General features: G+C 41.6%; 8 protein-coding genes and 1 long non-coding RNA gene across 15 annotated transcripts in view; 4 read left to right on the top strand and 5 right to left on the bottom strand.

Annotated features, from left to right (window-relative positions):
- The window catches only part of LOC131109406 (dynein axonemal heavy chain 8-like), a 68,895-nt gene extending 43,108 nt beyond the window's left edge, over window positions 1-25,787 (top strand). The window contains exons 54-92 of the mRNA XM_058061364.1: window positions 26-160; window positions 1,527-1,649; window positions 1,830-2,043; window positions 2,105-2,214; window positions 2,283-2,446; window positions 3,742-3,934; window positions 3,996-4,118; window positions 4,190-4,320; window positions 5,150-5,303; window positions 6,621-6,785; window positions 6,871-7,097; window positions 7,173-7,291; window positions 8,525-8,628; window positions 9,718-9,894; window positions 9,966-10,133; window positions 10,206-10,421; window positions 11,234-11,371; window positions 11,436-11,563; window positions 11,842-12,010; window positions 12,074-12,229; window positions 12,830-12,985; window positions 13,270-13,452; window positions 13,527-13,632; window positions 14,883-15,135; window positions 15,209-15,399; window positions 16,618-16,739; window positions 16,825-16,940; window positions 17,025-17,227; window positions 17,787-17,860; window positions 17,939-18,091; window positions 18,162-18,317; window positions 20,042-20,158; window positions 20,232-20,333; window positions 22,958-23,118; window positions 23,189-23,345; window positions 24,578-24,730; window positions 24,821-25,010; window positions 25,144-25,265; window positions 25,363-25,787. Of these exons, the coding sequence (XP_057917347.1) occupies window positions 26-160; window positions 1,527-1,649; window positions 1,830-2,043; window positions 2,105-2,214; window positions 2,283-2,446; window positions 3,742-3,934; window positions 3,996-4,118; window positions 4,190-4,320; window positions 5,150-5,303; window positions 6,621-6,785; window positions 6,871-7,097; window positions 7,173-7,291; window positions 8,525-8,628; window positions 9,718-9,894; window positions 9,966-10,133; window positions 10,206-10,421; window positions 11,234-11,371; window positions 11,436-11,563; window positions 11,842-12,010; window positions 12,074-12,229; window positions 12,830-12,985; window positions 13,270-13,452; window positions 13,527-13,632; window positions 14,883-15,135; window positions 15,209-15,399; window positions 16,618-16,739; window positions 16,825-16,940; window positions 17,025-17,227; window positions 17,787-17,860; window positions 17,939-18,091; window positions 18,162-18,317; window positions 20,042-20,158; window positions 20,232-20,333; window positions 22,958-23,118; window positions 23,189-23,345; window positions 24,578-24,730; window positions 24,821-25,010; window positions 25,144-25,265; window positions 25,363-25,650 (6,117 nt within the window). The 3' untranslated portion in view covers window positions 25,651-25,787. The remainder of the gene's footprint in view (window positions 1-25; window positions 161-1,526; window positions 1,650-1,829; window positions 2,044-2,104; window positions 2,215-2,282; window positions 2,447-3,741; window positions 3,935-3,995; window positions 4,119-4,189; window positions 4,321-5,149; window positions 5,304-6,620; window positions 6,786-6,870; window positions 7,098-7,172; window positions 7,292-8,524; window positions 8,629-9,717; window positions 9,895-9,965; window positions 10,134-10,205; window positions 10,422-11,233; window positions 11,372-11,435; window positions 11,564-11,841; window positions 12,011-12,073; window positions 12,230-12,829; window positions 12,986-13,269; window positions 13,453-13,526; window positions 13,633-14,882; window positions 15,136-15,208; window positions 15,400-16,617; window positions 16,740-16,824; window positions 16,941-17,024; window positions 17,228-17,786; window positions 17,861-17,938; window positions 18,092-18,161; window positions 18,318-20,041; window positions 20,159-20,231; window positions 20,334-22,957; window positions 23,119-23,188; window positions 23,346-24,577; window positions 24,731-24,820; window positions 25,011-25,143; window positions 25,266-25,362) is intronic.
- A 4,177-nt stretch (window positions 25,788-29,964) lies between these two features.
- Window positions 29,965-34,582, bottom strand: LOC131109543 (retinal homeobox protein Rx2-like). Of its 2 annotated transcripts, none has more exons than XM_058061680.1 (4): window positions 33,836-34,582; window positions 33,378-33,710; window positions 31,933-32,189; window positions 29,965-30,742 (listed from the first exon to the last, which is right to left on the bottom strand). In XM_058061680.1, exons 2-4 carry the CDS (start codon window positions 33,643-33,645, stop codon window positions 30,302-30,304), a joined length of 966 nt encoding a protein of 321 aa, XP_057917663.1. In that variant the 5' UTR covers window positions 33,646-33,710; window positions 33,836-34,582; the 3' UTR covers window positions 29,965-30,301. The 2 variants fall into 2 exon arrangements, with proteins under 2 accessions (XP_057917663.1, XP_057917662.1); XM_058061679.1 differs by having other exon boundaries at window positions 33,378-33,742; window positions 33,836-34,579.
- An 11,252-nt stretch (window positions 34,583-45,834) lies between these two features.
- On the top strand, window positions 45,835-58,544 carry atcayb (ATCAY kinesin light chain interacting caytaxin b). 2 transcript variants are annotated; one of them, XM_058062039.1, is made up of 14 exons: window positions 45,835-46,089; window positions 46,322-46,431; window positions 48,867-48,974; window positions 49,035-49,078; window positions 49,151-49,378; window positions 49,434-49,595; window positions 51,560-51,662; window positions 51,735-51,866; window positions 51,944-52,030; window positions 52,111-52,209; window positions 53,744-53,770; window positions 53,852-53,908; window positions 54,142-54,188; window positions 57,917-58,544. In XM_058062039.1, exons 3-13 carry the CDS (start codon window positions 48,898-48,900, stop codon window positions 54,179-54,181), a joined length of 1,056 nt encoding a protein of 351 aa, XP_057918022.1. In that variant the 5' UTR covers window positions 45,835-46,089; window positions 46,322-46,431; window positions 48,867-48,897; the 3' UTR covers window positions 54,182-54,188; window positions 57,917-58,544. The 2 variants fall into 2 exon arrangements, with proteins under 2 accessions (XP_057918022.1, XP_057918021.1); XM_058062038.1 differs by lacking the exon at window positions 45,835-46,089 and having other exon boundaries at window positions 46,167-46,431.
- Window positions 58,545-60,737: 2,193 nt separating this feature from the next.
- On the top strand, window positions 60,738-66,097 carry LOC131109748 (nicotinamide riboside kinase 2-like). 3 transcript variants are annotated; one of them, XM_058062042.1, is made up of 9 exons: window positions 60,738-60,803; window positions 61,543-61,766; window positions 61,843-61,933; window positions 64,044-64,092; window positions 64,330-64,504; window positions 64,582-64,653; window positions 64,725-64,831; window positions 65,679-65,764; window positions 65,831-66,097. In XM_058062042.1, the coding sequence occupies exons 2-8, from the start codon at window positions 61,603-61,605 to the stop codon at window positions 65,762-65,764; spliced, it is 744 nt and encodes a 247-aa protein (XP_057918025.1). In that variant the 5' UTR covers window positions 60,738-60,803; window positions 61,543-61,602; the 3' UTR covers window positions 65,831-66,097. The 3 variants fall into 3 exon arrangements, with proteins under 3 accessions (XP_057918025.1, XP_057918023.1, XP_057918026.1); XM_058062040.1 differs by having other exon boundaries at window positions 60,748-61,766; XM_058062043.1 differs by lacking the exon at window positions 64,044-64,092 and having other exon boundaries at window positions 60,749-61,766.
- A 4,225-nt stretch (window positions 66,098-70,322) lies between these two features.
- Window positions 70,323-71,625, bottom strand: LOC131109749 (uncharacterized). Its single transcript, XR_009120782.1, has 3 exons — window positions 71,443-71,625; window positions 70,710-70,839; window positions 70,323-70,512 (listed from the first exon to the last, which is right to left on the bottom strand). It is a non-coding gene; the product is annotated as an uncharacterized LOC131109749 (long non-coding RNA).
- A 522-nt stretch (window positions 71,626-72,147) lies between these two features.
- On the top strand, window positions 72,148-78,715 carry LOC131109587 (protein-lysine 6-oxidase-like). Its single transcript, XM_058061747.1, has 7 exons — window positions 72,148-72,880; window positions 76,035-76,143; window positions 76,274-76,411; window positions 76,483-76,639; window positions 77,963-78,058; window positions 78,120-78,235; window positions 78,305-78,715. Exons 1-7 carry the CDS (start codon window positions 72,148-72,150, stop codon window positions 78,309-78,311), a joined length of 1,356 nt encoding a protein of 451 aa, XP_057917730.1. The 3' UTR covers window positions 78,312-78,715.
- A 7,169-nt stretch (window positions 78,716-85,884) lies between these two features.
- LOC131110003 (uncharacterized) lies at window positions 85,885-96,242 on the bottom strand. Of its 2 annotated transcripts, none has more exons than XM_058062640.1 (3): window positions 93,671-96,242; window positions 92,209-92,862; window positions 85,885-88,740 (listed from the first exon to the last, which is right to left on the bottom strand). In XM_058062640.1, exons 1-2 carry the CDS (start codon window positions 94,649-94,651, stop codon window positions 92,326-92,328), a joined length of 1,518 nt encoding a protein of 505 aa, XP_057918623.1. In that variant the 5' UTR covers window positions 94,652-96,242; the 3' UTR covers window positions 85,885-88,740; window positions 92,209-92,325. The 2 variants fall into 2 exon arrangements, with proteins under 2 accessions (XP_057918623.1, XP_057918624.1); XM_058062641.1 differs by having other exon boundaries at window positions 85,885-88,737.
- Window positions 96,243-101,048: 4,806 nt separating this feature from the next.
- Window positions 101,049-112,248, bottom strand: LOC131109939 (tigger transposable element-derived protein 4-like). The gene is made up of 3 exons (XM_058062507.1): window positions 108,388-112,248; window positions 105,794-106,010; window positions 101,049-105,634 (listed from the first exon to the last, which is right to left on the bottom strand). The coding sequence occupies exons 1-3, from the start codon at window positions 109,632-109,634 to the stop codon at window positions 105,329-105,331; spliced, it is 1,770 nt and encodes a 589-aa protein (XP_057918490.1). The 5' UTR covers window positions 109,635-112,248; the 3' UTR covers window positions 101,049-105,328.
- Window positions 112,249-112,592: 344 nt separating this feature from the next.
- Window positions 112,593-140,490, bottom strand: LOC131109711 (xenotropic and polytropic retrovirus receptor 1 homolog). 2 transcript variants are annotated; one of them, XM_058061977.1, is made up of 16 exons: window positions 140,068-140,490; window positions 137,563-137,614; window positions 134,759-134,860; window positions 134,433-134,656; window positions 133,080-133,229; window positions 132,085-132,168; window positions 130,580-130,661; window positions 129,573-129,662; window positions 127,944-128,041; window positions 125,933-126,112; window positions 123,420-123,585; window positions 123,147-123,341; window positions 118,107-118,273; window positions 116,987-117,126; window positions 114,893-115,114; window positions 112,594-114,030 (listed from the first exon to the last, which is right to left on the bottom strand). In XM_058061977.1, exons 1-16 carry the CDS (start codon window positions 140,134-140,136, stop codon window positions 113,976-113,978), a joined length of 2,076 nt encoding a protein of 691 aa, XP_057917960.1. In that variant the 5' UTR covers window positions 140,137-140,490; the 3' UTR covers window positions 112,594-113,975. The 2 variants fall into 2 exon arrangements, with proteins under 2 accessions (XP_057917961.1, XP_057917960.1); XM_058061978.1 differs by lacking the exon at window positions 123,147-123,341 and having other exon boundaries at window positions 112,593-114,030.
- Window positions 140,491-142,100: the final 1,610 nt, after the last annotated feature.

Below are 142,100 nucleotides of genomic sequence, written 5' to 3'. Positions count from 1 at the left end.
TACCCATGTTCAATTCTCCCAACAGGCCGTCTTGCTGATTGGTGAGCAAGGGACAGCCAAGACGGTGATGATTAAAAGCCACGCCAAGAAATTTGACCCTGAGACAGACCTGTTCAAGTCCCTGAACTTCTCATCCGCCACGGAACCCATCATGTTTCAGGTAAAAGACTCTCTCTAAATGAGCTGTAAAAGAGTTGCAATACATCCGGAATGCTGCTGCTCGAGTCATGAATAGAACCAGGAAATATGACCACAGTAGTCCAGGGTCTCTGCATTGGCTTCCTGTCAGAATTTAAAACAGCTCTGCTAACCACAGTAAGGCTGCATTTCAGTCTGGTCATCCAGAAGATGTGAGACAATCATCAACTTTGGCAATATTCAAACGCTTCTATTCAACTCATCTAATTTTTTTTGCCCTTTGTGTTGAGTCATGGACTACTATAGAGCAGCTACACACAATAACCAGCACAGAAAACTTTATAGATCTTCCAGAATCTGCACCTATTCCAGCTGGATTTCCTTTGATTTGTGCTTCTCGACAAAATGGTCTGTTTTAATTTATTCCACCCATGGCCCGCCTCCGGGCGTGCCCACTCCGCTGTGATTGGTCATGTGCCCAAAGTGCTTCCTAACTGTGAACCATATATAAGGAAGTCCGCCCCTCTATGACACCAGAATGCAACATTGGAACTACATCTGTAGGTCAGAAACGTGGAAAAAGCATCATCGGTCCTGTAGTATTTTCAACAGGGATGTTGGTTACACCAAGCTAAACCACAAACGAAGACCCTGGAGTTCCACTGCAATGTTTAATTGTCTTCCTTCACAGATATGTCTGTGTGTGTGGTGAAAACTGCAACACAAAAGGTGTATCTCAAAATCTTGAGCGGCTGCTACATTATCAAATTCCCCAAGCCCAATCAATCACAACAACCAATATCAAAATATATCAAAATAAACCACAATACAGTCAAACTCACGGCATTCCTGCATCCACCACATTCCCGTGCAGTCTCCATGAGCGATCCCCTCCACAGCGACATCCGGAAGTGAACCGGAAGCGCATCTCCGGAAACCGGAAGTGGACCCCAGTGATAAAAAATTTTAATACAAATTTGTATAAACCATGAATTACTTATCTAAACAACTTTTAATCACTTCTAGCAAAATACACATCCTCAGCATTGCTTATTCAAGCTCATTAACTTATTTATCCGGAAAATTGCCTTAAGGGCAGCACAGGTCCCTTTATTTTATTTTTTTGTTTTACGGAATGATTTTATGAAATTGTATGTAATGGTATGAAAATGAAGTGAAATTTATGAAGTGATTTTAGCCTTCTTTGATGTAAAGCACTCAGAATGACCAAATTGTGCTCTTACTTTGCAGAGAAGAGTACTAACCCCAACACTTGCTATGCTGTTATATTATGATGTGCGGTGCATATGACCACCACATATGAATAAATATATGGCTGTTGGAAGGCAAGAGTTGTCTGTTACGTGGATAATGTTTTGTCATTGCAGCGCACGGTGGAGAGCTACATTGAGAAGAGGATCGGCAGCACTTATGGACCACCAGGGGGCCGCAGGATGTCAGTCTTTGTGGATGACATCAATATGCCTCTTGTCAATGAATGGGGAGATCAGGTGTGTGTGTGTAAACTCCAAATTATTAATAAGCTGTCCAAATATTCAGAGTGAGACTAAGAGTAAAACCGCTACCCCTCCACATTGAGAGGAGCCAGATGAGGTGGCTCGGGCATCTGGTTAGGATGCCCAGGGTTTGCATCGCTAGGTTCTTCATAGTACATGACGGATGTCTTACAGATTACCAACGAGATAGTCCGCCAAATGATGGAAATGGGCGGCATGTACAACTTGGACAAGCCGGGAGACTTCATCACGATTGTGGATGTGCAAATGTTGGCCGCCATGATCCACCCCGGCGGCGGACGAAACGACATCCCGCAGCGGCTCAAGAGGCAGTTCACCGTCTTCAATTGCACGCTGCCTTCCAACACCTCCATCGACAAGATCTTTGGTAGCCAAACATTAAACATCTATGAAATTATCATATTTGTTTTTAACACTGGTTCCTATAGGTGTGATTGGCTGCGGCTATTTCGACGAGTGCAGGAAGTTCAAGCCGCAAATAACAGTTATGGTGAAGAAGCTTGTGTCAGCTGGGAGGATCGTATGGCAGTGGACCAAGGTAACCCATGGATTATTTTCCGTACATTTAGGATGTATTCATGCATGTCGACATGACACATGCAACAGATAAAGATGCTGCCGACGCCCTCCAAGTTCCACTACATCTTCAACTTGCGAGACTTGTCCAGGATCTGGCAGGGAATGCTGAAGGTGGAGGCGGAGCAGTGCAACGACTTGAACATCCTTATGTCCCTTTTCAAAAGTGAATGCACACGCGTCATCGCCGACAGGTATGCGAGTGCCATTTTTTTTTGTCTAATTTCGCTTTTTTGTGATTTTGTCCCAACAAAATACTGAGAATCATGAGCAATAGTCAATTAAAACTGCTACTATCAACAAGTAAGACAGGTTAGTCTTGCTTAGGGGTGCTCCCATCAGAATTTTATGATGCTGATACCAATACCGATAATCCATGAGTGAAAGGGTCCGATCCCATATTCATTCATTCATTTTCTACCGCTTTTTCCTCACAAGGGTCGCGGGGGTGCTGGAGCCTATCCCAGCTGTCTTCGGGCGAGAGGCGGGGTACACCCTGGACTGGTGGCCAGCCAATCACAGGGCACATATAGACAAACAACCATTCACACTCACATTCATACCTATGGACAATTTGGAGTCTCCAATTAACCTAGCATGTTTTTGGAATGTGGGAGGAAACCGGAGTACCCGGAGAAAACCCACGCATGCACGGGGAGAACATGCAAACTCCACACAGAGCTGGCCGAGAAATTGAACCCTGGTCTCCTAGCTGTGAGGTCTGCGCGCTAACCACTGGTCCACCGTGCCGCCCCCTGATCCCATATATGCAGTGTAAATGTTTAGATGTACTCCTGGCTATATTAAGGATCACCAAGGTTTTTCTAGTGAGATTAACTTGCCCTCTGAAGCGCAAATGCAGCCGACTTCCTCTTCTGTACCCAGAGAGGAGATGGTGTGATGGTTGGGACCGGGGCTTTATTTTTTTTCTAGTCTACTCGCATTATTGACTGGATACCTGAATGAAAAGCAGGTTTATCCACCTCTGCTGGGTCCCTCCAGCCGCATCCGCTGCCCTCTGAAGCACAAATGCAGTCGACTCCCTCTTCTGTACCCAGAGAGGAGATGGTGTGATGGTTGGGACCGGGGCTTTATTGCCAGATGATCACATCAAACTCGCCACACCTTGCTAAGGGGTGCCCCCCCCCAAAAATGCCGCATCATTTTAAAGCTTTTCAAAGCACCACCCCAGTGAGACATTTTTGAGGAACGTTTGGCAGGGTGCAAAACTTCTCATTCTCACTTATATCACTCTCAAGAGTCCAACACACGGCAGCCATGCTTGTTCTCGGTCCTGCAGCTGATCGGCGGAGATACCAATTGGTAGCCGATCGATCGGAGCACCTCTAGTCTTAATAAATTAACAAATAAGAATCCAATAAAATATGTAAAAATATATACAATCAAAATACCAAACTTGGACATAATTCCAGTATCGACTGGGAAAAAGAAAGATTCCGATTTGAACCGGATGTGTGATTGTCTTTAGGTTCATATGTGCTGAAGATAAAGAGTGGTTTGAGAACGCTGTTAGCCGTGTGGTCAAAGAACACGTCGACCCCAGCCTGGTCTCAGGGCTTCACAAGGATCCATACTTCGTCGACTTCCTGAGAGAGGCCCCTGAGCCGACAGGCGAAGAAGATGAAAACGCCTCCTTCGACGCCCCCAAAATTTATGAGCTGGTAGGAACTCGCTCGCTGTTCTGTTCTCACTGTTGACTGACTTGGGGAATCTTTCTCCCAGGTGCCGTCTTTTGCGTTCCTAGAAGAGAAGCTGAGGTTCTATCAGGCCAAACACAACGATGAAGTGAGGGGTGCACACATGGACTTGGTGTTCTTCACAGACGCCATGACTCACTTGGTCAAGGTACAGCCACCATTTGCAATGACACTCGCAGGACGGCCTCGCTTATCGACTGTCGATACTTCCTCTTTTAGATCTCGCGCGTCATTCGCACAGACACTGGCAACGCCCTGCTGGTGGGAGTGGGAGGATCGGGAAAGCAGAGTTTGACTCGTCTGGCCTCGTACATAGCAGGATACCAAGTCAATCAGATCACACTAACGAAGTGAGCAGTGGAGAATGTGGAGCTTTGTGCTGATAAACCCATTGCTAGCTAACTTAAAGGGGAACTTACCCATCATTCGCAATACTTATGTGAACACATATTTATCATACAGTAAACCTCGGATATATCGGATTCAATTGTTCCCACTGGTTTTGTCCGATATAAGCGAAATCCGTTATATGCGTATACCGAAAAATATCCGTTTGTCGGATTTTATCCATTATAAAAAGGCACTTCCTTGACTATGTTTCCAATGTACCTGGACTGGGCAATGAAAAGAGACGTAAGGTAATGAGAATTGAACTTTATTGGACTCTGAGCATAACAAATTGTTAATTAAGCTAGGCCCTGTTACGCCCGTCAGGCCTACGTTATTTCCAATAGTGAGGTTAAGATCTCATTCACTGCTGTGCTAGTATTATTGACGTCACTCACTTTTATATTTGTCCTAAATCTGGAGCCAGGAGAAAGACAATAGCCAGTGACATCAACAAGATTAGCATAACGATGCGGCCATCCGATATATGCGAGGGAAATTTAATGGAAATGCATTGGAACAGGACTGGAGATTTTGTCCAAAATAGACGAAATCCGTTATAAAAAATCCGATATATGCAATGAATTTTTATTGGAAATGCATTACAGAAAAATCGGTTCTTTTTCATCTGTCCGTTGTGAGCGAATTTCCGATATATCCGAGTCCGATATATCCGAGGTTTACTGTATTTATCTGTCACAGTCCACATGCACTCATTGGACTGCTTTAGGACAACAATCATGGTAATTCTCATTGTTTACATGTTTTTAATGGATGAAATTCATTCTTCAGGTCTTACAACATATCGAACTTCATGGATGACCTGAAAAAGTTGTACAAATCAACTGGGGCTGATGGCCGGGGAAACACTTTTCTTTTCACAGACAACGAAATCAAACAGGAAGCCTTCTTGGAGTACCTCAATAATGTACTTTCTTCTGGAGAGGTGAGGACCTTATTTTTGAGAGAGAAATGATAGATTTTTCTCGAGGTCAGTGCTCATAAAGTCCCTTTTGCATAACCATCCATCCATCCATTTTCCTCCGCTTATCCGGGTCCGGGTCGCGGGGGCAGCAGTCTTAGTAGGGAAGCCCAGACTTCCCGGTCCCCGGCCACCTCCTCCAGCTCCACCGGGAGGACACCCAGGCGTTCCCAGGCCAGCTGTGAGACATAATCCCTCCAGCGTGTCCTAGGTCTGCCCCGGGGCCTTTTCCCGGCTGGGCATGCCCAGAACACCTCACCAGGTAGGCGTCCGGGAGGCATTCGGACTAGATGCCCGAGCCACCTCAACTGACTCCTCTCGATGTGAAGGAGAAGCGGCTCTTCTCTGAGCCCCTGCTGGATGGCTGAGCTCCTCACCCTATCTCTTAGGGTGAGTCCAGCTACCCTACGGAGGAAACTCATTTCAGCCGCCTGTATCCGCCATCTCATTCTTTCGGTCATGACCCAAAGCTCATGACCATAGGTGAGGGGGGGAACATAGATCCACCGGTAAATTGAGAGCTTTGCCCTCCGGCTCAGCTCTCTTTTCACCACGACGGTCAGGTACAGCGACCGCATTACTGCCGAGGCTGCACCGATCCGTCTGTCGACCTCACGCTCCCACTTTCCCTCACTCGTGAACAAGACCCTGAGATACGTAAACTCCTCCTGCCCCTCCACCTGGGGCAGGACCTCATTCCCAACCCGGAGGGAGCACGCCACCCTTTTCCGACTGAGAACCATGGCCTCTGATTTGGAGGTACTGAGTCTCATCCCAGACGCTTCACACTGAGATGCAAACCGTCCCAGTAAACGCTGAAGGTCACAGCCCGAAGAGGCCATAAGAACCACATCATCTGCAAATAGCAGAGATGAGATTCTAAGGCCCCCGATCTGGACTCCCTCAACACCTTGGCTGCGCCTAGAAATTCTGTCCATGAAAATTGTGAACAGAATCAGTGACAAAGGGCAGCCTTGGCGGAGGCCAACATTTACTGGAAACAGGCTCGACTTACTACTGGCAATGCGAACCAGACTCATGTCCCGTTTGTACAAAGACCGGATAGCATGTAGTAGCGCGCCACCAATCCCGTACTCCTGGAGCACCCCCCAAAGGCCGCCACGAGGGACACGGTCGAATGCCTTTTCCAGATCCACAAAGCACATGTAGACTGGTTGGGCAAACTCCCATGCACCCTCAAGCACCCTTGTGAGGGTGTAGAGCTGGTCCAGTATTTTGCATAAGAGAGGCCTTAAATAAATATGCTCTCTTGTGGTGCAGGTGTCCAACCTCTTTGCCAAAGACGAAATCCAAGAGATTACCCAAAACCTGGTCCCAGTGATGAAGAAGGAATTTCCTCGCATTCCACCAACGTTTGACAACCTCTACGACTACTTCATATCACGCGCCCGAAAGAATCTACACGTTGTCCTCTGTTTTTCGCCGGTACGTTTTTCCACAGGAAATGTGTGTACATGGATGAAAAGCTGAAAAGGTAACTGTTTTTTCTGGCATCTGTTCATGTTGTCAGGTGGGACCGAAGTTCCGCTCCAGGTCCCTGAAGTTCCCGGGGTTGATATCTGGCTGCACCATGGACTGGTTCGCCCCTTGGCCGGAGGACGCTTTGGTGGCTGTGGCCCATCACTTCCTGTCAGAGTTCCCTATTGTTTGCTCAAAAGAGGTGAAAGCCTCCATGGTGACCACGATGGGTGTGTACCACCGCAAAGTGTCTGAGACGTGCGAGAGCTACTTTGAAAGGTAGACCACTTTGATATAAAAACAGCATTTTTAACGTTTTATAGTCCTTAAAACCAGGCTTTTCTTGTTTTTCAGATTCAGGAGGAGAACTCATGTCACCCCAAAGTCTTACCTCTCATTCATAAATGGATATAAAACGCTCTACCATCAAAATCACGAGCACATCAACACATTAGCCGAACGCATGAATGTCGGTAAGGATGACATATTGGAATTGTTTGTTCTGACAGACAGACAGACGAAGGTGCTTTTAGCAAGTTCTGCTGGGAAAACGTTGTTTTGTGTGCCGAGCATTAATGCTGATGAGTTGTTTGTCCATTCTATTCGCTTTTGACAAACACACACTCCCCTGTTCCACTCCAGCAAACTTTTGTGTTGGTGCTGGATTTGACAGTTTGAGGCCGGGGTGACGCTGGTTTGCCTGCAAACTGACTTGACACCATGTTTATTTTCAATCTTACATGACTATATGTTTACAATGAAACTAGTTTGCTGTCGTATACACAAATGAGAAGGGGCTCTCATTCACTACATTTCAACATTACTACATTTTAATATCATGCTACATTCATTCATTTTCTACGGCTTATCCTCACGAGGGTCGCGGGGTACTGGAAAAAATATGGAACCACATGACCCCACCAATATGGAAAAACATGAACATGTATATTTTTCTTATTTCAGTGCATTCTAAAGATACAAAAACGGCTAAAATGATGCTAAGAATGCATTTAATGGGAAACACTTCGGGCTGGGTGAGAATCGCGGGGGGTGCTAGAGCCTATCCCAGCTGTCTTCATGGGCAAGAGGCGGGGTACACCCTGGACTGGTGGCCAGCCAATCACAGGGCACATATAGACAAACAACCATTCACACTCACATTCATACCTATGGATAATTTGGAGTCACCAATTAACCTAGCATGTTTTTGGAATGTGGGAGGAAACCGGAGTACCCGGAGAAAACCCACAAATGCACGGGGAGAACATGCAAACTCCACACAGAGATGGCCGAGGGTGGGATTGAATCTGGGTCTCCTAGCTGTGAGGTCTGCGCGCTAACCACTCGACCGCCGTGCAGCCCTCATGCTACATTGGCCTAACAAAATGATGCAAACCACAGCTCTGACGTCTATAGCTGACTGACAGCTCGAGGCTGCTTCTAAGTTGCTTTTAATCTGTGAAGCTGTGAAGTTGTCATGTTTTTTTTTCTCCCTAAATAATCACATTTTATTTAAAAACTTTTTGTAACTGACTGTTTTAATTTGTTTCAAGTGTGACAAACAAAACAAATGTAAGGAACTCTTTTTGCTGTATAAGTCAGGTTTGGTGCATACTGTATAAAGACGCTATAGGGACACATACTACTGTTTGAAGACCAAAAAGAGAATTTTGAATAACGTTACTCCATATAATTTTGTATTACAGGCTTGAACAAACTGATGGAGGCTAGCGTGTCAGTGGCTAAGCTTTCCAAAGAACTTGAAGTCAGTGAGAAAGAGTTGGTGGTGGCCTCCGCCAAAGCTGACAAGGTTTGTTGATTATTAGCACGGCACACACAAGATGGGGGTGGGGTGTTTGCGGAGGGACGGGATTTGTAGTACTCATCCAATCCAATCCATTTTATTTATATACAGTAAACCTCGGATATATCTGACTCGGATATATCGGAAATTCGCTCACAACGGACAGATAAAAAAGAACCAATTTTTCTGTAATGCATTTCCAATAAAAATTCATTGCATATATCAGATTTTTTATAACGGATTTCGTCTATTTTGGACAAAATCTCCAGTCCCGTTCCAATGCATTTCCATTAAATTTCCCTCGCATATATCGGATGGCCGCATTGTGGCGCTCCGATTCGCCGAATCGTGACAGGCCGCTATACGACGTCATTTGCAGCGTTTGTAGCGTTGCCTTCGCGTCCAGGTACATTGGAAACATAGTCAAGGAAGTGCCTTTTTATAACGGATGAAATCCGATTCACGCATATACCGGATATAAATCCGATATATGCGTAAAACGGACATTTTCCGGTATACGCATATAACGGATTTCGCTTATATCGGACAAAACCAGTGGGAACAATTGAATCCGATATATCCGAGGTTTACTGTAGCACATTTTATAAACAGAGTTTACAAAGTGCTGCACAGACTAGTAAAATAAAAAGTAATAATCCAAAACTAAAAGTAAAAAATAAAGCAGTAAAATAGATATTAAAAACAAGACGCAAAGCAATAAAAATATAAAAAATAAAACCAATTAAAAAAAAAAAAGAACTAAAAGAAGACACAGGACCATACGACTCACTCCGAGTTTAAAGCCAGAGAATAAAAGTGGGTTTTAAGACAAGATTTAAAGCTTTTGATGTTGGGGGGCCTTTTTTACTTGGGAGGGGCGAGAGTTCCATAGCTTGGAGCCAACCACAGAAAAGGCTCGTTCTCCCCTGGTCTTAAGTCTCGTCTTGGGCACCACAAGTTGGAGCTGGCCCTCGGACCTCAGTGAGTGTGCTGGAGAGTAAATTTGGATGAGGTCGGAGATGTATTTAGGGTATTTCATGGCACATGAAATACCTTCCATGATACAAATGTTTGTGTTTCACTCTCATATGTCAGGTGTTAGCCGAGGTGATGATCCGAAATGAGGCCGCCACTAAGATAAAGAACGAAGTCCAAACTGTGAGTGACAAAGCCCAGAAGATCGTGGAGGAGATCACGTACGAGAAGGCCATCGCCGAGGAAAAACTGGAGGCGGCCAAGCCAGCGTTGATGGAGGCCGAAGCTGCTCTGAATGTGAGATTTTTGTCACTTCAGCAAACCACTTGTAGCGCATCCCTGCTGACGGCATGTTCACAAAACTGCAGACCATCAAACCCGCCGACATTGCCACTGTGAGAAAACTGGCCAAGCCTCCGCACCTGATCATGAGGATCATGGACTGCTGCCTGCTGCTCTTCCAAAGGAAGCTAGAAACCGTCACCTTGGATCCAAATCTGCCCTGTATCAAGCCCTCATGGGGGGACGCTCTCAGGGTACGGACCCTGATTTAGTCCTTGTGTCTGTTGTGCGCGGCTCACATTGTTCCACCTTCATTCCTTCTCCAGCTGATGGGCAGCACAGGCTTTTTGGCCAACCTCCAGCAATTTGTCAAGGACAAGATCAACGAGGAGACGGTGGAACTTTTGCAGCCCTACTTTGACATGGAGGACTATACCATGGAGAACGCCAAGAAAGTGTGTGGCAGCGTTGCCGGCTTGCTCGCCTGGACCAAAGCCATGGCCACCTTCTATGACATCAACAAGGAAGTGCTGCCACTCAAGGTGAGTTTGGAAAATCGGTCAAGTCTTAGCCTTTGTGTTACGCTTGAGACAACAGATTGGTGTCATCACACAATTAAAATCAATGACACTGTTCAACCTACCGTGCAACAAGTACATTAACAGGATTACCATCTGGGAAACCTGGAAAATGACTGATTAATTTTCTAGTCATGGAAAAAATATGGAAACACATGACCCCACCAATATGGAAAAACATGAACATGTATATTTTTCTTATTTCAGTGCATTCTAAAGATACAAAAATGGCTAAAAAGATGCTAAGAATGCATTTAATGGGAAACACTTATTCCGCTGGGGGTGCTGGAGCCTATCCCAGCTGTCTTCGGGCGAGAAGCGGGCGAGAAGCGGGGTACACCCTGGACTGGTTGCCGGCCAATCACAGGGCACATATAGACAAACAACCATTCACACTCACATTCATACCTATGGACAATTTGGAGTGGCCAATTAACCTAGCATGTTTTTGGAATGTGGGAGGAAACCGGAGTACCCGGAGAAAACCCACGCATGCACGGGGAGAACATGCAAACTCCACACAGAGGGTGGAATTGAACTCAGGTGTCCTAGTTGTGAAGTTGCAGCCCCCTTCTGTGGCGTTTTAGTGTTTAATAGAGTTTTATTTATGACTTCCTTATTGTTTTCATGCCATTCATCCCTTCGCTACGCCGAATGATCGGATATCCCCGCGGTGATATGGAGGTGGAGAGGCTGCATAGCGGGAGTGAACAGCGAAAAAGACTGTATAAAGGAACTTTTTACTGACCATACTATCTTGTTGTGTGTGGCCTTAGGCTAATCTTGCAGTTCAGGAAGTGCGCTACAGAAAGGCCAGCAATGAGCAAATGGCAGCCCAGGCCACGCTAGCGGAGAAGGAGGCTGAGCTGGCGGTAGTTCAGGCCAGGAGTGACGCCGCAATGAAAGAGAAGCAGGTACCTACTGTACATATCGTTAACATGTCGAGCTTCTCTGATCTAACTTATCAATGTCCTCCAGGAACTGGTGAATCGCTCGGAGATGTGCAAGAACAAAATGCAGGCAGCCTCAGACCTTATCGGTGGGCTGAGTAACGAAAAGGTGCGCTGGACTCAGCAGAGTAAGGAATTTAAATCCCAGATCAAAAGGTAAATGAAGTGTTGACATCATTTCAAAGAGGAACACTTTGGAGTTTAAGCCTTTTTTTAATACACCTGAAGACTTGACAGCTGGAATAGGTGCAGATTCTGGAAGATCTAGAAAGTTTACTGTGCGGGTTATTGTGTGTAACTGCTCTATAGGACCCTACATACATAGGGTCAAAAAGTGAGCATAACAGATACCCTTGAATTAATTTGTATGTTGGCATTTAAAGTGAACTTCTCCGTGGAGTCAAAGTGTCCTGTGCTTGTCTTTCCATCAATAGACTAGTGGGTGACGTCCTCCAGCTCACTGGCTTCCTGTCCTACTGTGGTCCCTTCAACCAGCTGTTTCGGGACATGTTGCTGGACATGTGGAAGAATGAACTGGTGACCAATAATATTCCCTTCACAGAAAACCTCAACCTGATTGCTACCTTGGTGGACGCTCCTACAGTAAGAAGACCAAATCTAATCATCTTAATACATCTAGATCCAATGTGTCCTTATCTCTTCTAGATCAGTGAGTGGAACCTTCAGGGTCTGCCCGGAGATGACCTGTCAGTGCAAAATGGCATCATCGTCACAAAAGCATCCCGCTATCCTCTTCTGGTCGACCCCCAGACTCAAGGGAAGACTTGGATTACCGAAAAGGAAAAAGCCAATTCCCTCCAGGTAAACTTTTCTGCACATGGAAACAAAGAAATTGGGTCCCCTTGAAAAAAAAAGATCTTGCTGACTGACACCAGGTTGCCAGTTTTGATCCTGCTTGTTGAGGATGAAGTGTCCGTGATCTGACTGGAATCTTTCCATGGTGTCCCAACTCTAAAAGAACAACTACACCCTTCTTAATAGTATCTCATTCATTCATTTTCTAGCTTATCCTCGCGGGTATGCTGGAGCCTATCCCAGCTGTCTTCGGGCGAGAGGCTGGGTACACCCTGGACTGGTGGCCAGCCAATCACAGGGCACATATAGACAAACAACCATTCACACTAACATTCATACCTATGGACAATTTGGAGTGGCCAATTAACCTAGCATGTTTTTGGAATGTGGGAGGAAACCGGAGTACCTGGAGGTGTGGGGGTACTTTCTTTTTAGAGTTGGGACTCCATGGAAAGATTCCGGTCTGATAATCAACTAAACTAAATAATCAAATAAACAACCATTCACACCACACTCACTTTCATACCTAAATTTGCCCTCGACCCACATTTTAGACATTCTTGAACCATGATCCAAATCTCACCGTGGGTGTCGTCTCGCTTGCAGATCACCTCTCTCAACCATAAGTTCTTTCGTACGCATTTGGAGGACTGCGTATCTTTGGGGAAGCCTCTGCTTATTGAAGATGTGGGCGAAGAGCTGGACCCCGCCCTGGACAATATCCTTGAGAAGAACTTCTTTAAATCTGGATCCAACTTCAAGGTAATCCGAGCAAAAGCAAAGACAAGATTTGTGAAGATAAGTGAAATACTAGTTGATGGAGGACGTTACAAGAGGTTACAAATATATGATGCTAACATGGCCAGCATGCATGTTGACTCACTCACTCGTCAGTCGCACATAATACCAGCCCTAAATATCCCAAATAAGTCCTATGTTTACAAAAATATATGCAATTGACAGTTCTATCAAACAAAGGAAGTGGAAAACTTACCAAAATAAAACAATGAACAGCACTAAACATCTTTTTTTTTCTTTGAGTGAAGGTGAAAGTGGGAGACAAAGATGTGGATGTGTCTGCCAATTTCCGCCTCTACATCACCACCAAACTTCCCAATCCATCCTATACCCCCGAGGTGAGCGCCAAGACGTCCATTATTGACTTCACAGTCAACATGAAGGGCCTCGAGGACCAGCTACTGGGTCGCGTCATCCTGGCGGAGAAGAAGGTTATTTTTCATCTTCCCAGAATGGATGTACTCATGCCGATGTTGCATAACTAAAGACTCAATGTTTGCGGCAGGAACTGGAGGCGGAGCGCTTGAAGCTGATTGAGGACGTGACGTCCAACAAGAGGAAGATGCAGGAGCTGGAAGACAACTTGCTGTACAAACTCAGCACCACTAAAGGTTACAAGTATTTTTTATTTACAGTATCTAGACTTGCAGTTTAACAGTTTCCAAAAACATCAGAACAGAATGTCAGGGTGCCTTGGTAAGAAAAGATCATATTTTGTATGACTTTCATGAGCTTGGAGAACTCCATCCATACGACTCAGTAATTGAGAAAATCATATTTAATGATAAATAAAGCACTCCCTCGTAACATGGTTAAAGAGTTGAAACTCCTCCTGACGAGGGACAGTTGGTTCATTCTTGATTGGAGCTCAAACTGCCAATTTATTCTTACTTTCATTCTACGTTTTAGCTCATTTCAACAGCATTTCAGTCCAGCTTCGGCCTCCGAATGCCTTCTGTGATCACTCAAATTTTTATTTTCACACCTTTTCAAAGCTTTTCAGAATTCACACGTAATGTCTGCTGACATTGCATCATCTGGTTATTATTATTAATTTAATTTAATTTAATTTAATTTAATTTAATTTTATTTTATTTTATTTTATTTTATTTTATTTTATTTTATTTTATTTTATTTTATTTTATTTTATTTTATTTTATTTTATTTTATTTTATTTTATTTTATTTTATTTTATTTTATTTTATTTTATTTGAATGCTATAAGGCAGGGGTCACAGGGCTGCAGGAATCGTTCAGGCACAATGGTATAAAAAAACAAAATATAATATTATAATATAATATTTATAATAATATTTTATTTATAGGGCAGCACAGCGTGTGAGTGGTTAGCACGCAGACCTCACAGCTAGGAGACCAGGGTTCAATTCCACCCTCGGCCATCTCTGTGTGGAGTTTGCATGTTCTCCCCGTGCATGCGTGGGTTTTCTCCAGGTACTCCGGTTTCCTCCCACATTCCAAAAACATGCTAGGTTAATTGGCCACTCCAAATTGTCCATAGGTATGAATGTGAGTGTGAATGGTTGTTTGTCTATATGTGCCCTGTGATTGGCTGGTGACCAGTCCAGGGTGTACCCCGCCTCTCGCCCGAAGACAGCTGGGATAGGCTCCAGCACCCCCGCGACCCTCGTGAGGAAAAAGCGGTAGAAAATGAATGAATGAATTTTTTTAATATAATATTATAATATATATAATAATATATATAATACATGGATCAGAGCTCTCCGGAGGTGGTATTGGTAATTTCCAATACACAAATGATGCTGGTACCTGAATGGCCCAATCCCTGCTCCATATAATAGCTTCTGCTGTGAATTGACATCAACACGCCTGCACGTCTTCAGGTTCCTTGGTGGACGACGACTCCATGATTGGCATCTTGAGCACCACCAAGCAAACGGCGGCCGAGGTCAGCATAAAGCTGAACATCGCCGCAGAGGCAGAAGAGAAGATCAAGGCGGCTCAGTCCGAGTATCGTCCGGTGGCATGCCGAGGCAGCATACTGTACTTCCTCATCACGGAGATGAGCATGGTCAACGTCATGTACCAGACCTCCCTGGGCCAGTTCCTCAAGATCTTTGACATTTCACTAGCAAGGTAAAGTCCAGTCCCAAATTTGCCTCTGTTTAGTGTCTGTTGGGGTTCCTTATCATCAAATCCACTTTGGCAGGTCAGAGAAGTCGGCGAAAACGTCCAAACGAATCGCCAACATCATCGAGTACTTGACTTTCGAAGTGTTCAGGTACACAGTGAGAGGACTGTATGAAAACCACAAGTTCATCTTCACGTTGCTGATGGCCCTCAAGATTGACCTGCAGAACGGGAAGATACAACACAGCCAGTTTCAGATTCTTATCAAAGGTAACATCCTGCTGCTTCAATGATGTCGTTCACGGCTTCTGGACAGGAAACTGAAGGGTTTCTACATACTACAGTATAAGTAGACGGACATGTGGTATGAATCACCTCATGGTCCTCAATCTGAAAGCTATGCCAACCTCATTAGAGCATTTTTTTGGCTTGTAATCGACATGGGTGGGTTAGTTTTACCATTAGTGAAATGTGTAGCACGCGTTCAAGTCGCTTCTATTTTAATCAGCCTGGAAATTCAGTTTTTACGTGCCGCTGGAAAACGGCTTTTGGTGTAAAAATAAACTTCCACTTATTAACACAATAAAAGACCCTGCATTATTAACCAGCACTCATTGCAACGAAGACGATGCATGACAAACGATTCATTTTTGAAGTGGATAAATTCAACCTTTTGTATACCAAAAACAGCAGTTTTACAAGGACATTAGAAAAAAAGTCATGGTGCTCAATATCTTTAGATATTGACGGTAAGTTAACCATGCATAATCAAGGTAAGCTTTTGTTTTAGCTAGCACAAGTACCCAATGCTACGTCTATCTTAACATACAGCTGTGTTCCAAAAATGAGCCTCTAATATGAATTGAGCTTTTTAAATCTACACGTGACGTCCGTGATACGCATTTGGCTTAAGTCTGATGTTTTGTTTGGCCATGTTTTTCAAACATTCATTCATTCATTCATTCATTTTCTACCTCTTTTCCTCACAAGGGTTGCGGGGGGTGCTGGAGCCTATCCCAGCTGTCTTCGGGCGAGAGGCGGGGTACACCCTGGACTGGTGGCCAGCCAATCACAGGGCACATATAGACAAACAACCATTCACACTCACATTCATACCTATGGACAATTTGGAGTGGCCAATTAACCTAGCATGTTTTTGGAATGTGGGAGGAAACCGGAGTACCCGGAGAAAACCCACGCAAAACTCCACACAGAGATGGCCGAGGGTGGAATTGAACCCTGGCCTCCTAGCTGTGAGGTCTGCGCGCTAACCACTAGACCACCGTGCCGCCCTGTTTTTCAACCAGTCTTGCTCAAATTATGGTCAGTCCTGATTTACCCTGAAGTTACAGTTTCAAGTCAATCCGCCACCCTGTGGTGTCAGAACAATAAAAACACAGTAAACACCATTGCGGTGCCTGTTTTGACACATAGACGTACTGTACATATAAAAAAAACAATAATTTTACCTGAGTGCTTTTCGCGCAGGTGGCGCTGCACTGGATCTAAAGGCATGCCCTCCAAAGCCCTTTGGTTGGATCCTAGACATTGTGTGGCTGAACCTCGTGGAGCTCAGCAAGTTGCCACAGTTTGCTACCATCCTCAATCAGGTCTCACCTTCAGGAGTTTGTGGCTCGTACCTTTCCTTGAAAGCATCGTCATCCTCACACGTTGTTTCTCATTCTGTGTTGGTAGGTGACTAAGAGTGGAAAACAATGGAAAATATGGGCCAATGGCGATGCTCCGGAGGAAGGAGTCCTCCCAGATAACTATAACTCCCTTGATGTCTTCAATAAACTCATGTTAATCAGGTCAGACATTATTACATTTATTATATCTTGTGTGTGATGCAAGTCCCAATCATCCATGGAACCATGGAACCGCTTCCTTGGCAGGTCTTGGTGTCCCGATCGGACCTTGTGTCAGGCCAGGAAGTACGTGGGAGACTCCATGGGCACCCGCTTTGCCGAGCCGGTGCTTTTGAACCTGCACGGCACGTGGGAGGAAAGCGACACCCGCACTCCGCTCATCTGCTTCCTGTCCATGGGCTCGGATCCAACCAACCAGATTGAAGCCCTGGCAAAGAAACTAAATCTGGGTGAGCTCGCCCTTATGAAAATAAAATATATTTATCAATATATTACTTTAAATATATTGTATTATATTATAATATATAATTTTTCCATTATATTTTCCAATATATTATATATTATAAATACATGGAATAATATATTTTTGTACATATATTATACAATATATTATATATTCATGTAATATATGGCAATATATTGCAGAATATACAAATGATTGCCGCTTTCAATATATTGAAATAGATTAAATCCAAATATATAATATATGAGTTTATATATCCCAAATTATATGCAATTTTATATATGTAAAAATATAGTCCTTTTTTGGTCTTGATCGCAAGATATATTTTATATGTATCAATATATACACATATATGATCTATGCATATATTGCAATATATTGGAAAATATAAACATAAGATCCCATATATGGAAATATATTTCCTAATACATTGCATTATATTTGCCAATATACTGCAATATATTTTTTTTCCATAAGGGTCTACGGACTTCAGAGCAGCGTTTTTTTTCCCCCACATGATCTCACCATTTGATGATGTCTGACAGGCTGTAGATCCATATCCATGGGTCAAGGACAGGAGGTGCACGCAAGGAAGCTTGTCAACAGTTCAATGGCAGAGGTGCGTGTTCCACTTTTCTGGTATGGTGTCATTCAATGTGAGGCTGCATCAGCTGAGCCCATTTTTTTCCCCCCGTAGGGTGGCTGGGTGCTTCTACAGAACTGTCACTTGGGACTGGAGTTCATGGACGAATTGCTGGAAACCATCACAGTTGCTGCGACCATCCACAAAACCTTCAGGGTGTGGGTCACCACCGAGCCTCACGACTTGTTCTCCATCACGCTTCTACAGGTGTACAAAGTTTAAAGTCCAAATACATCCTGAGTTTTTCTATAACTTTCTCAAACCTTTATCCCGCTAGTCCTCCATCAAGTTTACCAACGATCCGCCGCAGGGGCTTCGCGCCAGTTTGAAGCGAACTTTTGTTAGCATTTCCCAGAACCAGTTGGAGGTCAGCAACCTGCCCACGTGGAAACCTCTGCTGTACGGCGTGGCCTTCCTCCACTCGGCTGTGCAGGTACTGAGTGTGTGTATTCATGTGGGGGCGCATGCAGAAAAATCAAAAGAACGTGGGGAACCTCTTTGATACTTATAGGTTATCACATGGTTTCATGGTATCAGCCCGAGACCGAAGATACTGGCACGCGGAGGCTGATACTGGGCCTGATACCAGACAAACCATGTGTTGATCTTATTATCACATACTATTTAATCATGAGCTTATTATGACAGTATTAATTGGCCCTGTACCCTAGAAACCGCCCATGAATGATACGGGAAAAGGCCGAAATGATACTGCGTCAAAGCCCAGGGCAGTGATACTGATAAAATATAGAGTTTTTTTTTTTGTTTTTTGTTTTCCAGCCATTGGGGCAGATAGTATTGTTGATCTAAATGCCCTTACATGCTAGACAGATTTGATAAAATATAGAGTTTAACCATGTCCAGTATCAGCCCTCGTAGCTGTCCACTCAGAGCGCGTTGCTCTGGTATCGTGCCCGTGAAACAACCAATCAGAGAACAGCGCACGAGTGCTAAGTGCCTAGTGTGCTAAGTGCCTAGTGCTTCTCCAGTCACCAAAAAACCCAAACTTGATTAATGGAACTTTAATTGTCAGACATTGATAAGATAAGACTGTTGATAAAATATTATTGTTGAAATATTTTTGCAATTATTGTGTTTACACTGTTTAGATATAATACATGTAATAAACTGAACATTTTCTGGAAACAAAATGGTCTTTTGATTAAATAGTACGTGATAATAAGCTCATGATTAAATAGTATGTGATAATAAGATCATCACATGGTTTGTCTGGTATCAGGCCAGGTATCATGCCCCCGCGTGCCAGTATGATACTGATACTGACACTTGGGGGCATGATACCTGGCCTGTTACCAGACAAACCATGTGATAACCTCTAATTATCACGTACTATTTAATCAAAAGACCATTTTGTTTCCAGAAAATGTTCAGTTTATTACATGTATTATATCTAAACAGTGTAAACACAATAATTGCAAAAATATTTCAACAATAATATTTTATCAACAGTATCATTTTGGCCTTTTCCCGTATCATTCATGGGCGGTTTCTAGGGTACAGGGACAATTAATACTGTAATATGTAATAATTATAGGTTATTAGTCTCGGGCTGATACTGACACTTGGGGGCATGATACCTGGCCTGATACCAGACAAACCATGTGATGATATTATTATCACATACTATTTAATCATGAGCTTATTATCACGTACTATTTAATCAAAAGACCATTTTGTTTCCAGAAAATGTGGAGTTTATTACATGTATTATATCTAAACAGTGTAAATACAATAATTGCAAAAATATTTCAACAATAATATTTTATCAACAGTCTTATCTTATCAATGTCTGACAATTAAAGTTCCATTAATCAAGTTTGGGTTTTTTGGTGACTGGAGAAGCACTAGGCACTAAGCACTCGTGTGCTGTTCTCTGATTGGTTGTTTCACGGGCACGATACCAGAGCAGCGCGCTCTGAGTGGACAGCTACGGGGGCTGATACTGGACATGGTTAAACTCTATATTTTATCAGTATCACTGCCCTGGGCTTTGACACAGTATCATTTCGGCCTTTTCCCGTATCATTCATGGGCGGTTTCTAGGGTACAGGGACAATTAATACTGTAGTATGTGATAATCTTCTCTACCACACGCCACATCTGGCATATCATGTAATATTTTCGTTTCAATTTGAGGAACGACGTAAATTTGGACCACTGGGTTGGAACATCCCATACGAGTTCAACTCTGCGGATTTCACAGCAAGCGTGGAGTTTGTTGAAAGACACTTGGATGACTGCGGCCCCAGAAAGGTGAGCATCCATGGACGTGTATACAATCTCTTCTGGTGTCATCTTACACGACTTCATCACACTTTCTCCTCAGGATGTGTCGTGGGTGACTCTGCGCTACATGCTAGCTGAAGTGCAGTATGGAGGCAGGGTGACGGATGACTACGACAAACGCCTGCTGAAGTGCTTTGCTCGGGTAAGGAAGATCCGGAACTTCGTGTAGGTAGCTGCATAGTCCAGTCTCTTATTGGTCATACTTTAAGTAGCCTAGTTAATTGTACTGATCTTTGACAAACGATAAATTGTGGCAAGGCGACATCCGATGCTTGGCTGCAACCAGCTGAGATCAACTCAACTAGATTTCAGTGTATTATTATTATTACTATTTTGACATTAAATACATTTTTACACATTGTTGGTCATTTTTCCCATATTTGATCAAGGAAATTTGTCATATTAAAATACCACAGGCGGTCTAGTTGTTAGTGCGCAGACCTCACAGCTAGGAGACCAGCGTTCAATTCCACCCTCGGCCATCTCTGTGTGCAGTTTGCATGTTCTCCCCGTGCATGCGTGGGTTTTTTCTCCGGGTACTCCGGTTTCCTCCCACATTCCAAAAACATGCTAGGTTAATTGGCCACTCCAAATTGTCCATAGGTATGAATGTGAGTGTGAATGGTTGTTTGTCTATATGTGCCCTGTGATTGGCTGGCCACCAGTCCAGGGTGTACCCTGCCTCTCGCCCCAAGACAGCTGGGATAGGCTCCAGCACCCCCGCGACCCTCGTGAGGAAAAAGTGGTAGAAAATGAATGAATGAATGAAAATACCACAGGTCTCCTCCATCAGTGTTTTTCAACCTTTTTTGAGCCACGTTTGAGCACGTTTTTTACATTGGAAAAATCTTGTGGCACACCACTAACCAAAAATGTTACAAAATGTCACCATGACCTCACACGTGCATCAAAAAGCCTATCGGAGGAACAAGGTACGTGTTGCCACACGGACCAATATTACATTGCTCTGCCAGTCTTTACACCACAGACACTCCACAGTAGCCACGTTTACATGACTAGTTTTCTCTTTCCGAATGACCTTTCGGGAAACAATGGTATCCATGGAAAGGAATATTCCAATCTCTTGTCTACATGCACCGTGAAAATCAACCAGAATAGTCAATAAGGCATGCCCAGTAAAATGTAAACATCAACATCATGTGATACCAGCTTCCCCAAGTTTTTCTTTCACTTGTTGGAATAACTCTGTATTGTCAGTTTTTCGTTTGTCCAGTCTTGAAATTTAGTTAGAATCAAAAACAAACTTTGCCTAGCAGTCAAGTGCCGATTGCTGGCCTCCATTTTTAAAACTGAAGAATGTCTGGATCTGCGTGTTACGTCATATCTGAGCATGCACTGAAAGAACGCACCCGGGATTAATTTAAACAGGAAAAGATCACATTCAATCTTGCTAATATTTTATAATTAAACTCAGGACATGTTTTATATAGATATATATTTTCTTTTTTAATAAAACTGGACTTGTGAATGGCGTATAGAAGGGTTTAGATTCTGTTCCACAGATGGCGCTAATGCACACGAAAGCTGCTTGCCAACCGCCAATAAACAACAGAAGAAGAAAAACACCATGAAGAAGAACGCACCCTGACAACTTTCCGTTTGAGCGGGTACAAGATACCTCAATTGGATTGGGGAAAGGAATATTCCATCCCTGTTCAATTCTTTCCGTTTGAGCAAATATACCAAATGCAATTGGAATATTTGGGTCCATATATTCATGGCTATTGACATAATATTTGCAAATGATGATTAATCAATGTTAACTATAAAAAGTGATATTGGATAATTCCTCACGGCACACCTGACGGTTTCTCAAGGTACACTAGTGTGCCGCGGCACAGTGGTTGAAAATCAATGTCCTACATCAGGGGTGCTCACACTTTTTCAGCATGCGAGCTACTTTTAAAATGACCGAGTCAAAATGATCTACCCACTACAAAAATGCAAAACATCTATTTATTTTCAAATGTATTGAGGATTATTTGTACGTACAATGTATGTTGATGTACCTTACATAACCAAATGAGCCAATATTGCAAAACACACATAATTAACAATTAACATTTTTGTAATTACCTGAGTTTACTTTGATGACTTGCAGTGAATTGAACCAGCCAGGGATGCATAGTCCGGACAGTAGCTGCTGATAGCCAGGTTAGCCAGGCAAACGCACTTCGAAAAAGACATTGTGAAAAAAAAGTCCACCTCCCATTCCGTATGGAAGTGATATGTTTTTGCCTTTTTACTTGGTCCAGCTCCTTCACTCATTTTAGTGACCATAAACTTTAGCGAGGGCTTAAAATCTGACGCAATTCGCCGACTAGCTTAGCACTTTGCATCGTTGTTTACGCATGAGCGGTGACCTAAAGGTCAAAATTCAGTTGTCATCTGACTGGTTGTCCTGTATGTCAATCAAGTAACGGGGATGGATGATAGGCTGACATCGTAAGTTCTGCTGCACTTAGAGACGTTGTTTGATTTGATTGGTCGCCCGAAGGGCAACATTCAGTTGTCATCTGAATGGCTGCCCTGTATATCAATCAAGTGACGGCATTGATGCTGGGATGATATTTTTGTAATGTCACGCCGCGATCGACCAGCGATCGACCAGTACCACCTCCGCGATCGACCGGTAGATCGCGATCGACTTAATGAGCACCCCTGTCCTACATCATCCATTGATTATATCATATTGAATTATATTGTGTACCAATTCTTTGGATGGTTATGATAATTACATTGCAGGTGTGGTTCAGTAAAAAAATGCTGGACCCATCGTTCTGCTTCTACACCGAGTACCAAATTCCGATATGCAAGACGATTGAGGAGTATGTGGACTACATTCAGGGCTTGCCTGCCGTGGATGCCACACAAGCGTTGGGGCTGCACCCCAACGCCGACATTGTGTGAGTTGTGCTTTGAATAAAAAATGTAACCATTTAACACGATGTAATAAAATCACACGTTGCACTGCAGCTATCAGAGGAACACGTCAGCCGAGGTGCTGGACACCATCACAAACATCCAGCCCAAGGAGAGCGGCGGCGGGTCGGGGGCCACTCGAGAGAGCATCGTGTACAGCATGGCTGAGGACATGCTGGACAAGCTTCCTCCTGATTACATCCCTCATGAGGTGGGCCGGACTTCATATTACATTGCTCTTTGATGAACTTTGATGACTAATATGTAAGATGTCACATGACAAGATTGAGACCGTATGAGGAAAAGACAGGAAGCAGAACTGGAGGTAGCAGAAATGAGGATGCTGAGGTTCTCGATGAGAGTGACCAGGATGGATAGGATCAGGAACGAGTACATCAGAGGGACATTACATGTTAGAGACCTTGGAATTACATTACAAATCAGAGATGGTTGGGACCACAGGAGATATATATATATATATATATTGCTAGGAGGCGTAGAGGAAGACCAAAGACGAGGTTCATGGATGTAGTGAAGGAGGACATGAGGGTAGTTGGTGTGAGAGACGGGAGACCTCTGGATTGAAGCACAGTAATACCCAAGTATTACATCATCATGAAAAAATAAGCACATTGTATTGATATTATTCATTCATTCATTCATTTTCTACTGCTTATCCTCACAAGGGTCGCGGGGGTGCTGGAGCCTATCCCAGCTGTCTTCGGGTGAGAGGCGGGGTACACCCTGGACTGGTGGCCAGCCAATCACAGGGCACATATAGACAAACAACCATTCACACTCACATTCATACATATGGACAATTTGGAGTCGCCAATTAACCTAGCATGTTTTTGGAATGTGGGAGGAAACCGGAGTACCTGGGGGTTGAGGGGGTACTTTCATTTTAGACTTGGGACACCATGGAAAGATTCCGGTCTGATAATCATTTAATCCATCCATTTTCTATACCGCTTATCCTCACTAGGGTTGCAGGTATGCTGGAGCCTATCCCAGTTGTCTTTGGGTGAGAGGCGGGGTACACCCTGGACTGGTGGCCAGCCAATCACAAGGCACATATAGACAAACAACCATTCACACTCACATTCATACCTATGGACAATTTGGAGTGGCCAATTAACCTAGCATGTTTTTGGAATGTGGGAGGAAACCGGAGTACCTGGAGAAAACCCACGCATGCACAGGGAGAACATGCAAACTCCACACAGAGATGGCCGAGAGTGGGATTGAACTTGGGTCTCCTAGCTGTGAGGTCTGCGCGCCAACCACTCGACCGCCGTGCAGCCATTATTATTATTATTATTATTATTGTTGTTGTTGTTGTTGTTGTTGTTATTCTAATCATTATCCAATTATCATACAGCACATTTGAGGATAAGGTCATCCTAAGCTAACATGCTTTGTCTCCTCTTTTTCTTACACCAGGTGAAAGCCAGGTTGAAGAAGATGGGCGCTCTCAACCCCATGAACATCTTCCTACGCCAGGAAGTGGATCGCATGCAGAGGATCATCTCCATCGTGCGCTCCACTCTCTTGGATCTCAAGCTGGCCATAGAGGGCACCATCATCATGAGCGAGGTCGGGGGCGACCGGATGTCCTTTATTTTGCTTTTCTTGCTCGGTACTTTTACACGTGTAAAGACGCTGGTCTTTTACTCGACTCGCTAGACGCTGCGTGATGCCCTGGACAACATCTTTGATGCTCGTGTACCAAACGTGTGGCGGAAACTCTCGTGGGAGTCCACGACGCTGGGCTTTTGGTTCACTGAGCTTCTGGACAGGAACCGGCAGTTTCACCGCTGGGTTTTTAGTGGGCGGCCCAGGACTTTTTGGATGACGGGTTTCTTCAACCCACAAGGTGAGTGACATAAAATATGGATAGCACATCGTGGAGCACGGACCTCTACCTTGCTTCAGTGTGTACGTTTCTGCAATCAGCAGTGTGTGTTCTGACAATAACAAGGCAGTATATGGCAATGAATGCCCAAAAGGTTTTCTGACTGCGATGAGGCAAGAGGTGACCCGGGCAAACAAAGGCTGGGCTTTGGACTCCGTCACCCTGGACAACAAAGTCCTGAAGAAGGCCAAAGAGGAGATCAAATCTGACCCGGATGTGAGCCACGGACCACACACAAACACCATATGCTAATTTTAATTGATACCATCCAAAACCATGACTGTCATGTCCCCCCCCCCCCCCCCCAAAACAGGAGGGCGTGTACGTTCACGGTCTCTTCCTGGAAGGCGCCGACTGGGACAAGAAGAACTCGTGCCTGACTGAGTCGGCGCCCAAAGTGCTCTTCACGCCCCTCCCTGTCATCCACATGTTTGCTATCAACTCCACTGCCCCCCCCGACCCCAAGTACTACGTGTGTCCCATTTACAAGAAACCCAAACGCACCGACCTCAATTACATTACTGCAGTAGTGCTGGGGACCATGCTGCCCCCCGATCACTGGATCATGAGGGGGGTCGCACTTCTCTGTGACATCAAATAGAATTCACCATCAGGTTCCTCCGACATGCTCACATGTATTTGGAATTGGGGTTTCAACACTTAGGCAGGCCCGGCAGATTAAAATAAAGTAAACGTTATGTTTAAGGACCAAATGAATCATTTGGACTTCCTGTGACAGTGAGCCAGTAAACAGAATCAGGGGTGAGCAGAAAATCAGTTTTTCCGAGAGTTGGGGAGATATGTCCCTTACGAAAAGAAAATATATTTATCAATATATTACTTTAAATATATTGTATTATATTATAATATATTATTTTTCCATTATATTTTCCAATACATTATATATTATAAATATATGGAATAATATATTTTTGTACATATATTATATATTCATGTAATATATGGCAATATATTGCAGAATATACAAATGATTGCCGCTTTCAATATATTGAAATATATTAAATCCAAATATATAATATATGAGTTTATATATCCCAAATTATATGCATTTTTTTAATGTAAAAACATAGTCCTTTTTTGGTCTTGATTGCAAGATATTTTTTGTATGTATCAGATCCCTTATGAAAAGAAAATATATTTATCAGTATATTACTTTAAATATATTGTATTATATTATAATATATTATTTTTCCATTATATTTTCCAATACATTATATATTATAAATACATTGAATAATATATTTTTGTACATATATTATATATTCATGTAATATATGGCAATATATTGCAGAATATACAAATGATTGCCGCTTTCAATATATTGAAATATATTAAATCCAAATATATAATATATGAGTTTATATATCCCAAATTATATGCAATTTTATATATGTAAAAATATAGTCCTTTTTTGGTCTTGATCACAAGATATATTTTATATGTATCAATATATACACATATATGATCTATGCATATATTGCAATGTATTGGAAAATATAAACATAAGATCCCATATATGGAAATATATTTCCTAATACATAGCATTATATTTGCCAATATACTGCAATATTTTTCATTGGAAGCAAACATTCATTTTCTACCGCTTATCCTCACAAGGGTCACTGGGGTGCTGGAGCCTATCCCAGCTGTCTTCGGGCGAGAGGCGGGGTACACCCTGGACTGGTGGCCAGCCAATCACAGGGCACATATAGACAAACAACCATTCACACTCACATTCATACCTATGGACAATTTGGAGTCACCAATTAACCTAGCATGTTTTTGGAATGTGGGAGGAAACTGGAGTACCTGGGGGTGGGGGAGGGGTACTTTATTTTTAGTGTTGGGACACCATGGAAAGATTCTGGTCTGATAATCATTTAATCCATGCATTTTCTATACCGCTTATCCTCACTAGGTTTGCAGGTATGCTGGAACCTATCCCAGCTGTCTTCGGGCGAGAGGCGGGGTACACCCTGGACTGGTGGCCAGCCAATCACAGGGCACATATAGACAAACAACCATTCACACTCACATTCATTCACACAAAAATGTGTTTTTATCTCATTGCTATATCTCATCACTATTCATACAAGGTGTACTTATTAGGAGTATTATTAGTATTATTTTAGCACTATAACGTCCTTCTTCTCCAAGCAACTGGCGCCAACCATATGGAGTGATCTCCAATTATCCAAACCTTGAGGGGGCGGGGGGTTAAAATGGTGTCCCCTCTGAATCAAACCCAATTAATTCCACTGCTTTCACTTATTATTTCCACCGTGGTGCCGTGTTGTGCTTGGCAGCCTGTTAATGCAGCCCCCGAACCCCACCCCCCAGCCCCCCCAGCCCTACGTCACGCTCGGCCAAGCAAATCACACCGTCATGTGCGTCATTATTAACAAATCAGGAGTGCAGCCCCCTCCCAAACCAAGACCTGTTGCTAAATGAAGGTTTGTTGATGGAGACATTGCTACTTTTGGAGTTATTTTGCACTTTTTAATCCTCATTCTTTCCCCCTTAAAGAGCAGTGACTAAATGGCACCTCCCTTCCTAAGACATCCAATCATGCCAACACTTAATTATTAACTTTGATATTCATAATAACACTATTTTTTTATTGTATACCTAATGTGTCCTGCTATGACCACTACCGTCTGATATGCTGCATATTCTGGTACTAAAATAGGAGATAGTCATATTTACCTTGTGGGCTGGTGTGCATGCTTGCAGTGGGAAGGTGTCCTGACCCCCCACCCCCAAACTTGATGGAGTGGAGCCTCATCAGCCTAACAGGCCTGGCGAATCGCCACGTCCACAGGCCGCCATTGAGGTCAACTCACTGTGTTGCGGGGCTCATTAATTAGGCGTGTGTGTGTGTGTGTGTGTGTTGCAAGAAAACAAGTTTTTTGCACATTGCATACAGTAAGTTATACTAATACTTGTACCACAACATTTATTCACTGAATGTTCTGACTTTCTGCTATTAACGAGTGGCCATTGCAGAATTACAACATGCTGCCAACATTATTGTGAAACCTCAAAAGTGGTATAAATATGGAGTTTAACGTTTTCTGGCGAAAAATATTGTGACAATTATGCTGTGTCTTTGACATTTTTGTGTTTTTTTCTGTGATGTAAGCACTTGGGGTGAAATTGTGATGATAACCGTAGACCTGGAACTAGAACATTCTTCCAAGTGTCCTCAAAGGGTGAGTAGTTTTACTCTATATTACTTTTATTGTTTTATTGATGTTATGTATTATTTTTATTTACTTGTTAGACAAAAATGTTCTAAACTAAGCCTGCACAGTTAATATTTTTGTGATGGCCGAATTTTAGACCATTTGATTATATTATATTACCCCAGCTGGGATAGGCTCCAGCACACCCCAGCGACCCTAATGAGGATAAGCGGCATAGAAGATGGATGGATATTCATTAATTCATTTTTCTACCGCTTATCCTCATTAGGGTCACTGGGGTGTGCTGGAGCCTATCCCAGCTGTCTTGGGGCGAGAGGCGGGGTACACCCTGGACTGGTGGTTGTTAAATAGTAGAATTATTTTTTTTTCTTTTATCATGCGCCTTATAATAACATGGATTAAGTACAGAAATAGACCCCTAGACTAAGACTGTGCCTTATAATCCGGTGTACCTTATAGTAAACACCAGTGGCATCATTAGGCCTAAAATGTTTTTAAGTCTCCCTAAATAATTTCATATTTTTTATTGATTTAAAAAAACAATTTTTACAAAAAAAATCTGACAAATTTCATATTCATTCATTCATTTCTACCGCTTATCCTCACGAGGGTTGCAGGGGTGCTGGAGCCTATCCCAGCTGTCTTGGGGCGAGAGGCGGGGTACGCCCTGGACTGGTGGCCAGCCAATCACAGGGCACATATAGACAAACAACCATTCACACTCACATTCATACCTGTAGACAATTTGCAGTGGCCAATTAACCTAGCATGTTTTTGGAATGTGGGAGGAAACCGGAGTACCCGGAGAAAACCCACGCATGCACGGGGAGAACATGCAAACTCCACACAGAGATTGGCCGAGGGTGGAATTGAACTCGAGTTATCTTCATTGGCGACTCCAAATTGTCCATAGGTATGAATGTGAGTGTGAATGGTTGTTTGTCTATATGTGCCCTGTGATTGGCTGGCCACCAGTCCAGGGTGTACCCCGCCTCTGGCCCAAAAACAGCTGTGATAGGCTCCAGCATACTTGCCACTCTAAGCAGCATAAAAAATGGATAGGTTTATGATGTGGGTTGTTTTTTAGGTGGTTTATCATAGAAAGGTGGCAAAGATGGAAAAGTGTGATAACCACAGAACAGGAAATGAAACCTATCAGTGATATCTCTAAACGACCACAAGGTGACTAATACCTAGAAATACTTTCTACATACCCGCCAGGCGTATTCCACAGTCATTTTCAAACATGGCCTGTTCAAAAAAGTCAAGGTGATTGATCCAGGATATTTCTAATAATAAACGTTTTATCAATAAGCAGCATGAGGATGACGACTGTGACAACATGAAGAACCGTGGGGTGGCGGGGGACGTTCAGTGATAATCAGGTCATGAAAACCTTTTTTTTTTTTTTTCCAGGGGCCATCTGAGGGCGTCCAGTCTATGAGTGAGGATCTGGACTTAATCGCTTTAAAAACAGTAATTAGGTGTTAAGAGGCAGGCTTGTCTGTTTAAATTAGCCTCCTGGGCCAGATTACACGCTTTAACTCCGAACAGGCTTCCCTCCTCCTCCTTCAAATTAGCACATTTTGACCATCTCATTCTCATCTGAAGTACAATAGTATATCATATACTGTATATTAATCGTTGATCGAACGCTCATAAAGCACAGAAATTAAAGTACAATATAGTAGCACACAGTCCAGACATTTATTCTAATAGAAGATTGTTGAACCTATAGAGACACTGGTCACTGGAGTTTGAAGTCATCGTGACGAATGACAAGAACAAGTCTTTTCTTCCCCTTGCCCCCCCAATATACTGTATATATACAGTATACTGTATATAAGTCTGCATATTTAACCAAAAATGTATCCTTAATAAATCCATCCAAATGGGTACATTCAATTATTTACAAGACAAGTAAGAAAAGATTCCTGTGCTTGTAAATCCTCTCCATGGTACAAAACACAGAATGTAAACATTCAACTGGAGCAGCCAAAAACAAACCAAAAAAAAAAAAAACGGTCACATGTGTTGCCATGTTTTATCCATGGACTGAATGTGCTCTTTGGCCTTCATCCTCAGCGCTGTGATGCTGGAGCTCCTGTCGTCCTCCATGGGGTATTTGTCATTGAACCCGGCTGAACACTGGTAGGGCGGTGGCCCCCCGATGGGCTGCATCCCTTGCACCAAACCCGACGGGCTGTTGAGGAAGCCGTGGCCGGGATAGGCTGGTTGCAGCGCTTGAGGCGAGCCCATGAAGCCGGGGATGGTGTGCATGGGCGTGGCACTGGGAATCGGCGAGGTGAGCCAGGGGTCCAGGGGCATGGCGTTGGGTACCGGACCCATGCTGGGGGTCATTGAGGGCCGGTTGAAGGAAAGCATGGGCGAGTCGTGCAGCTTCATGGTGGTGGTGTCCATCTTCTCTTGTCGGCGCCACTTGGCTCTGCGGTTCTGGAACCAGACCTGCACATAGATCCATGCAGCATAGACTTTATTCCTAGTGTCACTCTGGTTCTGGTTCTTCATGGTATTTGTTGACGGTAGTGGTAATGATCTTACCCACACCACAAAACCATTCTTATCTGGACTAGACCTTCTTGTCTAGCTTTAGAGGATCAATACTTTGGATCCTACACCAACCCCTTAGACAAGAGTTGTCATACTACCAACCATTTAGCATAAACTGATCAAGTTCCACAGGCATCCTTTATGATACTCGGGTTCTCTTGAGCAAAAAGTGTTTCTAAATAAACACTGCGGAATTCCCCCCATGTGCATCATACAGGACGGCGGACCTTCATCAAGGCCTGTTAGCCAAACTGTCACTCATTCTGGCAATTGCAGTGAAGTGGACAAAGGATGGCAGTCAGCAGGTTGGGCCACGGAACCAAGCCAGGGTCTAAAAATAACGCTTTGCTTCTTGGCTGACTGGGGAATCAGTTAAGTTTAAAATAGAAAATAGATTGAAAATGTCTTTTAAGATGGCGACATTCAGTCTCCCAGAAAGCAGTCTAGCCCCCCGCCCCCAACCCCAAAGTCACCTGAAAGTTAATGTTGAAGGACTTCATTTTGGACAGGAGATTTACAGGTTTAAGACCCCCCTCCTGAAGAAACTAGAGTTTAGGGCTGTTTTGCAGAGAGAGGCTGAGGTTCTGCCTGAAAACTGAATACTGGATCCCTGAATACTTTGAAGGTTGAAGGTTTTAGAGCTGCTACAGACTTCGGATGTCGCAAGTTGACTCTCCAAACTGAACGGCCAACTGCTTGAGGGCACAGGTTGGTTGGTGAGGTATTGACTTTAGAGAAAAAAATATTGAACTGGGTTGTGAAGACTCGATTTTTCTGGGGAGGACTAGCTTTGTCTCAAAGGACTTGGTTTTAGACCATTGGGTTGAACAATCAAGACCTGGTCCCCCAGCAAAGCGTCTATTACCCAACTGTTTTGGAGTGCAGCACCTCAGTCTCTAAGCACTTGGCTTTATACTATCTCTCTATGGAAGGAAGTAGGTCTCCAGATGTGGACTAAGACTTTAGATCTTAAGTTTACAGGTTCAGGTTTTGTCCAACAGCGTATGAAAACCTGGAAGTCGGGGTTATTTGCCAGAAATCCATGTTCGTCTGGATGGGTGGGGTTTCTGCTAGTGGTCTTTTACCTGGACGCGGACCTCGGGCAAGTTGACCTTCATGGCCAGCTCTTCCCGACTGTAGACGTCCGGGTAGTGTGACTTCTCGAAGGCGCGTTCCAGCTCATGCAGCTGGTAGGTGGTGAAGGTGGTTCGATTCCTCCGGTGTTTCTTTTTGGAGTGCTCTTCCTCCACGTTGTTCTTGGGGGAGTCCTTGGCCACGTCTATGTCCTTTTGCATGCCGCTCATCCCTTCATCGCATTTGCCGCTGGAGAACAGATCTGATGCTGGAAGAACGGAATCAATATTTGTGTTGTTTAGACTTTTTTGCTATCTACAAATACGTCATTGTTTATGCTAGTGAAATCTTGTCTGCAGGCCTTGGCAGAGGATTCTTTACCACCAGGGGTCTTCTTGACATCTTTCACTGAATTCTTCCCCTAATCCGGGGAAGTAACAGATGCTCCAAGTTAAAGCCACGAGGCTCCACCCCCCCCCCCCCCTCACAAACACTACTGTAATCTAGACTCTGCTTGTAGTCCAAAGAATTGTCATGACACCAACACCTCTACTCGTGGTTTATAGACAGTAGGCAGTTTGTAAAGGCGCTAGATTGCTTCATATTGATAATTTACCCCAATGTTTCTCAATTATTTTTGGTCAGCCCCCCCCCGATTTGAAATACTACAGAAACTATATCTATTTATGTATCTGTACTTAAAGACCGAACTTGAAACTGAAAGCAGGAAAATGCAACATAATGGAGAGCATATAAGCATTAATTTGTACATGTTTGTACATGAAAGCCTCTTGCACCACCCCTGATAGTTCCCTTTGGTGGCTGCATCACTATTCGGGAAGCACTGATGTATGCGATTTGTATTTGTATTGTATGTATGATGTATTGATGTAACAGATGCTACGAGTTAAAGCTGTAAGAACCCCCCCCCCCCACAACCACTGTAATCTAGACTGCGCTTGGAGTCCAAAAAAATAGTCATGACCCCGAAACATCTACTGGTGGTTCCAGATAAGACAGTTTGCCATGACTGAGGGGTAGTACTAGAGTTCTAGACAACTGTAAAGTAGGTAGATATCTTCGTGTAGATAACGCAATATTTATGTTACATAATCCACCTGTTGTTCTGACTTCCTGTTCCTGTGTTGGTCTGATGGTCGGGTGTTTTTACCCGTCAGTCTGACCCAGTTTTAGCAATTGAGAGAGTCTTTGGACTAGGCGCTAGCACTTTACTGTTTATCTTGTAGTTTTTGGCCTTTTGTGGGCTAATGATGTCAGCCATTGTATCACCAGAGTTTTTGCCCGATTTGGGGATTTGAAGGTGTTCCAACCATCAGAGATCAAGCACGAGACTCCGAGTTGAAAGACACAAAACAGAAGGAACTTCTCTCTAGTAGTGAAAGTTAATTTGCAGTCTGGCATTCATTTGAATGTGAACCCCAAAACTAAGACTCACCGTGGTAGGATGAATGTTGAGAGTTGTCACCTCCCAGTTCTGCAAGATGTCCGTACGGGTCCTGCTTTTCTGCGTTTTCCCTACCACCGTTTTGGCTGTCATCGTTCACAGTGTGGAGCAGGGGGTCCTGGTCTTTGGTGAAGCCCAGGATGACATCGATGCTGTGGACCCTGACCCCGGAGGAACTGGACCCGGCACCTTTTGCTATGTCATAGTTGTCAAGGCAACTGTCTTCCACGATTCCCAGGGCATCCATTGACAATTGCATCCGTATTTGGGTCTTTGATCTAGAAGTTGGGTTTCTGGGTTACTCCCTAGCAGATGGACCGGGTGCTGCGGAAAGTCCAACAAACTCACATGGTTGTCTTTGCAAGAGAACAAAAAAAAACAGAACAAATTATTGCAACTTCATAGTTTGTTAGATGTTGAAGTGGAAAAACAAGACGAGCTTAGCTTACCGTTAGCTTCTACTTTGTGCACATGGTGTCCCTGGAGCCTCTAAGTAGTCAACTGACACTATCCGGTCTTCAGTGGCACTTGTTGCTCCACGTTAAGTCCTCCAAATCCCCCCCCCCCTGCACTCAAGTGAGCAAAGGATCTGCTGACGGCATTTCATCCATGAACCAAACTAACCCGTTAAGAAAACCCACAAAGGACCACAAGGAAGACCAAGGATTATGGGGTTTATTCATTGGGATCCTTCCCCTTTAAGAATGACTGACAGTTGTTTTCTGCCCAAGTAATTGGTCCAAATGTGTCCTGCATTCAGCGCCCGGTTGGAGGCCATCGCTAATGAAGCCTCGACAAAACTTTCTTTCAAAAAAAGCTATTGTGCGCCAGAGAATGGCTTGTATAGCGAGAGTGTGCACTAATCCCTTCATTAGAAGAGACACAAGAGATGGACTTTTAGCTTAAATGCTCGCCCACTGGAAAGACCACCACTTCCACTTTTGGGGGGATTTTTTTTTGTCACCAAAAAAAAATATATATATATATACATATATATATATATATAAAGAAAATTCACCAGGACTGGCCCAATGGTGGCCATCACCACCGTCATTGAGGGGAGGGGTTAAATGGGTCCTTGCGGGTTTCTCCTCTGCCAGCTGGCCCAAGCCGAGCCGAGCCGGAGCTGCTGCCTCTCCGGCAGGAGGTGTTGCACAGATCAGTCCTGATTCTTAATGAGCCTAAAGCCTTCACTAGAGATTTCCTCTGACGTCCCTCCTTCCAGCGTTGCGGACATATTTTTAGAAACTTCTTTGCATGATGCTAAAAAAAAAAACAGGACCTTTCTTTGCTATGAATGCTACGATGTTGTTTCAGGGAATATTTGTACATTGATGGGACTTATTCCACACCACACTAAACATATCCTAGCTTGCTTTCATGCATTGGGATCAGAAAAGCTGCTGTGTAATTTTTGTGTTGTATGCAATCAATCGCTTTGTGTCCGATTATGTGTTGCATTCAAACTGCTAACTAAGTTTAAAGCCATTTGTCAAAACGGGGCCGACAAACACAGCTAGCTAGATTCCTGAAGATCGTACCGCTCCGTGTGATTTCTTACAGAAAATACTGCTAAATAATAATTTTGGGCAGTAAAACCGTACATGATTGGATGCTACCATTAGCATCCCTATCATGTAAGAAATGGACCATGTGATCCTGTCAGCCAATCGGCAGATAAAAACACTGATAATGATAAAGATGAGTAAAGTTGAAAATACATTTATTGGTGTTCCTGAAACACAAATATGTCGGACAAGTACTTGCAGTACCTATTTATCAGTGTAAAATATTCATCAAATTTAACAGTGCAAATTACAAAAATTTTAACCTACTATAAAATCAATTAACCAAGTCATCATGTTCAATGTTTCAAGTTAGTGAAGATTAATAATGTTTGTTTATTTACATGTGCAGGATGGGGGGGGGGGGGGTGACACAACGGTTTACCATGGTTTAAGGGTAAGGAACCATCTTTGATAACTTTTGTTTCAAATTCTCTCCACCAATCAGGCTGTGATGCCGTTGAAAAGCATTTCCTAGGGCGAGTACTGTCGCGACCCACAGTGATCCCTTCAAGCAGTGAAGTGTCTTGACCTAAATAACATGTTTGGGAACGTCATCCTCCCACTCCTGGTTCACACTGCTAAGGTGTGCCAAACATAAACAATCCTGTCTGCCTTATGAAACTTAAAGTAACGAGGCATTTTGTGGGGCATTTTTTAATTACATTGTAATTAATTACATTGAAGAACAAATACTTGATGGAGTATGGTGAGTTTTTGAGGCTCACGGTGTGATCATCACTTAAACAAAAAATAGGAAAGTCTAGAATTACCGTATCTTCTGGACTATAAGTCGCTGTGGAGTATATATAAATCGCACAAGGCCAAAAATGCATAATTAGGTATAAAAACATACATAAGTCGCACTGGAGTATAAGTGGCATTTTTGTGGGTAATTTGTAATTTTCCAAACTACTTGACCAAAACAGACATTACGTCCTCTTGGAAGGCAAGTAACAATAACAATAAAAGAATAGAGAACAGGCTGAATAGGTGTAAGATATGCTAACACAATGGTTATTCAGCTACACAAAAAATAAACATGAACAGAAAAGGTGTCCAGTTTTTATGGAACATAAACACTTTTTCATTTATAAGTCACTCTGGAGTATAAGTCGCAGGAACAGCCAACCTATGAAAAAAAGTGCGACTTATAGTCTGGAAAATACGGTATATTATCATGTCAATTCCATTCGCAGACATCCATATTCCGTTGTAATACCACTCAATTAAAAATGTATTGTGGACTGAGATCTATCATTCTTATAAGAATAAAGATGTCAGCGTAATATACTTGGATTTCATTGTATTTGTTGAAAATGTTATACATGGCATCCATTGGATTTACATGAGTTTAAGCTGCCAATCATCCGGGACTGAAATCTGCAGATGATTCCAAGAGGACGTAATGTCTGTTTTGGTCAAGTACTTTGGAAAATAAATTACCCGCAAAAATGCTACTCCAGTGCGACTTATGTATATTTTTTGTGCATTTTTGGCATTGTGCGACTTATACTCCGGAGCGACTTATAGTCCAGAAAATAATGTAATAATAACGACAGAGAAGTACTGCAGCTATGATGTTGTCAAAGCGTCATCAAGAGAGCATTGGACTCCTGACACCTGCTGACTTGTTGGCCAGGGAAATTGATAATCATTTTATCACATTAATATATTAAACCTGTCCCTCTTTGCTTGTTTCCCCATTATCCTAATTGAGTGCAAATTGGTTAAGCGGGCGCGGCATACCTATCAAGCATCTTAGTTTTATCAGATGACAATTTAAGCCCGCAAGATCCTATTACCCAGAAAGCGGCTCATGTTTTAAAGGCGCTGTGTCAGCTTACAGGCCGAGGAAGGAAGGAAGGAAGGAACTAAGGAAGGAAGGAAAAGAGAAGGGGGATGGGAGATGAAAAGGAGATGACGAAGGTGAAGTGGGCTACTTCATGATCATGTGATCAACTTTGACTAAAATGTTGGAAAAGACCCTAAAATAATCAAACTAAAACTAAAAATGATGATTGATAGAATCCATGTGGTAATTTTCATCCCGTTTTGCCGACTCTTTTACTCAACATTCCGGTTTGAAGGTGATGCAGTGGATAAAAAATCAGTTTTGTGAGCGTCTAAGGGACCTTGTTAGCTTTTCTGCTGCTTTATCTTTTAATCTTTTAGTTTGCCAAAATGGGCAAAGGGGTTAACCCTAACTCTGCATTCATCCAGCTTAGGCTGCTTGTGCTGCAGAGGATTGTTTCGACAGGAAGACAAACTGTACACTTAGTAGTCCTTTCTCAGGCCAGGAACTATAGTTCCTTACTTCAGGTTCAGTTTGGGATGTCCTGACTTTTTCCAGTCAGGGACACTTGCTGAAAAAGCAACACAGAAGTTATATATTTCAGGAAAATAAAAAATCATCTCTGCTTTGTGATGTAGTTGAAAAAGTGATTCATATGAACTTGAGTCTTTTTTTTCCAGATTTCTAAAGTTTTTACTTATTTTTCAAATTTATTTTTAAAAAATAAATAAAAATAAATATTTTTCAAATTTTCCAAAATTTTTCAAATTTACTACTTAACTAATTTCAAGAAGTACAAGTATTGAAAAAATAATTTTTTAACCCAAATGCTCCATGCATGAGAGGCAGTTTTAAGCCCTAAGTTGTAAAAAAAAGGGCATTTCTGAAGAGCTCAGTAGGCATCTTTCCCATGTAATTAAAATAGGTTAATATTTGGTATGATACTGCTTTTTGTTCTGGAGGGAGTACAGACGAAATCATTAGAAAGGTCAAAGAAGAAATGGTCACACTAAAAAGATGCTTTGATGATAATAGATTGTCCTTGAACCTAAATAAAACTAAAATCATGCTGTTTGGTAACAGCAGAAAGGACACGTACCAACAAATACAAATAGACGATGTAGACATTGAAAGGGTGAAGGAAAATACATTTCTGGGATATCACAATAGATGAAAATATGAGCTGGAAACCTCATATTACAAATATACAACATAAGGTGGCCAGAAATATTTCAATATTGAACAAAGCAAAAGTTGTTCTCAATCAGAAATCACTCCACACTCTTTATTGCTCTCTGGTTCTACCATATCTTACTTATTGTGTGGAAATATGGGCTAATAACTATAAAAGCAATCTTCACTCGCTAAATGTACTGCAAAAAAGGCCAGTAAGGATAATTCATAATGCCGCCTACAGAGAACATACTAACTCCATATTTCTAAAATCACAAATACTTCAACTTGCTGATATAGTTCATCTTCAAACAGCTGAAATAATACATAAGGCTAAAAATAACCAATTAGCTAAAAATGTCATCCAATACTTCTCTACAAGAGAGGAGAAATATGATCTCAGGGAAGAAGTACATTTGAAACACTTCTATGCTAGGACTACGTTATGCTAGCCATAGCATTTCAGTATGTGGAATCAAACTATGGAATGGATTGAGTAAGGACCTCAAACAATGCACAACGATGAGCCAATTCAAGAAACAATACAAGCAGTTGATGTTTGCTAAATCCAAGGATGAAGAGTCTTGAACCAGTCATGATGTGCTATATATATCACTATATTGACACTTACTATGGTACCCATTATGGCATTGGATGCTCATATTAAGATTAAGATTAAGATATGCCTTTATTCGTCCCTCAGTGGGGAAATTTGCATTGCACAGCAGCAACAGTACAGAATCAGTTAAGCAGTACAAAATACACAATATAGAAAAATAAACAATATAAACAACCCAAGTATTAACAAAATCAACAGTTTTTCCCAGAGTTATATACAATACAGTATGTAGATAATATGAAACGAGATGAAATATATGACCAGTCTATACACTGAGATCTTGCTAGTGAGTTAATATGAGGCATTATGAAAATAGTGACAGTACAAGGTGCATTATTAAAAAACAAACAAACGCCTTAAACTGTATTATGGAAAGCAGGAAGTGAACAAATGTAACAGTTACTGATTGTAAAAGTACCAGATGGAGGGGTAGGATTTAATAAGCTTTGCTTCTTCCTACTCCTTTTGGACATGTGGAACTGTGAACTGATTATGGGATGCACTCAATTGTAATCATAAAAGATGCTAAGTTGTGTTTCTAAGATGTAAACACCTGCAAACGCCTCCAGTCCACACCAAGAATAATACCACTTACTTCTGGAGGCCACCGTATCTACCTACCTAGCTGGAGGCCACCGTATCTTCCTACCTAGCTACCCATCTATGTCCAAGTGTCCCAACACAAAGAGGGTGGGATATTACAAGGTCAAAGGGCAAAACCAAGAGGAAGTAGGTGGCTTTGTGTAAAGTCTGGCTCAGGTGGTGTTGTCGTTGGCGTTTACAGCCTTACCGTAATGTTGTTAGCGAGTGCAAAACCCAATCAACGACAGCTTCATATGAAACCCGATCTCATGTCTTTTTGATTGGCTCGGTTTTGTCATCGGGATGTTCTTCTTTCAAATATTCAACCAACCAACATCGCATGGATGATATCGGCAACAACGCGACATCAGCGTTTGATTTGGAAGTGAAATCCGGTTTGTAATCCTCCTCTCCATGTTCGACTAAAATGGATGTTTATCATGTGATCGCAAAGGTGATCTACGCCTTGTCTCGCTTTTAATGAGCTTACGTTCAGCTCGCACATGCTTGATCTCTTGGCCGCATAAGTGCTCGATTCCCCTCGTCGGTCACCACAATCTGGAGAATGTCTTTTTCTCAACACAGCAGTCTGGCAGCTGATCTGGAATCAGCTGTCTTCCACTGCCAGCCAGTTGTTTTACGAGGCATGACTGCCGTCCCTCGGTAGTGGAAAATTGTGTCTAATTCGATTACGACCATCTTAACTTGTTTGAAGTGAAGACGCCAAAACACGTCAGCACCAGCGTTTGAGTTGTTAATGTGATTAAATCATTATTGTTGTTAAAAGCACACGAGCTAAGAGGCGTGTTTTAATGGCGGTGCCCTGGACAGGAAGCCCCAGCTGCATGGCGGCGGTGTTGCGCACACACACACACACACATACACACACGCAGCCTAATCTCCCCACCCGTGCTACTTTGAGCTGTAAAGAAAATAAACGGCCACCTTTAAAGCTGCCTCTTAATCCTTGCATCCGTTGATGTCACACACACGCCGGGCTGGATCACACGCAAGGCACAGACCAGGAAGTTGACGCCTACTTGTGGTGTTTTGTTGTCTGGTGTCTCGGTTTGAGAAAGTACAAAAGTTGGAATTGTTGTATTCGAAAGGTGAGACAATTGTATATAAGATGGATGATGGACGAGTAAATTGATAAATACACGAATGGGATGGATGTTGAAGGCGGGGTTTACGGACAGATACGATGACTCATGGATGGACGGTTTGAGAATTTGCCAAATGATTGGACGGACCGATAGATGTGGATGAATAGGGGGCGGGACGTATGGACTCACCATTGACTATCAGGCTTCTAGCATTTTTATATTTGTATTAACTCCTACTTCCTTCTCTGCACATCCCTAGCTTCCTAGCTCCTTATTTCAGAAATATTTCAATACAATGAACAAAGCAAAATTGGTTCATTCATTCATTCATTCATTTTCTACCGCTTTTCATCACGAGGGTCACGGGGGTGCTGGAGCCTATCCCAGCTGTCTTCGGGACTGGTGGCCAGCCAATCACAGGGCACATATAGACAAACAACCATTCACACTCACATTCATACCTATGGACAATTTGGAGTCACCAATTAACCTAGCATGTTTTTGGAATGTGGGAGGAAACCGGAGTACCCGGAGAAAAACCACGCATGCACGGGGAGAACATGCAAACTCCACACAGAGATGGCCGAGGGTGGAATTGAACCCTGGTCTCCTAGCTGTGAGGTCTGCGCGCTAACCACTAGACCGCCGTGCCGCCCCGCAAAATTTGTTCTCCTGTAACTCTTTATTTCTAAAATCACAAATACTTAAACTTGCTGATATAGTTCATCTTCAAACAGCTAAAATAAGGCTAAAAATAAGGCTAAAAATAACCAATTAGCTAAAAATGTCATCCAATACTTCTCTACAAGAGAGGAGAAATATGATCTCAGGGAAGAACTACATTAGATGTTTGCTAACTACAAGGATTTTACTCAGTGCTGAGATTCACATCCCTACCCCTTATCATTTTTCTCCAAAAAATCCGGCTATTTTTGGATGCTTCTGGGGCCCCTGTTGAGTGTGTGAGGTTTCCCGTTTTTTGACCAGAAAAGTGCATTAGAAGCAAGTTGAAAAAAAACAGATAGATAGATAGACTTCCTTTATTGTCATTGCACAAAAACACAGCAGTGAAATTGCCTGGCTCCCGTTTAATACCAGAGACAAAAGAAGATAAATAATAATTCATTCATTCATTCACTTTCTACTGCTTATTGTCATGAGGGTCACGGGGGTGCTGGAGCCTATCCCAGCTGTTTTCGGGCTAGAGAGTCCCGGACCTTACTTTCAGGGGCATCACTAGGTTCTGAGGACAGGGGGGGTTAGCCCCCTGGAGATGCACAGGATATGAATGAATGTAGTAGACATTAAAAAATATATATATATCCAAATAAGGAACAAGAACCGGGATATAACTTTCCCACTTTTGGACAGATTTAGTAGAGATACTCAATTGTTTTAGGCCACCATTAAATGTACACAAGTACACACAATCTACACTGCAAAACCGCTGCTCAAGCTCTGCAACCATTCTGTCCAGTGGACAGTGATCAATGATATAATAATCATTATTATATTAGTAATTAGCCTATTATTATTACTATCATCATTCTTCTTCTTCTGATTATTAAGTCGGTGATATATTTTTAGGCGGCTTCAGTAACGTGCAGTAACGGGTTTCGAAAATGGTAACGGCGTTATGTTGACAGTAAAAGTAATTATATTACCTGTTACTGAAAAAAGTAACGGCGTTAGTATGACTTGGATTTAACTCATCACCGTTCAAACTTTCTATCATTGTAACTCCGACAGACAGCAATTAGTTCTTGAGTTTACTGATGGATTTATTCCAAAAACCAGCGTGAGAACTAAAAGGGGTTCAAACAGATACAAAATATAATAAATCACTGGTCACATAATACACAAATATACAATAATATTACAAACGTCTCACATTACATAAAAACATTTCCATAAACAAACAACCATCACACGTGCAACACAATGCGTGATTAGCCCAGTTAGCTGGTACAGCAAACTGTAAACAAACACAAAGAGACTGAAACGAAAATAATACAAAACACATATACTGACCTTAATGGCTGCACACATGCCTTAGGAAGGAATTATATATGTAACTATAACTTTTAGAACCTTAACTTAACTTTTAGAACCGATTAGATTGTGAGCTCTCAATAGTGTGGCAAAACTGAGTTTATTTTCTATGGGTGTAACGATTAAACATGTACATGCGGAAACGACAATTTTACCGACAATCAGTTCCGCCTCGTTAACTTACATGCAGCTAGGGAGGAACCAAAAACGAAAATAGGTAGGAACTTAAAACTAACGTTATATACTGACTCAGAGGCAGTTATACAGGGCTTTGGTCCAGGTGTCATTGCGTGCAGGTGTGGAATTAGCTGCTTCCAAGCCAGTCAGTGGTGTAGTACAACAGATGACAAACAGAGGGCAGCAAAGCCGCACCACAGCGTAGGACATTCATTTTACAAGAGTCAAATAAAAAACATGAAAACTAAAAAGTCAACAAAAAGTCAAAAATTGCACATTTTTTACATTTTTGAGTGATATGTTGAAAAAACAAACAAAATGAATGTTGTATTTTGTTGTATTTGGAAAATTAAAATGATTTAACATTATAATATTACAAGAATAAAGTAACATTTAATAAAGTCATAATTATGAGAAGAAAAGAAGAAGAAACAGTTGGTGAAAAAAGCAGAAGTGGAAAAACAACAGCTGTGATTTTAGGAAAAAAGTCATATACTTACCACAAAAATGTCTCAATTTTATCAGAATTAATTTATAATATTTTGAGGACAAATATTGTAAGTTTAGTATCACAGAGTTGAAATATTAAAAAAATAATATATTTTTTTAAGTCGTAATATTTTGAGAAACGAAAAACTTTGGGGGGGGCATTAAGTTGGGGGAAAATTTATATCTTGAGAATAAAGTTCAAATATTGGAATAAAGTGCATGACCTTTCAAACTTTCTATCACTGTAATATTACGACAAGAAAATGCCGGAAGATGAGTTAAATGCTTTTTGACCGACATATATCACAAAGCTGAATTGCATTTTCTTCTTAAAATATACATAACTTCTTAGCATGCTTTAATAAATATCAAAGTGGCCCTTGCATACTTTCATTTTTCAGTTTTGATACCCCTGACATGGACTCGTGGATTGATGGGTAAGAGAGATAGCTGGCTATGCAGGTATGGAGGCCATATTATATTATATTATATTGTATTATTTTGTAGTGGTGAAATCAACATAGTAAAGTCATGCTGCCACTTCCAAGTTGTATTGTCATGTGGAGACGCAGTAGAGTACAGTAGAGTACAATAGAGTATAGCCTGCTGCCAGTTTTTATAATCACTGCCTGCTAATCCCTGCTTATTGGGCATGTAGGTCATATTTCCTCTTATAATCCTTTTACTAGTTTACATTTCAGATCACAACACACTAAGTTTATATCTTTGTAGTACACTGGCAAGAGCTGATATAGAAGGGAAGGTACTATCAACTACTTCTACTATACTGTATTCTACTGTACTATACTGTAAATGTGATATACAGTATATGCACTCACAGATATCTGCCGTTGATCTTTTAGCGATACTATTAACAAAACGTAAAAAAATACGCCTCTAGAATGGATACACCAAAATCTATTTTTAGAACAGCACATGCTATAAAAAAAATGAGAATTTACAGACTTTTCACAGCCTTGTAGCGCAGCCATATGGTCACGTAGAAACATGATTAATGGCTCGTTTTTTAGACAAACTTCTCAACTATCTCTGGGGATAGGACTATCCTTTCGTTGGATGTTTACATTTTGCTCTATCTTCGTCAGAAAAAGGTGTGCGCAGGGCCAAAATACACCTAGTCTCCCACTCTAGTTTTAGAGTGTAGGAGGCTGAAAAATAACTTTTTTGTTTTTGCAAACAACTCCTCCTCCTGGCCACATCGTTTTAGCTAGCTTGATTTCTTTTGGTGAAAACATAGGAATCTTCGTCACCTTTCCAAAAATGTCACTCTTATGTCTGGCAGATGTACGGATTGCCTTCTGTGGCCCCAAGAAGCAACTTTCATTCATTAATTTTCTACCGCTTTTACTCACGAGGGTCGCGGTGAGGAATATATGATAGCAATCATATATGATATGAATATATATTACTGATATATTTTGCAAATTAAACTCAAATATTCATTAAAATGTACTAAATTATGCAGTATTTACAAACTTACTTTACTGCCATATAAACAGCTTTCTATTTTAATTGTATACATTACATTCTAAACATTTTTAAAATCATATGCTCAAGTCATATTAAATTGATATTGAATATCTGAAATATAGAACCAGAATATAACCATTATATGCAGTGAAAAGCAAAGTAAGTTACACCTTTTGAGTCATCTTGCTAAAAGATTAGTGCCAGAAAACAGAAAAACATGTATTTCTAGTCTCTCCAGAAATGTATTCATTTTATTCATTCATTCATTTTCTACCGCTTATCCTCACGAGGGTCGTGGGGGTGCTGGAGCCTATCCCAGCTGTTTTTGGGCGAGAGAGGCGGGGTACACCCTGGACTGGTGGCCAGCCAATCACAGGGCACATATAGACAAACAACCATTCACACTCACATTCATACCTATGGACAATTTGGAGTGGCCAATTAACCTAGCATGTTTTTGGAATGTGGGAGGAAACCGGAGTACCCGGAGAAAACCCACGCATGCACGGGGAGAACATGCAAACTCCACACAGAGATGGCCGAGGGTGGAATTGAACCCAGGTCTCCTGTATAGTAAACAGTAAATATATATAGCAAACATGTGCTTTTTGGACTTGGAAAAGGCATTCGAACGTGCCCCTCGCGCCGCCCTTTGGTGGGTGCTCCGGGAGTACGGGATTGGTGGTGTTACTATGTGCTATTGGGTCCTTGCACAACCAGAGCAGGAGCTTGGTTCGCATTTCCAGGAGTAAGTCCAGCCTGTTTGTCCTTTGTCACCCATTCGGAAATGACCTATGGACAATTTGGAGTGGCCAATTAACCTAGCATGTTTTTGGAATGTGGGAGGAAACCGGAGTACCCGGAGAAAACCCACGCATGCATGGGGAGAACATGCAAACTCCACACGGAGATGGCCGAGGGTGGAATTGAACCCTGGTCTCCTAGCTGTGATGTCTGCGTTCTAACCACTCCTCCGCCGTGCCGCCCCCGAGAAGCAACAAAAGGCAAAAAATTCTACCATCGCCGTCCACGGCGCCCCCTAGAGAATGCCATCCTGCCCAATTGCCCATATGGCCCATAGCTGGAACCGCTACTGCAGACATGGATCCTTTGGTTCATCTCTGTTGTCGACTCTTTAGGCAAACACTCGGGACCCTAGAAGCATTGCATCCATTGCAGTATATTAGTTTAAAAATAGCTTAAAAACACCATTGCTGAAAGTCTGGTTCCATTTTAATGCAATACAGGGATTCAAATACCCGGTGTTGGGGGGAAAAATAATCAGTGTCATGGTGACATAGTCACATTGTTTATGCTTAGCAAACGGCATCGCCCGGAGCTTAGTGCTCTGTGATGAGAGGGAGAATGAGGAGACAAGGAGGGGTAGGAGTCAAGAGGGAGGAGCGGAATGTAACGTTACCAGTGACGGAGCTTAAAAAAGGGATGCTGAGAAGGGGAGGGATGAGGTTGCGGTTGCCTGGAAACAGCACAGTAGATATCCCCATCTTGCTCCCTTGAGTGCATGAGACTGCAGAGACGGAGAGAGAAAAAGATGAGTGAGTAAGTCAAGCGTGGATGGAAAATAGCTGGAACGTGACAAGGAGGCGAGGAGGACAACGGCCCGACTTGGGGGAATCAACGCAAGAGGAGGCAGGTTTGATTACATAACAAGCATATGGATGACATCATCAGAGCAGGATTAGCGCTGAGGGCTGGAGGGCGGGGCTTGGGTAGAGGCACGCTCAGCATCAAAGTGGAAGGAAGCTGAAATCGCAGGAGGATTAAGTGTTTGCTCCCCCCTCCAAAAAAAAGCAGCATGAGATACGATAGGAGCAGAATGGATGTGAGCGCATCATGTTCTTGCTTATGAACGTTCTCCTCTGCAGGAGGACTCCCGCATCAGCATCACCTAAGTTCCCCCTCGTGGATCCGCACGGGGGATGCTCGGTCATCTTTGAAGGAGCGTCATCACATCACAGAGAAGCTCCTCTATTATGTGAGTACTTCCTTCCTTCTTCTCGGGAATACTTGGAGCTTTCATTTCATTCCAAAAGCTGGAGCCTACCCCAGTTGTATACCTTGGACTGATCACCTGTCAATCACAGGTTTTCCTGAATGCTGAACTTGATTAAGCATCTTAATATAAATGTTTGAAGGTTGTTTAGTTTTACATAAAGCTAACTTATTTTTTTGGAAACATCAAATACGACTTTGGTTAGCATGTAGGCCACACAGTCAGGAGATCGGGAAAACCCGGGTTGGAATCTCCGCTCGGGGATCTCTGTGTGGAGTTTGCATGTTCTCCCCGTGCATGCGTGGGTTTTCTCCGGGTACTCCGGTTTCCTCCCACATTCCAAAAACATGCTAGGTTAATTGGCCACTCCAAATTGTCCATAGGTATGAATGTGAGTGTGAATGGTTGTTTGTCTATATGTGCCCTGTGATTGGCTGGCCACCAGTCCAGGGTGTACCCCGCCTCTCGCCCCAAGACAGCTGGGATAGGCTCCAGCACCCCCACAACCCTTGTGAGGATAAGCGGTAGAAAATGAAAGAATATACAACTTCCAATAGTCAATTTTTTCTTGAATATTTCAATGTTCAGGTTGCACGGTAGTCGAGTGGTTAGCATGTAGGCCATACAGCTAGGCGACCCAAGTTCAATTCCAACATCTCTGTGTGGAGTTTGCATGTTCTCCCCGTGCATGCGTGGGTTTTCTCCGGGTACTCCGGTTTCCTCCCACATTCCAAAAACATGCTAGGTTAATTGGCCACTCCAAATTGTCCATAGGTATGAATGTGAGTGGGAATGGTTGTATCCCTGGTGATCAGGCAACTATTCCAGTTTCACAGGTTCGTCACCAGCATCCAAACAGTATACAACAGGGGTGGGCAAACTACGACCCAGGGGCCACATGTGGCCCATCAAGTGTTTGAATCCGTCCCACCAGTTGCTTTTTAAGTATTTCAGCTTTTAACATACAAGCTGGTAACATGACTTTCAAGTCGGATGTCTTATTTAGAGAAAAAAACGCCAACAAAACTGTAAAATTCAATTTCGTAGTTTGATGTGGTCTGATGTTTAACCTTCCTCTTGTGTTAGCTTTCTGGTATTATCTCTTATGTTAACGGGTCAGTTTTGACCCATATATTAAATCAGCTATAAAATACACTAAAAACAATAAGTTACCATCAAATTTGCTTCTCATGTCTTGGTTACCTTCTTAGGCTTCCTCATGCATGAAAATGTTGGTTTTAATACTTTTGGTGTGGGCATGTAGGCCTTTTTTGTCACTATACCCATCAATTTCAATTTCCAAAAATGGTAAAATGAACCTCAAAAGAATCATATTCATAAATTGAAGGTTCTTTTGTTACCTGGCTGTTACTGAGGGATATAGAACAGCTTCATCACCAGTAACCTCTTCATCTGACTCGCATCATCTGTGTCTTCTGGATCATACTCCACTTCTCATCTGAATGGCTAAGCTGGTCTGTCCTCTCCCACATTGTCACCAAAAATTTGGTCCAGATCTTGGTTCCCTGTACTTCTTGCCATTCTTTCCATGATCCAAATTGTAAATGTGAAATCAGCCATCAGAATACAAATAAAGTTTTGCAAAAACACCCACCAAAAAAATAACATTGGAGAGGGCCGTCTGCCAGGGTGTTGAAGCTAAGCCCATCCATCCATCCATTTTCCTCCGTTTATCCGGGTCCGGGTCGCGGGGGCAGCAGTCTTAGTAGGGAAGCCCAGACTTCCCGGTCCCCGGCCACCTCCTCCAGCTCCACCGGGAGGACACCAAGGCGTTCCTAGGCCAGCTGTGAGACATAATCCATCCAGCGTGTCCTAGGTCTGCCCCGGGGCCTTTTCCCGGCTGGGCATGCCCAGAACACCTCACCAGGGAGGCGTGAGATTCTAAGGCCCCCGAACCGGACTTCCTCAACACCTTGGCTGCGCCTAGAAATTCTGTCCATGAAAATTGTGAACAGAATCGGTGACAAAGGGCAGCCTTGGCTAAGCATACCCTTCAAAATAAAATGTTCCTGCTCCCTTTCTACTCAATATTTGTGGCTCCATATCAGCTGCCACACCACTGTGTTCCCTCAAACTAGCGTGTGTCAAAGCGACGGTCAATGAGGACTCGCACAACGCATGCACTTGACTGTTACTAGTGTCTTTTCAGTAGCAGCGCAACATGCTACAGGCTGCCATTTTGAATCCCATCATAACAACACAAGCAGCAGTTAGCCTGAAGGCCTTTTAGCCTACTTGTGTAGTCGTTTGTGTGTGTCCTCGTAGCACGTTATTGCCAAACCAGTGGACAAATGGACTGCAGAGTGAACCCTCCCCCTCCCTCCCCCCTTGAATCATATCGACATTGCCGTATTGGTAGCGCTATAGTACGACAACACGCCTTTGTCTGTTTTCAGTGAGGTGATTCACGACCAAGCAGAGCACGGCATGGGCACAGCGGAGGCCACGTTACGCATGGACAGCATGGAGGTGAAGGACGAGTGGCAGGACGAGGACTTCCCCAGGTAAGAGACCGCGTCGTCGTGGTAGAAAGTGCAAGTGTACCTAATGTTGTGTCTACACAGGCCTCTACCAGAAGATGGAGACGGCTTCAGCGACTCCAGAGCCAGTATGTGACATTTTCCTATCTTGTACCGGAACATAGCGATCCCATCATATCACATGACTTGGCTTCTTCTAGACCCCCCCAGCAGTCTGAACGTAGGCCAGTCCAGGGACCAGTCCAAGCGCCGCACACTCATCGCCCCCGACATGAACCTGTCGCTGGAGCAGAGCGAGGGCTCGGTGCTCTCTGATGACCTCCTGGAAACGCCGGACGACCTGGACATCAATGTGGATGACATCGAGACACCCGACGACACCGACTCGCTGGAGTTCATCAATAACGGCAACGAACTTGAGTGGGAGGGTGAGTTTGTCAGATTTGTGTTCTTCGTGAAGGAACTAAAGTGTTATTCTCCCAGACGACACCCCCGTGGCCACCGCCAAGTCTCTCCCGGGTGAAGAAGGCGAGGAGGAAGCAGACTCGTCTGGCCGTCTGTGGAGAACAGTGATCATCGGTGACCAGGAACAACGCATCGACATGCAGGTCATCAGGCCCTACCTGAGGGTGGTCACCCATGGGGGTGAGTTATTTCCTTCCCATGAGGATGATCATTCCGAGCCTCCAATTGCACATCAAACCCATCAGATCATTGACTCCGCCTACCCCGTCCTTTGACAGATGCAGGCCATTTTATCAATAAGACGTCATTAAATAAATCAATCAATTCATTTTTGTACATTTATTTCATATGCTGTGTATTTCTTTCAGGACTTATTATTATTACTGTATTTATTTCATAACTTTTTAACAAATTGAGTCTCTAACTAAACTCTAAACTCTAAATAAATACACAGGTCCTGAAAAAAAATACAAGGCATATAAAATAAATGTACAAAAATTAATAAATGAATTGTTCATGACATATAAATAAAAAAAGTAATTGAATAAATCAGTCATTAAATAAATGTGAAAATAATTAAATAAATTAATCAGTCAGAAAATATAAATAAGATGGTCATTAAATTAAAAAAATTGGTCATTAGATGAATATTATGGTTGCTAAATATATACATTAGTCATGAAACAAATTCATTACATAAATACACTGGTCAGGAAATAAATAAATCAGTCACAAAATAAATATGAAGGTCATTAAATAAATTAATTAGTCAGAAATCATAAATAAGATGGTTGTTAAATTAAAAAAATGGTCATGCTAAATATTAATATATACATTAGTAATGAAACAAATAAATTCATTACATAAATACACTGGTCAGGAAATTAATAAATCAATCATGAAATAAATTTGAAGGCCATTAAATAAATTAATCAGTCAGAAAATATAAATAAGATGGTCATTAAATTAAAAAAATGGTCATGCTAAATATTAATGCATACACTAGTAATGAAACTAATAAATTCATTACATAAATACACTGGTCGGGAAATAAATAATTCAGTCACAAAATAAATATGAAGGTCATTAAATAAATTAATTAGTCAGAAATCATAAATAAGAAGATTGTTAAATTAAAAAAATGGTCATGCTAAATATTAATATATACATTAGTAATGAAACAAATAAATTCATTAAATAAATACACTGGTCAGGAAATAAATAAATCAGTCATGAAATAAATATGAAGGTCATTAAATAAATTAATTAGTCAGAAAATATAAATAAGATGGTCATTAAATTTAAAAAATTGGTCATTAGATGAATATTATGGTTGCTAAATATATACATTAGTAATGAAACAAATAAATTCATTACAAAAATACACTGGCTAGGAAATAAATAAATCAGTCATGAAATAAATATGAAGGCCATTAAATAAATTAATTTGTCAGAAAATACAAATAAGATGGTCGTTAAATTAAAAAATTGGTCATGCTAAATATGAATGCATACATTAGTAATGAAACAAATAAATTCATTACATAAATACACTGGTCAGGAAATAAATAAATCAGTCTTGAAATAAATATGAAGGTCATTACATAAATTAATCAGTTAGAAAATATAAATAAGATGGTCATTAAATAAAAAAAATTGGTCATTAGATGAATATTATGGTTGCTAAATAAATACATTAGTAATGAAACAAATATAGACAAACAACCATTCACACTCACATTCATACCTATGGACAATTTGGAGTCACCAATTAACCTAGCATGTTTTTGGGATGTGGGAGGAAACTGGAATACCCGGAGCAAATGCAAACTCCACTTTGTCCATTGTCCATAAGTATGAATGTGAGTGTGAATGGTTGTTTGTCTATATGTGCCCTGTGATTGGCTGGCCACCAGTCCAGGTTGTACCCCGCCTCTCAGCCAAAGACAGCTGGGATAGGCTCCAGCACCCCCCGCAACCCTCAAGAGGATAAGCGGTAGAAAATGAATGAATGAAGGAAATGTGTGAAAAAGTTAGTGTTTGCCAAATAGTGAGCCCACACAAAGTGAAAGTGCTTAAAAGTGCTGCATGACGTCTAACTATAATAAGCTCCTTGCCAACATCCTTGCGTCCCCTTGCGGCAGGTTATTACGGAGAAGGCCTGAACGCCATCATTGTGTTTGCGGCCAGCTACCTTCCTGACAGCAGCTGTGACGACTACACGTACATCATGGAGAACCTCTTCTTGTAAGACGCCAAGGCGTTACTTCCTCTCCGCGTGACTGCCGACATCTGCTGACGTTGCCATGTTGTTCTCAGCTACGTGGTGAGCAGCCTGGAGCTCCTGGTGGCCGACGACTACATGATCGTGTACCTGAACGGAGCCACCCCACGCAGGAAGATGCCCGGCATCGGCTGGCTGAAGAGATGCTACCAGATGATTGACAGGAAGTAAGATAGATGTCGTCATGTGATCATAAGCCTCAAGGTGATGAAATTATGAAATTGAAAATGATTTATGATGACAGATTGAGGAAGAACCTGAAGTGTCTCATCATTGCTCACCCGACGTGGTTCATCAGGACCGTCCTGGCCATCTCACGACCTTTCATCAGGTGAAGCACCGCACCTTTCCCTCGTCACAACTCTAGAGAAACAGTTCAACCACATTTTAATACGGTATATGTATCTGCAGTGTCAAGTTCTTGGATAAGATCCGATACGTTCACACACTGGAGGAGCTCAGCCAGCTCATCCCGATGGAACATGTCCAGGTGCCTGAGTGCGTGCTGCAGTAAGTCTATGCGACCACCAGGGGTCAGCGCCGCGCTCCACATAAAAATACAGAGTCAATGCTGCTGACATGTTTTAGGTGTTTACCAGGGGCGTCACTAGGTTCTGAAGGGGGCGGGGGTTAACCCCCTGGAGATGCACAGGATATGAATGAATGTAGTGGACATTCAAAAAAATGTATTATTACTAAATTACTATTATTACTAAAAATTGATTATTACTACGACTACTAGTAGTCGTAGTAATAATTAGTAGTATATATATATATAATCTTAGTATAGTATATGTAAGTAATAGTATTATATTAAATTTGTGCACGGCAGTCGTGTGGTTAGTGCGCAGGCCTCACAGCTAGGAGACCAGGGTTCAATTCCACCCTCGGCCATCTCTGTGTGGAGTTCATGCGTGGGTTTTCTCCGGGTACTCCGGTTTCCTCCCACATTCCAAAAACATGCTAGGTTAATTGGCCACTCCAAATTATCCATAGGTATGAATGTGAGTGTGAATGGTTGTTTGTCTATATGTGCCCTGTGATTGGCTGGCCACCAGTCCAGGGTGTACCCCGCCTCTCGCCCCAAGACAGCTGGGATAGGCTCCAGCACCCCCACAACCCTCGTAAGGATAAGCGGTAGAAAATTAATGAATGAATATGAAATTTGTCAGAGATTTTCTTGTAAAAAAAAATCTATACATTGAAAAAAATACAAATATTATAAAAAAATATATATATTTTATAATATTATAAAAAAATATAATGAAAAATATAAAATTATTTCGGGAGACTTAAGAACATTTTAGGGGGGCTGAATCCCTCTAAAATAGGCCTAATGACGCCACTGGTCTTTACCATAAGGTGCACCGGATTATAAGGCGCAGTCTATTATTCTAGGGGTCTATTTCTGTACTTAACCCATGTTATTATATGGCGCATGCTAAAACAAACAAAAAAATGAATTCTACTATTTAACAATACACTCATCGTATTATTAATGAATCCAGTGTACGTGTTATGTCCCTGTGTCAGCAAGAAATGGTCCAACACTCAATCAAGCGGAGCTTTCCTACTAATATTTTAGTGGGAAATGTACATTTTAGAGGGAAAAATTAGGAATGTCCAATATTGGCCTTTTTTTTTTCCTGATAACCAATATGCCCATATTGTCCAACTCTCAATTTCCAACCAATACCAATATGTGTAACATCACATATATTTTTGAGTAAAATAGGACTGTTTTCCTGGAAAATGTACTACTTTTATTGAGAAAAACCCTTGTTTTTTTCAAGATATATGCCATTTTTGGGAAGTTTCTTTTTTTTTAAGTCATATTATTAAACTCACATTGACCAATACATTTTTTCTTATGTTATATTTGTATTATTTTTGGATTTGCACTACATTTTTTTTTCCATTTCACTGTGGTCTTTTAAGCAGCATTTCTACGTTTTCAATGACATTATTATACATTGTATTGTGTTAGTCCTGTCACTAGATGGCAGTAAAAGCTAATATAGTAACCTTTTGGTACCTTCCGCAGGTACGATGATGAGAAGATGAAAGCAAGGTGATGTCATTTAAAAGTTTCAAATATTGGATGACATTTTTGCCTGTTCTAAAGTTTTTGTTTTATTTGTGTGACTTCTAGACTGGATCAAGAGCAGCAGCAACACACCAAGACATCCATTCCGCCGGCTAAAGAAAGGTAACCACTCTGTAGTATGTAGTATGTACACTCCATTTAAAAGATTCCCCTCTGTGTACCCTGAACACACCATAGAATGCCCTATTAGGAACTTGGAATGGTTAGAATGATGAGCAAAGCTTGAGCAGAAGAATGACTCAAACAAGGAAGCTGAAGCTTATGTTCAGGATGTTCTTCTGTATGAGCCCATACCCTAGTAGTATTTATTACACAAGACTCATCTTGCCTTTCAGGCCGAAGTCAACCATCACGGAGATCGTCTGTGACATCTGACATTAAGGCAAGTGAGCGCTCCTCGGCGTGACGCAACACGCCTGCCCTGGTTTGTAATGTTAGCCCCCCGGTTGGTGTAACCCATCTCTGATCCACAAGCACTTCTCAGTGGACCGCTGCCATATAGTACAGCGCAGACAGGGTCGGGGGTCCAGGGAGTCGGGAAAAGGGGTGGCCTGTCAGCTGGTAGCTCCCAGATCCAATGTACAGTAGCCGGGTAGTGGTGGGTCACCACAAATAAATGAATGTATGGGAAACAATATTCATATTTTGCCCCAAGCTTTAGAGAAAAGTGCATCTTTTGGTGAACCCAGGACTGCTGCTTCACTTGTGGCTGTTACAGTCCACTTGCATTGGTTTCCCATAAATTCATTTATTGCTGCTAGCATATATGTGCTGTAGTTAGAGCAAAGAAAAGCTGTTAATGACCTTCTAAATACAGTTTTTAACAGTGTCAAACAGGAAATAGACAAGAAACAACACCCGAATAGCCACCTTTACACTCCAATTACCCAATCCCGTAGACATAGTAAGAGAAAAGTAGCCATTTAATGCATTTGTGTATTGCAGTAAAGGTGAGACCACTACTCACATAGGGGTGGAAATGTCTAGATGGTGAGTGTGTGTGGGGGGGTGGAGGGGGTTCCCGTAGCTCCCACTGCTTTGGAGCGTCTATCAGAGCAATTAATAGCTGTGTGCTGAGGACATAGTTTCTGTGTTCCGCTCCCCATCATGGAGACCAAACCCGCACAGGACATAATAAGGAAAATGGTTGCCAATTGCCACTCTTATTTTTAGATTTGTATTCATTCTTATTTTTTTTTTTTATTTCACTGCGGCAGCCTTTTAAGCAGCATTTCTACGTTTTATATAATAATCATTATTATATTATTATATTATTGGTAATGGTAAGGGTTTTATTTCATTTGAACATGTATCAGACTACAATTGAATGCATCCCATAATCAGTTCACAGTTCCACATGTCCAAAAGGAGTAGGAAGAAGCAAAGCTTATTAAATCCTACCCCTCCATCTGGTACTTTTATAATCAGTAACTGTTACATTTGTTCACTTCCTGCTTTCCTAATATTTTTTTTTTAGTTTTTGTCACGTACTGAAGTACGAGGTTATATGACCATACAATGACATAATGGGTACATCATGACTGGTTCAAGACTCTTCATCCTTGTATTAATTAGACTATTATTATTACTATCATCATCATTATTATTCTGGTTATTACAGGCTAGTATTAGCCTGCTTTTGCCTTATTATATGGAATTTGATTTTATATGGAATTGAGATTGAGATTTTTTTGTAGAAAAATAAATTAAAAAATCTATAAAAAATATAAAATTATTTAGGGGGGACTTAGGAACATTTTGTGTTGAAGCCCCCCTAAAATAGCTTTAATGGCACCACTGGAAATGACTAAAGTAAACTTAAATGCTTAATTTATGCAACAACAAAAAAACATAATATTACCTTAAATTTGCATATTTTGGACTAATAATCTTGCCATTTTCAATTACAAAACAACAGGATTTATGAATATATTTTTGAAAAAGTGAAGCTGCGAATTTGAGATTGCAGTAATATTATTTTTATTTAATTTTAATCCAGGGGGCCATACGTTGGACACCATGCACTGCAAAAGGCCTGCTTCTGTTACACCTGTGCAAAATCATGTGTCGCCTCTCTGTGTGTGTGTGTGTGTGTGTGTGCATGGGTGTCACATGATCCTCACACATCATATTCCCTAAGGACGCCACGTTACATAAAGTGCAGCTGCTAATCTCCTCAAGGCACTCCTGTACACAGACATGGATGCTATTTTTAACAAATACCCAACACCACCCGGGTCAGGCAAATGGATCTGCGTTCCAAAATGGGAGGAAATATCAGACATGGCGGGGATTTTGTGACTGTGAAAGATTCAACGGTAGCAAAGACTATTATGCAGCACTTATAACGCTTCCAATGAGATCGCTATGTTTGCAATGTTGCGTAACACCACCAGAGGGCGTATTTTGACTTGTGACATGAAGTGTCAGAAAACTGTATAACAGATTTTTGTGTATTTATTATTTATTTATTCATGAGTTATTCATTTGGCCTCTTGTCCACCACCCAAAAACTGACCAATCACAGCAAAGACGTGTCTGAAAATATAAAATAAGTAGTTTTTTTTTTTTTTTGCTATTTTAAGCACTAATGGACATATTTGGATGGTGGCTTGGGATTGCTATGATATACAGTACATGGCCTTCACAGCACACAGCATCTAATCCAGGGGTCTCAAACACGCGGCCCGCCGGCCAAACGTGGCCCACAGGACACTAGTTTGAGGCCCCCGCCTTGATATGAAAGTTTAATGTTAGTGCGGCCCACGCAAGTTTGATATGGATGCTGTATGGTATCATGTACCCAGAAAAAATTATTACGTTTGATTAATGTTCACGTTAAAGGTTAAATAACTGTTAATAGTTATCCTCCCTATCCGTGTGGAAGTGGCAAGTTTTTGGCTATTTAAGTTTAAAGGAAATAACTTGAAGGCTACCGTTTAGGTCACTAGCTCTCTAGTTCGCGATTTAGCATGTATCTCAAGACCCTGCAGTTGCGCAATATGTTGTAAATAAAAAGAGTATAAATGTGACTATAGTCGTGTTTTGTCATGTCTACAGGGCTCTAATAATGCTTTGTTCATTTTAATCTGAAAAAAATAATTTGTCTACCCACCAACTATATGTGGTTTAAGTTTTTATTATTTGCTGTTTTATTATTATTATTATTATTATTATTATATTTATTTATTTATTTATTACTGATTGATTGATTGATTTTCTTTATTCTTGATTTGTTTATTTATTTTTCATCTTATTTTGTGTAGAAAAATAAAAAGTAAGATATTTGAGAACAGTGGAATGTCAGAGCTTTTCTTGTAGAAAATTGGAACCAAAGCGAAGTTTTTTTTTATTTTTTTGGTTTTAATAAATGCGTTTTTTGGAAAACCTGATGCGGCCCAGTCTCACCCAGACCCGAGCTCCAGTGGCCCCCCAGTAAATTGAGTTTGAGACCCCTGATCTAATCACATCACATCTATACTTCCTAACACCACCAGAGGGCGTATTTATATTGTTTTGGGATTGGGATACTGTCATTGTTATTTAGTGTGACAGTCATTGTTTTTTTCCACAAAATGCATTTTTCAGTTTTTATTCCTTTTCCAGATGGCTAGCGTTTTAGTTTCCTCTTCTAATATTTTAATCTTAAAGGGGCCCTATTGTTCATATCACCTCGTACTTTGGTATGAGGTACATTATTTAAAAAAACAAACCAAAAAAAACCTTAAACTGTATTATGGAAAGCAGGAAGTGAACAAATGTAACAGTTACTGATTGTAAAAGTACCAGATGGAGGGGTAGGATTTAATAAGCTTTGCTTCTTCCTACTCCTTTTGGACATGTGGAACTGTGAACTGATTATGGGATGCATCAATTGTAATCTGATGCATGTTCAAATGAAATACAACCATTACCATATTGTAGTAATTTTTCCAGCCCTTTATATCACACCTTGTTTGCACGAATCAAAGGCATTCGCATGGTGTTTTTGGATTGCTATGATATGCTGTGATGTACTAACCAATAATTTCTCAACGTTGTTGCCCATGTTTTGGCGGGAATTGCGTTTTGTGTATTTCCGGTTCCAAACTAAATCGTGTTGTCTTTCAGAGCTGGAAGTGTCAACGAGTGGATCTGTCCATGCAAGACAATCACTGTCATTCCGATGCAACAGGCTTTGTGGGAATGTCAGGTGTGTAAATCTATTTTTGAGGAAGGTGTCTTACGTATTTGATGATTCTTGTTCAGATGAAAGGCATGATGATGATATTTTTGGACCTTCTGTTGACGATGCAAAGGTGGCATGCTTGTTGATATCCGTCTGTTGCTGTTATCGTCTTGTTTTGAAGTCGTTTGCCAGATGGAAATCATCAGCTGCTGCGAAAAATATTGTGTAAATATTTGCTGATTGTAAAGAGATTAATAAACAAGCTTGTCATGCTAAACTTCTTAACAGGCTTCCTCTCTAAACGGGTTCCACTTTGCTCCAGAATGCATTTGACACTTCCTGCTCAAGGTTATAAATCAAAAATACACAAGAGGACACTTGGTCACGTACAGTAGTTGCTAATGTCGTCAGTATCACTTGACTCACTCACTCCCAACTTACATGAGCAGTCAAAAGTTTACAGACACTTGGTCATGCTGTGGAATGAGAAGGTGTCTCTAAACTTTTGACTTGTACTGCTTTTAATTCACAATATTCACAAATGACCAAATATCATTGATTTCATGTGCTAATTTTGGGTTTATGAATAATCATTTGATCTTTTTTTCAATTTTTTTTAAATAGCCAACCTGCTAAGCTAATTGGTATGCTGCTAACTATTAAATCGTACAAATAAATCCAGGTAAAAATTATAGTAATATAGTATATATAGTAATATATAGTAATTATGATGAAAAGTAAAAAGTGCTTTCTTACCGGGAATACTAAACTTCAAGCTAATCACAGGATAAAAGAAAGTAACCTAGCTACTATGCTACCTGCTAAACTATCCTTTAAGGCTTGCTTATACTGAACTCATTTTTAAATAGAAAAGTACTTACATTTCATTTATTTAAAAAAAAATGACTGAAATTGGAATTACCAGCTAGCACAGGCTATTTACTGGACGTATAGTACAAATAATTGGCCCTTCGCCAGTAACCTCAACCAAGGCTGTTGCTGAATTAGCTGCTAGCTGCCTAGCTGCTAATTGAAGCTAATCACCAGACAGAAAAGGGGATGTCAATTTAATAAACCGCTACCTAATAAATCCAGGTAAAAATTATAGTAATATAGTATATATAGTAATATATAGTAATTATGATGGAAAGTAAAAAAGTGCTTTCTTCCCGGTAATACTAAACTTCAAGCTAATCACAGGATAAAAGAAAGTAACCTAGCTACTATGCTACCTGCTAACCTATCCTTTTAGGCTTGCTTATACTGAACTCATTTTTAAATAGAAAAGTACTTACATTTTATTTATTTTTTTTAAAAACATGACTGAAATTGGAATTAGCAGCTAGCACAGGCTATTTACTGGACAAAATAGTACAAATAATTGGCCTCGCCAGTAACCTCAACCAAGGCTGTTGCTAAATTAGCTGCTAGCTGCCTAGCTGCTAATTGAGGCTAATCACCAGACAGAAAAGGGGATGTCAATTTATTAACGAATAAATCCAGATAATATAGTATATATAGTAATTATGATGGAAAGTAAAAAGTGCTTTCTTCCCGGTAATACTAAACTTCAAGCTAATCACAGGATAAAAGAAAGTGTAGCCTAGCTACTATGCTACCTGCTAACCTATCCTTTTAGGCTTGCTTATACTGAACTCATTTTTAAATAGAAAAGTACTTACATTTTATTTATTTTTTTTAAAAACATGACTGAAATTGGAATTAGCAGCTAGCACAGGCTATTTACTGGACAAAATAGTACAAATAATTGGCCTCGCCAGTAACCTCAACCAAGGCTGTTGCTAAATTAGCTGCTAGCTGCCTAGCTGCTAATTGAGGCTAATCACCAGACAGAAAAGGGGATGTCAATTTATTAACGAATAAATCCAGATAATATAGTATATATAGTAATTATGATGGAAAGTAAAAAGTGCTTTCTTCCCGGTAATACTAAACTTCAAGCTAATCACAGGATAAAAGAAAGTGTAGCCTAGCTACTATGCTACCTGCTAACCTATCCTTTTAGGCTTGCTTATACTGAACTCATTTTTAAATAGAAAAGTACTTACATTTTATTTATTTTTTTTAAAAACATGACTGAAATTGGAATTAGCAGCTAGCACAGGCTATTTACTGGACAAAATAGTACAAATAATTGGCCTCGCCAGTAACCTCAACCAAGGCTGTTGCTAAATTAGCTGCTAGCTGCCTAGCTGCTAATTGAGGCTAATCACCAGACAGAAAAGGGGATGTCAATTTATTAACGAATAAATCCAGATAATATAGTATATATAGTAATTATGATGGAAAGTAAAAAGTGCTTTCTTCCCGGTAATACTAAACTTCAAGCTAATCACAGGATAAAAGAAAGTGTAGCCTAGCTACTATGCTACCTGCTAACCTATCCTTTTATTCTTGCTTTTAGGCAGCTGCCTAGCTGCTAATTGAGGCTAATCACCAGACAGAAAAGGGGATGTCAATTTAATAAACCGCTGCCTGACAGCTATAAATACTTAAATAATGACATATTTTGTATATTCTATGAAGCAATTGATAGAATATACAAAATATGTTGTAAACCTGACAGCTATAAATACTTAAGTAATGACATATTTTGTATATTCTATGAAGCCCTTAATAGAATATACAAAATATGTCATTCTTTGAAGCCCTTAATAGAATATACAAAATATGTCATTATTTAAGTATTTATAGCTGTCAGGCAGCGGTTTATTAAATTGACATCCCCTTTTCGGTCTGGTGATTAGCCTCAATTAGCAGCTAGGCAGCTAGCAGCTAATTTAGCAACAGCCTTGGTTGAGGTTACTGGTGAGGCCAATTATTTGTACTATTTGTCCAGTAAATAGCCTGTGCTAGCTGCTAATTCCAATTTCAGTCATGTTTAAAATAAATTAATTAATTAAATGTAAGTACTTTTCTATTTAAAAATGAGTTCAGTATAAGTAAGCCTAAAAGGATAGGTTAGCAGGTAGCATAGTAGCTAGGTTACACTTTCTTTTATCCTGGGATTAGCTTGAAGTTTAGTATTACCGGGATCAATTATCAATATTATCAATTAAGTTATTATAGTTTGTGGTTTGACCTAATGTGGTTTCCCGAGAAGGAAAAATGTGGAAATCACCTGGACTACAATATGACTACAATATAATATTAACTATGTTATTCTCCCGTCTAGAATTTTGTCTCAAGCAAAGTTCACTTCCTTCCGCTTGATAAGATAAGCTAGTAGTATTTTTATGATTGTTAGTTTAAATCCGATACGAGACTTTTGCGACTTTTGCAGTAGCTGTCAGTCACATGGCGTGACATGACACATATGCATGACACATGGAAGTGCAGTAAATATAGCTCCCTGACGAACGCAGTAAAAGACAACATATCCACTGGCGTCACGGTTTACTTTAAAATCCCTTTGTCGTCTTTTAGGCTTTTGCTTCCTCACATGTGGGCGTGTTTTATAGCTCAGCCACTTCAAAGTTGCTTCTCAGAAAGTGCGCTCGCTCGCCGGTGACATTCCCCTTCGCTTTACTCGGTCGGCCCCTGACAGGTGGAACATTGCGGCCCTCCTTGACTCCGCCCCGCAGCGTTGTGACTGGTGCTTGAGACGATGATACCGCAGCCTGACAGCTATAAATACCCTGCAGTCAGATTGTCTATCAATGAAGTAGTAAAAGGGGGGCTGAGGAGAAGCGGGTTAGCAGGGGGTCCCTTCTTTTACTTACTGAATTCCACAAAGGCGACCAACATGAAAATCATCATCGGCATTGGAGGGTGAGTTGACTGAACTTGGGAGTCTTTATGAGTCAAACTTTCAGGAAAAAAAAGTCCTATTTGCGTATGATTGCAGCGTGACCAACGGTGGCAAGACCACCCTGACCAACCAACTGCTCAGGACGCTGCCCAACTGCTGCGTGGTGCATCAGGACGACTTCTTCAAGGTAAGGCTGTGTCCGCACGTACATGTTTGTCTGTCTGAAAAAAAGGTAATGTAACACCTTCACTTTGCTAGCATAGCATGTAGCTGTATAAGCTGCAGATGCCCTGTCATCGCCGTAGCCTAGTAACACATCTTGGCTGATTGTCTCCTGGACAGTCAATCGCAAAGTGCAAAGCGTCCCAAAATCAACCTCAAAACTGCAACAATAAACGCATGGTTTTCCTCCTGCGTTCCATCCCATGCATGTTTTTGTTCACTGGGGGGCTCGGAATCGTCCATTGTCTAGTCATGGGTACCGTACCGCCCCCTAAAACCAGCTGGGATAGAGTCCAGCACAACTCGATTAACACCCACGGATCAACCCCCGTCACTTCTTTGCGAGCGTCTGAAACGCTTTAAGGCAGGGTTAGTCAACTGGCAGCCCTCGGGGCCGAAGAGGTCCGTTTAAAACATCGCCGTAAATAAGAGTCGATTCCCAAAAAACGGTAGAGCACTCATGTCATACATAGGATCTTTGACCTTTGCAGTCAGTCCCTAAAAACAATGCTCCTGTCGTATATAAAAAATGACTACTTTGACTACTGTTTTTGCTGTAGATGGATCCTCAAAAACAGCAGTTTTTCTGTATGTCTTTAAAAACAGCAGAATGTTCTTGCGTCATAGAGGATCATTTAATGATGTTCTTCGACAGGTTCTTAAAAATGACGCTGTCATATAAAGCATCTGTGACAAATGTCTGTGGCAGGAGGTTCTGAAAAACAGCACAGTGCTTCTTTCAGTACTCAATCGTGTAGGTCTTTGACTTGAGCTTTCACGGTATGTGCTTACAAACAGCAGAGTGATCCTGTCACATAGAGGATCCAGTAGGGTTTTAAAAACGTTTTTAAAGTAGGTCCTTCAATACAATAGTGTTCATGTCACATAAAGCATCTTTGACTCGTGTTTTAGGCAGGAGGTCTTCAAAAAAAAAAGCAAAGCTCTGTTTTGCCGCAGGTACTTAAAAACAGCACAATGTTCCTGTCATGAAGATTTTTTTGACGGATGTTTCATGTTTATGCAGTAGATCAGGGGTCTCAAACCCGCCCCGCCTTGATATGGAAGTTTAATGTTAGTGCGGCCCGCGCAAGTTTGATATGGATGCTGTATGGTATCATGTACCCAGAAAAAATTATTACGTTTGATTAATGTTCATGTTAAAGGTTAAATAACTGTTAATAGTTATCCTCCTTATCCGTGTGGAAGTGGTAAGTTTTGGGCTATTTAAGTTTAAAGGAAATAACTTGAAGGCTACCGTTTAGGTCGCTAGCTCTCTAGTTTGCGAGTTAGCATGTGTCTCAAGACCCTACAGTTACAGTTATAGTCGTGTTTTGTCATGTCTACAGGGCTCTAATAATGCTTTGTTCATTTTAATCTGAAAAAAATAATTTGTCTACCCACCAACTATATGTGGTTTCTTAAGTTTTTATTATTTGCTGTTTTATTATTATTATTATATTTATTTATTACTGATTGATTTTCTTTATTCTTGATTTGTTTATTTATTTTTCATCTTATTTTGTGCAGAAAAAAAAACCTCAAGATATTTGAGAACAGTGGAATGTTTTACCAGAGCTTTTATTGTAGAAAATTGGAACCAAAGCACTGAATAAGTTTGTATATTTTCTGTTTTTAATAAAAATATATTTTTTTTGGAAAACCTGATGCGGACCAACCTTGCCCAGACCTTAGCTCCAGTGGCCCCCAGGTAAATTGAGTTTGAGACCCCTGCAGTAGATCCTTAAAAAGAGCAAAGAACTGCTGCCATAAAGGATCAAGCACATGCTTCTTCCACAGCGGAGCACTCCTGTCACATATAGGATCTTTGACTTTTTTGCTGCGGATAAAAACAGCAGATATTTTCGTGTTTTGAAATGACAAGTTCATTGTCCAATATTGCGTTGACTATCCCTGCTTCAAAGGTATGCGTCGCGCGTTCCAACGAGGACGGCAAAGTCGTGGAGGTCGTGTTATGGAGTTGGGAGACGAGTGCTTGCCTTGTCCTGTCCAGGTGTGATCAGCTGCGACGGGTTACTAGGTTGCAGCCAATGTTTCACTGGTGACTGTTATTTCAGAAACCCCATCAAATAGAAGTCGGGGAGGACGGCTTTAGACAGTGGGATGGTAAGAATGGGAAAAAACCTGCACATGCAGTACAGTAAATGACTTTCCTGCACATTCAAGACTAAACCTTCTAAGGAGTACACACACCATGACCAATACACACCTTGACTCACAAAATACACACACCTTGCCTAATAGAGTACACACACCGTGACTAACATTCACTAACGCCATCTTGGCTTTACGTCATGTGCTTAAACGTTCTTTTCTTTCTTCTTCTTTCTCTTCCTCCACCAGTCATCACGGCCCTGGACATGGAGGCCATGGCCAACACGGTGAGAGGCTGGCAGGAGAACCCGGTCAAATTTGCTCGCTCCCACGGAGTCAGCCTGTCACCCGACACCCGGGAATGCGACTCTGAGAAGGATGTTCATATCCTCCTGGTGGAGGGCTTCCTGATCTACAACTACAAGTGGGTCATCCCTCACACGTCTCCTGCGGTCCCTCACCTCCTTGAAGTCACCTCTGAGATTCTTCTCCTCCCCGCAGGCCCCTCCTTGACGTCTACGACAGATGCTTCTACATCTCGCTTCCTTATGAGGAGTGCAAGAGGAGGAGAAGGTAGCATCACCCTCATCTTCATTATCATCGTCATCATCAGGTCTGTCTAATGTAGGACTCTGTCTCCGCAGTACCAGGACCTACACCGTCCCCGACCCGCCCGGCCTCTTTGAGGGCCACGTGTGGCCCATGTACCTCAAGCACCGCAAAGAAATGGAGAGCCATTGTGACAAAATCGGTAAAAAAAAAAAAGTACTCCTAATTTACAATACATACCTTAAAATACCAAACACACTATCAAAATACAAAGATATGCAGAAGAAGTACTTCCAATTTACAATAGGTATGTTAAAATCCTGCCAAAAAGTACACCAAAAAGTACTCTAATAGGTCATCATGCCAAAAAACTACAGGAAGTACTTCCAATGTCTAATAGGTACATTAAAAGACAGAGCACTTCTTGCTAAAAAAAAAACACAGTACAAGTACACAGTACAGTACAAATTTAAATATTAGTCAGTGACAACACAACTTGACACAAAATGCTGATTTTTAAGTACAAACCTACATGGCCCTGTGCGAAAACGTGATTGCCCCCCCCCCCCCCCCCTGTTAGGGCATAACGTAACTGTGATTCATTCTGATAGATTAATTGATTAATTTACCAGTCTGGAAAAAGGTTATCAAGCCATAACTAAAGCTTAAGGACTCCAGCCAACCATAGTGAGAGCCATTATCCACAAATAGCGAAAACACAGAACTGTGGTGAATTCTCCTAGGAGTGGCCAGCCAACCGTATAATCTAAGCAGTCACAAAAGGCCCCACAACAACATTTAAAGAACTGTAGACCTCAGTTAAGGTCAGTCTTCCTGGCTCTAACATAGGAAAGACACTGGATAAAACACTGCCGAGCAACTGCCTTTCATGTCATAGTACATTTCTGCAAAAATCGGGATTACGCAACAATGTCATTATTTTCTTCTGAAACAAAACAACCAAACTAACCAAATGTATGCCTCACTTTCCCTGAATGTGCTATGGTTGGACTCGGACTTGCTCACACTGACTTTCCTACTTGTACCAGAATACCTGGACGGAATGACCTCAAAAGACGACATCTACATCCACGTGTTCCAGAGCATACAGAACGCCCTCCTCAACAACTCATAGGTAAGACAAAAAATGGAGAAAAAATCACCACCCTCATACTTAACCACTTCCTCTTTCTCTCCGCAGCAGGGCGACCACCCACTGGGAAGATTTTGTGTATAGATCTGTAAATAAATCTGGTGATAATTGATGATACCGTATGTGCAACAATGGATTCTGACGTTCTGGACGTGTAGGATTTGTAAATAGTCGTTGATGTTGACCACAATCTGTGTTGTGTTTTCTATGTTCCTGTGTTTTTGTTGTTTTTTTTTGTGGTCTAAGAGATAAACCGCCTGTGGTTCAGCCCAGGTTGAACAGACATAAAGGTTGAGAAAGTGAAAGTAAGTAAAAGATGGCATAAACAAAAACAAGACTTGTCTGTTTTCTTTTGTTCTTGGAATACTTTACCACACAAACACACCTTATCATAAATAAATGAAGTGGCACCATAATAGAAAACACCACAAGCTTTTCCCATCAAAGATCATCTATGAACTGCTGCAGGAAATAGACCAGGGGTCTCAAACTCAATTTACCTGGGGGCCACTGGAGCTAGGGTGTGGGTGAGGCTGGGCCGCATCAGGTTTTACATTTTTTCAAATAAAAAACAGAATTAAAAAAGTGTCTTCAATGCTTTTGCTTCTGCTATACCCTCCACTTTTTCAGTGCTTTGGTTCCGGTTTTCCACAAGAAAAGCTCTGATAAAACATTCCACTGTTCTCAAATATCTTCCTGGCGCTAACCCTAGTTAGCAGGTCCTCAAACTGAGACTGAAGTACCGCTGGGAGCTGCGTCAACCAGGCGGAACTCCGGTAAGAAGCGTTGGAACTAGTGTCCCGCTGGCCACAAGTTTGAGACCCCTGCTATACATCATGTCCGAAAGAATGCCTTACTATACATCATGTCCGAGAAATGCCTTACTATACATCATGACCGAAAGAATGCCTTACGATACATCATGACCGAAAAAATGCCTTACTATACATCATGTCCAAAAGAATGCCTTACTATACATCATGTCCGAGAAATGCCTTACTATACATCATGTCCAAAAAAAAATGCCTTACTATACATCATGTCCAAAAAAAATGCCTTACTATACATCATGTCAAAAAAAATGCCTTACTATACATCATGTCCAAAAAAAATGCCTTACTATACATCATGTCCGAAAAAAATGCCTTACTATACATCATGTCCAAAAAAAATGCCTTACTATACATCATGTCCGAGAAATGCCTTACTAAACATCATGTCCGAAAAATGCCTTACTATACATCATGTCTGAGAAAAGGTCTTACTATACGTCATATCCAAAAAAATGCCTTACTATACATCATGTCCAAAAGAATGCCTTACTATACATCATGTCCGAGAAATGCCTTACTATACATCATGTCCCAAAAAAATGCCTTACTATGCATCATGTCCAAAAAAATGCCTTACTATGCATCATGTCCGAAAAAAATGCCTTACTATACATCATGTCCGAGAAATGCCTTACTAAACATCATGTCCGAAAAATGCCTTACTATACATCATGTCTGAGAAAAGGTCTTACTATACATCATGTCTGAGAAAAGGTCTTACTATACATCATGTCCCAAAAAAATGCCTTACTATACATCATGTCCGAAAAAATGCCTTACTATACATCATGTCCAAAAAATGCAAAAAAAATGCTTTACAATACATCATGTCCGAAAAAATACCTTCCTATACATCATGTCCAAAAGAATGGCTTAACATACATCATGTCCAAAAAAAGACCTTATTATACATCATGTCCGAGAAATGCCTTACCATACATCATGTCAAAACATTGCAAAAAAAGCCTCACCATACGTCATGAAGTTGAACATTAATAAAACGGCGCTTGCATCGGATATTACAGATACCCACAAACGCATCACGATGAATCTAGATTTCACCTGTCAATTGCATCCATACCCAGTGAATGAGCCATGCACTCGCATAATCGATTAATATCAATTATTTTCCACACCCTTATTTTCTACTGCTTATGGAGGTATGCTGGAGCCTATGGTATGCTGGCCAGCCAATCACAGGGCACATATAGACAAACAACCATTCACACTCACATTCATACCTATGGACAATTTGGAGTGGCCAATTAACCTAGCATGTTTTTGGAATGTGGGAGGAAACCGGAGTACCTGGAGAAAACCTGAGAACATGCAAACGCCACACAGAGATGGCCAAGTGAAGATTCCAACCCAGGTCTTCCCCATCACTTGACTGTGTGGCCTACATGCTAACCACTTGCTGTCAATGTTAGATTGAATCTTTATCATTCAAAGTATGCAAAACTCCACATAACATAAATACTATCATCGGGTGCTAACATGTAGCTTTGTGTTGCATCTTACTGAGAAGAGTTTTAAATGATATGACAATATTTCCTGGCGGCATGGTGGTCGAGTGGTTAGCGCGCAGACCTCACAGGGTTCAATTCCACCCTCGGCCATCTCTGTGTGGAGTTTGCATGTTCTCCCCGTGCATGCGTGGGTTTTCTCTGGGTACTCCGGTTTCCTCCCACATTCCAAAAACATGCTAGGTTAATTGGCCACTCCAAATTGTCCATAGGTATGAATGTGAGTGTGAATGGTTGTTTGTCTATATGTGCCCTGTGATTGGCTGGCCACCAGTCCAGGGTGTACCCCGCCTCTCGTCTGAAGACAGCTGGGATAGGCTCCAGCCCCCCCCCCCGCGACCCTCGTGAGGAAAAAGCGGTAGAAAATGAATGGCATGGCATGTTGGCCACACAGTAAGGCGATGGGAAGACCTGGGTTTGAATCTCCGCTTTGGCATCTCTGTTTATAAAAAGAAGCTAAAACATAACCATAAAATATCTGCAGGATGGACTGCAGACACACGAAACATTCATAAGCAATACCTCGCTATTAATTTTAATTATTATCGTAATCTTTGGTGACCTCCTGAAGAAGTGATGATTTAATTACATTTAATTGGACTGGCAATAATATCATATACTGGCAATAATATCATATACTGGTAATAATATTATATACTGGCAATAATATCATATACTGGTAATAATATTATATACTGGTAATAATATCATATACTGGTAATAATATCATATACTGGCAATAATATCATATACTGGTAATAATATTATATACTGGCAATGATATCATATACTGGTAATAATATCATATACTGGTAATAATATCATATACTGTAATATTTAAATCCTCACTGGACGAGATTCAAATGTGGTGCAGCTGAGTGTGTTTCCCCCCGAGAACAAGGTGGCTTCTGGTGGGGGGCCAGAGGGTCCTGTGATGCGTTTATAGGAGTCTTGACATTCCAGTGCTTGGCCTGCAGCAGATGGCAGCTGGCACTTTATATTTAGCCCTAAGTCTGTGTGTGTGTGTGTGTGTGTGTGTGTGTGGTGGGGGTTATTTTCACACACATCAGCGTGACAGCGCTGGCCCACAAGTAAGGCGAGAAGTTGAAGTGGTGGTCCCACGTCACACGTCGCTATTCGAACCCCCCCAGAAATACAGTCTGGCCCTCCATATTTGGTGAGGACACAGTATATGTGTGTGTGTGTGTGTTATGTGTGTGTGTGTGTGTGTGTGTTTAAGCTTGGTCACTAACGCCATTAAAAAGTTACTCATCACATGACAGAAGGACAAATAACATTTTGACAAGACGACATTTGACTTTCATGTCGATTGTGTCACACTGGAGAAGATCTAATATGAAATAGCAGATGTAATACAATTACCATAAATCATCAAACTCTGATAAATGTTATTATGTTATTTAAAAAATGTATATTGTACATTTACAGTTCAAACATATTATAAATATTTGAAGATTTTTTTGTTTATATTTGCACTTTTATTCATATTGTTTAGATTTTAGGGGACACCAGGAATATACAGTTGAAATATAATACTTTGTAATTATAATAAAGTGCAATATAGAAAAATCTTATTTGAAATTATTTTAGTCTAGCTATAAAAATCACATTTCAGTGCATGTTTATATTCATTAGACATATGCTTTATATTTACCAATATATTTATATTTATAGTCTTATAATAATTATGTCATAAAAATATATATCTGATCAGATTATAAGAAGAATATAATTATATACGTATATAGAGAGAGAGAGAGAGCGAGAGAGAGAGAATTTATAGAATTTTATGGATTAGTACTAGTTACCAAAATAAATATATTTTAGGGCATGCGTATGTTTATCATGCATATTATTTTAATATAACTCATTTTGTAGTGCTGTAACAATACAATAAACAAGTATACTGCGCATGTAATTATATTCATATAATAACGATTCAGGAAAATATTTGAAATAATACTAGCTATCAAAAGAATCCTGTTATGTTAATCTGGCAAGCAGTTTAAATAATACGTAATACATTTTGTAGTCTATAATATGGTGACAAAAATTCACATAGTTAGCTAGCAAAAGGACAGTTACCATCATGGGAGGACGACAAAAGGCAAGGGTGTCAGTCAACTCGTCACATGTCAATCAAACACAGCATGGCCTACCATGTGACCTGCAGCTGGGGGGTTGTGTGGGGTGTGAGGCGGCCTTGGCCAGCGTGTTCAAGGTCCATCTTATGTCCGACATTTGCAGCAGGCTCCCCTATCATTTAGATGTTTGAGCTGCGGACAAGAGAATGTTCCTTTGACTAAGACCATCTTCCTTTAATCTCACAGCTGTGAGCAGCCATGGACACCTACGATGGAGATGGATGGAGATATATTCAAAGAGTCAAAGAGAATAATAATAATAATCATAATGATTAGTCGTGCTTCACACTTGATGCTGCAGCTTTTTACACGTATTTCCAAGCATTTCACAATAAAGGTTAGTTCTCCTTTTTTTCTTCTTTGTGGCAACATTTCTCATGTGATTCAGCGTCATCATACTTACTGGCTATTTTTGTGCCTTACATGTCCTGCTCGGGGAAGTCTTGCACCAAACCAGTGCCCAGGACGCGTGTCTCTTATAAACCAGCAGCGCCGGCTCTAGGGTGGGCCGGGCGGCTTTGGGAGGGTCTGCGCTGAGAATAGAAAGACATGCGTACCTCATGATGGCTCTCATGATACCCTATTTGGGGCAGGGAGCTGGGTGACAGGGTGACGGGGTCAGAGAGGGACAAGTCAGACAGAAGACTCCTGTCATCCTGCACTAATCCTCCACGGTCCAACATTATTAGATGCTGGACCATTTGTTGGTAATTTCAGGTTTATTTAGATAAATTCTCATTTTTTTAATCTACCCAAATAGCTCATATGACCACAACTAATGTCACTGATTCATAAATTAAAACAAACACTTTGTTTAACACAAAGATCCTCTGTATGTATTAAAATGGACATGATAGCTGAGGTAGGCCATTTTCCTCTGTAGCTTAACAACACTGCCCTCATGTGGTGACTTTGTGCAGCTACACGTAGTACTGTACATTTACTACCACTGGGAAAAAATAAAGAGAACTGCCACTGACAACGAGATAGTGATAAAGTGGAAATATGAAGACCGCGACTGAAAATTAAAATCTTAAAATATCTGACTACCAACAATGGAAAAACACAATCTAAAAATAATATACTGTATTTTCCTGTGTTACTTTTCAATTGAATATTTTACTTGATCCACTTACCTACCTCGCTACCTTGTTATGATGAATAAGCCCAACAAAAGGGCTTAGGTCAGGGATTTTAAACCACTATTCCGTGAGGAATTATCCAATATCACTTTTTTAATTTTTTAAAGTAACATTTATTAACCATTTTCTGCAAATTTTCTGTCATTGTCGAGTGTCCGTGGTGTAAAGACTGGCAGAGCAATGTAAATATCCGTCCGTGTAGCAACACGTAGCTTATTGTCTCGTTCCTCAATTAGACTTAATGATGCACGTGCAGGTCGTGGAGACATTTTGTAACATTTTTGCTTAGTGATGTGCAGCAAGATTTTTCCAATGTGAAAAAAAGTGCCGTGGCTCAAAAAAAGGTTTAAAAAAAAAAAACACCGGCATGGATGATGTGTGATGCGAATATGTGCCGTGACACTTCCTCCCGTGGCTAAAGAAGATGAGGAGTTCACACACGCTTGTCAAAGTTTACCCAGCAAACCTCAGCATGTGATGGGTTAAAGTTCTCTGCTAGAAAGTTGGACTCCGTGGGCTACATTTTTGGGATACATGACCCAAAAGAGAGAGCGGTTAGTCGGGGATTCCTGCCCACTCAGGACCTGACATGTCCTTACGCGCCTGTCTCATCCGTAGACTTTTACGCACATATTTTGTCATCGCTCTCTGATTGTAGGAAATATTTTAATCGTTAATCGTTTATCTTATTAACTCATAATGGCGAAGTTATCGCTTTCATTGTATCTTTTTCCCGGGCTTGTGCTGCCCTTCATCAGCGGCCAGCATCCTCCTCGCACCGGGTTGTGGCGGCACCGCATCCAGTGGGAGAACAACGGCCAGATCCACAGCCTCATGAGCACGGGATCCGAGTTCGAGGCTCCGGCGAGGTCCAGAAGCCAGTCGACAGTTTACGTCAGCAGCCGGGACCGGACAACGGGATCCGGGAGACCCATACTCGGTGCGGAACCTCCCGGAGCCCACCATGTGATTCCCCGAGCGCGCACCAGCGGTTCACACGCAGGACCGCGTCGTATTCCAAATCAAGGCCACTCCGGCGGCATCAGCGCGTGGACCGATGGTCTCACCGTGGATGGTTCCGTACTGCACAGCAGTCGAGAGGAAGAACCGGGTCAGGCTGCGCCGTTCCAGCCTTTACTCACTGTCCCGGGCCCCGGGCATTACGCACCCAGGACGCAGGGCTCCATTCTGGGTCATCTAGAAAGAGACCCCGGTCCTCCTGCACCGTTCCATCCACTTGGAGATGACGTGTCTCCTTTGGAAGATAACACGAATAACAACGCAGAGAGCATGTTTAACGACGATTCCAGAAACCAGAACTTCCCCGGTAATTCCGTCTTTTACAACATGTACCCGCTCAGCAGGGGGAGACCGGGATCACAAACAAATGCACCCCCGGACGCGGGACACGGGACAAGATTCTTCCAGAATGGTGAGCAAGCATGGATAAATGATAACTATATACTTTATTATTATTATGCTCTTAGTTTGTGGTATTGCCGTGTTGAACTACATTAAAGCTGCCTCAAATATGAAATATGGTAACTAACATATTAGAAATAGTAGAAATGGAGCCGACGGGGTCGAAAATGCCAAAGAACAGAATTAATGAGGACTTGAATGCTGGGTGAGGCATCACAGTAGAAGCCTACCCCAGACACCATGCAAGTATACACCTTAGTGGTAGGATGCACACATCACATTTAATATTTCATGTATGAAAAATACACACGATTATCATCCTTAGGCATCCTTCTACCAATATATTCCTATCTCTCCTCTGGACATGTCCCAACCATCTCAGTCTGGCCGATAACTGACTTTATCTCCAAGGTCTCTAACATGTCCCTCTGATGTACTCCTTCCTGATCCTATCCATCCTGGTCACTCCCAGTGAGAACTTAAGCATCCTCATCTCTGCTACCTCCTCTTCTGCTTCCTCTCTTACTCATTCATTTTCTGCCGCTTTTCATCACAAGGGTCGCGGGGAGCCTATCCCAGCTTTCCTTGGGGCAAGAGGCGGGGTACACCCTGGACTGGTGGCCAGCCAATCACAGGGCACATATAGACAAACAACCATTCACACTCACATTCATACCTATGGACAATTTGGAGTGGCCAATTAACCTAGCATGTTTTTGGAATGTGGGAGGAAACCGGAGTACCCGGAGAAAACCCACGCATGCACGGGGAGAACATGCAAACTCCACACAGAGATGGCCGAGGGTGGTCATGTCTTCTTCTTATTTTTATTATTATTATTATTATGTGTTTGTGTGCCTTTTTTCCAGGACCACTTTGTAAACAATAGACCACACCAAATAAAAGCTACTTAAACCATGAAAAGGTTGGCTCAAGCCATGATGCCAGGTTGTATGTTAAGTTTAAATGGAATTTATGAAACTAATGAAAGAACGGGTGGGACTGTATTCAAACACTAGGCCCCCGGGCCGTAGTTTTCCCACCCCTGCTCTAGACCAAACAACATGGCTGATCTCACCACATTTTTGTATACCTTTCCTTTCATTTTAGCTGAAACTCTTCCATCACACATCACGCCTGACACTTTCCTCCACCCGTTCCATCCTGCCTGCACTGTGACCCATCACTGCACTGTGCTGTGATGGATCACCTCCAAAATGCAGTGTCTCGGAAAAGTAGAATATTACATAATATCCATGAAAAAAAGGGATATTTTAAACAGAAATTATGTTCATTTCCATGACTAAATACTTGGTTGGGCCCCCTTTAGCAGGAAAATGAAATGGGCATCTATAGGTTAGTAAGATAAGGCTATAGCAGCAGAAGGAAGCATGAAGTGTCGTAAAATGTCCTGGTAGTTGGCTGTGGTGGACCATCACCAGCAGATGCCATGGACCCCAAATCATCACTGACTGTGGAAACGTCACACTGGCCTTCAAGCAACATGGAGTCTGTGTGATACCTTTGCAGGTGCTTTGAGTTCAGTTGATTAGGGTAATGGTAATGGTAATGGTAATGGTAATGGTTTAATTTCATTTGAACATGCATCAGATTACAATTGAGTGCATCCCATAATCAGTTCACAGTTCCACATGTCCAAAAGGAGTAGGAAGAAGCAAAGCTTATAAAATCCTACCCCTCCATCTGGTACTTTTACAATCAGTAACTGTTACATTTGTTCACTTCCTGCTTTCTTAACATAGTTTAAGTTTTTTTTTTTTAGGGTGTGACACCATGACTTTCCAAATTTTCTGAGACATTTTGGACATTTTGGCTTTTCATTATCTACCATAAGAATTCTGAAATTTCACATTCTGATAAAAGTGACAAAAATATTGAACTTTTTCATGATATTGTTTTTTAAATTCAGCATTGTACAACTTTGGGGGCATTTGAAACTTCCACATGTGTCACATGGTCTGACCAATAAAATCAGTATTTTTCATATGACAGCCGTCCCTCGCTACATAGCGGTTCGAACATACTGTAGGTTTTTTCATAAATTAGTTACTAAATGATCTGTTTTGTGCTTGAATACAGCCTATTGTTAGTTTAAAAAAATATTTCATGTCTTAATGTTAAAAACTGCTGAAATGCCATAAATATGAAAATGTTCTATTTATTACCATTGAGCTTCTAATTGACTTATCATGTAAGTAATGGGCGGGGCATAAACAGGAACTGTCTGTGTCCTTGTTGAGTGCAGACAATCTTACCGCAACATCGGTTGTGTACATTTGGTCATTAAACATTTTTTGCGGGGCCACCTGTGTTTAAAAAAAACTTGGGTAGATCAACTGATTGTGGCAGAAAAGGCTATTTGCAACTCCAAATATTGGTGATCTTGTAATTTGCTTGCACGCTCTATAATGCTACACAGACAACCACTGACTGATACAAAACATACACAGTTAGATTCAATGAAATTGTTGCTTATGGCTTGTGGTTCTGACTCTTCAACATGACCAAGTAACACTGGAAAGTCATCAGCAACGTTTTGGCGGATAGTCCGGTTTTGGTCACAGTCCCATATTTTTTCTTGGTTGTCAAAAATCTGCAACTCTTTTGGCAAGTTCAAGCCCAAGCGAATATTTCATTCATTCATTCATTTTCTACCGCGTTTTCCTCACGAGGGTCGCACGGGGTGCTGGAGCCTATCCCAGCTCTTCGGGCGAGAGGCGGGGTACACCCTGGACTGGTGGCCAGCCAATCACAGGGCACATATAGACAAACAACCATTCACACTCACATTCATACCTATGGACAATTTGGAGTGGCCAATTAACCTAGCATGTTTTTGGAATGTGGGAGGAAACCGGAGTACCCGGAGAAAACCCACGCATGCACGGGGAGAACATGCAAACTCCACACAGAGATGGCCGAGGGTGGAATTGAACCCTGGTCTCCTAGCTGTGAGGTCTGCGCGCTAACCACTATACCGCCGTGCCGCCCAGTGAATATTTCCTGAAAGAAATTAGCATTAGCTCAGTGCTAACATGGTGAAATCTTCGGCACACACACCAGAGTGGGGGGATGGGGGGTGGGGGCAAGCCTATACAGCTTATACATGTACTATATTATACACGTGTCCCCCATCCTGACAGGGCTGCCTGACCTGGTTCCAGATCCGTATGCCATCCAAGCAGGTGCTTACGTGCAGCGCATGCAGATGTTTGCGTTACGTTGTGCAGCTGAGGAGAACTGTCTGGCCAGGTGGCTGTAGGACCACACACACACACACACACACACACACAGACCTTGGATTTCATTGTATGAGAGCAGAACCTTTGTCCGTCAGTGTCCCACCATACCTGTTCTAAGTTCCAATCATGCTCCCAACAAGGTCGGCCTATGCGCCTTCAGTGCGAGACATCGACTTCAGGGTCCTCCTACGCTTCCCGCAGAAAGTGAAGAACCAAGGCACCGCCGACTTCCTTCCAGTCAAGCCGAGGCACCAGTGGGACTGGCACAGCTGTCACCAGTAAGTCCACGTTTGATCCACGTTTGATCCCATCCCCTAAGTACAAGTAAAAGTCCTCATTTTTTCCAAAGGCACTACCACAGCATGGAGGCCTTCAGCAACTATGACCTACTGGACGCCACCACGGGACGTAAAGTCGCAGAGGGACACAAGGCCAGTTTTTGTCTAGAAGACACAGGCTGCGACCCCGGGATCAGGCGACGCTACGCCTGCACGGCTCACACGCAGGTGTGCTCATTTAGGAAGTAGCGTTTAAGGAAGTCGGTGTCTTCTCCGAAAAGAATAAACACAGCTTGTATATTTATCGTTGTTATCAACGTAAGTACAGAGCAGCCAGGACAGGAAATGTGCCAGTTCCATTTCCTGTTCTGTTCTTTCCATCGCTTTAGTATGACTGCTATCCTCGCTAAAAATGCCAAAGAAAAAGCTATAGCCCTGGAACAGGGGTCTCAAACTCAATTTACCTGGGGGCCACTGGAGCTCGGGTCTGGGCGAGGCTGGGCCGCATCAGGTTTTCCAAAAAAAAAAAAAATGCATTTATTAAAAACAGAAAAATGAAGAAACTTTGCTTTGGTTCCAATTTTCTACAAGAAAAGCTCTGATAAAACATTCCACTGTTCTCAAATATCTTACTTTCTATTTTTCTACACAAAATAAGATGAAAAATAAATAAACAAATCAAGAATAAAGAAAATCAATCAGTAATAAATAAATAAATATAATAATAATAAAAAAACGGCAAATAATAAAAACTTAAGAAACCACATATAGTTGGTGGGTAGACAAATTATTTTTTTCAGATTAAAATGAACAAAGCATTATTAGAGCCCTGTAGACATGACAAAACACGACTATAGTCACATTTATACTCTTTTTATTTACAACATATTGCGCAACTGCAGGGTCTTGAGACACATGCTAACTCGCAAACTAGAGAGCTAGAGACCTAAACGGTAGCCTTCAAGTTATTTCCTTTAAACTTAAAAAGCCAAAAACTTACCACTTCCACACGGATAGGGAGGATAACTATTAACAGTTATTTAACCTTTAACATGAACATTAATCAAACGTAATAATTTTTTCTGGGTACATGATACCATACAGCATCCATATCAAACTTGCGCGGGCCACACTAACATTAAACTTTCATATCAAGGCGGGGGCCTCAAACTAGTGTCCTGCGGGCCACATTTGACCCGTGGGCCGCATGTTTGAGACCCCTGCCCTGGAAGGTAACTCTCGATATCTGAATTATGTCGTACACAACCGCGATTTGAAATTTTTTCTGCAACTTTGGAAAAGAATAATGATATTCCCAAAAGAATACTGATATGTAGACTTTTGGAGCAATGGAGACTTTGGTATGCTGCAAGGTCTGACCAATGAATGATATAAGAGACTTATTATTCTGGAACAATTGTAGGATTTTACGGCATTCAAGACTTTGGTATGCTGTATATTTTTGCGTCAGATTTGATACTTCCTGTACATCGCTTGATGGAAAAATGATTAGACCGCACTTGTTTCTGACTGATGTTGTTTTGTTTCCAGGGACTAAGCCCGGGCTGTCACGACCTTTATGCCGCCAATATCGACTGTCAGTGGATCGACATTACCGACGTAGCGCCAGGAAACTACATCATGAAGGTAACAAAAACATGTGCTTTTTATATATCCGAGAGGTGCGCTCACGCTGGTTTGTTGTCAGATTACCGTCAACCCCAATTTCCACGTGCTGGAGTCGGACTTCACTAACAACATAGTGAGATGCGAGATTATGTACACGGGAATCTACGTTCAGACGCGCAACTGTCGAGTAACAAGGTGCAGTGAAACTTTATTTAAACGTTATTTATTCACGCTAATATGTTTTTATTTTCTTCTCCTTCTCAGGGGGTGAAATGGAATTTGATTGTATCTACCTTTTCCTCCACGGACGTTTTGTGGGTCAATTTGAGCTTGAAGAGGTTGCATTCATACAGTATGCATAAGTAATACATACTTTGTATTTAATGCTGCAAAAGATATTTGGTTTCTATTGTGGTGCTGTGTTTTGTTTATGATATATTTTATTTTTGTTTTTTATGTGTGCTGCTAGGTTGTTTTCGAAGCAATTGGACGTTTACTCTAGAGAATACTTTCCATGGCAAAATCCATTTACAAACAGCGTGGCTCATGCTAGTTTAGAGTAGTGATGGAGCATGCTGTGGAATAGAGGAGATCTACAGTAGGACTTACCAACTCTTGCTTTTAGTTTTTTTGAATATTATGTAATTAGCTGTCAATAAAAAGAGCGGAATTGGACGGAAAGTAAGGATGTGCAATAATGGAAGGTTTGCCAGGACATGTACAAATGTTTTTAAATGCTTTTAAACACTATTGTTGAAAATGTGGCGGCACGGTGGTCGAGTGGTTAGCACGCAGACCTCACAGCTCGGAGGACCAGGGTTCAATTCCACCCTCGGCCATCTCTGTGTGGGTTTTCTCCATTTACTCCGGTTTCCTCCCACATTCCAAAAACATGCTAGGTTAATTGGCCACTCCAAATTGTCCATAGGTATGAATGTGAGTGTGAATGGTTGTTTGTCTATATGTGCCCTGTGATTGGCTGGCCACCAGTCCAGGGTGTACCCCGCCTGTCGCCCGAAGACAGCTGGGATAGGCTCCAGCACCCCCGTAAAAATGAATGAGTTAATACAATAAGTCAATTGGAGAAGCTAACTCAAGCCATCTCTTATGTCCCTGCAGAAATCCCATAGCCAAGGGGTCTTCATTTAAAATTGAGTAAGGTCAATTTTAAAATTTTTAATTTAATTTTTAATTTTTTTTTACATCAAAGGACCAATCCTTCCTCACCTTTAACGGCATCAAACAGACTCATATGATTATCAAATGTAATGACAAATAAGCGATTTCTTTGGCTCATTTTGAGTGACGTCTGCCCTACTTGCCGTCACTGTAATAACTGAAGTCATTACGCCCGCAAACTGCTGCTGCGATCGGTATAATTGTATGTTATTATATTTCCCATTCACTTTAATTGGTCACGGGTCCGTAAAGGGCTATCAATGGGATCTGGAACCAAGTCCACCATTTGGTGACTTCTGCGATATTGCCTACGGAATATGGTGTAAACAAACAATGAGAGGAGTGTAATGGTGACTTTAGGGGTGTTATTTTGTGTGTACAGGACTCTTAAACAGGTTTTCTATGCTTTAACTATGAAAATATTTTGTTTATTAATATTGAATCCCACTTTGTGTAAATTCACTAACTTTTGGTCAGGCCATTGTCATCACTGAAGTAATTTTGATTATAGTATCTTCCATATGATTAAAAAAAATTGTATTTTCATCATGGCTCTTTTGTTGAGAATTGTGTCTAATTTTGGATAGAGCTGTATTGAAGGCTAGTGTTTGATTTAAAAAAATAATGTTAAATGTGTATAAAATGGAAAAAACTGGATGAAATGTGTTGACCTGTTAAACCACAAATAAAGTACCTGAAATCAAGGTTTAAATGGCTTATGACTAAATTTATTTTTCTTACCAGACACATTATATTCATTCATTCATTTTCTACCGCTTTTCCTCACGAGGGTCGCGGGGGGTACTTGAGCCTATCCCAGCTGTCTTTTGGGCAGGAGGCGGACTGGTGGCCAGCCAATCACAGGGAACATATAGACAAACAACCATTCACACTCACATTCATACCTATGGACAATTTGGAGTCACCAATTAACCTAGCATGTTTTTGGAATGTGGGAGGAAACCGGAGTACCCGGAGAAAACCCACGCATGCACAGGGAGAACATGCAAACTCCACACAGAGATGTCTGAGGGTGGAATTGAACCCTGGTCTCCTAGCTGTGAGGTCTGCACACTAACCACTAGACTGCCGTGCCGCCCGACACATTATATGTTAAACCAATTTGCTTATCTTAATTAATATATCCATACATCTGTGATATACAGTCCCTGACAAAAGTCTTGTCGCTTATCCAAGTTGTAGGAACAACAAATAATAACTTGACTTGTAGTTGCTCAATTGGAATCAGAAATGACTTATATGAAAGGCAAAGCCCTCTAGATTATGCTTTTTATATCAAAATAAAGTTTTGTACCATTCATTGAGTTTTATCATTTAATTAGTCCTGCAAGACTGCTTTCTTGGCCATTCCAGATGAGTTATTTGAGTCATTGCCAAGACGTATGGATGCAGTCCTCCAAGCTCATGGAAGCCATACACAATATTAATTCTTTTTTCCAAGGTACAATGACTTTATGTTCTGATGTTATTGTAGCATATTTGTGTATTCAACATTAAGTATATGTATTATTTCTACATTTTTTTTGTATGCGACAAGACTTTTGTCCAAGCAAAATCTGACCTTTATGTCCTAATTAAATGATAAAACTCAATGAATGGTACAAAACTTTATTTTGATATAAAAAGCATAATCTAGAGGGCTTTGCCTTTCATATAAGTCATTTCTGATTCCAATTGAGCAACTACAAGTCAAGTTATTATTTGTTGTTCCTACAACTTGGATAAGCGACAAGACTTTTGTCAGGGACTGTATATTACCTAACTGGAGTCCACGAGATTGCATCCCGCATCAGCATGGTACGTAGGTGGCACCACACAGATGCTCTGCTTCGACTTGCGTCAAAGGTGCAGACTAAAACTAGAATTACGATCAATAACGTTCTTTTGGTGAATGAGGGTACCGCTTTTAAAGTGAAAGTAAACAGACAATGAGACATGACACCACCTTACTAATGGCGGGAAAATCAGTTAGTCAGTTTGGTTGCGGAGGAAGAGCACTGCCGTCCAGTGGCTAACTGACAAGGAGACCCACACTGGACAAACATTGGTGGAACGGGACACGTTATTTGTTGTGTACTCGGCTAGTAAATTACTGCTGGAGGTACAAGTTTTCAGTCCCAAACTTGGGATTTAAGCACTTTTAAGGAAGTGAAATCGCTGTTTTACTATATGGCTCCTAAGGGTAAGTGGCGGGTGCAGATTGGGGCCAGCAGACAGACACTGGGGGGCATGTTTGCTGACAGGCCTCTGTGAAGCTGCATGAATGCATCCCTTCTCTGCTGCCCTTCCTCCGATGTGCACCTTAAAAAAGAAGATATCGCTTTTGCCGGACAAAGAGTTCATTACTTTTAACCATCAGTGACTCATTTAAAGGTTTCGTTTTGGAAAGAACACTCTAAACCAGGGGTCTCAAACATGCGGCCGGACACTAGTTTGAGGCCCCCGCCTTGATATGAAAGTTTAATGTTAGTGCGGCCCACGCAAGTTTGATATGGATGCTGTATGGTATCATGTACCCAGAAAAAATTATTACGTTTGATTAATGTTCATGTTAAAGGTTAAATAACTGTTAATAGTTATCCTCCCTATCCGTGTGGAAGTGGTAAGTTTTGGCTATTTAAGTTTAAAGGAAATAACTTGAAGGCTACCGTTTAGGTCTCTAGCTCTCTAGTTTGCGAGTTAGCATGTGTCTCAAGACCCTGCAGTTGCGCAATATGTTGTAAATAAAAAGAGTATAAATGTGACTATAGTCGTGTTTTGTCATGTCTACAGGGCTCTAATAATGCTTTGTTCATTTTAATCTGAAAAAAATAATTTGTCTACCCACCAACTATATGTGGTTTCTTAAGTTTTTATTATTTGCTGTTTTATTATTATTATTATTATTATTATTATTATATATTTATTTATTACTGATTAATTGATTTTCTTTATTCTTGATTTGTTTATTTATTTTTCATCTTATTTTGTGTAGAAAAATAAAAAGTAAGATATTTGAGAACAGTGGAATGTTTTATCAGAGCTTTTATTGTAGAAAATTGGAACCAAAGCAAAGTTTTTTTTAATTTTTTTGTCTTTAATAAATGCGTTTTTTTTTTTTTTTTTGGAAAACCTGATGCGGCCCAGTCTCAACCAGACCCGAGCTCCAGTGGCCCCCAAGTAAATTGAGTTTGAGACCCCTGCTCTAAACCAAGTCTGTGCTGAAAATATGATGTGTACAGTACGCACTGTTAAGGAACAGACGTTGGATATTTTCAGCGGATCAGGAAAAGAACAGGGAGATAAATCCCAATTGAAATGTTGTACCTGTGAAGTAGCCAAGGTGCTTCCTTGCCAGAATAGATTGTCTGTGTTATTCAAAGTGTCTGGAAAATCCGCCCAACTCCTCTCCAGACTATGCTGCCTCCGCCATTCCTGTCTGGATGAGAACATTCTGGACAACAAAGATAGATTAGTAGCTTTGCTGACATGCGCGCAATGACAAAATATTTTTGGCAGCATATTGAAGTTTATACGTTGATACTAGCATGGTAACAAGTTTATGAACCTTGCAAAACACGGATTATTTGCAGGTAGCCAATGTTAGCATGCTAACACTGACAATAGATGTTCAGACATTACTATGCTAACATATATATTTAGTATAAATATAGCAAAAGTCACATTATCGTTCATATTAGCAGGCAGCCTGGAATTCCATACTTTTATATTAGCATGCTAACATTCACTGTGCTAATATGCTCAAGGCGAGAAGGTATCGATGCTCACAAGTCACAACTACAAATTTTTGGCAACCAATAGGCATCCAAACCTTTGATAATAGGTCGCTAACTAGCAAATATTTTATTATTAGCAGGTATGCTAAATAGCAGGTATGCATATGCTAAATATGAGATGTTATATTTATATGTATGTGTATTAGCATGCTAACATGCTCACAATCTGATATTGCAGTATTGCAATCTAACACATGCTATTATGCAAAATGTTGGAAGGTATAGATTTTCATACAGTACTTTAACATGCTAACAAGCTTTCAATATGAATAAGATAAATGTTGAACAGAACACTTATATTTACAGTATTGGTATCATGCTCAGAATGAATTAATAGAGACGTTATTATGACTTATGTAGTATAATGATCAGGCTAGTAGAATACTGTATTTTCCGGACTATAAGTCAGACTTTTTTTCATAGGTTGGCTGTTCCTGCGACTTATACTCCAGAGCGACTTATAAATGAAAAAAGTGTTTATGTTCCATAAACACTGGACACCTTTTCTGTTCATGTTTATTTTTTCCAAGAGGACGTAATGTCTGTTTTGGTCAAGTAGTTTGGAAAATAAATTACCTGCAAAAATGTGACTTATACTCCAGTGCGACCTCTGTATGTTTTTTTTCTACCCAATTATACACTTTTGGCCTTGTGCGACTTATACTCTGGAGCGACTTATGTATGTTTTTTTCTACCTAATTATGCATTTTTGGCCTTGTGCGACTTATACTCCGGAGCGCCTTATGTAATTTCTTTTTTTACCTAATTATGCATTTTGACCTTCTGCGACTTATACTCCGGAGCGACTTATGTATGTTTTTTTCGACCTAATTATGCATTTTTGGCCTTGTGCGACTTATACTCCGGAGCGACTTATGTAAGTTTTTTTTTTAACCTAATTATGCATTTTGGCCTTTTGCGACTTATACTCCAGATCGACTTATGTATGTTTTTTCGACCTAATTATGCATTTTTGGCCTTGTGCGACTTATACTCCGGAGTGACTTATGTATGTTTTTTTTCGACGTAATTATGCATTTTTGAACTTGTGCGACTTATACTCTGGAGTGACTTATAGTCCAGAAAATACGGTAAAATATATACCATATTTTCTGGACTATAAGTCACACTTTTTTTCATAGGTTGGCTGTTCCTGTGACTTATACTCCAGAGTGACTTATAAATGAAAAAAAAAAACAGTTTGTTCCATAAAAACTGGATACCTTTTCTGTTCATGTTTATATTTTGTGTAGCTGAATAACCATTGTGTTAGCATATCTTACACCTATTCAGCCTGTTCTCTATTCTTTTATTGTTAGAACTTGCCTTCCAAGAGGACGTAATGTCTGTTTTGGTCAAGTAGTTTGGAAAATAAATTACCCGCAAAAAATGCCACTTATACTCCAGTGAGACTTATGTTTTTTTCTACCGAATTATGCATTTTTGTACTTGTGCGACTTATACTCCGGAGCAACTTATAGTCCAAAAAATATGGTAATTATCAAAATAGACAAAATTGTGTTTTATATTGTGTGTATGTAACAGACATGCTGAAACGCTGTTTTACTACAATAAACATTTTTAGCTCCTTCGCATCCAGAAATCAGTTCGCTGTAGTCCAAACCCAGCTGGCCACCATCTTTTTAGACCCCCATGTCATTCTAAACATGTCACGCTGTAGAGAAGACTGCCCCTGTTTGTTCAGCTGTGACTCTGCACCGACATCTGGACCAAGCCTCTGAGCGCTGAGCCATGAAAGAAGTCCGCTTTCGCCCCTCACAAGCACCAAAGGGAGTTACAGGTAGGTACAGTACGTTGCAGAACGGACCGTCTGCAGGCCAGCTTGCATGAGCCGGGTTTGGATGTGTTATGTGGGTGGTGGGGGGATGGTGGTGGTGGTGGTCATTTTTCAACAAAAGTAAGACCACGTGAGACCTAACAGGGACACAAGAATCCAACGGAAGCATCTTGACTGTTCCGCTTAGGCACATAGTAGAGACATTCCTCTTCTTTTCGTCATACTGTTGCGATTAAGAGCGCCGTCGACTCGAGGGTCCGCTGTCCTGGACCGCTTCCAAGCATAAGGGTCTCTTCCACAACACGGCCAACGTATCGTCCATCAGGATAAAACGCTCCAGAGCTCCAAACTCGGGAGGAATGATGAAATGTTTCTCTTTCATGCTGGGTGGTTCGGTGACTTGGGTGGTATTTTCAGAGGGGACGGCTCCAGGGATTTGATGTGCTTTCATTTATTGACTCGTTACACTACAAGCTCCTCTTGTCTTCCTTTAAACAATCTGTTTTCTGCGCTTTGGATCAGCCAAAGAAGGCTTCCCAGTGGGAATGCTGTTTTCTGTGGCATGAAAAGATGAGGTCAAAGTGAGCAGCCACACTAACATCAGTTCCAAAAACAAGAGTGGTTTTGCGATCTTTTTCTTCTAATGATTGGTGGTATGAACAGCATCCTCTGCTATTGTCTTTGCACCCAAGACAAATCCCGCGTGTTGTTTTTGGTTGGAATCTGTCTGAAATTCCAGAAGGAACTCTGGTTCTTTGCAAACGCCGCACAAGCATCATTTCAGCCAAAACATTGTCATCTTTTCTGTTCTTTCCGACAAAATCTTAAACCACAGGACGTTTTCTTCAATGCTTTGACGCCAACAAATTCCAAACAGTCTTTTCATTTTTCTATGCATTGCTAGCCACAGTTTTGGGGTTTTTTGATTGACATACATGAATTACAACACAAAGTATAAGCTGTGGCTTAACGCATCATCGCTGGAACACAACATGGACAACGTGGGGAGCATAACAATGCCTTCTCCAATTTCTGCAATTTTTGGAGTACTCATAAGATTTCTTCTTGGTTCGTAGGTCTGAGGTCCTGGAATGAAAATTATACTTCTAAAACAATAAAATGTGGAAAAACGTATTTGTCGCCTTTGTCGATATTACGCACTATTTTCATAGATCCAAAGTTAATTGTTGTGAACATGCAGGCTGAAGATCAGAAGATCTGGAAGATCTGGGTCTTCTGTCTCCGTCTGGGCATCTTTATGATTGCATAGTTTTCCCATGCGTGGGTTTTCTCCGGATACTCCGGCATTCACCCACAATCCAAAAACAGACATTAGGTTAATTGGAGACTCCAAATTTCCCATAGCAAAGGTCCATCCAGCATACATCCAGGGATTATGTCATTCCACTCCTGATTGGATCTTTTCCTAAAATGACTTTTCTGATTGGCTGAAGTAAACTGACAAAGGATCACGTTCCACTTGCATTTGTGGCCCACTCCGCACAGCCCACCACCGTGTTTTAATGTTAAAAACTGCAATTTTGGACCGCAATCTTGGACCAGAATGCGTAAACGTGTGCTAATCTTGTTGCACATGTGTACATATGGTCATCTTGTGCCATCAGTTGTCTGAGTTGTACATATATTAGTCGCCATCCGGCCAAGGCGGAGGGAGCTTGTGAGAGCTGCATGGTGAAATTCTCAGACAAGATTTAAACAAACACACATGTAGACGCTGGCCAACTGGCAGGCCTATGATGCACCGGACCAAACCATTAACTATTAACAGGCCACACAGTGCCACCTCCTGGTCCTCAGGGGAAGGTTTCTTTTTGAAGCGAAACGTTGACTCACTCAACAAGGACACTAAATGCTGGAGACATTTAACTTTTATTTCAAAGTTAAATGTGGGAGCTGCATTATCTCTGAGCGAGATAACTGAGATGTGAAATGAATTTATTTGAGGAACACACGGAAGAACACGCTGTGCTGCAGTTCCATTCTATCTGCTGCAGGAAAAAGCCATTGTTTTAAAAATAGCTAACGATATAAATCAAGAGCTGCCTGAGATTGTTTGCTGTTAAGTAAATTAAATATGACCGATAAATCATGACGTTAAGAGATAACACAAGAAGATGCCAGCTGCAAATCACTTGAATTGAAGGAGAAAAGCACTTGGAGAACACAGACCTCCAGCAAGTGCCATGGTCCCTAATACTGTGCATATTTAGATTCCTCGATCATGTAAACACACCATTAGCAACTGCATTCATCATGATATCAATCTTTTGGATGTATCTCCATGGCTTCTGAAGATACTACAACAGGGGTCTCAAACTCACGGCCCGTGGGCCAAATGCGGCCCCCGCCTTGATATGAAAGTTTAATTTATTAATTTCTTTCATTTGTTTTTTTGATTTGCTCATTTATTTTCCCATCTTATTTTGTGTTGAAAAATAAAAATTAACATTAAACATTTATTTAATAATTTAATAATAAATAAAAATTAATTAGTTAATTTGTTTCATTTGTTGTTTGATTTGCTTATTTATTTTTCCATCTTATTTTGTGTCGAAAAATAAAACATTAAACATTTATTTAATAATTTAATAATAAATAAAAATTAATTTATCATAATTTATAATAATTTAAAATTTGTCTTGTATTTTAGTCTAGATCACAACCAAAATGTAATCAGTTCCTCCATATTCCATTTCCCAATTCCTGATAGTTTCATACAAATCGATTCTGACCTTTTTGGAGTTATTTTGAGCACAGACAAGGTCAGGGCTGCCGTCAAGCTGAAGAAGGTCCTATCAAGCATGGACCATCTCTACTATTTATGGATGATGTGGTCCCAATGGCGCCTTCGGACGGCTACAGTGAACAGTGAACTGAAATACAGTGAACAGCTGCATAGATGATACAAAATAAAGGCTGGTAGCCTTGATTTTTGGTTGCAAACCATTGCTGTGAATGTCTATGGGACATACACTACCACTCAAAAGTTTGGGATCACTTGCAAATTTCTTTGTTTTCCAAAGAAAAACACATTTTCATGCATTTCACAAACAATTTTTTCCATTTCACAAACATTCCTATCCATTTCACAAACAATGAAAATGAATCAGATGATTTTCAAAGAAGGATCTACATTTTTGTATAGAGGCCTAGTGTCAACAACTGTCAGTCCTCTGCATCAATCTCCTGGTATGGCTGCTAATCCAAGTTCATCATTTTATAAGGCTAATAGATTATTAGAAAACCCATCTAAAAATCTAAACTAACTAGTGGGTCTAACAAGGACAGAAAAACGCTGCACAAGTGTGCAAGAAGACAAATATGTGAGAGTGTGTAGTTTAAGACAAAGACGCCTCACAGGTCGTCACCTGGCACCTGAACTAAATAGTAGCCGTCAATCACCAGTGTCAGTATCAACAGTGAAGCGGCGACTTCAGGACTTCAGACTTTGCCAAAAAAAAGCCATATCTCAGACCGACCAAAAAAATTTCCAAGTGATCCCAAACCTTTGAGCAGTTGTGTAATTACATACAAGTACGTATACGTAGCTATACGTAATAGCCACTGTGACAGACAGCTCTCTTGTTTATACAGAATGAAGGTACAACTTTATGAAGAATAAAAATCGTAACTTTTAATTCCTTCCCTCACAAATGCACGACATGCTGCGCCATGTTTTGCCACGAACTCGGACTGCGGGGGCCGATCCTGCTCAGATTGGTCATCACATGCATATTCTCTTGGTGGTTGTTCGCGTTGCAGTTTATTCGTCACCTTATTTGCAACTCCAGAACCTGAAGTCCCTTCCACGTTGAATCACACGTGTGATGTTTCAAAAGGGTCAACATCCACACCCTCGGTTCACCTTCTGTTTCCGACTGACAGCTCATCAGCGTCAGCACCTGCTGGAAAAAATAAATCACACAATAAAAGGCAATTAAAAGCAGTGATTTAACACCGATCTTTTCCACCCAAGCTACTGTACAAGCTGTACTTCTTTACAAGGATTTTCTTGCTAAGTGACATTGGCAGAGCAGCAAAAAAAAAAGTGCTGAAAAGACGACATTTGTGAGTGTGTGTATGTGAGACATTATGAGTCATGTTGCCTCGCTTTTAAGACTTGTTTTTTCAATCAAATTAGTGAGAGGTAGTCACCGGCATAGTGACTAGACCTTCACACTTGCACACCATAACAAAAACCTGCTTTGAATAGCAGACATCAGGTATGTTTGGGTGCAGACGTGGGACTCAGTTATGGCTGTACTACCAGGGTGTAGATATGCTACCAAGTAGAAATGCTCAATATTGGCTTTTTTACCCATAACATGACCAATGTTCAACTAAAATAACGGTGACATACACTGGGCTCATTCCACAGTCAATTGTTATTTTGCTTCGGGAATGTACGCTGCATGTGAGTCAGAGTGATTTTTCCTGAGGTGTTATATTAGATTAGAAATATCAAAGGAAGCCGCCTTACTCCCCCTTGCAGTTCTTTACAATACGAGCAAATTGCATATTTACACCAACAAGGCAAAACTTGGACATAATTGCACATAGCCTTGTTGCTATGTGGAGCACGACGTTTTTACAGATCACAAATCTGGAAAAACCTGTCCATGCATTCATCGATTATTGGATTATTGTTCATTCATTCATTCATTTTCTACCGCTTATCCTCACAAGGGTTGCGGGGGAGCTGGAACCTATCCCAGCTGTCTTCGGGTGAGAGGCGGGGTACACCCTGGACTGGTGGCCAGCCAATCACAGGGCACATATAGACAAACAACCATTCACACTCACATTCATACCTATGGACAATTTGGATTATAATTATTGTATTATTGTGTCTTTACTGGACTACCTAAAAAATAAGTTTGACGGTTGCAGTTCATTCAGAACTTCAGTTCATCAGAGTTCTCACTAAGACCCAGAAAGTGAAGCACATCATTCCAGTTCTGGGGTCTGGCTTCCCGTCCTGTTGCTTGTCTATGAAGCCCTGAATGGTTTAGGACAGTGGTCTCAAACACGCGGCCCGCGGGCCAAATGTGGCCCGCAGGACACTAGTTTGAGGCCCCCGCCTTGATATGAAAGTTTAATGTTAGTGCGGCCCGCGCAAGTTTGATATGGATGCTGTATGGTATCATGTACCCAGAAAACATTATTACGTTTGATTAATGTTCATGTTAAAGGTTAAATAACTGTTAATAGTTATCCTCCCTATCCGTGTGGAAGTGGTAAGTTTTTGGCTTTTTAAGTTTAAAGGAAATAACTTGGAGGCTGCTGTTTAGGTCGCTAGCTCTCTAGTTTGCGAGTTAGCATGTGTCTCAAGACCCTGCAGTTGCACAATATGTTGTAAATAAAAAGAGTATAAATGTGACTATAGTCGTGTTTTGTCATGTCTACAGGGCTCTAATAATGCTTTGTTCATTTTAATCTGAAAAAAATAATTTGTCTACCCACCAACTATATGTGGTTTCTTAAGTTTTTATTATTTGCCATTTTATTATTATTATATTTATTTATTACTGATTGATTGATTTTCTTTATGCTTGATCTTATTTTGTGTAGAAAAATTTAAAGTAAGATATTTGAGAACAGTGGAATGTTTTATCAGAGCTTTTCTTGTAGAAAATCGGAACCAAAGCAAAGTTTATTCATTTTTCTGTTTTTAATAAATAGTTTTTTTGGGGGGGTTTTTTGAAAACCTGATGCAGCCCAGCCTCGCCCAGACCCTAGCTCCAGTGGCCCCCAGGTAAATTGAGTTTGAGACCCCTGGTTTAGGACCTAAATACATCAGTCGCCTCCTGACCCAGAATGAACCTACCAGACTCCTCGGGTCATCTGCATCCGGCCTCTTATCAGTTCCCAGAGTCAGAACCAGACACGGAGTAGTAGTGTTCAGTTTCTACGATCCACATGTCTGGAACAAACTCCCACACAGCCTTGGATCAGCGGAAGTTCTCTGAAGTCTATTTACATCCAGGTTAAAGACCCACCTGTTCTCAGTCACATTTCACTAAAGACTTTTTAAATTATCTCTTCTTGTTTTTCATTTTTAAACTATGTTTTTAGTGTTTTATTTTTTATGTTTTCTTTATCCTTAATGTTTTTACATCTGCTGTAAAGCTGAGTTGTTGAGTTGAGATTTTAAAATGTCAACAGAGTCCAGTAAACGGGTGCTCAGTGGAAGAGCATGGTGCTTTGGTGTTGCAAAAAAATGCTTTCATGCTAACTGAAAGTCATTTCGCACGATGTCTTCTGTGGCAATTTTTAATGAAAATTAGACAATACCTTAGAGGTTGCAGTGTTGTTGATTTGTCAGTGAATAATATGTGTGTGGATGTGTGAGGGACTGAGTAACATAGCACACAATCTGTTGCGCCAGGCATTTAACATTGAACCGACACTGGGTGACTAATTCTGTGGATTTGGATCCTTAAAATGTCAGCGGCATCATTGAAACCTGAAAGAAATTGTTACACAGGGAGAGGCGGAATGACACCTAAAACTAATTTATCCGAGTGAATAAAATTGCATTCACTTTATCGTTGCGGCACATAAGGAGGCCGCTTTGCTCATGTATGCATGGATGCCACAAATATAGTGAGAGCTCGCCTGGCCGGGGGTTTTATGATTAAAACCAGACTGTGCTTGCCCAAACTTGGGCACCTCCAGAAAAATACACTGCAGTTGCACATACCTCGCACAAGAGGGAAGTACACGAGTATTTGCAGTGGTGGTCTTTTTATATTTTAAAACTGTATGTTGTTCCTTGGCGGCTGAGGGGGCTTTCTGGTTGATATCATCGTCTAGTTCAAAAATGGCTAATACTACGTGAGAAAGCTGCTAAGCTCTGAGAGTTAAATGGCAATCTGGAGTCGGAGCTATGATCATCCTGTAAATATAATGACGCCTCCACTGTGTCACATGACTGCAGGCAATAGGCTGCAGGGTTTCCTTGTGCCAAAATGCGCATATAAGCTCCCACCAACACTCGGTTCCGTTCCAGGCAGAGTTTCAGGATTTGTATCTGCTTTTGTGCTGTGAAAGTGACAAACACATAACGTCTAATTACCAAAATCTCAAGTGGCCCTCTTTCATTGTCTTGTTTTGCTTTTTTTTTAAAAAAAAACAGCTTTTGCAGTGTACACCGGGAAGTCATGTGACATCAACAAATGCAGACATGCTGCCGTGCCTGTCGCCCACACACACATCAAACACATTTATACCCGCTTTTTAGTTGGCGGCAAGAGAACCGCAATTCATTTACTGACTAAGCTGCCCGTAAACATGGCAGGCATCATCAGCATCATGCCCTGACTGAAAGGCTTTTAGGACAAGAACAGGAAAAGAGATCCTCTGGTACTTACCACGAATTGTTCCCCTGCTTGCTCTTACTCTGACCTCCACTCACTGCAGGAGGGTCTCACATTTCAGCCCCCCCATAGCACCGGGGCAGACGACCACCACCCGCTCTGCTCCCTTCTTCACACCATGCTGGTGCTCTGGTGGCCTCTCCAGGCGTAGGCAGGGGTCCTCGCAGGTTTCCTGGGTGGGTTGAAGGTCTTGCCGCACCGCTCATTTTGCGGGTAGAGCGGAGGCTTTTGTGTTCTTGAATGGGCCGTGTTGTTCCCGACTTCAGGATGTAGGTTATGGGAATGGGGCTCTTGGGTATCCACTTTTTGTTTTGCGGGGCCCTGGTGGGGCCCTGAAGGCAGGTGTCCGTTCACATGGGGTCCCTCGTGTTTGAAGTCCTTGCTGTGGTTGGGTGGGGTGAAGCAGCGGGTTTTGACCACTGATGCCATATGAATGGGCGATGGGGAGTTGGTTTGTAGGACGATGACCTCTTCGTCTGAATGCCTTGACCCCTCGACAAGGGCTGGCTTGTGACTGGCTGGAGGTGACGCTCTGAGTTCTCCTCGATGAGTAGATGCGTGGATGTCATTGGACAACCCGTTAGTGATGCTGAGTGGCTCCTCACCAAGGTCGATGCTGGCCGTGAGATGATCGATCTGCTCGATGACCTGATGGAAACAATGGATTTTTTCAGACAAACAGACCTCCTCAAAACACAAGTTAATACCAACTCCTTAGTTTCTAATTAATCTATTAATCTATGCTTTCAACTTTCCAGGAACAGTGAGAGTTTCCAACATGCACAAGTACTCAGGTATCGGTCAATTTGTGATGTTTTGCTGCATGCAAAATTGACACCCTAGAAACATGGCGGAATTCCACTAAAGGTCAGTGAAGCTGTTTTTAATGGCTACAAACAGATGACCTGCAAATGTGTCACCATGCAATTCACACAGCCTAGCTAACTTTTCTAATGGGATGTCAGCCTCTGCGATTATTGCCATTCTCTGATAAACTAAGCTAACCCTGCTAGCTTCCATTCACACTCAATAAGAGAGGAGTTCCCAACGTTTTTCGCCAACTACAATGTTTCAGGCTGTCATTTTGAAACGTTTAGTTTGAGATAGGGCAGGTTAGTGTTTGGGATTCCGCCACCATTGAGTGGTAATACTTTCCCCAAACGAGTGTTCCTTCTCCTCGAGATGATAATATTTCATTTATATTATTTTTTTATTACATTATTATATAATTCAGCATTCTATCTGCAGTTCCCTAAATGTGGAAATCATAGGGCACTACTCAAATTTATGCTGGTTCCAACAGGTCCTTTGCAGTATGGTGCTGATTGGGGTACGGTTTAATGAATCAGGATAAGTAGAAATCTTGCATTGTAGTACAGGTCACTGGACCAGACTTAAGTCCAAGTAAAAGATTATTTAAAAGGTGGGATAAAAATACAAGAAAATACTCCCCTACCTCTTTCATCTCCACATGAACTTGCTTCAAACCTCCCAAGACGTCCTCCAGATTTGTTACCACTTGTCGGATCTGATCCTTAACCACATCATGCTCACTTGTTTGCCGAGCCAAACCATTGCACTGGTTCTTGGTGACGGTCTGTGCTGGCCCCTCCAGGTTGCTGGCAGATAGGTGTCGGGCGAAAGGCCCCTTCTTTCGGTTCAACTTTTTCTGTGGGACTTCAGTGGCAAAGAAAATTTCATGTCCATTACAGTTCTCTCTTAATCCACTGGAGTCATGATTGGTTTCTCTTCCCTCCCTTCCTTTGGGGTGTCCAGGCGTTGGTCTGCAGTGTCCCTTAGTTATAGGTGTGTGTACCAAACTGGGGTTATGTTGCTCTAAGTGGCCATTTTCAGGGATACCAGCACAGCCTTCCTCTTTGTTGTCTACAAAGATGTCACACCCTTGGCCTTTGACCCGTAGATGAGGGAGTGGATGTGGGAATCCGCCATTAAAGGGGTGTGTCTTGATGCGGCTGTGCGTCAACACACAGCGACACTGCTCTCTGAAAGACGGGCAGTGTCTCGCGCCAGCCTTTGGCAGGTAGTTCCATCTGGCAAGGTTCAAGTCCCGTGGGCGACAAAGTTGGTGCAAGTCATCTGACTGGCTGAGGGGGCCGGGCCCTAGAAACAGAGGCGGTTTTTGAAGGCTGCAATGGCCGCTTCTGCCTTCTCTGGGCGTCCTTACATCCCGCCCTGCGGCGTCCTTAACCCGAGGAGGCTGAATGTCTCTCCAGCTGTCTGGATGCGGGTGGTCAGTTGGTTGGTACACCAGCCCACTCTGCTTGGCACACTGCTGGCAGGAGCAGGAGCCCTGGATGAATCTTCGATGTCCTGTCGCTTGTCCGCCTTCTGTATACATATCCAAAGAGGCTTGCGTCTTGCGTGGAAAAGCTCTCGGGAAAACAAATCGCTCTGTGAAGTCCCGCCATTCACTCATTCTGTTTTCCTCATCTAGTGGCTTCCCACAAGAAAACTTATCGTCAGCTCTCCCTCCCCCTAAGACGTCTCCCTCCCCTTCCTTCCTGTCTGTTTCCCTGCCTCTCCTCTCCACTCCTCTCCAGCTCCAGTTGTTTTCTCCCCCTTTCTCTTTTTCTTTCTCCGAACTTTTTTTGCCCCGAGAGCTTCCTCTGTCTTGAATCTCTCCTTGTCCCTCCCTCTCTTGCCTTTCTTGCCACCTCTCACGCTTTCTCGTTCCGTCTCTTTTGCTGCCTCAGGAGTCCTTCTCTCGCTTTCTGTATTCCACCCCCCTCTCCTCACTCTTCTCTCTTTTCCTTTTACGCCGTCTTATTCTCTTACATAGTCAGCTGGATTTGTCAAGTCCGTCATTTGTCTCCATGTGAGATCCAGGCGTCCTCCAGTCATGTACTCCATATGGATCTCAGAGAGTGTGAGAGAAACAGGACCCAAGTCTGCAGCCAAGCTCATTAGCCCGACTGAAGTATGAAAGACGGCGCAATTAAATGCTGCCTGAGATTCCTTAGCCAGAGTCAGAGAGAGAGAGGAGGGGATTGTAAGGGAAGGGGGTGGGTTGAGAGAAGCAGAAAGTGGGGGTAGGTGGGGTTTCGAACAAACGCCGACATGGAAGTGGGCAGCACTCATTGACACTGCCTGGAACATTCAACAACACACAATCCTGCTTTGACTCTATCAGTGTTTTTATTATTTATTGTCCTTGACCGTCCTCGCCAAATTCATTCTTTGTCTTTGTCTCTGTTTTTAATGTCTAACTTTTTATATCTGACTGCTGTGCCCCGCTCCACTTTTACTCATGTTTTAACTGTGTATTAATCAATGAATGTTGTATTTTGGTGTGTCTTCTATTCTTTTTACTTGCTTTATTTAACTCCATTCTTCTGTAAAGTGTCTTTGAGTATTTTAAAAAGCGCTATACAAATAAAATGTATTATTATTATTATTATTAAGATTTGCACCTTGAGTGCTGAGAAAGAGAGTTTTACACTCAATACCCATTCGGTTCCACACCCTTTCAAAGACAGGAATTCAAACACATTATTTTTCCACATAACGATTCAATTTCACCTTTATTTTCTTGTTGGTTTACTTGTTAAAACTTATTGTATCGTGTATGTGCATTTTCTTAAAGTTAAAAACATTTAGAAATAATTAACTCGTTCAATCCCAGCCATTTAACAAAAGCCATCCCTGTCGATAGCGGCCATTTTGGATAATTTTGACAGATTTTTCAAGGCACACACATACAGTATATTGTTCTCTTGGACTATATTGACATGGTACATACCAAAAGAAAGACTTACATACGTATAGTGATGACAATTAGCCTATGAATTAAAATTATTTTTTAATTATTCAAAGTTTACCAAATGTTGCCCCCAGTAACACATTTCACATATTACAATTAGCCTGCTAAATGCTATTCACCATACACTACGGCCTGCTAGCATTAGCCATTTCACAAGTGCAAATGCGCTACAAAACATTTTGTAACAAACCACTTTACAGTCAGCTGTTTACTTTACAAACTTTCTCCAGTCTTTACAGCTGTTTTTATAAATTATTTCTACTTTATACTAACCTGTGGTCCAGAATAAGGAAAGGCAATTCACGATCAGTTGATGTGTATTCAGCATCAGGATTTATTCTTCCTCTGTTGTTTTTGTACCTATACTCTATACCACTATCACTGCAGCACCACCTGGTGGACATTGCGGTATTACACCCACACGCCAACAATGGAGATTTGGATTATTTGAGACACAAACATATTTTATACAACATGAATTATTGCTACTTTTAACTGCAAATATATTTGGATTTTAAACTGTTTTAACCATATTAAATTATTGTATATATTTTATGTACCTTACACAAACTAGGCAGTCACTAAATTTGAATTAAATAATTTCACTCAAAATTAAAATACAAGCATTTAAGAATCAGACGCACATAGTTGGAACCTGATTAAACTATTAAAGCTTTTTGTCATAGTTTAACATCGCAAACTATTATTATATAAAGTCTAAGCTCCTTTTCAAAACCTGAAAATGGAACAGTGAAATCTTTTGTATTTAAAAGCACATGCGGCACTCTACACGGTTTCAAAATGTCCGTTAGTGATTGCTTTCATTGCGCTCCCACGACACCCCTTTTTGAATGAACAAGAAAAAGCAAAGCAACTTTCAAGTCCTACATGATCGCAAAAGATCGAGTAATTTCGTGTCCTTGCCAAGCACAGCAGAGAGACAATAACAGGAAGTTTGCAAACAATGGCTACGGAGGGGAACGGGCGCAATTGAGAATGACGGGGGTTCATTGGTCATAGCAGGAGGATGAGCAGTCTGTACATCTGGTCATTGTTTTCCAATCCTTATTTTCAGTCAATGGATGTACAGTATAGCTTTACGCTGTACGTCCTATAGGTTCCCCAACATGGGGTACGCCCATTGCCATTGTAGGTACATGAATAAAATGAAACCCATATCACTCTACAAGAGTTGTACTCCCACTTTATCACTTTTACTGCATTTTGGCCGCAATCAGTCATTAAGACAAGAAAGACAAACTGGCATGTTGTACATTTGCCAGGAAGTATGTGACCAATCTGGCTCAATTTTGTCCAAGAGTACAGTGAATACTTTGAATGGCAGCAGAGACTGAATGCGAGTCTGCACGATTCAATGAGAGCCGATGCAAGAGCTGTACTGAAGATGATGATGCAATAACGCTCTGTTATGATTAAAAGTCAAAGAGGTATTCATATGTCAAGGTTGAAATAACAAAACAGCTCTCATAAGAAACAGCTCTAATTGTACCTGAGTAAATATATGAACGCAACAGCAACAGCTTTACGACCAAAGGTTCTTGGTAGAAGGAGTAAAAACATTGTTGAATTTGATGGAGCTCATAAATATTTGGGTTTCCTTTAGTTTTTTTTACGTGTTTCTCTGCTATAGGATATATTTAACTGAAATTTCTGTCCCAAAAAACAGATAATATAATGGAAAATAATAATATAAATAAATAATATAATATAATAATATATAATAATATAATATATTGGAAAATCTTGAAAATGATCAGGCTGCACGGTGGTCGAGTGGTTAGCGAGCAGGCCTCACAGCTAGGAGACCAGGGTTCAATTCCACCCTCCGCCATCTCTGTGTGGAGTCTGTTGTGGTTTGCCATGCTAGGCTAATTGGTGATTCCAAATTGTCCATAGGTATGAATGTGAGTGTGAATGGTTGTTTGTCTATATGTGCCCGGTGATTGGCTGGCCAATAGTCCAGGGTGTACCCCGCCTCTCGGCCCTGAAGACAGCTGGGATAGGCTCCAGCATGCCCCGGGACCCTCGTGAGGATAAGCGGTAGAAAATGAATGAATGAATAAACAGCAACAGCATTACGACCAAAGGTCCACTCCTCCACCCACACAAACGTCCTCCTCAAACCGAGAACAACAAACAATCATGGGAGATAAGGCCTTCAGTGCTGCAGGTCCAAATCCCCTCCCAATTCAGAGACTGGCTTGTTTTATTTCCCCTATGCCAAAATGAGATGTAACATGGAGCTCCCTAAAATCTGAAAATAAAAGACATAAAAAAGTCATTGTTTTGCTGCCGAGGCTGCACGGCGGTCTAGTGTTTATCGCGCAGACCTCACAGCTAGGAGACCAGAGTTCAATTCCACCCTCGGCCATCTCTGTGTGGAGTTTGCATGTTCTCCCCGTGCATGCGTGGGTTTTCTCCGGGTACTCCGGTTTCCTCCCACATTCCAAAAACATGCTAGGTTAATTGGCCACTCCAAATTGTCCATAGGTATGAATGTGAGTGTGAATGGTTGTTTGTCTATATGTGCCCTGTGATTGGCTGGCCACCAGTCCAGGGTGTACCCCGCCTCTCGCCCCCGAAGTCAGCTGGGATAGGCTCCAGCATACCTGCAACCCAAGTGAGGAGAAGCAGTATAAAAAATGGATGGATTAAATGATTATTTGACCGGAATCTTTCCATGGTGTCCCAACTCTAAAAAGAAAGTACGCCCCCCCCATCCCCAGGTACTCCGGTTTCCTCCCACATTCCAAAAACATGCTAGGTTAATTGGTGACTCCAAATTGTCCATAGGTATGAATGTGAGTGTGAATGGTTGTCTACCTACTGTAGACCTTCTGTCATTGTTTGTCTATATGTGCCCTGTGATTGGCTGGCCACCAGTCCAGTGTGTACCCCGCCTCTCGCCCGAAGACAACTGGGATAGGCTCCCTGCAGTAGAAAATGAATGAGTGAATGAAAATGATCATGGGTGCCCAAACTTTTTCATACCACTGTATTGGTCGGCCACATCTGCAACCATTTCTCGCAACTGACATTGAGTGAGGATTTATTGTTCTACATTACGTCCGAGACAGGACCTGAGCAATTTACACCCGAGGCACCCAGGGGTCACAGGTCCATTGTAAATTGCATGAACATTTCTTGACTTTAAAATATCCCATATACTATATTGTAACCATTTTAATTATGTCTCAGAGGTCTCACTATAGCGTATTGGAAATGTGTAATCTAGCCTTGATGGGAGAATCTGTGTTGGGTTTTGCGACACATCATAAAATCCAGCCTGGGTTCTGTCAACTATCCGTGAGTCAGGGTCATTTTCTTTTCTTGGCTTCTTGACTGTATTTTTCTCAAAAGCATGGCGTTCAGTATGACAAGCAGTTTCCCAACTGATTATTACCACTTCTTGACCATTACCAGGGTCACGGGGGGGGGGGGGGGGGCTGGAGCCTATTACACATTATTATTACTTCATTATTACCAGCCACCACCCGAAACAAGCAGACAAAAAACGAAAACAGTCAGTGACTGATGCACGACCGTGCTGGCTGACTTAAAGAAAATGCACCATGCAGTTATGAAAGAAGTGAAGATTGTAAGGTGTAGGGGTGGGGACCAACCCACATACGGTATTTGGAAATGCACAAATATTTTTTACAAATTTTTAAATTTTAAATAATTAAAAAAATATATATTTGTAGGGTGGCACGCGGTCTAGTGGTTAGCGTGCAGACCTCACAGCTAGGAGACCAGGGTTCAATTCCACCCTCGGCCATCTCTGTGTGGAGTTTGCATGTTCTCCCCGTGCATGCGTGGGTTTTCTCCGGGTACTCCGGTTTCCTCCCACATTCCAAAAACATGCTAGGTTAATTGGCCACTCCAAATTGTCCATAGGTATGAATGTGAGTGTGAATGGTTGTTTGTCTATATGTGCCCTGTGATTGGCTGGCCACCAGTCCAGGGTGTACCCCGCCTCTCGCCCAAAGACAGCTGGGATAGGCTCCAGCACCCCCGCGACCCTCGTGAGGAAAAAGCGGTAGAAAATGAATGAATGAATAAATATTTGTATTGGTGAACAATTCAAACATCATATCAGAAAGCTGCGTTTCTTCATGAAACCACAGTGCATACCCGGATCAGCCAATGAATTACTGGTGTTCAGCAGTCAGGGGCGGGGACAAAGCGACACACAGAGCAGTCCGCCCGCCCCTCACAGCAACGGAGGAGGCTTTGTGCTTTGTAAACATACCACCTTTCACCTCAACTGGGTTTCAGATGCCGTTTTCAACTATCGCTAATAGCGGAATTTGATTCGGGAGATTATTCCGTTGCGCTGCATTTAGTTGCTAACACAAATACGGATAATGAGCAAATGTAGTCGTTTTATACCGCGCATTATCCGTAACGGATTCCGGTTTATAACGAGTATTCGACTCATCCCTAATCATCATCCTACATACTTTCTGGTATGATGCACACAGAGCAATGAACAACTTGACGATTTGTCTACTTCCTGCGTTTACATCCGGTCAGCCTATTTTTCAGAAGTCACATATTGGGCATTTTTCTTATTTCTCTTTTTTTTTGCCAGTGAAAAAATACAGAGTATTTTATAAGTATAATATAAAAGTATTTTTCTAGGAAGAGATGTTTGGTTCGATCGTATTTCTCCGTTTAGGGGAAAAAAAACCTCCACCTGAATCCTATAGATCAGGGGTCTCAAACACGTGGCCCGTGGGCCAAATGTGGCCCACAGGACACTAGTTTGAGGCCCCTGCCTTGATATGAAAGTTTAAAGTTTTATATGGATGCTGTATGGTATCATGTACCCAGAAAAAATTATTACGTTTGATTAATGTTCATGTTAAAGGTTAAATAACTGTTAATAGTTATCCTCCCTATCCATGTGGAAGTGGTAAGTTTTTGGCTATTTAAGTTTAAAGGAAATAACTTGAAGGCTACCGTTTAGGTCGCTAGCTCTCTAGTTTGCGAGTTAGCATGTGTCTCAAGACCCTGCAGTTGCGCAATATGTTGTAAATAAAAAGAGTATAAATGTGACTATAGTCGTGTTTTGTCATGTCTACAGGGCTCTAATAATGCTTTGTTCATTTTAATCTGAAAAAAATAATTTGTCTACCCACCAACTATATGTGGTTTCTTAAGTTTTTATTATTTGCCGTTTTATTATTATTATTATATTTATTTATTACTGATTAATTGATTCTTGGTTTGTTTATTTGTTTTTCATCTTATTTTGTGCAGAAAAATAAAAAGTAAGATATTTGAGAACAGTGGAATGTTTTATCAGAGCTTTTCTTGTAGAAAATCGGAACCAAAGCACTGAAAAAGTTTGTATATTTTTCTGTTTTTAACAAATACGTGTTTTTTTTTTTTTTTGAAAACCTGATGCGGCCCAGCCTTGCCCAGACCCTAGCTCCAGTGGCCCCCAGGTAAATTGAGTTTGAGACCCCTGCTCTAGATGAATCCATCATTGCACGCTTACATTCAAATATCACATTGGGGTGGGGGACAAAAGCACTAATGGACGGGGTAGTGACAGGGAAGGGGGGGAAGGAACGCTGCCTTAGGAGGTGGGGGTATACAACTAAAAGCTGCAGTCAGCGCCGAAAGTCAAGAAAACTGGAGCAAATATGACCGTCTTTGTCCTGTTGGCACAATGATGCGTTCCGTAAGAGGTCTTCAGGACGAATTATTCAAAGAGGAAAGGGAAACAAAAAACTTCTTTAACTGAGATTCTCTTTTCACAAGCTATGACTAAAAGAAAAGATGTTGCATGGCTTCGGCAGGTGCTGCCACTAAAAGACGTTAATGGGGGTAAAAATGGGGAATTATAATCTGAATCATTTACTAATTAACCTGGGATGACCGCAGCTGGTGCCCAAACAATCCATTTCCTGTTCCCATCTGCTTTGGGGGCAAACACAGGACGGCATTTTAGGAGGTAAATCCTTCATCCTAATGCAGCTTAATGCAACTGTCAGGGGCGTCACTAGGTTCTGAGGACAGGGGGGGCTTAGCCTCCTGAGATACACAGGATATGAATGAATGTAGTAGACATTCCAAAAAATCCAAATAAGGAACAAAAACCGGGATATAACTTTCCCACTTTTGGACAGATTTAGTAGAGATATTCAATAGTTTTATGCCACCATTAAATGTACACAAGTACACACAATCTACACTGCAAAACCGCTGCTCAAGCTCTGCAACCATTCTGTCCAGTGGACAGTGATCAATGATATAATAATCATTATTATATTAGTCATTAGCCTATTATTATTACTATCATCATTGTTCATATTTGATGTCATCTATTTATTCTCCACATTATTATTTATTATTATATGACATTTCATCTATCTATCTATCTATCTATCTATCTATCTATCTATCTATCTATCTATCTATCTATCTATCTATCTATCTATCTATCTATCTATCTATCTATCTATCTACTTCTGATTATTACTACTAATACTAGTAGTAGTTGTAGTAGTAGTAGTAGGCTAGTATTAGCCTGTTTTTGCCCTGTTATATAGAATTTGTCTGTATTTTTTTGTAAAAAATAAATAAATAAACAAATAAATAATACATAAAAAATTAATGAATACATAAAAAATACATTAAAAAATACATGAACATATGAAATTAGTTAGGGGGGTCCCTAAATTGGGCCTAATGACGCCACTGCGCCCTAACTATTTTTGACATATTTCTTGTCATATATCAACTACAACAACAGGGACTTCCATCCATCCATTTTCCTCTGCTTATCCGGGTCGCGAGGGCAGCAGTCTTAGTAGGGAAGCCCAGACTTCCCGGTCCCCGGCCACCTCCTCCAGCTCCACCAGGAGGACACTAAGGCGTTCCCAGGCCAGCTGTGAGACATAATCCCTCCAGCGTGTCCTAGGTCTGCCCTGGGGCCTTTTCCCGGCTGGGCATGCCCGGAACACCTCACCAGGGAGGCGTCCGGGAGGCATCCGGACTAGATGCCCAAGCGATGTGAAGGAGAAGTGTCTCTACTCTGAGCCCCTCCAGGATGACTGAGCTCCTTACCCTATCTCTTAGGGTGAGTCCAGCTACCCTACGGAGGAAACTCATTTCAGCCGCCTGTATCCGCCATCTCATTCTTTCGGTCACGACCCAAATCACATGACCATAGGTGAGGGTGGGAACATAGATCGACCGGTAAATTGAGAGCTTTGCCCTCTGGCTCAGCTCTCTTTTCACCACGACGGTCCAGTACAGCGACCGCATTACTGCCGAGGCTGCACCGATCCGTCTGTCGACCTCACGCTCCCACCTTCCCCAAGATACTTAAACTCCTCCACCTGGGGCAGGACCTCATTCCCAACCCGGAGGGAGCACTCCACCCTTTTCCGACTGAGAACCATGGCCTCTGATTTGGAGGTACTGAGTCTCATTCCAGTCGTTCCAGACGTTTCACACTCAGATGCAAACCGTCCCAGTAAACGCTGAAGGTCGCAGCCCGAAGAAGCCATAAGAACCACATCATCTCCAAATAGCAGAGATGAGATTCTAAGGCCCCCGAACCGGACTCCCTCAACACCTTGGCTGTGCCTAGAAATTCTGTCCATGAAAATTATGAACAGAATGGGTGACAAAGGGCAGCCTTGGCGGAGGCCAACGTTTACCGGAAACAGGCTTGACTTACTACTGGAAATGCGGACCAGACTCCTGCCCCGTTTGTACAAAGACCGGATAGCATGTACAGTAAACCTCGGATATATCGGATTCAATTGTTCCCACTGGTTTTTTCCGATACAAGCGAAATCCGTTATATGCGTATACGGGAAAATGTCCGTTTTACGCATATATCGGATTTATATCCGGTATATGCGTAAATCGGATTTTATCCGTTATAAAAAGGCACTTCCTTGACTATGTTTCCAATGTACCTGGACTGGGCAATGAAAAGAGACGTAAGGTAATGAGAATTGAACTTTATTGGACTCTGAGCATAACAAATTGTTAATTAAGCTAGGCCCTGTTACGCCCGTCAGGCCTACGTTATTTCCAATAGTGAGGTTAAGATCTCATTCACTGCTGTGCTAGTATTATTGACGTCACTCACTTTTATATTTGTCCTAAATCTGGAGCCAGGAGAAAGACAATAGCCAGTGACATCAACAAGATTAGCATAACGATGCGGCCATCCGATATATGCGAGGGAAATTTAATGGAAATGCATTGGAACGGGACTGGAGATTTTGTCCGAAATAGGCGAAATCCGTTATAAAAAATCTGATATATGCAATGAATTTTTATTGGAAATGCATTACAGAAAAATCGGTTCTTTTTTATCTGTCCGTTGTGAGCGAATTTCCGATATATCCGAGGTTTACTGTAACATCTTTGTATGAATTACAAACATGTACATGAGCATGTACAGCGAAAAAAAAAAATTGTCAAATCTGTAGAAATGCCTTCTTGTTGCTATTAGGGAGGTTTAGAAACCAAATGATAAACGTAAACGCAAACGATAATGACGTCACAGGCTATTGACAAGTCGGCAAGTTCCCATACATTTCAATAGCATGTGACGTCATTATCGTTTGCACTTACGTTTATCGTTTGGTTTCTAAACCTCGCTAATGTCAACCAGTCCTAGAAACGTGAACGTAAAAATAAATCAGCCATCCCATTGGGAGTACAGTAAACCTCGGATATATCGGATTCAATTGTTCCCACTGGTTTTGTCCGATATAAGCGAAATCCGTTATATGCGTATACCGGAAAATGTCAGTTTTACGCATATACCGGATATAAATCCGATATATGCGGATTTTATCCGTTATAAAAAGGCACTTCCTTGACTATGTTTCCAATGTATCTGGACGCGCAGGCAACGCTGCAAACGCTGCAAATGACGTCGTATAGGGCCTGTCACGATTCGGCGAATCGGAGCGCCACGATGCGGCCATCCGATATATGCGAGGGAAATTTAATGGAAATGCATTGGAACGGGACTGGAGATTTTGTCCGAAATAGGCGAAATCCGTTATAAAAAATCCGATATATGCAATGAATTTTTATTGGAAATGCATTACAGAAAAATCGGTTCTTTTTTTATCTGTCCGCTGTGAGCGAATTTCCGATATATCCGAGTCCGATATATCCGAGGTTTACTGTATAAAAGTTTATCGCTGTTTCATCGTCCTTATGAATTCAGTGAAGCCTCAACTCTAGGCCTATAGAGAGAGTCAAAAACCAACATAAAACGAAGTGCTATCGCTGCACGAGTCAAGACGTCGGGAACTTGGCGATCTAATCACTCATGAAGTCTGTAATTGCGGACTGCTTTAAACGTCTTGGTGTCTCCATCAGAAGGACACGGTCAAAGATGGGCATCAACCGGGATATCTCTGTTGTGTCCCGGGAATCTGGAAGAGTGGCTGTGAAGCGGCGGATCACGTCCAGTGCATCGTAGGCTTGGGAGATCGATGGGGCCGACGGCTGCTGGATTCCACCTACAGCTCCAACTTCCACGACATCGTCATCACTCTCATCAGATTGTTCAGCCGAGTTCTTTACACATTCTATGATTGCTTGATCATCTAAGACGGGGTGTACCTGGAATAAGAAGACGAAGACTCAAAGGTAGTGAGAGATGTTAGAGCTAGGCAACGTCAGCCCAGCCGTGCCTGACAGGCGTTAACACGTCAGTCGTCTCGGATCGCCCTTCGATGATCGAAGATGCGTCATCATGATTTACTCTTTCAGAATGCATACCTCCATGTCTGCTGCGTCAACATCAACATACTCTTCGTGGCTGTTCGGAATGGCCTCTCCAAGTATCTCTGCAAGACGGGACCAAATATTCCGGAATTGGGTCACTTCAACATGTTGAGTGGGGTTTAATTCTTCCTGGGAGGTTGATGGAATCACTTCCATGACTTCGACGTCAGCTGAGCCCTCTACGTCCTCACCGGCAACGAATCCTACTTTCCTTAAATGAGAAAGAAAAAAAGTCTATAATTAAATCATAATGTCATATAGGCCATGCAGATGACGCGAGTTAAAATGCAGTAAACACAATGGTAAACCTCGCATTAAGTCAACCATGGGGGAGACCGGGATGTTACAATCTCTCCTGACCATCACACCGACTAAGGGGCCATCCATAATTTTCAACATTTTCACAAGAGTACAAAGAGTACTCTTTTGAGCACCCCCTCCCCCAAAAAAAGAGTACAATCCCAAATGAAAAATGTTGATAGGTCCATGACCAACTAACCCAATACAGCCAGGAAATTCGAACATGTCCAATTGTGTTCTCTGGCTGTATTTTGGCACTCTGGTCAATCAGTCACTGCCCATCAACATTGTATTGAACACAAACAAGATAAAAAATTATATCAAATGCCTCTTTTTTGTATTTTTCTTTCAAGAAAATACAAATTACAAATTTGGTCTTTTTGTATTGTTCTTTCTATCAAATGATACATGTAGAAAAGTCCTGATGCAACAACTGTTTTCCACAGGATTTTTTAAACAAGGGAATACTTCTTTTATACACATATGATTACTCAAGGAGCAGAAGAGTTGCCCTTGGTTTCCAAAAGCCTGATGAGATAAAATCTTCTTTGAAATGATGGACACAACCCTTGAACTCAACTCTATGCGAACTATGCAATAAAGATGCCACAACTGTTTTGAAAAGGCTTAACAATCACACCTATAGTCTAGTCAGTGTTTCACAGGAAGTGAAAATCACATTGATTGTTACTGCACTGTCCACAAAGTCCAATTCACCACCACAGAGTCATTCAGAAAATGGCAATCACAGCCAGGTCCATGCCCAAATATAGAAAATAAACACAGAGCTGGCGAATAGATTCAGGATGGTCGGTTTAGTTTTGATCTTCTCAATTTTCGCAACAGCACTTCGGAACAAATCCTGCTCGATTCCTTCGATTTGGAACCTTTCCAAGCCGCCTGGCCAGCCGCTACAGCTTCCTTCCGCTTTCTTTCCGAACGCACAAAGCAGTAAACATTGATGTATTGTTCGTATGCATTGCTCGGTGAGCGATGAATGGCAGTAATTCTCTTTTTGATGAACGAAAATAGGTAATCGAAATCACCGGGGTCGGTCATTGTCTCATTGTTGTGTTGGAATGCGAAGCACGCAGAGCTACGTGGATTATCGTGTGGACTGGTACGCTCTCGCGCTAGCATACTCGCGCTAAAATTTGACTGCGTCCCGCGGTTCAAACATACAGACATCGACATTTTCTGGTTTTCAAAAAAGCGTACGTTGATGTCTTAACCCCCTCCCCCCCTCGTACGGTTTGTACGCTCGTGAAAATGTTGAAAATTATGGATGGCCCCTAACACAAACGGACATGATCTAAACTTGGACAACTTGTCTGCAAGGCCTGAGGAGTTGAAGTCTAGGCTAAACACACACGCCCTGGCGCGCGCATCAAAGACGTTTTCGTACCTTTAATCAAGCCCGCAAAAACACCTTTCTCTGTCGTTTGAGGGTACGTATTGTTCAAAGACTTCCCTCGCCCTTCGAAGCCTGCCAGTCCTTATTTTCAGCTCGTAAGTACACTTCAGTTCTGCCCCTCCTCCTGGCCTGTCTTGCCTTCTTCGGCCAAGCCTACTGTAAGGCCTATATCGCTGATACACGTTTGGGTTTTCGGACAGCCCTACCTCTCCAGTGAAACGACATTCAATATCCCCAAGACAAAGATTCTGTTGGAAGATCTCACGGAAAGCATGACATAAATTTGATCTGCTGGCCATCGGGAGTCGAAACTTTCATAGCACGCGCATCATACGGATTATCATTCCCTGGTTCAATACGAAGGTTAACGCCAATGTCAGGTCGAACCAGTTGATTTTGATGAGGCGCATATTCTCGGTAGAAAACAAAACTGGAGGCCTAGATCTGTGACTACACCCTCGTCGACACACGTTCTCTCTCAACTGTAAACTGCCCACTCAAAATGGCAACAATGGTTTGTGAACTTCAATCAGATCACATGACCCAAATGGCGCGAATCAGATTCTGAGAAAGTGATGGGGATTCCCCATTCTGACTGCTTATCTACCGTCTGTCCTGACGTCCGACTGAGGACTGGGGCGTAGATCTAAGCCTACCCTGGGGTAGACTGTAGAACCCCCCCCACCTTCTTTTGTCAATCAAACCTTCATAGATCTTCATACGTCTGGCCGTGAGAGACTAACCCCGGGGGGACTTAATGCGAGGTTTGTTAGGCAAAGGTTTTTAAACTAAAATTGAATTTTTGGAACCTCAGTGGCTTTTGGTTCATCTTGGAACACAGATAGACCTAGGCCTAGCATTTTTCTAAACCTACCTGAAGACGTTTCGGATTGTGCTTTGCTTGACGTTGGCCCATGCAGATTTGATGGCAAACATGGCGTCCAGCAAATCCCACTTGAAGGTTTCCTTCTTTTCGGCAGCCTGCAACCTTCTGTTTGCCAGGATGTGCCTGTAGAAGAACTTCAAGTTGCGAATAATTCCACCATCCATAGGCAGTGTGTGACTCGTAGTATTGGGGGGAAGGAAAACCAGCTCGATGTTGTCCAATCCCACGTTTGGGTGTGCAGTACAGTTATCCACTATCATGCATATCTTACGATGATAGCGTCCCATACGAACATCGAGTTTTTTCAGCCAGTCCTCGAACAGGAGACTTGTCATCCATGCCTTCCTATTAGCTGTGTACTCATTGGGTAGATGCCTCACGCCTTTAAATGCCCTTGGCTGCTTACTCGTGCCGATTACGAAGAGAGGGAGCTTTTCGGAGCCATCCATGTTGGCACCAACAAGAACGGTTATGCGTGGCTCGGGCTGGTTTTTTCCATGGACACTTTTGCCGATAAATCCCAGGGTGTTTTCTGGCAGCATTTGCCAGAATAATCCAGTTTCGTCTGCATTAAAAATGTCCTCTGTTTTAAAACGTCTCAGAATGTCAGCTATCTTCTCCCTTTTCCAGTCTTCGACAACAGTGATGTCGACGCCACCAGACTCTCCACACTTGCGTATCTTGGCGATCCCCCAACGTTTTTTGAAGCGGTCAACCCAGCCAGTTGTGATCTTTGGATCCTCGTGACCAAATTCCTTTGCAAAATATTCAGCTTTCTGGCGAAGCATCTCGGAGTTAATGCGGATTTTCGGTAAACCGGCATTTTGCCGGAACCAAAGAATCAGTGCATAGTCCACATCGTCGTATGAGACCTTTCTAATCCGTTTGGCATCTCCCGCTTTTCGTGCAGCTTTTTCTGGATCTTCAACGTTACTCTTTATAGTGTCCTTATTTTTGAGAATGTCACTCAGTGTTGAAGATTTCAAACCGAATTTGACGGCTATGGTCACTTGCTTCTGCCCTGGATGTTCCTCGGCATACTTTACAACATCGTACTTTTGCTGAAAAGTAAGAGTTTTTCGTTTGGGTGGCATGGTCGTAGCGATTTCGACGATTCCCGCTCCCGCCAAACCACTCCTAGCGACGTGAATATAAATCGCGCAGGCAACGCTGCAAATGACGTCGTATAGCGGCCTGTCACGATTCGGCGAATCGGAGCGCCACGATGCGGCCATCCAATATATGCGAGGGAAATTGGAACGGGACTGGAGATTTTGTCCGAAATAGGCGAAATCCGTTATAAAAAATCTGATATATGCAATGAATTTTTATTGGAAATGCATTACAGAAAAATCGGTTCTTTTTTATCTGTCCGTTGTGAGCGAATTTCCGATATATCCGAGGTTTACTGTAGTAGTGCGCCACCAATCCCGTACTCCCGGAGCACCCCTCAAAAGGACGCCACGGTCGAATGTCTTTTCCAGATCCACAAAGCACTCCCATGCACCCTCAAGCACCCTCGTGAGGGTGTAGAGCTGGTCCAGTGTGGACAACAGGGACTTATTATACAAACTCCCCTTTGGCAGGAGGCTGCGGTCCATCAGGACCAAAACCTCACACCACAAGAACAGTTTCTTCCCGTCTGCTGTCAGTCTCATCAACAAGGCCCGGAACCCCACCTGACACTCTTCACACCCCACCTCTGCCTCATCCTGCCACTTTCACTATACTTTCACTATATGGTTTGGACTTTTAGGAAAAACAATCAGACTGCACTTCCGGAATAACAAACAAAAAACAGACTGTGTACATATATTTATACTGTTATTCTGTATATTTTGTATTTTTCATTCTTTTTTAATAGATGTGTCTGCACCTACTATACCAAAACAAATTCCTAGTATGTGTTTGATCATACATGGCAATAATCCTTTTCTGATTCTGAACTCCTATAGAGCAGCAACACACAATAACCCACACAGAAAGCTTTCTATATCTTCCAGAATCTGCACCTATATTCCAACCATATTTCCTTAGATTAACCAAAACGGTCAGTTTTAATTTATTCCATCCACGGTCACAAGCGTTCCGGAGGACTTCCAGACTATTTCAGAAAGCCACTTTCTAATTTTGTCTGTGTAGGAGTTGACCATAAATGAACAAGCACTTTGGAGAGGTTCTTGAAAAGTGTTTCGGACCTACTGGGCTCATGGGCTACTGGCTGGAGACCCCTGACTCTATATACCCAAAAAGTGGTATCTTGGGTTCGCGTTTACTCTCTTGATACATCGGTAGCGTAAATTTGGTCATAACATGTTTTTTGCAGGACTACCCGTGTTAAAAAAAGCTTGGGTAGATCCATCGATGGTGATGAAAAAGGCTAGAAAAAAAGGCTTGTCATTTGCATGCATGCAGGGAAGACACTCCCTGTTTGCACACGCTATAATGCTACCCAGACAACCACTTACTTACACTAAATAAACACGGGAAACTGGCAAATTAATTTGTTACTTCCAGCTTGGTCTTCTGACTGATGCTAGGGATGAGCAGGATACTCGTTATAAAACGGATACTCGTTATTAAAAAAAACGCTGTGCTCATTTGGCTCTCCTTGCTTGAGAAAGAAATTGATCCGCTCCTCCGCCGTGAAGGTCGTTTGAACACTCACTCTTGACAGGTAAAGGTCAAGCTGGGCCTGCTGACATGAATACGAGGTCGTTTTTTTTTTTTTAGCTTAGTCATGCAGTATGAGTGAACTGTGTCAATGTTTTGCCAGAACAGACCCAGCATAGAAATTATGCTGGTTTATGCTGACGAACCAGTATAGACCATAGCATAGACCTTCAGTAAGAGCTAGAAAAAGGTTCTGTGTGGGTTATTGTGTGCAGCTGCTCTATAGGAGTCCACAACTCGATACAAAGGGCCCAAAAATGAACATAATAGATCCTTTGCTATAAGACAAAATCACCTAAAGAGTCATTTTTCAGTGAGACATTAAGAACCTTTCTTCGACAATAGAGCTTGAAAATGTTAAGTCAAAGGGACTTGAAAATATCTTGTTTTGAGTCATATGTCACAGTTGAAAAAAGCTTCATTTAACATCTATAATGCAATAACAAAATACAACAATCTGTAAAAACAGATACAAGTGGACAGCAGTGAGGACACAAAGCACCAATTTCTTAGTCTTGTGTCTGTATTGAAATTCAAAATTCACACAAGAATTACGTTCGTCTACAATTAATGGTCACAAATAAGTACAAATAACATTCATCCATACAATACCTTCATTACCTTTCCCAAATTTCCTCCACTCTTTTGGTTTTACACTGGCAACATAAACATGTTAATACCATCACTTTACATAAGTGCATAGAATAAGCACCTTCCTAATTTAATAAATAACACTGGCCATACATATAGAAACAAATACATCTCACATGCAGTGTAATGTCAAAGTTTAAACCCGTTTTTTCAGAATAACTAAGATAATATATGGTGCGAGCTTGCCTGTGAGACAAGAGTGAGGGCCATCTGAACCCAAAATGGCCGCGACACGGCACTCACTGTCGTCTAAATGTGGTCGGACGCTACCAATAATCTTACAATATTTCGAAAGCGCTTAAATACTACTATATGTTTAAATTACTTCCCTTAGCATATTATTGTTTTTTTTAAAGAGATTGTATTCGTTACTTTAGTCAACAACTGACCTGTAGGAACAGATACGAGTGTGGCTAGCAGTGAGGACACGGAGGCTTTGGCGGAAGTCCTCACCCAGTGCAATCCTGGCACAACAACTCCCGAAACAAAGGTTCCACCCGAGTACTGCTCCCACTGTATAACAGTGTTAGTTTTACATTTTCACGGTATAAAAAGAATAAAATACACTTCTTACAGACTAACAAAAACAAACCAAAAATATATATATATCCGCTTTTTGGGTGTATGACACATGCAGTGAGGTTTATGGTAGGTGAGGTCCGTCAACGGACTTGAATGATCTTCCGGTCCTTTTGTCGCCATCTTGTGGGCTTAAGCATAAACATGCATACATAAACACTACTTACCAGACACACAAGAGCACATTTGCCGTTGTAGAACACTGATAAGCTGCAATTAACCTAAATTTAAAATTTTGCATCATTATACATGACATAGTTTTCAATGCAATGCATATATTACATTAGATGAACCAAAAAACATTGTTCCGGCAGATTTAATTTGTCACTGCATCAAACAGATCATTGTGTGGATGCAAAACAACTTTTTCCAGCTAAACTCAAACAAAACTGAAATCCTGGTCTACAGAAACCAAGAGAAAGTTTTATTAGCCATAAAACATAATCATCAGGTTGAAAATCTATTATGTTGGAAATTAGTGCATTTTTATTCATTGTAATCAGACACCTGCTATAAAATAAACATGTAGATAACACACAGCTTACCAAAGATTTAGAAGCCAAATGGAATAATTAAAATATATGAAAACAGAATCTGGAACGATTAAAAACTTGAATGGTCCCCCTTATTGAGGTGCTGAGGATAGATTGTATAGTATAGTTGTTGTTTTTTTTAAGAATTCAAGTAAATACGCTGCCTACAAAGGACCCGAAGCACTGTTATGCATGGCAAAATCACCCATGTACACAAATGACCATTAACACCGGCCCCTTTTTGTGTACTTTAACGTTCCCCAATTTACATATGATACATCCTTAAAGATCAAATCTATCCTTAAAGTGTGTCATTATGGTAAAAGAAAAAAAGATTGAATTCAGACGCTGCATCTGGAAACCGATTGGATACAGTATGCCTACAATCACAAAAACATTATCAGGTGATACACTTATAAATATGATTGCGTATACATTATTGCACATTTCTGACTGGGAGTTACTAGACAGCTAAGAAGTCGACTTTTATGGGAGTATATTTACACAACATTTCAACACTTTCCTCACATGTTCTATTTTTAGCAACAGAATCTAGTTTGGTCCACTTTTCTATTCATAACCACAGTTACAAATAATTGCTATTCTTAAGATGCATACCGTTAATACATAACTTGATGCATATTCAAACCGAAGTTGAATCTTTTTGAAGTATGCGTTCTTCTGTGCTGTGCACGCCGAAAGCGAGTCGAGTGCCTTTTTTTTTTGGTCCACAACAGGAGTGGCGATGAAATTGCTGTCTCTCTGAATGGCGGCACAGCATCCAATGGAGCGGAGACAGGTCACATGGTCACGCCTGTGCTCTGCTGCATTATTTAAGACGGCGATGTTGAGGAGTGGGCATCATTGGAGGAGTGAGGTAAGATGTTTTGACGCTTGGAGGTGAAACGTAAATAGAAGTATTTTGGTGATAGTTTTGTTTTCACTTGATTTTGCTCGTTTGCCGTCTCTTTCCGGATGTGCGCACACGTTCATGCAGTCGGGGTTTCAGGAAGCGCGAGTCTGAAACCCGGGTGTGTTTTTCAGTTCCGACGCCCAACTTGCTGGGTGATTCCTTGGTTAGGAGGATGAATTTCCGCCTTTGAATAAATTCTGGACCCAGGCAAGGGGCGTGGCCTGATGTCAGGAGTCATCATCGGTGTCATCTATCAAAACCTTGGTGTCACGGGTCTTGGATCTGGAGGAGAAAAGAAGAAATTGACGAATGACTAATTCACTGCAGCTTTTTTTTTTTTTACATTTTAACAAGCAAGGTATTTTAACATTTTCTTCACATGGAATTTTTATTATTAATTATACTCCGGGTACTCCGGTTTCCTCCCACATTCCAAAAACATGCTAGGTTAATTGGCCACTCCAAATTGTCCATAGATATTAATGTGAGTGTGAATGGTTGTTTGTCTATATATGCTCTGTGATTGGCTGGCCACCAGTCCAGGGTGTACCCCGCCTCTCGCCCGAAGACAGCTGGGAAAGGCTCCAGCATCCCCGTGACCCCCGTGAGGAAAAACGGTAGAAAATGAATGAATTAAACAATGAGTTCTCCTCCTATTTTGTGTGGAAGTGGTAAATTTTTGGCTTCTTAATTTCCCCACCCTGGGCCATATTGTGTGGAGTTTGCATGTTCTCCCCATGCATGCGTGGGTTTTCTCCGGGTATCCGGTTTAATTAGCTATATTACGTTATATTTTGCTGTTGCTATTAACTTCTGTTTTTGGCATTCACATCACTTCCACTCACTCCACCCACACAAACCAAGTTGATAATGCAGTTTAAATGTGTGTTTAAGAAAGCTGAATCCTACTGTGTTCAGTGTTCATATTTTAATAAATATTTGTTATCATTGTCATTTTTTCATGTAAAGTGAGGGAGCAAAAGCAGTATCGGCCACAAATATCGGCCCGAGCAAAATCGGCCATCGGCTAAGGGTGATGGAAAAAAAACATATCTGTCGATCCCTAAGCCTTTCCATTTGATGGTAACTTTACAGGCTGATTTTGTGTCGTGCCAAATGCGCCGTGTAACGCTGACGGACTCACTGAGAGGCAAGTCTTGGCCTACGTAGACTCATGCTGTAGCTCCGTTTCCAGCTCTTCTTTCCTTGTCGGTTCCTGACTCCTTCCTCCTGATCCATCATCTGCTCCAGCAGGGTCTGGTCATCGGCGTTTAGCGGAGCCACGCTGATGTCTCTGACGGCTCTGAACTCACCGCAGTTATTCAGATGTTCATTCTCCAGTCTGAAGAAGTTCCACACAAAGCGCCTAAAACGGAGAACACAGAACGTCATGACTCTTGCTCATGTGCCATATATTTCCTAAATTTGGGCCTGTGGATGCCGCACATATAAGTGTGGTTGCAAAAGTGATGTAATTTGGACTGCACAGATGAGTCAAGAAGAACCCAAGCTTAAGTCTGTCCGTTCAAGATACACACACCGGGTGGAGTGACCCTACAATGTGGCCTTTCCCTGTCAAATTGGTGCTTCTGAGGCTGTGATAAGTTCACGGCCCCAGAAGGTGAAACATTATATTGCGGATTATAAGTGTGAGTGGCACTTTGCGGCAATCCGGACCTCGAGCTAGACCGTAGTAAGTGTGAGCCCAGCGTGAGTATGGCAACTCCAGAGCACAAACACAGGGGATGGAAATGTGTGGAAGTGATGGAGGACTGACTATGTCCACTATGTTTAAAATACATACTGTTGCTGACAGCCCTTTTAATAATGTGTTGCTTAACAATATTCTATACACACGAGGGGTGTGAATCTCAGCACTGAGGACGATTCGATACACATCTCGATGTACTGCCAGCGATACGATACTTTAACCATACATGGAATTTTCTTGCAATGCGATGCGATGCAATCATCATTTAGTTCACATCAATGCAATATGATATGATATGGTGCAATTTCTTGCGATATGATGCAATTCAACATGATGCAAATAAGCATAAGGGAAAAAACTGGAATTCAATATGGTCCTACAAAAAGGATTTGGCTTTATTCCTTCTAGGCACTTGGCAGTAAATTCAACTAAAGTACTGTTTGTCTTTTTTACTATGCAACACTTCTTGATCATTTTTTTGCCATCTTAAAACAGCAACAACTTTTCAAAAAAAACTTTCCTCCCACTTTCACATCAGCTATGCAATTCCAATAGCAGTGGTTCAGTGGTGCAGTCAAACAATTCAACAATAATTACTGCTGTAAAAAATACAGTACAGCAACAACAAAGTTAAAGTGACACTTTCTACAGTGGAATCAATGTTTGTTTATATTCCTGTCTGCTAATATGAATGAGCTAGCAGCTAGGCTAATACAGTAGTGAGGAGCAGAAAGTGGAAAACAACTTCTACCCTTTTAAAATTGTTTCCAAATTCAGGAAGAAACCAACTGCTATGCTGTTCTAATGTCACCTGCTGTGCTGAACACTCGTTCAGAGGGGAGGGGGGGGACTTGTTGCATGGACGGATAAATAGCGCCTGGACAATTTGGAAAGCAGTGGAAGATCCACTTGTTCTGACCTGATTTTCTTGGTTCTTCCCCGGTGTCCGACTAGGAACTAGACGGGGATTTGGCAATAGACTTGTCCGTGTTGTGGTGTCCCCTTTTTAAGGGGGTCTGCATGTTTGTCTGCTGCCGTTGGACGGCTTCTTAACGCGACATTCTTTGCAAATGACGGATGTTTTGTTGAGCTTTAAGCCGTTCTTTGAGAATCCGTAGTGTTTCCAAACATACCATTTAAACGTTGCGGGGGGGTTAAAAATAGAAACTTCCTCGCTGCTGCTTGCTACGAACATCTATGCTGTTTTACTAGTAGTTGTATGTGCCTCACGGCTTCCGTCCGTATTCAATACTAAACACCAAATAATGATGGTGCATTCATGGCGCCTGGGGAACAGCATATGGGGTGAAGTTGAACATTAATAAAACGGCGCTTGCATCGGATTTTACCGATACCCACAAACGCGATGAATCTAAATTTCACCCGTAAATTACATCCATACCCAGTGAATGAGCCGATGCACTCGCATCGCACGCATGCACATCGATGTATCGATTATTTTCCACACCCTTAATACACACACATCAGAACCATGGAATCTGATACAGTAGATGGAAAGCTGCATACCGGAAGACCTCCATTGGGGCCAGTGTCGTTGCCAGTATGTCAGAGACGCCATACAAGCTAGAAATTGTGCTGAGAGAGACGGTTAGAATCCATGAGAATCTTAACAGCACATCCTCCACGATGGCACTGTAGTAATAGGCCTGCACAAACACACAGAAAATGTGGAAACATGAGCATAATGGCAACAACAATCACTTTCATTGTGTTTGGTAGATCCTCCATCTGTCCTAAGTCTTAAGAAGCGCTGCCATGTTGTTTCCTTTGCGGATAACAGACAGTATCACTAAACTGGTGTGGAGGCTGCTTTTTCTCAGCTGGAAGGATGTGTTCTGATTCCAGAGGATGAAACAAACATCTGCAAGTCAATAACTTCATATTCTGTATTTAAATGGGGTTAGAAAATGCCTGCTAATGTTGCACATTTTTTATGACACGTGCTAAAAAGCTAAATTTTAGATACACACACACGCTGGAACCAAGTATCCGCGTTTGCGTGTGGATGAGAGTGCTAAAGCCAATTTTGTTGTGTTTGTGTCTGCATGTGCTTTATGTGCACTACTCGGTTCGGGCGGTAGAGGGCACTGCTGTACACTGTTTATGGCAGCAAAACAGTCATTCATTCATTTTCTACCGCTTTGCCTCACAAGGTTGGCGGGGGAGCTGGAGCCTATCCCAGCTGTCTTCAGGCGAGATACACCCTGGACTGGTGGCCAGCCAATCACAGGGCACATATAGACAAACAACCATTCACACTCACATTCATGCCTATGGACAATTTGGAGTGGCCAATTAACCTAGCATGTTTTTGGAATGTGGGAGGAAACCGGAGTACAGATACATTGATGTGTGAGGAGGAAAATCCTATTCAGTCCTGGTGGAAACTAGAAGCCAGTGGAGTGAGTGGAAGTGATATAAATGCCAAAAACACAAATTAATAGCAACATCAAAATATAACGTCTGCCACAATAACAATTTGTCACTTGCTGCTCACCGCACTAATCCGTATTCCTAACAACTAAACAGGCGTAAAATGATTGGGCGGAAGCATTGTCAGAGAAAGAACCCACCAAACACAAATGTCTGCAGGACAAAATGACTAAGAGTTGTAAATAGTGTATACCTTATGTGGGTAGACGATCTCCTCTCTCAAAAAGGTATTTTCTCCAGCGTTACGATCAAAAAGGCCCCAATCCATCTTGAGATCCCAGACTAGCGTGTAACACGAGCTGACCACTAAACATGTGACGTACAAGTAGAAGAAGATCTGGGCATCATCGTAGGATTCCGCTAAAGAAAAAAAAAGAAGACATCAAAGGGTGGTAGGTTAGATTGGCGGCAAGGAAAAATTTGCTTTCCAAATAGAGACGTCTATTTTCAATAAGTAAGGAGTTTCTCTAGTATTAGAGACCATGCTAGTCTCTTTAATAGCAGAACATTTCAACCACACTTTGAACTGTCTTATCATCAGCAATGAGGGGTTGCGTTCAAAGACATATCATCATTCATTCATTCATTCATTTTCTACCGCTTATTCTCATGAGAGTCACTGGGTACTGGAGCCTATCCCAGCTGTCTTCGTGCAAGAGGCGATGTACACCCTAATTTATTCATTCATTCATTGATTTTCTACCGCTTATCCTCACAAGGGTCGCTGGGGTGCTGGAGCCTATCCCAGCTGTCTTCAGTGGAGAGGCGGTGTACACCTTAATTTATTTTTTATTTTTTAATTAATTATAACAGTGGGCTGTACGGCGGTCTAGTGGTTAGCACGCAGACCTCACAGCTAGGAGACCCAAGTTCAATCCCACCCTCGGCCATCTCTGTGTGGAGTTTGCATGTTCTCACCGTGCATGCGTGGGTTTTCTCCGGGTACTCCGGTTTCCTCCCACATTCCAAAAACATGCTAGGTTAATTGGCCACTCTAAATTGTCCATAGGTATGAATGTGAGTGTGAATGGTGGTTTGTCTATATGTGCCCCGTGATTGGCTGGCCACCAGTCCAGGGTGTACCCCGCTTCTCGCACCAAAGACAGCTGGGATAGACTCCAGCACCCCCGCGACCCTCGTGAGGAAAAGCGGTACAAAATGAATGAATGAATGAATGAATGAATTCATTCTAACAGTGGGCTGTACGGCGGTCTAGTGGTTAGCGCGGAGACCTCACAGCTAGGAGACCCGAGTTCAATTCCACCCTCGGCCATCTCTGTGTGGAGTTTGCATGTTCTCCCCGTGCATGCGTGGGTTTTCTCCGGGTACTCCGGTTTCCTCCCACATTCCAAAAACATGCTAGGTTAATTGGCCACTCCAAATTGTCCATAGGTATGAATGTGAGTGTGAATGGTTGTTTGTCTATATGTGCCCTGTGATTGGCTGGCCACCAGTCCAGGGTGTGCCCCGCCTCTCACCCGAAGACAGCTGGGATAGGCTCCAGCATCCCCCGTGACTCTCGTGAGGATAAGCGGTAGAAAATGAACAGTCCACCTGAAATGATTGTATCTGTAAAAGTGTCATGCAACCTGTGTGTGTCCCTTTTTCAGGAGCACTTTGTAAACAACAGACCCCATCAAATAACCAAATTGATAAAAAAGCTGCTTAAACCATCAAAAGTTTGGCTCAAGCCATGATGCCAGGTTGTATGCTTCAATGAAATACCTTGGAAAGAACGGACGGGCCGTATTTAAACACTTGGCGGGTCGGATGCGGCCCCCGGCCCATAGTTTGCCCACCCCTGCTCTACAAGGACGCTACAGTACATGGCAACATGCACAAGGAACACTGCCAGAGTCCTTCAAAATGATCTCCGGCAGACCACTAACCTCCATGTTTCTATTTAAACTGTCAGAAATGGGCTCCATGAAGATGGCAGCCTGACATTTGCCAGATGGCACCCTATGCTCTTCAAAGAGGAGAGCAGGTTCTGCTGAGCACACGTGACAGAGTCCAGAGACGCTGTGGAGAAGGTTGTGCTACCACTTTGGTGGTGGATCACTGTTAGCCTGGGGAGGTTTATCCACAGACCTTCATGGACTCGCCGTATGTTCCCTGACTGCCAATAGGTACCGGGATGAGATCCTCAGACCACATTCTGGTGTGGTGGGCCCTCGGTTCTCGTTCATGCATGACAATGATTAGCTTCATGGCAGCGGTACTGTTCGGGAGTTGACTGATTTTCCAGGTTTTCCACTGGAGTATTCCATTCATCAAGGTCGATGATGTGTTTATTTTTATCCCTTAATTTTTTATATCATCAACCCTGCATGGAAAAATACAAACACTGACTTTGATTAAAAAAAAAAAAAGTTTGCATGTAGTAGGGATGCACCAATCTGTATCGGCCGATATCAGTGGAAAAAGCACGGTATCGATATTGGCTGATATTTGCTTTAAAAAACGCCGACCCCCCTCCGCCACCGCTGCAGCATCCAGAACAAGCATGTCTGCCGTGTGTGCGACATCTTTGTGAGAGTGATATACGTTTTGAATTCCCACGTTAATGGCAGCAACCAATTTATTTCATTAATTATTTTTTATGTTTTTATTTTTATTAATGCATGCACACCTGAGCAAGCATCCCCTCAGAAGCACAGTGGAGCGTCTGACACTCTTAACTTCATTATAGGGGTGCTACAATTGACCGGCCACCGATCGGTATTGGTAAAAAAACATGGTATCGATATCGGCCGATAAATGTGTCTCACCGGGGTGGCCCTTTGAAAAGCTTTAGATCGGGTCTATGTGAGTTATATGAACAAGTAAGTAAGTGCACATTAAGCATGTTTAATCTCAAGGTTTTAATATCAGGTGTTCCAATAACTGCACTGTCAAATGTACTGTATGTAAATGTATGAGAGTGACTGATTCCCCCTAATCCGCACAGAAAGCTTTCTAGATCCTCCAGAATCCTACATCTATTCCAGCTGTATTTCCACGGCTTTCCAAAACAGTCTGTTCATTGATCACACCCGTGGCCCACCTCCGGGCAAGCCCACTCCGCTGTGATTGGTCACACTCTGTGCTGACACAGTGCAGCAGAGCAAGAGGAGGGCAGGTCGACAGCTTGTATTCGTGAACGCCCATATAAGGAAGGTAACTCACTGTGATGTCATAGGGCACCACTGTTGGAAAAAAACTCTCTGAAACCGAGCGTTCCGACCAATCCCAAACTTCCAAATTCACAAACCTCATTATCTGAAACTTTGGCACCAGAATACAACATTCTAACTACATGTATAGGTCCCCTTTAAATCATAGCGCTTGTGAGTGAACAAAAGTGGAGCTCAAGTTCAACAGAAGGATCCCAACATTCGGCTGAAATAAAAGGAATGTAGGACAAATACTTACCTATTTATCCGTGCTCATGTAAAAAGTTGATAAAAATTTTGCCATGCAAAATACAAACTTTTAAAATTAGAATTGCTTAGTTACTTAAAAATGAATTAAACATGTTCAATTCAAGTTAATGAAGGTTAAAAACGTTTTGTTTTTTATGTGTTTATTATATTAAAATATATTTTATTTATTTATGTTATATTTAAATTGTATATTTAAATATTTGGTTATTTTGTCGCTGTTAATACATACAAATATACTTCATCCCGCCCAATAATTTCATTCATTCATTTTCTACCGCTTATCCTCACGAGGGTTGCGGGCGTGCTGGAGCCTATCCCAGCTATCAGGCGAGAGGCGGGGTACACCCTGGACTGGTGGCCAGCCAATCACAGGGCACATATAGACAAACAACCATTCACACTCACATTCATTTGGAGTGGCCAATTAACCTAGCATGTTTTTGGAATGTGGGAGGAAACCGGAGTACCCGGAGAAAACTCACGCATGCACGAGGAGAACATGCAAACTCCAGACAGAGATGCGCAGGGTGGAATCGAACTCGGGTCTCCTGTTTGTGTGGCCTGCGCCCTAAGCACTTTCCGCGTGCAGCCATAATTTAACTTTCGGTATAATACGGTAAAAATGGGCATATTTCAGACATAGTGCGACCTGGTGATTAATCATGATTAATTACTTGAAACCCATGATTCATCTGATTAAACATTTTAACCATTTGTCAGCCCTAGTTAAAATATTTCCCATTTACTTGAATTGGTCACAGGTAAGTAAAGGGCCATCACTGGGTCTAGATGGAACGGTACTTCCTTATTACAAGAATGCATGATGCATTCAGAGACACTCTGAACATCACACAAACTGTTGTGTGTGTGTGTAAATAAGCAGGAAGATGATTAAAAACATGAAGTGGATATTCTTATCACTCACTTCTTAACTCAACTCTTTGTACAGTTTGCTACATTTAAGTATGCTGGAAAATATAGTGTAGTAAGAAAATGCTATAATGCCTTTGAACACACCACCTCATTGCTCGTAATAGCACGGTTTAAAGTGTGATTGAAATGTTCTGCTACTGGCGTTAGACAAAATAGATTTTTTGACTCTGTTCATTAAATACAGTGAAAATAGGCATATTTCACACATAGTTGCTATTATGATTCATCATGATTCATTTAAAAATGAGATTAATCTGATTAAAAACATAGGTGCTATGCTTCAGGATAAACATAGACATAAACATATAAACGCATGTACGTCTGCGTCATCTGTTCTGGGCTACGCTGCCATTGGTTCTATATGAAATGAGCACAGAAGAGAGTGAGCCTCCTCTTTGTGCCAGTAGCGGGGCTACACAGTGCTACACAGAGCCTCCTTCAGCAGAGTAAATATTAAACAAAACAGCGCAAAACGGCACATGTTCAGTGTTACGCTGTGGTCCATCTTGTGATGCACAAGAAGCGTTGATGTTGTGTTCAAGCACAGGGTGGATGTCTACCATCTAAACTCACACAAGTCGAGCCGTCTGTCATATCCATTATTTTTACACGGCTCAAATATGGTTTGATTGGTGTTTTTTGCAACAATTAGCAGCTATTGTGTGGTTGTGATGGCTATCATTGAACGCTAGTAGCTGAACTTTGACAAATCACTGTCATTTGCTGACAACTAACATAAGAAATATGTGTGTGTGTTTACGTGTGTGCTAGGTGGGCCGTGGTTTAAAACGTCATTGAACGTTAGCACTGCCCATGCAGTACCTGACCAAGGCAGACATCGCCTTTTATCTGAGACAATTTGGTCTTAATTATACCTTTGTGTGTGCTGTAGAGGGCAGCGAAAGTTACAACAAAGAAGGAAGTGGAGTATTTCCCAGCATTAACCAGGTGAGGGAAGGCCCTTTTGGTGTCCCGGTAACGACGAAGACACTGGATGAATCTGAACCAAGCAGGAAGACAGTGAATCACCGCACGGACGCCATAGGAGTAGGAATTACACACATCGTTACCTGGATAGGATGAGATTTACATTAAGTCACAATGACATTTTTTTGGTACAATATTTACATTTGAGACAATAGTCTCACCTTCACTGCTGACTAGCCCATCATGTTTTTTCCAGTCAAGTTCAAAACTGTAAAAACAGATCATGTACTCCATATCTAACAGAACAATCCCCAAAGAGTTCAACTGGTCAGCCAACCAGAAGTCTGCAAAGCCAACACGATGGAATGGAGCAGTCATCACTCGGAACTGTGGAAGTGAATATGGACGGTGATGGCTTTTAACATGGTATATTCCAAACCTATATCCCAATATCTACTTCATGTATCTATCAAGCTACAGTTGTCGTCAGAAGTTTACATACTTGCCATGGCATGAATGCCATTGTTTTGATTTCAGCTGTTCTTTTTCCAGGGTGGACTGGGCACACACGCACACACACAAACACACAATGGAAATATTCGCATATATCGCATTTTTGTCCCTACTCAATCGCAGCTAGAAATACGTTTTTATCTACGTATATTTGATGCACAACTACAAAGATAACTACATCACTACTGACACTACGTCCTGTCAGGCTGTACAACCAGCACCGCTCCCAATAGACTTCTACACCACTATGTACATCTGTGTAATACTTTGTTTTTATACTCAGTATAGTTACTCCAGACCCCATTCACTGTGCAATATCTGATCAACCTCCATGTGCAATACTAAGGGCTCTAAATGCAATATACTAAGTTCTATGTGAAGTATTTCCATAATGCCTCATATTAACTCACTAGCAAGATCTCAGTGTAGACTGACTGTAGACCGGTCATATATTTCATCTCGTTTCATATTATCTACATACTGTATTGTATATAACTTTGGGAAGAACTGTTGATTTTGTTAATACTTGGGTTGTTTATATTGTTTATTTTTCTATATTGTGTATTTTGTACTGCTTAACTGATTCTGTACTCTTGCTGCTGTGCAATGCAAATTTCCCCACTGAGGGACGAATAAAGGCATATCTTAATCAAATTTTATGAAAAGGGATATCAATTTGGAATTATGGGCCATTATTACAAAAAAATAATACACAATCAGAAAGCACATTTTTATATGACAATTTGTCTTTATTGTCTGTACGATGAATTTGGTACTAGAATAAAAGTGCTTCCCGTCTTCACTCAGAATCTGCACACTGTCAAACGGCCTTTACCTTTATTCAAGCGGTAAAGATGCTCATCCAGCCCCAGTCACACACGCAACAACACTAGCATGCTAAACCAAGCTAAGCCCGCTAGCTTCCATTCACTCGCCGAAGTTTAGTGTTTATACTGAGAACGGTCCGCCGAGTAAATATTTCCCCACACTGACGTTCCTGCTCCTCACAATGACAGCATTTCTTCTTATGTATCAAAGTCTGCCACGACATGCAACTTGGCTTGTCGTTTGTACCATTTATACCTCTATAAGTTATTTTCTTATCATTGGAAGATTCTATAATCGGTACATAAACAATATCGCCCAACCCTAATAGGAATTCATATTATATTACAGTAAATATTATTTGATTACAATAGTCTATTATCTACAGGAAACGTTGTCTCAGGAGGGCATCAATATTACTAAGGATTCCTACCACCCAGCGCACAGACTGTTTGCCCTCCTACCCTCAGGGAGGCGCTATAGGAGCTTACGAACAAGAACCACCAGGTTCAGGAACAGCTTTTTCCCAACAGCTTGTTGAACTCTGCCCCCCATTGCCCACCCCTTCCACTACTCACACCCCCCTGCACTACTTCATTGCACTACTGTATATATTACTGTTATTATATCTTGTCGCATTCATAGATCATACTGTTTATAATTTGTATAATCTGCAATAGCCATACTATAGTCATTTATATCCCTATATATATCCACACTGTATCATACTCACTTCATTGCACTACTGTACATATTACTGTTATTATAATATCTTGTCACATTCATACTGTGCATACTGTTTATAATCTGTATATTCTGCAACAGCCATATTATAGTCATTTATATCCCTGTACATATCCCTACTGTATTATAGTCACAGCCTGTTATAGTTTGACACATACGTATATCTGTCCACTTATAGCTCTATTCTATTTCTATACTTACTTACTAATAAGGCATTTATAAATTTGCACTTCTGGTTAGATGCTAACTGCATTTTGTTGCCCTGTACCAGTGACATGAGCAATAACAATAAAGTTGAATCTAATCTAATCTAATTTGGTAGAAATCCCCCAGTTTTTGAATATTTAATGCGAACGGCCATTTGTCCTATTTTGTTTGACGGTCCTTAAACGTCCTTAAAACACATGTAGACCGGTTGGGCAAACTCCCAGGCACCCTGAAAGACCCTGAAGTACCACGACCGGAACGAAAGTCATATACGAATTAAGCTATATAATCATGACACCCTGGAAAAAGAATGACGTAAATAAATCATGAGTGGCCAAACAATGACATTTACACCTCTGATAAACGTATGTAAACTTATGACTTGAACTGTGGATTGCAATAAGACTTCAAAGTTGTTCTAAATTGCATGAATAAGTGATGTTACCAGAAGTTTCAGAAGCCAGAAGCGTGACTTGTAGTAGCAGGTCTTGAATGGGTTGATGAGGAAGACGAGGAAGAAGCCATAAAGAGCCAAAGGATTGGCCTGCATTGGCACTGGAATGCTGTCACTAAACAGACATGATAGCAGGCTGACACACCACAACACCCCCAAAAGGCCTGCAATCTGAAAACAAGATCACATCAGTCAATACATTCACATGTAATTGGCAGTTAAATACATTGTTTTGTATATTATGCGTGTCCATCACACTATTCTGACACCTTGCCCAAAAGATCCTGGTATGGGATCAGGGTGCAAGGGTTTGCATGCAAGTTCTAAGTGACGGCATAGTGTGCGTTCCCCTTTATTTAAGCATAAAGAAAAACATTTGGAAATGAATGCACAGCATATTTGTCTGCTCTCTGCAAGGAGCATGCATTTGTGGAATGAGCAGCTCGGGGTGTCTTGTACTCATGTGTGTCAAATTTTCATGATCTGTGCCAAAATGCTTATTTTGCTTAAACCATTCATTTATTCATTTTCTACCGCTTATCCTCACGAGAGTCGCAGGGGGTGCTGGAGCCTATCACAGCTGTTTTTGGGGCGGGAGGCGGGGTACACCCTGGACTGGTGGCCAGCCAATCACAGGGCACATATAGACAAACAACCATTCACACTCACATTCATACCTATGGACAATTTGGAGTCGCCAATTAACCTAGCATGTTTTTGGAATGTGCGAGGAAACCGGAGTACCTGGAGAAAATCCACACATGCACAGGGAGAACATGCAAACTCCACACAGAGATGGCCGAGGGTGGAATGGAACTTGGGTCTCCTAGCTGTGTGGTCTGCGCGCAAAACACTCGACAGACTGCAGCCCAATTTTGCCATTTTTATTCTTGAAAATGCTTGAAAAAAATGTAAAATCTGCTCAAATTTTCATTTTTAACAATTTTTTTAATAGAATTATATTTATAGAATTAATGTATTTATTTATTTATTTATTATATAATAATAATAAGAATAATATAGTACTCAACATGCTAGGTTAATTGGCGACTCCAAATTGTCCATAAGTATGAATGTGAGTGTGAATGGTTGTTTGTGTATATGTGCCCTGTGATTGGCTGGCCACCAGTCCAGGGTGTACCCCACCTCTCGCCCGAAGACAGCTGGGATAGGCTCTAGCACCCCCCCGCGACCCTCATGAGGAAAAGCAGTAGAAAATGAATGAATTTTAGTAATCGAGTATTCTACGGAAATTGGTAGATTAATCGAGTAACCAAAAAAATGCCTAATGACGCCACTGCTCTGTAATATCATTCAAATTTGGAAACATTGATATATTCCAGCTAACTATTCAAAAGCAGTTGACTCGATTCAGCCTTTTGTGGATGACCATGACCTGGATGACTGAGAATACACGAACAAAGTGTCTTACATTCCACCAGGATTAAGAGTGGGTGAGGATTCCAGCAACGATCCATGCAGCTATGGTGAATTCCACGGTAGGATTAAGCATTGTTACATAATAATACTGGCACAAGATACTGACAAAATGTGCACATTTTGGACATCCTCTCTGTGAGATGTACTCAGATATTTTGACAATGGATAATACTTGCTGCAGTTCCCTAATCTTGTAGTCTGCCCAGTCCTGCTAGCCATTATTTACGATGCTATCATACGGCTTTATACTAGCATGAGCAATACAAACACCTTGGCACACTGTTCACACCAACTTGTGCTTCTCATCCCACATACCCATGATCCCTATAAATGAGTAATAAATGACGTCAAATTAGATCAAATGTATCGGGAACACACACAGTTATAAAGTGAAATAAAAGTGTAAGTGTTGTATTTACATGTTTCCTCTATAATACAAGTTAAATGATATGTCTGTACTTTGACTGTTCATGTGTTTTTAGTGCAATCTGACACAAATGTTCTGTATCTCCCTTTGATGGAAGGTTGTTGAGCAATTTTCTGTGTACACGTGTGTTCAAACCTCAAACAGGTGTTGATGGGACAGGTTATTCCTGGGATTGAGCTCAAATATAAGCACATGGTTGACTCCAGCTTGTCTCCATCCATAGGTGTTAATACCTATAACAAAATTAGGAAAGAAGACAAAACACGTGAGAAGGTTCTCAAAAGTTGAGGTCCAAATCTTAACTGTTATTGAATACAGGGACTGGTGGTCCTGATAAAAGACATTTGAATGAAAATGCTTAGGAATTACAAGGAACACACCATTTTTTCTTGTGTTTCTAAAAACAGTAATCCCCGTTTATCGCGGTTAATTGGTTAGAGTCTCGGCCGTGATGAGTGAACTGCTGCAAAGTAGGATTCCTTCTTTAGAAAGGGCATATCTTCATAGCTATGGCATAGAAAACTTGTTTACGATTACATTTTTAACATTATTAGAGTCCTTTCGACATGGACGAACACCTCTATAGTCACTTTTACACTCCTATTACCCACCATAGTATATATAATCAAAGAAAATAAGTAATTTAAGAGAGTTTATCGAGTAGGGGAGCAGAATGGGTGGTGGACAGGAAGTGAGTCGGGAGTTCTGTTGTAGTTTGTTGTGGGCTATGGCTGCAATGATAGCATGTGTTGTTATTATATGATTATCGTTTTTATTATTGTGCCTAGGCTGCACGGCGGTCTATTGGTTAGCGCGCAGACCTCATAGCTAGGAGAGCAGGGTTCAATTCCACCCTTGGCCATCTCTGTGCGGAGTTTGCATGTTCTCCCCGTGCATGCGTGGGTTTTTTCCGGGTACTCCGGTTTCCTCCCACATTCCAAAAACATGCTAGGTTAATTGGCGACTCCAAATTGTCCATAGGTATGAATGAGAGTGTGAATGGTTGTTTGTCTATATGTGCCCTGTGATTGGCTGGCCACCAGTCCAGGGTGTACCTCGCCTCTCGCCCGAAGACAGGTGGGATAGGCTCCAGAACCCCCCGCAACCCTCGTGAGGACAAGCGAAAATGAATGAATGAATTAATTATTGTGCCTGTTGTTGTTGTTGTTTGGTGACACGAGCGCCAGCGATCGGGTCCGGTGCAACAATTACTGACGCCTTGTGACTAATACTAAATTCACATGAAAAATGGGCGTCTTAATAGCTTATATTTGTATTTTAGTTCACTGAGGCATTTTTATGCTTTAAAATGTTTAATTTGGGCAAAAAAATACGTACAATCTGCTTAAATATACATATTTTTGAAGGTCGTACTCAACCACGAATCACGTGCAAACACGCATTCAAACATTAATTTATCCAGGACATCATAATTATTGACCGTTTTTTTTATTGTTCAGTAAGATCCATTATCCATTATCGTGACAGGCCTAGATGTGTTCCTAACCTCTCCTAGTGTTGTTCTCCTTCTCCCCCTCCTACATGTTTATGTATTGACCCCATGAAAATGGGAGAGAATCCATAATAACATAAAAGTTACTGAAGATGCATGTTTCAAATAACCCGAGTAGGATTCAAAGCTAATGACACTCAGACAGAGAGAGAGAGAGAGAGAGAGAGAGAGAGAGAGAGCAAGAGAGAGAGAGAGAGAGAGAGAGAGAGAGAGAGAGAGAGAGAGAGAGAGAGAGCTGTATGTGTATTTACCTAAGAGGAAAAGGAATTCTATTAACAGGAAGCCTCCTCTGTAGATCCTCACCATTGGCCAAATGTCAGCAATGGGAAACATGACGGCTCCTGAAAATGCAAAATGCAAAGCTTTTTACTCATTCAGTAACTAAATACACCAGATCAAACAACCAGATCGAATGCTTTTTCTGACCTATAAATGTAGTTACAATGTTGTATTATCCTGACAATTCGGTTTGTGCATTTAGAGGTGAGCCCTGAAAGAAGTTTGGGATGGCTCTGAAAGCTCCTTTTGAGCAAGTCTTTTCTTACTTCCTTATATGAGCATGCCCGAGTACAAGCTGTTAGCTGAACAAGCTGAGTGAGACCAATCACAGTGACGTGGGCGTGCCATGCGTGGAATAAGAGCATTTTGAAAATCCAAGGAATAGGTGCAGGTTCTGGAAGGTCTAGAAAGCTTTCTGTGCGGGTTATTGTGTGTAGCACAACTCAATACAAAGGGCATTAAATGGTCAAATCTTTGGTCAAAATCAGGTGTTTTGGCTGGATGTTCTACTGCCCATTTATAAAGACCCAAAAAGGCTAGAAACAAACTCTATTTAGACCTAAATAAATTTTGAAATTTCAGCAAAAACGCCCCAAAACTATGCATGGAGCTCACTTCTCTGAAAAAGCCTTGCAGACAATGAGTTAATTAACAATTTCATGATCATGATGAGTTACGCTGTTGATGAGACAAACCAGATAAAGCTCATTAAACACATTGCATGTAACGTTTATATGTGAATATGGCAGGGAAAAGTATACTTTTTTAATTGGACCACTGTATATTCAATTATACTGACATGCACCTGCGTTTGTGTGTGTAATGTGTAATGCCTGCCAATAGTTGTCAATAGAGACAATGACAATCCAAACATTAAAAGGTTTGCCAAGGCTTCAATTATTTCAAAAAAACAAAAAAGACAACGACAACAACAACGAACAGTAAGCACTAGGGCAGTTTCAAACTGCATGTGCAGTACCTGTAATGATGACAGTGACCATTAAGACGAGGAAAACCCCACAGTAAAGTCCAACTCGAAAGGTGGTCCAAGCAGGAGCAGGCTGGTAGGAGAGAGAAAAGCTTTGATCAGTACAGTACACATACTGTATGTGTACATAAACACAACACAGGAAATCAAACATTTCAATTGGTCGTGATTAGAATGTGGAAGTGATTGACAGCCCAAATTTATTGACCCCTAGGTGATTTACCCATTTCAGTATTTATTTTGAAAAAATATGAATTATGCTCAGACCTCACAGCTAGGAGACCTGGGTTCGGTCCTACCCTCGGCCATCTCTGTGTGGAGTTTGCATGTTCTCCCTGTGCATGCGTGGGTTTTCTCCGGGTACTCCGGTTTCCTCCCACATCCCAAAAACATGCTAGGCTAATTGGCCACTCCAAATTGTCCATAGGTATGAATGTGAGTGTGAATGGTTGTTTGTCTATATGTGTCCTGTGATTGGCTGGCCACCAGTCCAGGGTGTACCCCACCTCCCGCCCGAAGACAGCTGGGATAGGCTCCAGCACCTCCGCGACCCTCGTGAGGATAAGCGGTAGAAAATGAATGAATGAATGAATTATGCTTGGCAGCCTCATTCTCACTAAATCCAATAGATTTCTTTGAGCGCCCAACACAAGGTGTGCTTGTTTTCCTGAGGCAACAGGGAACAAAAGAGTGTGTCAGCGTAACTCGTGAAATGACCAAAGAGATGCAAATTAACTGTCAAAGATTTGAGAAGCAACTGTGATGTTATTCAGGACAATTCTCCATTAAATATAATTGAAGAGGTGTTGATCTCACTGCCACATGTTGTCTTTGGGAACAGTCACATCTTCAGTGAAGGGAAAAGTACCGCATTTTCATCACTATTGGACGCACTTAAAAGCCTTTAATTTTCTAATTAAAAAAAAAAAATCAACAAGGCGCCTTATAATCCAGAGAGTTCCAAAATTCCTGCTGAGAGAGGGACGTAATACTACGCTGGCAGTAATACACCAATCAGAGAACAATAGGTATTACGTACAGTACGTACATTGGCAATGATAAACCAATCAGACAACATGACATCATACGTACAGTACGTATTTAGACCACGCTAAACCAATCAGATAATATGACATAATACGTGCAGTATGTAGGCTTGATCTCCGCCACGCCCCCACGCCCACCAAAACAACATTGCCTATCTCTCCGCCACTGTGAAAAAGCAAGTGGAGCAAATTAATAGGGAGCTTGCCATCATTCCAGGAGGATGAACAAAACAACTCCAATCGCTGGACATTAAACAGGGTGTTTGAAATGACATTGCGAGCGGCGGAAGAAAATAAAGTTCCGACATTCGACACACTTCTTCTGCGCTTCAACCAAATGTCTTAGCATGCGTCTTATATATGCCTTGAAGACGGTTGGAGTGTTGTATGTGGAGTGTAATGACATGACAAGACAAGTTTTAATAGTGCATGTCTATGTGAAGGACTGACCTGTGCTGCGCCTAAGGGGGGCACCCTCAGCCTCTTCATGGCTTTCTGCCTGTCACCGCCTTCTAACTCTGTTGTGACCAATGCCTGTAAGGGAGCAAAAAAGGTTAAAGTGGGAGACATTTTTGATGAGGTGGTATTCACAGTCTGGTGACATGATAATATGCACATTAGATAAGTCAATTTACTCCCAGTGTAAACTTTGGGGGCTGCACGGTGATCTAGTGGTTAGCACACAGATGTCACAGCTAGGAGACCCGAGTTCAATCCCACCCTGTGTGGAGTTTGCATCTTCTCCCTGTGCATGCGTGTTTTTTTTCTCCCACATTCCAAAAACATGCTAGGTTAATTGGCGACTCCAAATTGTCCATAGGTATGAATGTGAGTGTGAATGGTTGTTTGTCTATATGTGCCCTGTGATTGGCTGGCGACCAGTCCAGGGTGTACCCCGCCTTACGCCCAAAGACAGCTGGGATAGGCTCCAGCACCCCCTCCCCCCCACGACCCTTGTGAGGAAAAGCGGTAGAAAATGAATGAATGAATGAATTCCAAAAACATGCTAGGTTAATTGGCGACTCCGAATTGTCCATAGGTATGAATGTGAGTGGGATAGGCTTCAGCACCCCCCGCAACCCTCGTGAGGATAAGTGGTATAAAATGAATGAATGAATGAAAACTGAAAAATAGAACTGGTGCCTAAAGGGTTAACTAAGGACAAAATGTAAACAATCGTAATTAATTCATTGACTGTCAGACATTTTCAGAGAAAAGAGCTCCAGAATGCCAGAGTTTTTTGGGCATTTTACTAAACTTTGAAGACCCACAGAATTTTAGGATTACATAAACATTGAAATTATGTAAAGGGTTTCTAGCCTTTTAGGGTCTTTGTAAACAGGCAGAAGAACATAGGATGGTTTCAGCGAATCGTGGAATATAATGTAATATGCTTGCAATCACTGTTTAGTTTGGCATCCTTGATGAGAATATAGTCACTGTACCTCAGTCTCAGAAATGAGCTGGGTGATTTTCTTGCAAGTGTAGAATGGAGCGACTTCAACATGGGCCACTCTCCAGTGAGCGCCCCGTGATGTATCCAAAATCTTGTCATGCTTCTTCAAGATCTTCCTGAAGCCTGTGAAATTCAGGTTCTGTAGAAAAAGAAGTAAGAGTACAGTAGGAATGAATACATGAATATTATCAACAAACAGAGAAGTCAAGTCCAGCATATTATGTACAGTGTAGTACTCAACATGCAATTTGACTCCTGAATATGCTTTTGCATATGCTGAATATGTGCTCTCCTTTTTGTGACATTTACAGTACAGATAAATAAATAGATTATATCATTTTCTCTCTTCAATTTGGGGAGACGTGAAAATATTTCTGTCCCTGAGAAGAACATTGAGAATTAATATAAGTCAGTATATAATATTATTAATATTATTAATAATATTAATGCCTCATTTATCGATGGGATTCTTCTTTTTAATTGTAACATTTTCATAGTTATGGCATAGTTATGGTTTATGATGTTCTAAAATACATTTTTAACATTATTAGAGCCCTCTAGACAACACCCCAATTGGTCACCTCAACACACATTACACATAATAAGAAAAAAAATACATTACAATACAATACAAATACATTTTGCAATAAATTTGTTGATTTGACGCTCAGGGTTCAAGAACTGCTGTACAATATTTAGGAACTGGGCCTTGGAACATGGAGTGGAGGAGAATAATGACTTCATTCTCTGCTGATTTTGTAAGCTGATTCCCTTGCAAAGATATGAAAAGTACAGTATTATATATTGTAGGGTTACTTTGACAATGCAAAAATACTAATTATTTTAAACTTCCTGTAAATTCCTGTAAATTAATTGTTGGCACATGCAACTTTTTGGCCCCATGGTGGGTTATTTAGCCATTACATTCAAAAACACTAACTGGGGAGTCTGTCAGCAATCAGCAGTCAGTTTGGGCGCGTAATTTTGTGGAATAACACAGTACAGAGCAAACAGAATTGCATTAAAAAACATTTCTTGTGGCATCGACCTTTATGGGGTAAGGCTGTTAAAAGTTCATTCAGGAAAGTTTTCTTTATTGCCACAATTGTTTTAACGAGCGCACAACCTATATGATTCTCGTCCCACAACACACAGAGCTAGGGTGAGCATGCAACAGGGATCTTGCGGAATGCTTCCGGTGGTCTGAAACCCAATATCAACCACATAACATTCATGGATCCAGTCATAACCAAGGAAAATGAAAGAAACAAGAATAGAATCAAATGTAGAATGAATCATTAATCAACAAACTCATTAACTATTTAACTTATGGGTTTTGCACCTGGTAGTTCTGCAACAGTATCAGACTCAGGTAGAACTCAGAGAAGGCCAGTTGAAGGTCCTTGATGTTTCTGTGTTTGCATCTCTCTTGCTGTGACAGGGTGAACACGGTTTTCCTCCGCCGCAGGCCACGGCCATTTGTTGCAATCTCTCTCTGAGCATCCAATGATGACTGCAACTCATTCTGTAGAGTGGCGAATCGCCGCTGAGCCTCGGCCAGTTTTTCTGTAAGACAGAGAAAAACACGCCGGGAACATAAGATTCCATGAAATGAAATATTAGCAGCACTCATGGTCAGATGGGCATGTTAACAAGGGATGGTATTACCTGAGTAAAATGTGTTGATCTTGGCCAGTTCTTTTTCACATGTCTGGAAGAACTTCTCCTCAAACTTTGCATAGTACCTTTTAACGGTGTCCTCATCTGTCACTAAACAAAGACAATTCCAAATGTGTCAACAATCACAGCCGGAAAAACAATTAGCAACAAGCTAGCATAACAATAAAAACCGACCAGTACTTTGAAATAGCAGTGAGACTCTTGACTGGGCAGCCCTTGAAGCCCTTTGACAGTTTGAGAAAAATATGCCCCTAACGTGACAGTTTTGGAGGCTCTGGGTTTATGCGGCTTTTTGGCGACATTTACTTCCAAGGTAGACCTGCCAATAAAAGCCTGGGGCTCTATTTTTGTAGACCAGGAGCAGGCCAACGGGGTGTGGTCAGCGCACTTTGCAATTTTCATGAGCGGCGTTGTCCGGTGCACCCATACCTCCATCCCTCCCGGAAGGGAAGGTGAGGTGAGGGAGGGGCAAGTCACTGTTTTCACAGCTGATTTTTTGGGAGGGGGGGTGTTCCTTAAATTTTTTTAATTTTAACTTAAATTATTTAATTTTGAAATGTTGGATAAATGATGGTCTGCACGGTCGAGTGGTTAGCGCGCAGACCTCACAGGTAGGATACCCGAGTTCAATCCCACTCTCGGCCATCTCTGTGTGGAGTTTGCATGTTCTCCCCGTGCATGCGTGGGTTTTCTCCGGGTACTCCGGTTTCCTCCCACATTCCAAAAACATGCTAGGTTAATTGGCGACTCCAAATTGTCCATAGGTATGAATGTGAATGGTTGTTTTGTCAATATGTGCCCTGTGATTGTACCCCGCCTCTCGTCCAAAGACAGCTGGGGTAGGCTCCAGCACCCCATGTGACCCTCGTAGAAAGCGGTAGAAAATGAATGAATGGATAAACGATATTATTGTCCACAATATTTGAGGCCAGATTACTCAAGTTTACTCATTTTTTTCCTCCTCGCCTCCTTGAACTTTAGGAGTTCATGTGGGTTGTCAAGCTAGCTCGTTTGCGTGTTACTGTCAACTAATAGTTCCCTATTAGGGAAATAGCAAACAGCCGGTGTGTATCTAGAGCCCATCGGATCTGCTCTGACCCCACACACCCCCAGCATGGATTGTTCTCTCGCCTGGCATCGGGGAGAAGGCTCTGCAGCATCCGCTGTAGGACGACCAGGTTCAGAGACAGCTACTTCCCCCTGGCCATCAGACTGCTGAATGCCAAATAAGCCCCTCTATCTTACTTACATTATTATTATTTATTTTAATTATTTAAATTATTTGGGCAATTTACTGTTCACGCTGCACTTTACATTATGTTGTTCATATTTGGTGTCTATTTATTCTCCACATTATTATTATTATTTATTATTACTTATCTTCTTTTGTGTCTGTTATTATATGGGAGCCAGGCAACGACATTTCGTTGGCAATTTCACTACTGTGTTTTTGTGCAATGACAATAAAGGAAGTCTATCTATCTATCTATCTAACTAGCGGGCTGTAGTGTGGAGCATAAGTTTGTCAGCAACAAAAAAATATTTGGGTCGTAACAAAAACCTAAATTCTTCAAAGTACAACATCGGTCCATCGGTTTAACATGCTCCCATGTGGATTTGCAATGGATCCAGGCATCAGGTTATTGTATAGCGCCCACCATTTTTTTAGGAGGTGTTTGACTGGAAACGTGGGTGCTGTGGGTGCTGTACCGGACCGTCGTGATGAAAAGAGAGCTGAGCCAGAGGGCAAAGCTCTCAATTTACCGCTCGATCTATGTTCCCACCCTCACCTATGGTCATGAGCTTTGGGTCGGGACCGAAAGAATGAGATGGCGGATACAGGCGGCTGAAATGAGTTTCCTCCGTAGGGTAGCTGGACTCACCCTAAGAGATAGGGTAAGGAGCTCAGTCATCCTGGAGGGGCTCAGAGTAGAGCCGCTTCTCCTTCACATCGAGAGGAGTCAGTTGAGGTGGCTCGGGCATCTAGTCCGGATGCCTCCCGGACGCCTCCCTGGTGAGGTGTTCCGGGCACGCCCAGCCGGGAAAAGGCCCCGGGGCAGACCCAGGACACGCTGGAGGGATTATGTCTCACAGCTGGCCTGGGAACGCCTTGGTGTCCTCCCGGTGGAGCTGGAGGAGGTGGCCGGGGACCGGGAAGTCTGGGCTTCCCTACTAAGACTGCTGCCCCCACGACCCGGACCCGGATAAGCGGAGGAAAATGGATGGATGGTGTTTGACTGGAAATGGAAAGCATCACAAACTGGCTGCTTCAAAACAAAATGTCCGACTTGCTGCGGGTGTTGAGGTATTGTCAGTGACTTTTTGAAGGTCTACTCATGCTCGACATGCTAGCAAACATTACACTGCTAGGACAAAGTTTCTTCAGGGGCTGAATTTTCTAAACGTTCAGATGCTATTTTGAGTGTCACACGCAGCACCCCCGTCAGAGGTAAATATTCATTCATTGCTACAAAAGGGAAGACCCTCAAAAAAGTTGATTCATTTGGCCCTTAGAAAACAAATGGGTCCCCGGACAACCCCTTGCTAAGTGTGCAGGCCCCTTGCATCACTACCAGGCCTTTTACATCGCTTCGGGCTCAGGCCTAATCAGTACGAATAACCAAAGCATTTTTAAGAGGGCCTCCGCCATCGCTATCTCTTGGTGTTCAGGTCCTCATAAACATTGTGGTTTCAATAGGGCCCGAATAATAAACACAGCCGTTTGAAGACGAGCCATAAGAATTATTGTCCTGCCATGTGTCAGATAGAGAAAAGGAGAATGAAGATAATACCTTCCATTGATGGGGCCTGGTCTTGAGCAGCATAAAGCATCTCTTTGAAAGCCTGAATAGAAACAACAGACACAGGAATTTATGATCAATACAGTACCTTGACTTATATTCATTTTTTAGATTGCCATAATCCTTTATCACGGTTGAGTGCTTCCAGACCTGACAGTGATAAGTGAATATCCACAAAGTAGGATCCTTATTTATATATTCAATATATTCATAGTTTTGGCATAAAAAACCTGTTTATGACCTAAATACTTTTTTTTTAACCATGATTTGATCCATCTAGACATGAAATAATATACCTACGCTCACATTTACCCTCCTATTACCCAATATAGTAGATGTAATCAGAGAAATTAGCCATTTAAGACATAAATACAACTTGTACTTGGGGGTGTTCCCGTAAAAGAGTTCCAGATGTGTGGCGGGCAGGAAGTGGTTTGAGTTTTAGCTTGGCGTGGGTTAACGGCTGCAATAGCAGCCTGTGTTGTATGTTATTATTGTGCCTGTTGTCAGACAATTCAAACCTGAAAGCGCGGCCCAGGAGCATTTGTCATTGCATCACTGCAGAAATTAAATAACAACCAACAAGAACACAAAGCTTTGTATTTCAAGCTTTGAATAGAGTATATATATTACTATGTGTTCCTGAACTGTTGACATTCAAAATCTTACAAAGAATATTTGTCTTATATTTGCCATGCTGTGACCATGTAATAGCAGGTACACTCCTGAATACATATAATACTACGGAAATTGAGTGTTGTTGTTCAGGCGACTTTAGAGATGTCTCACCATGCAGTAATGAGCTGGAAAACAGAATGACTCACGTGTTTGTGTCTCACATAAGAATTGTGGACGATGGGCAAAATCTCCCCCAAAAGTGCAACTGTCCTTTAATGAGACGACTACAATATTACTGCCAGTATTTATTTTGCTTAAAAGGACAATGTAAAGACAAGAAAGGGAACTCAGAATGAGGTCTTTTGTGTACTGGAACAGTCTATACCAGGTGTCTCAAACAAGCGGGCCGCGGGCCAAATGTGGCACGCAGGACACTAGTTTGAGGCCCCTGCCTTGATATGAAAGTTTAATGTTAGTGCGGCCCGCTCAAGTTTGATATGGATGCTGTATGGTATCATGTACCAAGAAAAAATTATTAAGTTTGATTAATGTTCATGTTAAAGGTTAAATAACTGTTAATAGTTATCCTCCCTATCCGTGTGGAAGTGGTAATTTTTGGCTATTTAAAGTTTAAAGGAAATAACTTGAAGGCTACCGTTTAGGTCGCTAGCGCTCTAGTTTGCGAGTTAGCATGTGTCTCAAGACCCTGCAGTTGCGCAATATGTTGTAAATAAAAAGAGTATAAATGTGACTATAGTCGTGTTTTGTCATGTCTACAGGGCTCTAATAATGCTTTGTTCATTTTAATCTGAAAAAAATAATTTGTCTACCCACCAACTATATGTGGTTTCTTAAGTTTTTATTATTTGCCGTTTTATTGTTATTATTATATTTATTTATTTATTACTGACTGATTGATTTTCTTTATTCTTGATTTGTTTATTTATTTTTCATCTTATTTTGTGTAGAAAAATAAAAAGTAAGATATTTGAGAACAGTGGAATGTTTTATCAGAGCTTTTCTTGTAGAACATTGGAACCAAAGCTAAGTTTTTTTACATTTTTATTTATTTTTTGAAAACCTGATGCGGCCCAGTCTCACCCAGACCCGAGCTCCAGTGGCCCCCAAGTAAATTGAGTTTGAGACCCCTGGTCTATACTGTACAATGAAATTAACAACATTCTTCCCTAAACTTTTTGATGATCAAAACAACGTAAATGGACACTGTGTTGACTTTACAAACATTTTCATAGCTTAATTCATTGTATATTTTGTATTACGGTTAAAGCAAGGGGGACCAAAGGGATATTTTCTGGTATAAAAGCTGCTCTATCTTCTTTATTATTTGGGGTACAGAAGTGAATGATCAAATTAAAGTTCAAGTCATGCTTTATCTGATAGAATTAACCACATACTTGATTATTTTAATTTTTAAAACATTTGTAACATTCCTAATATGAGAAACACATATTTCACATATTGCAATATACACTTTTGTGTTTTGTGACTTTATGTCCCTCTATATGTAATGGAAGCCGTAAGAGACTAATGTGTATGTTATGCAAATTATATGCTGACGTCATCCGACGACTTTTAGGGCAGCCAATAGCGCCAACACTGCTCCTAAACAACAAAGAGCTAGCGCATTTTTCTGTAGAGGAAAACACTGATTGTGTGACATGACAGCACATCCACAACAACTAGAAGCACAAGCAACAAGCACTAACGGCTTACGTGTCAAGTGATAAACTTCAGCAAACACCGATTCATCGTTTACAATACAACAATTACGGGGGACAAAACATAAAATGATAACTCTGCCCATTATTAGTAATGACGCCATTAGCTTGGAAGTTACCTTGCAAAAAAAGGGCTTACCTCATACTGAATGTACTGTTTCCTCCATTCCGGTGTGATGTGAGCTGAAAGATGCTCCGTAAATTTCATTTTGAAACCGTGTTGATTCCACCGAACGTTTTATTCAATCCTGGACGTCGTGAAATGAGTCGAGCGGCTGACTGCTAAACCACAAGCACAAGCCAAATCTAAAATAACGAACGTCGAGTCCGTGTCCCCCATTTTGCCTTCAAGATAGCATTGCTATCGGTGCCCAATTTCGGCGTTTACACACGATCGCATTAAGTAATTTTTAAACAACGAGAGGGGGTTGGATTTTATCTCAAACGTATGTCGCAGAGGAGAGGCAGCACTGGCATTTTTGTGTGCGTTGCGACTTCTATTGCTAGCTGTTCATCCCCTCTTCTTCGTCTCCTTCTTCGTCTCCTTCCTCATCTCGCCCTCTTCTTCTTCTTCTCTATGTTCATCATTCGTGCAATTGTGCAATGCCGCCACCTTGTGTATTTAACTGTGGTTGCAACTGGGGAATACTGAACTGAGCCGGGCTCTTGGGGCCTGATAACTCAATTATTTGTTTTTATTTCTTTGGAAATTGAATGGAATGAATGACTAAACTTCGAAGGTTAGACTAAACTTAGAATCTTTCACCGAACAAATACTTTTGACATTATACTTTTGGACTATTTATTTCCTGTGTTCATCCATGTATTTAACAGCCAGTGGTCCCTCGTCGTGTGTTATTAAAGGGGACCTATTATGCTCATTTTTGGCCCTTTGTATTGAGTTGTGGACTCCCATAGAGCTGTTACACACAATAACCAGCACAGAAAGCGTTCTAGTTCTTCCAGAATCTGTACGTATTCCAGCATTATTTCCATGGATTTCCAAAACCACTCCACAGTGATTGGAGGACTTCCGGTTTTCTTGTATTGACTGACATTAATGAATTTTAGGAAAATATTAGACATTCCTGTTGTACTGTGTACTGAAAAAAACAAGTAATTTTCATGAAGATCACAAAAAAGAAAAAAAAGCAGTAAATTATTAAAGCACAAAACTGAAGTCACTCCCACAGTGTTGGGCCCCGCCTGGATGAAACGCTACTTTTGGAATATACCAAGTGCCAGTAAAAAGGAGCTTTGGACATGAACGCTGTCAGAGAAGGGATACAATCTTTATTGTAAGAAATAAAAAATATTTTCAGGCGAATGTTTCAAGCGGCAATCAATAGCAAAATACATACGACTATCACTACATCCACCACTAAAAAAGTTCACTGCAAGTTCAATGTCATTAACGACAATATTAAAATTTCCTTCAACTACTGATCCTGACCTTGCACAGAAAACAGAGCGTATATTGCACATGTATTTTTAAAGTCTTATACTATATATTATATACAAAGAATAATACAGTATGTCCAATGTACCCCCTGTCACGTTAACATCTACACTCAGGGTTGACAACCTTCAGCATTTAAGCCAGTTGGACCAATAAATAAAAATCCAAAATAAAACCCATCCCGATTTGCAGAGCTGAAGAATACGATATGAATACGCTTTCGGATACAGATCAGCTGTACTAGAACTATCATTGTTTACAGTAATACCTCCTTTATTGCAGTTAATTAGTTCTAGACCTGAGCGTGATAAAGTAGGACTTCTTATCCTTAATGGAATAGTTTCGTAGTTAATAGTTAATTGTTTAGTTTCATAGAAACCCTACATCCACTTTTTAAGATGACTAGAGACCTTTAGTCATGAAATAACACCCCTAAAGTCACAATAGTCCCTTTGGTGTGTGTTGCTGTAAATGTGTTCCGTAAAAAGTAGCCTTTGTAAGGGATTATTCTTCGATTGTAAGATCCTTCAAACCTGTCTGGTGCTTGCGTGTCATTACAGTAACATTACTGTAACATTACAGTGAGTAAAAAAAATCTGTTTACCACTCTCTACATCCACTTTTTAAGATGACTAGAGACCTCTAGTCATGAAATAACACCCCTATAGTCACAATACTCAATATGGTGTGTGTTGCTGTAAATGTGTTCCGTA

The sequence above is a fragment of the Doryrhamphus excisus genome, chromosome 22 (genome assembly GCF_030265055.1).
Source record: "Doryrhamphus excisus isolate RoL2022-K1 chromosome 22, RoL_Dexc_1.0, whole genome shotgun sequence".
Taxonomy (NCBI): domain Eukaryota; kingdom Metazoa; phylum Chordata; class Actinopteri; order Syngnathiformes; family Syngnathidae; genus Doryrhamphus; species Doryrhamphus excisus.
This window is presented reverse-complemented; position numbering and strand designations above follow the sequence as displayed.

What these genes read in the sequence shown, in the direction of transcription:
- LOC131110003 (XM_058062640.1), bottom strand. Translation starts at nt 94,651, where the DNA reads ATGAGTGAATGGCGGGACTTCACAGAGCGATTTGTTTTCCCGAGAGCT. An exon ending in TTCATGTGGAGATGAAAGAG is followed by an intron (nt 92,863 to 93,670) that starts GTAGGGGAGTAT and finishes TGTTTCCATCAG; the next exon opens with GTCATCGAGCAGATCGATCA.
- atcayb (XM_058062039.1), top strand. Translation starts at nt 48,898, where the DNA reads ATGGGCACAGCGGAGGCCACGTTACGCATGGACAGCATGGAGGTGAAG. An exon ending in CAACGAACTTGAGTGGGAGG is followed by an intron (nt 49,379 to 49,433) that starts GTGAGTTTGTCA and finishes TTATTCTCCCAG; the next exon opens with ACGACACCCCCGTGGCCACC. An exon ending in TACCAGATGATTGACAGGAA is followed by an intron (nt 51,867 to 51,943) that starts GTAAGATAGATG and finishes TTATGATGACAG; the next exon opens with ATTGAGGAAGAACCTGAAGT.
- LOC131109543 (XM_058061680.1), bottom strand. Translation starts at nt 33,645, where the DNA reads ATGCAATTGTCAATGGATGCCCTGGGAATCGTGGAAGACAGTTGCCTT. An exon ending in TCAACATTCATCCTACCACG is followed by an intron (nt 32,190 to 33,377) that starts GTGAGTCTTAGT and finishes CCGTTCTTCCAG; the next exon opens with CATCAGATCTGTTCTCCAGC. An exon ending in TGCCCGAGGTCCGCGTCCAG is followed by an intron (nt 30,743 to 31,932) that starts GTAAAAGACCAC and finishes ATCTATGTGCAG; the next exon opens with GTCTGGTTCCAGAACCGCAG.
- LOC131109748 (XM_058062042.1), top strand. Translation starts at nt 61,603, where the DNA reads ATGATACCGCAGCCTGACAGCTATAAATACCCTGCAGTCAGATTGTCT. An exon ending in GAGTGCAAGAGGAGGAGAAG is followed by an intron (nt 64,654 to 64,724) that starts GTAGCATCACCC and finishes CTGTCTCCGCAG; the next exon opens with TACCAGGACCTACACCGTCC. An exon ending in GAGCCATTGTGACAAAATCG is followed by an intron (nt 64,832 to 65,678) that starts GTAAAAAAAAAA and finishes TACTTGTACCAG; the next exon opens with AATACCTGGACGGAATGACC.
- LOC131109711 (XM_058061977.1), bottom strand. Translation starts at nt 140,136, where the DNA reads ATGAAATTTACGGAGCATCTTTCAGCTCACATCACACCGGAATGGAGG. An exon ending in TCTGGCTTCTGAAACTTCTG is followed by an intron (nt 123,586 to 125,932) that starts GTAACATCACTT and finishes TCACTTCCACAG; the next exon opens with TTCCGAGTGATGACTGCTCC. An exon ending in AGGCCAAGACTTGCCTCTCA is followed by an intron (nt 114,031 to 114,892) that starts GTGAGTCCGTCA and finishes TTTCTCCTCCAG; the next exon opens with ATCCAAGACCCGTGACACCA.
- LOC131109939 (XM_058062507.1), bottom strand. Translation starts at nt 109,634, where the DNA reads ATGGCCGCATCGTGGCGCTCCGATTCGCCGAATCGTGACAGGCCGCTA. An exon ending in ACAATCCGAAACGTCTTCAG is followed by an intron (nt 106,011 to 108,387) that starts GTAGGTTTAGAA and finishes TTCTCATTTAAG; the next exon opens with GAAAGTAGGATTCGTTGCCG. An exon ending in TTGACGCAGCAGACATGGAG is followed by an intron (nt 105,635 to 105,793) that starts GTATGCATTCTG and finishes TTCTTATTCCAG; the next exon opens with GTACACCCCGTCTTAGATGA.
- LOC131109587 (XM_058061747.1), top strand. Translation starts at nt 72,148, where the DNA reads ATGGCGAAGTTATCGCTTTCATTGTATCTTTTTCCCGGGCTTGTGCTG. An exon ending in GACAAGATTCTTCCAGAATG is followed by an intron (nt 72,881 to 76,034) that starts GTGAGCAAGCAT and finishes CCATCCTGACAG; the next exon opens with GGCTGCCTGACCTGGTTCCA. An exon ending in GACTGGCACAGCTGTCACCA is followed by an intron (nt 76,412 to 76,482) that starts GTAAGTCCACGT and finishes TTTTTTCCAAAG; the next exon opens with GCACTACCACAGCATGGAGG.